Here is a 144179-nt window from a genome sequence, read left to right as displayed (position 1 = left end):
ATTTATCTATGCTAAGATGGCGTTATGCTTAGGGTCATTGGATCGCGGGACTCTTTACATGTCTATCGGGTGTAGTTCTCGAAAAGATTCTGTGATAATTTTATTTTAAAAACTATAATGATTGTATATAAAATCTCTCAATACACTCATACAATGTCTAAATTACTTATCTATCCACGTTAAGATGACGTTATGCTTAGGGTCATGTGATAGCGGGACTTTTACATTTACATTGGGTGTAGTTCTTGAAAAGATTCTATGCTAATTTTATCTCTATAAAGGAGAGAATAAAATATAGACATTTATATAATACTGTTAAAAAGCTATAATGAGTGTATATAAAATCTTTCAATACATTCATACAATGTCTAAATTACTTATTTACCCATGCTAAGATGGCACTCATTGATACGCGTCAAGTCATGTGATTGTGGAATTAATTGGATAGACTACAGGTGTGAGCGCCACAGAGAGTGGATAAAAGACATTGTAGTGAAACGCTTGCGTACTTAATCTGCGGTTACACTTTTTGTGCGGCATGTGCATGGAGAAGGTAATATAGCATTGTAAGTTTAATTACGCTTGCCGTAAGCGATACACATAGGCGTACTACGGGTCATAGATACTATGGTTAAGACGCCGATAACTTTTTATTGGATTTATTTGCTCATGATATTTGGTGCCTTTGGGAAAGTGTCCTATTAATATGGATGACTTAAAATTGGTTACTAACGCTGGGGTATGTTTATTATTGTTTGAAGAATTGGGAACTTTTTGACCTACATAAAAAAAATTATTTGGCAGAGTCAGTGTTCGTGTGAAACGTTTGATTGATATTGTCCTCTTTAAATCGATAAGGTGTCTTTTTGTTCGGTATTATTCCGGTTTATATGATCTGTAAACCTGAAGTTGTGAGACGCATTTGTAATTAAGTTTATGGGCTATCGAGCGGAAATCGACTTTAAGTGGTGAATGGAAAATGTACGATATTCTGCTACGCATTAGTATTCCGTTTGTCATGCAAATGTGATGACATAGGAGTCTATGTGGGGGGGTTAATACTGATGCAAATGGCCCCTGAAAATGGTGTTCTTTATGTCATCACTCAATTTTAATAAAGGGCGAGTTTATTTACTTGAGCATGACGTATTACATTCATAATTTTTGAAAATGTATTTAAATTATGCACTTTTTTAGATCGTACTTCGCTGTTTAATGTTTTGCTACTGAATTCGATAGAAATATGACTGTGATAGAAGACAATCAAGTCTCAGGTTATATTTATATATATTTTTCAGACTAATACTAGAGATAAATTGGCGTCCTTTGCACATAGAGCGAAGCCTATATTCAAAACACTAATTGGCCGCACGGAAACTTATGGAAATGAACTACGTTCCATTCTACTAGTAAGTGTTTTGATTTTTGTTTATATTAGAGATAGGTTACTAAACACAGTTCCTATATTCAAATCAAGACATACACGCATTTTTGTCTCAATACAGTTTTTTTTTTAAAATTATTTTGGACATTTAACACTCTCTTGGATATCCTGGCCTGAGGTTTACAATGGAATGAAAAGGTACCTTATTAGATGTGCTTTAGAATATAATCTAATGGATGATATAGACATGCACATTAGAAGAGTTTATAATTTCTCATTTCTCTAGTTTTCCTTTGGAATATTTGAAGTTTTCTTCAAATTGTTTCACCCAATATGGATAGGTATGATGCTGCAGGAAAATTAATCAAATACTGATCTTTTCTAATTACCTCACCTAATATAGATAGGTATGATGATTGTTAGACCTGGCATCATTGGCATGAGTCTCTCCTCCATTTTTTTCTGTTTGCCTCCTCTGTTTACGATGTTTTTGCTGGATTATTGCTTTGGGCACTGTGCCACTGCTGATCAGTGCCACAGTGCAAGTGCTCCCTATGTTAAATTGTTACATTGATTGATGTTACCATGATTGGCTTGGTTGACTTACTGTTCAGACCCTAGTCTAGTGCACTGCGTGTGCCAAGGGCGTGTAAGTTAACTGCTGCTGGTGGGCTTGCAGCCCTGGTTGTGCCACCCACAGAAGCAGCGTATAAAATGTGTCTCAGGCCTGCCACCGCAGCGCCTGCGTGCAGTCCCTGACTGCCATGTCGACTTGGTAAGGGAACCCACTTACCAGTCTCTAAACCTTCACTTTGCCACATTTCAGACACCTCTATGGTAGGCCCTAGGGCAGGGTGCATTGTTGGTAAAAGGTAGGTCATGCCCGGATGTGTGTGGCATGACCTAATAGTGAATTACAGCCATTTTCGTTTTTCACTATTGAAGGGCTACCTGCCTCCAATAGGCCAGACTGGGCAGACTGATTATTAACTCCATTATAATCTATCTGACTCAGGGAGCATGGTAGCAAGTCGAGTTTAGTATCCCTGAACTCAGAATTTAATAACACACCCTTTAGGACGGATGGTTTTTAAATTCTATGTTTGAAAATAGCACTTTTAGAAAGTGGCTATTTTCTTGTCCAACTATCTACCGGTCTCTGCTGGTTTGGTGTGTGTGTCAGGGGCTGGGTGGCTCCAGAGGTCTGAGTGAGTCAGTGTGGGGTGAATGGGGCGTTTACACATAGAGTGAGGGAAGAGTAGCCTGCCCTGCCTGACACAATACTGGCTCCGCCTCCTGCTGGGCGACTGATAGCCCTGCTCCTGCCAGTGACAATACTGGCTCCGCCTCCTGCTGGGCGGCTGAGGACTCTGCCCTGCTCAGTGAATAGGCCAGGTGCCTCTGCCTGGCAACACCCACAACAAACCTGAGATGGTGGGAATCTCCCTGCTTGGACAAAGGGAACAAAGGGAAAAAGGGGTATAAGAGAAGGACCCCTGAACCAAGAACTCAGATCACTTCTGACAAGGAAACCTGTACCAAGGACAAGAAGCCTGCTGATCTAAGGACTTGCCTCCCCTTTCTGCCAGAGTGCTGTTTTGCTGTGGAGGAACCTGAAGGCTGCTTCTTTATTTTTGCCAAGGAACAAGGAGAGAGGAACTTGGTGTGTACTCTCTGAACACTTGCTAGGAAATCTCCAAGGACTGGAAGAGTGCCAGTCTCCTGTTGAAGTCACAGGGCCAAAGGACTTCACCATCTACCGAATTGCTGAATTGCTGGAAAGTGTTGTCTCCAGTACACAAGGGAAAATCTGCAGTCTCGACGCCAGCAGCAACGCCAGTGAGCAGTGGGTATCGGCCCCGGCTCCAAGTGACCCCGTCTCGACGCCGGTATCGACGCCAGTGAGGAGTGAGTATCGGCTCTACCTCCAAGCGACCCCGTCCCGACGCCGCTGCTGATCGCATCGACTCGACGCCCTTCTCGACGCCGTGAGCGCTGCTCCGGCCCGACATCCCTCGACGCCGCTGCGGATTGACCCGACTCCGAGGCACGATCGACGCCGACCTCGACATCTCAACGCCGTGGATCCTCGTTTTCTTCGTTTCTCAAGGTACTGTACTTGTGGGGTCTGTTGCGACTCCAGGCTCGACGTAGCGCTCCTCGCGGTCGACGCCGAACCTTGGGAATCTTGTAGACTCGACGTCGTGTGACTCCTGTGGGGGTTACATTGTTGCCAAAGAACTGTGCTCAGAAGAATACTTTGCTAAAGAACTATTTGCCAAGAAGAAACCTTACTTGAACTATTATTTTTCCTTCCAAAGAGTATTTATTAAGACTGTGGTATATTTTTGTCGTTATTTGGTCTTGTGCTAAACCTTATATAAAGATCCTATTTTTATAATAACTTCTGTGTCGTGTCCATCTGTAGTGTATTCACTTTATTACTGTATGTGGTCATAAATGCTTAACACACTGCCTCTGAGATAAGCCTGTCTGCTCTGCCAAGCTACCAAGGGGGTAGCAGGGGTTATCTGAGTGTGTAATCCCCTTTCCCTGACTAGAGTTGGTAGGTCCCTATTTGTCAGAAGTGTATACCTCTGCCAACTAGAGACCGCCGGTTCTAACATTGGTGGTCAGCGGTGAGGATTGAACTTTGCATTTATGACTCATGTGCAGTGATTAGTGTACGCTACATAGTGAAGGCAGACCATAACGCAGCCACAATCTGTTTGGTAGGATATTCTATTTTTGTTCTCCGCTTTCCTGGAGCTTATTTTTTTTAAACACTGCCAGTTTTGACCATGGAGAATGCCGGAGCTGCTACACCTGAGGAGAATGTTGTGGGGGAATTCGATAAGGAGAAGATAGATTCCTACACGCTAAAAGATCTAAAAGGATTTTGCAAGCAGTTTAAAGTTCCTACCACAGGTGTCTCAAAGAAAGAGGGCTTCCTCAAAGCGCTGAAGGCCTGGTTAGAGGCCAGAAATCCCTCTGATCCGGTGGTGGTACCGGAAGAGGAAGAAGAAGAGGAAGAGGAAGAGCCCACAGGTGGGCCAGTGTCATCTCCAGGCAGTAGTGCGTCCTCTAGGAGCCTTTCCCCCGAAGAATTAGAAGACAGGGAGAAGGAGAGGGGGTACAAGTTAGAAATGGCAAAACTTAAATTAGGAGGGCAGTTGGAATTAGAGAATGCAAGAAGCAAGAGAGAAGCTGAAATGGAGAGCAAAAGATTAGATTTTGAGAGAGAGAAATTAGCGTTTGAACGTGAGAAGATGGTGAGGGAGATGGAGCTTAAAACTAAGAGTTTAGAGTTGAATCCCTCTGGTGGCAGCACTCCCTCCGTGCCTGCAGAAAGTAGGTTTTATTTTCCTAAAGATGTGATCAAAGATTACAGTAAGAATGAAGATATTAGCCAATAGTTTAAAGCATATGAGTTAGCGTTATTGGCCCACCGGGTCCCTGAGAAGGATTGGGGAACGGGGTTGTGGAGCCGCTTTACAAACGAGGGGAGAGATACCTTGTTGAGCCTTCCTGCTGAGGATAGGATGTCTTATACTCATATGAAAGATGCTTTAATGCTGAGATATGGCCTAACTCCAGAAAAGTACAGACAAACCTTTAGAGAATGTAAGAAGTTGCCTGGTACTACGTGGGTTGAATATGTGTCTTTTTTCTGCAGAACCATGGATGGTTGGATAAAGGGTAGCAAGGTTGATAGTTACGATGCTCTTTATGATTTGTTTGCTTGGGAGCACTTGTCTAATAACTGTTTTCCAGAGCTACGCCAGCACCTTGTTGATAGCAAGATATCTAACCCTAGAAAACTTGCTGAGGAGGCGGACCGCTGGGTCAGTACCAGGGTCCACAAGGGTCCAGTGGGAGACTCAGCCAAAGGTGGGCAGGGTCCCCAGCAGAAGAGTGGGGGGGACAGGGGTAAACAGAGGGAGTTTCAGAAAGGGCCCCAAAGTAATCCCCAAGGGAACCAAGGGAAGGGTTCCCAGCCTCCCCCTGTAAAGAAGCCAGAGGCCCCGACAGGTAAACCTGTTCACAGGGGCCCCATGACCTGCTACGCCTGTAAGCAGGTGGGACACCGTTATTATGATCCCCAGTGTCCCATGAAGGATTCGAATGCACCGCCGCGTGCACCCCCTCGTCAGGTAGCGAGTGTAGCCCTGGGAGGGGATGAGATGGGTGCCCCCGGTGGGTGGGGTCCCGCAGAAATGTCCCTGGTCTCTTTAGGAGACGTGGAAATGGTCCCTCCAACCCCTCTGCCTAGTAACACTAAGAAATATAGGCAGTGGGTGACCATTAATGGCCATAGGGTGGAAGCTCTCAGAGACACCGGAGCGAGTGTGACAGCTGTCAAGTGTCACTTGGTGTCCAGAGAGCAGGTGGTCCCGCATGCATTCTACCCCGTTGTAGCTGCTGACAACTCACAGAGTCAGTGTGAGGTAGCTCAAGTTCCTTTTGAGTGGGGGGGGGTCTCAGGTACTCTTCAGGTTGCTGTGAGGCCCGCCATGCCTGTTGATTGTCTCCTGGGCAATGATTTGGAGGACTCCCCTTGGGCTAAGGTGGAGAGGAAATCGCATCTGGAAATGTTGGGTCTGCCTGAGTGGGTGTGTGCGACCACCCGGTCCATGTCAGTTAGTAAGGGTGTTGATGGGGGCCCGGAGCCTGAGAGTATGGCCCAGGTCCCAACCGTGAAGAGAAGAGGCAGGGAGCGCGGGAAACCGTCCCCCATCGTTCCCGCGGTCCAGGAGGGAGCAGACCCTGAGGGGGATGCCCTGGAACCGACAGGAGAACAAGTGGCCGAACTGGGAGACCTGCCCGAGCTGACCCATTGGCAGCAGGATGGTGGTCCCTCCAGGGAGGAATTTTGTGCTGAACAGAAAGTGTGCCCTTCTCTTGTGGGTATGAGGCAGCAGGCCTCAGCCCAAACGACAGGTGATCAGTCAGGATCACATTGGGTCTACTGGGAGAACGACCTCCTGTATAGCGAGCCTAAGGCTGCTGAACCTGGGTCAGCCCGTGTGCTGGTGGTACCCCAGCGCTTCAGAGCCTTCCTACTGGGGTTGGCTCATGACGTTCCGTTAGCTGGACATCTGGGGCAGGACAAGACCTATGACAGGCTTGTCACCCATTTTTATTGGCCCCAGATGAGAAGGGATTCAGATATCCATTGTAGGACCTGTCAAACTTGCCAGGCAAGTGGGAAAAGTGGGCGGAAGCAGAAGGCTCCCCTCCAAACTTTTCCCGTCGTCAGTACCCCCTTTGAGCGAGTGGGAATTGACATTGTGGGGCCACTGGACCCCAAGACAGCCATGGGCAACAGGTTTATCCTGGTCTTGGTGGACCATGCCACCCGGTACCCGGAAGCCATCCCTCTCCGCACAGTGACGGCCCCCGTGGTGGGACGGGCACTGATGGGTGTTTTCTCCCGCATGGGGTTCCCCAGAGAGGTGGTGTCAGACCGGGGCACCAACTTCATTTCGAATTATATGAAGTCTCTGTGGAAGGAGTGTGGGGTAACCTACAAGTTTACCACTCCTTACCACCCTCAAGGTAATGGGCTGGTTGAGAGATTCAACCGGACCCTAAAAGGCATGATCATGGGTCTTGAAGAACCAATGAGGCGTAAATGGGACGTCCTCTTGCCATGCCTGCTGTTTGCTTACCGTGAGGTGCCACAGAAGTCTCTAGGGTTCAGCCCCTTTGAGCTTTTGTATGGTCACCCGGTAAGAGGACCTTTGAGTCTGGTCAAAGAAGGCTGGGAGCAATCTCCCAGGAAACCTCCCCAGGATGTATATAGTTACATGCTGGCCTTTAGGAACCAGACTCGGCGCTTCAGAGATCTTGCTCAGGCAAATCTGGAGGCCAGCCAGGAAGAGATGAAGCGGTGGTACGATCAGAATGCCACTCTGGTTGAGCTTCAACCTGGTCAGAAAGTTTGGGTCATGGCCCCTGTGGAACCTTGTGCGCTCAAGGACAGGTGGACTGGACCATTTGAGGTTGTGGAGAAAAAGAGCGATGTCACCTACTTGGTGGACTTGAAGTCTCCCAGGAACCCCTTACGGGTCCTGCATGTCAACCGGTTAAAGCCCCACTTAGAAAGGTCCGAAGTGGGCATGCTCCTTGCCACAGATGCTGGGATGGAGGAGGAGAGTGAGCCTCTTCCTGACCTCCTGTGTGCAAAAGAAAAAGATGGGTCAGTGGATGGTGTTGTCCTCTCACACTGACCCCTGAGCAGCAGCAAGATTGTCGCCATCTGTTGGTACAATTCCCTGATCTGTTCTCCTTAATCCCTGGTGTCACTCAGTGGTGTGTCCATGATGTGGACACTGGGGACAGCACTCCTGTGAGGCACAAGGCCTACAGGGTGACTGAAAAGGTCAGAGCATATATCAAGGAGGAGGTCTCCAAGATGTTTGCCTTAGGGGTGGTTGAGTCCTCTAGCAGTCCTTGGGCCAGCCCAGTGGTCTTGGTCCCAAAGGCTGCAGCGCCTGGTGCTTCACCAGAACTTCGGTTCTGTGTGGATTACCGAGGACTCAATTCGGTCACCAAGACTGACGCGCACCCCATCCCCAGAGCTGATGAGCTCATCGATCGGTTGGGGGCTGCCCGGTACCTTAGTACGTTTGATCTAACGTCTGGGTACTGGCAGATCGCCTTGACTGATGGGGCAAAAGAGAGGTCTGCATTCTCCACCCCAGATGGGCACTACCAGTTCCGTGTGATGCCCTTTGGGATGAAGAATTCCCCTGCCACATTCCAGAGGTTGGTTAACCAGGTATTGGCCGGGCTGGAAGATTTCAGCGCCGCCTACCTGGACGATATAGCAGTGTTCAGCGCCAGCTGGGAGGAACACTTGCGCCACCTCCAGGAAGTGTTGTTGGCCCTGCGAAGAGCAGGCCTCACAATCAAGGCTAGTAAGTGCCAGATTGGGCAGGGTTCAGTGGTGTACTTGGGGCACCAAGTAGGGAGTGGCAAGGTGGCCCCCCTGCAACCCAAGATAGATACCATCCTGGCTTGGGAACCGCCCAAAACCCAGACTCAGGTGAGAGCCTTCTTGGGTCTCACGGGTTACTACAGGAGGTTTGTCAAGGGGTATGGCAACATTGTGCACCCCTTGACCTCGCTGACTTCCAGGAAGCAGCCGAGACTTGTGATCTGGACTGACGCCTGTCAGAACGCCTTTGACACCCTGAAAACTGCAATGTGTACAGCACCGGTCCTCCAGGCACCCGACTTTTCAAAAGAATTCATTGTCCAGACAGACGCTTCAGAGCATGGTGTGGGGGCTGTTCTAGCACAGATGAATGAGGAGGGCCGAGACTTACCTGTAGCCTTCATCAGCCGGAGGTTACTTCCCAGGGAACAAAGGTGGAGTGCGATAGAGCGTGAGGCATTTGCTGTGGTCTGGGCGCTGAAGAAGCTAAGACCCTACCTGTTTGGGACTCACTTCCGGGTTCAGACAGACCACAGGCCCCTCAGATGGTTAATGCAGATGAGGGGTGAGAACCCAAAACTGTTGAGGTGGTCCATTTCCCTACAGGGGATGGACTTTACGGTGGAACACCGCCCTGGTACAGATCACGCCAATGCTGATGGTCTGTCCAGATTTTTCCGCCTTAGTGATGAGGACTCCCTGGGTGAAGGTTAGTTCTCCCCACATTTCAGCTGGAGGGGACACGTGTTAGACCTGGCATCATTGGCATGAGTCTCTCCTCCATTTTTTTCTGTTTGCCTCCTCTGTTTACGATGTTTTTGCTGGATTATTGCTTTGGGCACTGTGCCACTGCTGATCAGTGCCACAGTGCAAGTGCTCCCTATGTTAAATTGTTACATTGATTGGTGTTACCATGATTGGCTTGGTTGACTTACTGTTCAGACCCTAGTCTAGTGCACTGCGTGTGCCAAGGGCGTGTAAGTTAACTGCTGCTGGTGGGCTTGCAGCCCTGGTTGTGCCACCCACAGAAGCAGCGTATAAAATGTGTCTCAGGCCTGCCACCGCAGCGGCTGCGTGCAGTCCCTGACTGCCATGTCGACTTGGTAAGGGAACCCACTTACCAGTCTCTAAACCTTCACTTTGCCACATTTCAGACACCTCTATGGTAGGCCCTAGGGCAGGGTGCATTGTTGGTAAAAGGTAGGTCATGCCCGGATGTGTGTGGCATGACCTAATAGTGAATTACAGCCATTTTCGTTTTTCACTATTGAAGGGCTACCTGCCTCCAATAGGCCAGACTGGGCAGACTGATTATTAACTCCATTATAATCTATCTGACTCAGGGAGCATGGTAGCAAGTCGAGTTTAGTATCCCTGAACTCAGAATTTAATAACACACCCTTTAGGACGGATGGTTTTTAAATTCTATGTTTGAAAATAGCACTTTTAGAAAGTGGCTATTTTCTTGTCCAACTATCTACCGGTCTCTGCTGGTTTGGTGTGTGTGTCAGGGGCTGGGTGGCTCCAGAGGTCTGAGTGAGTCAGTGTGGGGTGAATGGGGCGTTTACACATAGAGTGAGGGAAGAGTAGCCTGCCCTGCCTGACACAATACTGGCTCCGCCTCCTGCTGGGCGACTGATAGCCCTGCTCCTGCCAGTGACAATACTGGCTCCGCCTCCTGCTGGGCGGCTGAGGACTCTGCCCTGCTCAGTGAATAGGCCAGGTGCCTCTGCCTGGCAACACCCACAACAAACCTGAGATGGTGGGAATCTCCCTGCTTGGACAAAGGGAACAAAGGGAAAAAGGGGTATAAGAGAAGGACCCCTGAACCAAGAACTCAGATCACTTCTGACAAGGAAACCTGTACCAAGGACAAGAAGCCTGCTGATCTAAGGACTTGCCTCCCCTTTCTGCCAGAGTGCTGTTTTGCTGTGGAGGAACCTGAAGGCTGCTTCTTTATTTTTGCCAAGGAACAAGGAGAGAGGAACTTGGTGTGTACTCTCTGAACACTTGCTAGGAAATCTCCAAGGACTGGAAGAGTGCCAGTCTCCTGTTGAAGTCACAGGGCCAAAGGACTTCACCATCTACTGAATTGCTGAATTGCTGGAAAGTGTTGTCTCCAGTACACAAGGGAAAATCTGCAGTCTCGACGCCAGCAGCAACGCCAGTGAGCAGTGGGTATCGGCCCCGGCTCCAAGTGACCCCGTCTCGACGCCGGTATCGACGCCAGTGAGGAGTGAGTATCGGCTCTACCTCCAAGCGACCCCGTCCCGACGCCGCTGCTGATCGCATCGACTCGACGCCCTTCTCGACGCCGTGAGCGCTGCTCCGGCCCGACATCCCTCGACGCCGCTGCAGATTGACCCGACTCCGAGGCACGATCGACGCCGACCTCGACGCCGTGGATCCTCGTTTTCTTCGTTTCTCAAGGTACTGTACTTGTGGGGTCTGTTGCGACTCCAGGCTCGACGTAGCGCTCCTCGCGGTCGACGCCGAACCTTGGGAATCTTGTAGACTCGACGTCGTGTGACTCCTGTGGGGGTTACATTGTTGCCAAAGAACTGTGCTCAGAAGAATACTTTGCTAAAGAACTATTTGCCAAGAAGAAACCTTACTTGAACTATTATTTTTCCTTCCAAAGAGTATTTATTAAGACTGTGGTATATTTTTGTCGTTATTTGGTCTTGTGCTAAACCATATATAAAGATCCTATTTTTATAATAACTTCTGTGTCGTGTCCATCTGTAGTGTATTCACTTTATTACTGTATGTGGTCATAAATGCTTAACACACTGCCTCTGAGATAAGCCTGTCTGCTCTGCCAAGCTACCAAGGGGGTAGCAGGGGTTATCTGAGTGTGTAATCCCCTTTCCCTGACTAGAGTTGGTAGGTCCCTATTTGTCAGAAGTGTATACCTCTGCCAACTAGAGTGAATATGATCAGTGTAATATTTCTAAGCAATATAGAGCAGATGTGTCCCTTCCTTGATGATTTCAAATTGCGGAATATTAGGTATCATATTAAGTGGCTTCCCAGCCTACCAATTTTGTATTAAGAATATTTTCAAGTGCAAACATGAACAATGTTTAATTGTCAACAATGGAACATTGCTTTATAAAAAATGACATTTAGGTGTTGTACTGTTACCTACTATGATGTTTTAGTGTGTAAATATTGTATATAATATTTTGTAAATAGTGTTTTGTAAATTGCTTTCTAGCCCTGAAGAAGTTCCAAGAGGGATGAAACGCGTTGGCAAAGCAATTGTATGATGATTTTAAGAAGATAACTGATTTACAATAAAGAATGAACAAAAAAAACTACAATCAAGATTTACGTCATTCATAGATACATGCATTTTTGGGAAGCTTAATGAAAGTGTTACTTTGTTCTGTTTCTACTATAATAAGTTACATTATACTGGCTATAGAATAGTAATACATTTCTCGGGTGCAGGGCGCACACGGCGCAGCCAGCACTAAAAGCTTTCGAAGCACCTGCTGCAGCGTTTCTTTCCGCCGGCAATTACCAGGCCTCACAGAAATGTGTAGAAAACTCGTGTGATGAATTACCATCCTGGAAAGAGATCCGTGTTTTGTATAGTTGAGGTTGTGACCTCTGTGAAGTTAGTGCAGAGGGTTAATATGCCTGCTGCAAAGAACATGTACGAAGTCGATTACAGAGTGCATAGGATGGAAACAGATCTGCAGAATAATGCTTTCAAAAGAGACATCCGTTGGTGACTTGCAATTTATAACTTAAAGTCCTAATATAGAATAGTGAGCTATTAACTTTCAGCCCAGAACTGTGTAAACACACCGACAAATATACATTACACAATTGATTAATGTTGCAAAGAGGGTACATTTGGCGAAAAAACGATTCTTATTATTAAAGGAAGCTCCCAACTTTGCTCTTTCTTTTTCGACTCTGCGTTTGTGCTTCTCCACACCAAGCACTCTTAAACTACTGCCTACCAGTATGGGTGACATGTGACTCCTACACTTTCACTCCTTTGGCTTATGGGCAAAAAAACATTGTCGCACACGGCGCAGCCAGCACTAAATGCTTTCGAAGCACCTGCTGCAGTGTTTCTTTCCGCCGGCAATTACCAGGCCTCACAGAAATGTGTAGGAAACTTGTGTGATGAATTACCATCCTGGAAAGAGATCCGTGTTTTGTATAGTTGAGGTTGTGACCTCGGTGAAGTTAGTGCAGAGGGTTAATATGCCTGCTGCAAAGAACATGTACGAAGTCGATTACAGAGTGCATAGGATGGAAACAGATCTGCAGATTAATGCTTTCAAAAGAGACATCCGTTGGAGACTTGCAATTTATAACTTACAGTCCTAATATAGAATAGTGAGCTATTAACTTTCAGCCCAGAACTGCATAAACACACCGACAAATATACATTACAAAATTGATTAATGTTGCAAAGAGGGTACATTTGGCGAAAAGATCCGTGTTTTGTATAGTTGAGGTTGTGACCTCGGTGAAGTTAGAGCAGAGGGTTAATATGCCTGCTGCAAAGAACATGTACGATGTCGATTACAGAGTGCATAGGATGGGAACAGATCTGCAGATTAATGCTTTCAAAAGAGACATCCGTTGGTGACTTGCAATTTATAACTTAAAGTCCTAATATAGAATAGTGAGCTATTAACTTTCAGTCCATAACTGCGTAAACACACCGACAAATATACATTACACAATTGATTAATGTTGCAAAGAGGGTACATTTGGCGTAAAACGATTCTTATTATTAAAGAAAGCTCCCAACTTTGCTGTTTCTTTTTCGACTCTGCGTTTGTGCTTCTCCACACCAAGCACTCTTAAACTACTGCCTACCAGTATGGGTGGCATGTGACTCCTACACTTTCACTCCTTTGGCTTATGGGCAAAAAAACATTGTCGCACACGGCGCAGCCAGCACTAAATGCTTTCGAAGCACCTGCTGCAGCGTTTCTTTCCGCCGGCAATTACCAGGCCTCACAGAAATGTGTAGGAAACTTGTGTGATGAATTACCATCCTGGAAAGAGATCCATGTTTTGTATAGTTGAGGTTGTGACCTCGGTGAAGTTAGTGCAGAGGGTTCATATGCCTGCTGCAAAGAACATGTACGAAGTCGATTACAGAGTGCATAGGATGGAAACAGATCTGCAGATTAATGCTTTCAAAAGAGACATCAGTTGGTGACTTGCACTTTATAACTTAAACTCCTAATATAGAATAGTGAGCTATTAACTTTCAGCCCAGAACTGCATAAACACACCGACAAATATACATTACAAAATTGATTAATGTTGCAAAGAGGGTACATTTGGCGAAAAGATCCGTGTTTTGTATAGTTGAGGTTGTGACCTCGGTGAAGTTAGTGCAGAGGGTTAATATGCCTGCTGCAAAGAACATGTACGAAGTCGATTACAGAGTGCATAGGATGGGAACAGATCTGCAGATTAATGCTTTCAAAAGAGACATCCGTTGGTGACTTGCAATTTATAACTTAAAGTCCTAATATAGAATAGTGAGCTATTAACTTTCAGTTCATAACTGCGTGAACACACCGACAAATATACATTACACAATTGATTAATGTTGCAAAGAGGGTACATTTGGCGAAAAAACGATTCTTATTATTAAAGGAAGCTCCCAACTTTGCTGTTTCTTTTTCGATACAACTTACCGATTCTCAAGGAACGTAGGGCTCACGTCTGGCCAGCTGCAAAAGTGAGGGGGAAATGGCAGGAGGCACGCTGGCTGATACCTTTTATATCCCACCCATACGTTTTTACAAGGGTGACGGTAAATTAGTACATTACGTATGGTTTGAAATGTACATATTTTGTGGGAATAAATACACAGCCTAGGGTGACGGTAAATTAGTACATTACGTATGGTTTGAAATGTACGTATTTTGTGGGAATAAATACACAGCCAAAAAAAATGGAAAAAAGGGGAATAGAAATAAAAGAATTGCCGTCAGGGTTAAGGGGAGGGGGCGCAGGGGGGCAGGGACGCGATAATATCGCTTGACAAGTTTTCCTTTAGCATTATTATTGCACAGCATTCAATGGTTTACTGATTTTAATAAAGCAAAAATATATTAATGTTTCTCTGTCAGCCGGAGCCCTTAGTTTAAATGTAAAAAATGTAAATTTGATACTTGTATAGCGCACTTCTCACCCGCAAGGGTCTCAAGGCGCTTGTACGAATACCGCTGTGGAACCCATCCTGGCTTTTCCTGTGAGGCATCCACTCCTGGGCACCCCCAAGGTGGAGGCCAGGCATCCTTAGCGTTGTGGGGGCCGTTGTGGAGATTAAGCAAGCTATTGCCCAGAGTTGCAGAGTGGGGCTCCATGATTGGAATAGGCACCGAGAATTATAAGGTCTGTGGAATTTTTTGAGCCCAAGACCCGCCGAGGCGGGGAATTGAACCCTGGTCCCAGGCTAGACCTCTGCCTCAGGGTCTGCCGCTCTAATCATTGAGCCACACTTCTTCTCAGGTTTGATGTGGAACGGGGGTAGGTGGGACAAGTGGATTTTACAGGACATGTAGATCTCAGTAGCATTTTGTCCCTTGGACAACTAGATTATTTGGAAAATTACACACCCCTGCAGAGGTTTGGAAGGTGATCTATAAGCTAAACTGAGAGCATATTTTTTGTAAATTCACATTATCTTTCTCAGTCATGTAAGAATGAAGTCTGACATTCTCAGTAAAACATGTACATCCAACAAGGGCAGAGACTGTCAGTTGATTCCTTTGTGTTCTATTGCAGCTTCCCAGAGTGCTCTAAAGAACAACTAGAGCGCTAACAGTCTTACTTATGACAAAAGTATGGCACACCTGAAGCCATCTTGATTGGAATAAAGTGGTAACACTTAAAACATTTAATTTACAAAGGAACAAAATGAGGGGGTTCATTTTGCCATATACATTATGATTAGTGCTGCAGAAAGAAAAACTAGGGCACATTTTGACTTCTGAAATCCTCTTTTATTTCATAAAAACATTCTGACATGCAGACTGAAACATGCACTTTGAATACCAGCAGCAGACTTGCCTGGTGAGCAGTAGCTTTACTACAGTGATCTAATGAGCAACTAGAGTGCTAACATTTAGAATTTATGGAAAAAGTGTGACACATCTGAATGCCTTCTTGATGGAATCAAAGTAAAAACTGAAAGTATTTCCTACTGAGGAGACTGCAGCAAATGAGGAAATTAGGAAACTTCATAACAAATAAATCTCCCAAGATGGCCACCAGAGACAAAAGAGCCCAAATGTAGCCCAAATATCACCCAGATGTAGCCCAAGTATAGCCCACTGACAGAATGTCCCAGAGTGTTCTTAAGAACAACTAGAGCGCTTACTGTCTTACTTATGACAAAAGTAAGGAACACCTGAAGCCATCTTGATTGGAATAAACTGGTAACACTTAAAACATTTAATTTAAAAAGGAACACAATGAGGGGGTTCATTTTGCCATAGAAATTATGATTAGTGCTGAAGAAAGAAAAATTAGGGCACATTTTGAGGGACTTCTCAAATCCTCTTCTATTTCATTAAAAAATTCTGATATGCAGACTGAAACATGCACTTCTAATACTAGCAGCAGACTTCCGTGGTGAGCAGTAGCTTTACTACAGTGATCTAATGAGCAACTAGAGTGCTAACATTCAGAATTTATGGCAAATGTGTGACATATCTGAATACCTTCTTGATGGAATCAAAGTAAAAAACTGAAAGCATATCCTACTGAGGAGACTGCAGTAAATGAGGAAATTAGGAAACTTCATAACAAATAAATCTCCTAAAATGGCCACCAGAGACAAAAGAGCCCAAATGTAGCCCAAATATCACCCAGATGTAGCCCAAATGTAGCCCAATGACAGAAGTGTGCAAAACACTTATTTTTTGTGTATTTGCAGTTTTATATAGTGCAGACTTGTCAGGTATTAAGAGTGCTTTACATGAACATTGGTTACATCACACAAGATCAAATTCATTTTGGTTGTAGACATGGGGAGATTAAGTGATTTGACCAGAATCACAGACTGTTGAGCTGAAGCAGAAACTCTAACCTGGTTCCCCAGTTGCAAAGTCTGCAGCTCTGGAAGTAACACCACACCCTCTCCCCTTGGATGCAACATTTAATCAAGTGGTCAACTGGATAAAAAAACTAAGATTACAAATAATTTAAAAGTTCTTTGTCGCTATTTGAAAACTCAGAAAATATGTCCTCATTTTAGTTTTTTAGAGCACTAACCATAATTTTGATGCAAATAAGACCCTCTCATATATGTACTTTCTAAAGGAAATGCTCTAGGCATTACAGTTTTGATTACATCAAGATGACGTCAGGCATTCCACACTTTTGTAATAAATATAGAATGTTAGCAATCTAGTTGTTCATTGGGATACTGTTGAGAGGCAGAGGCCAGGGGCACGGACTCTGAAAATTGAAGGCAGGTAGGAGAGTGCAGAGGCAACAATTTGACCACACTAGGCAGGCAGGAAGGGCAGTGGCAGCACAACAGACTATGGAGGGCAGTGGAAAGGGGGGCAGGGGCAACAAACCAACAATACAGGACTGGCAAGAGAGGCTGTGGCAATATAATAGACCATTGTGGGCAGAAGGAAGAGGCAGTGGTCATACAACCATACATGCCAACAGACCCATTTCAGCCTGGAAACGTCCAATGTTTTTAAGCTCAAATGGGCTTTACTTGATCTGTTTCCTGTCTACAATCTTCGGTTTTTCAATGTAACTCAAAGCGGAAAATCAATACCCCAGTTTTATTTCAAAATCTCCCTCTTACCAAGTTCAAAATGTTCGCAAGTATGGTACATTGGATCATGGTAGGCAAGAGGAATTGGGGTAGGGACATGGACTCGGATAACAGAGGACAGGAGGGACATTGAGAGGTGCACCAAACTGACCCTACAGGGCAGGCATCAGGGTTTGCAGCAGCACAATACACCACACAGGGCATGCGGGACGGAAGTGCATCACAACAATACATAGAAAGCAATAGGGAGGGGACAGGACCATGCACATGGACAACAGACAAAAGAGGGGAAAGAGGCAATGGTAGCTAGCTGACCATAATGGACAGACAGGAGAGAAAGCTGCAGCATAACAGACCATAAAGGGCAGGAGGGACGGATCAGGGGCATTACAATGGAACCGACAAGCCAGGAGGGAGAGAATAGGGGTCTGCACATGGAAACAGAGGGCTGGGGGCAAGGGGGCAGGCCAGGAGCAGCAAGATGACCATGGAGGTCAGGCAGGATGGGCACTAGAAACAAGAAACACCATGGAGAGCAACAGTGAGACTAGGATGGCATACACACAGACCATGGAGGGAAGGTGGGAGGGGGTCAGGAGCAGCTAGCTGACCACACAGGGAAGGTGGGAGGGGCCATGGCAGCACAGAAGACCATGCATGGCAAGCGGGAGGGTTAGTGGCAGCACAATGGCTATGATGGGCAAGAAGGAGGGTGCAGGGGCATGCACAAAGGACCATGGAGGATAGAAGGGAGGGTCAGGACCTGGGCACAGACAAGAGAGTTCAGGGGAAGGGGCCTCACAACAGACCGCGCGGGGCAGGCAGGAGGAGCATTTGCAGCACAACAGACCAGGGAGGGCAGAAGGGTGTGGCAGTAAAATGGACCATGGAGGACAGGAGGAAGGGGATAGGGGCATGGCATGTGGACAGGCAGGGTGGAGGTGGCAGGGACAGGTTACAGTCATCTGGCAATGCTAGGCAGGTGGTAGGGGAGTGGCAGCTCAACAGAACACTCAGAGTAGATAGGAGTGGCAGGTCCATGGAACATGGTGGTCAAAAAGGATGGAGCAAGGGCATGCACAAAGACATCTGAGGGCAGGGGGAAGGAGAATAGGGGCAGCAAGCAAAGCACAGAGGCTAAGCAGGAGGTCAATGATGGGCCATAGAATTGGGCAATGGAGGGCAGGATGAGTGGACTGGTACATCATGCTAAATGCAGGGCAGTGGCAGCACATCAGACCATGCATGGCAGGAGGGAGGAGGCTAGTCCATGGATTCAGACAACAGAGGATAGGGAGGAGGTGGATGGGGCAGCAAGCTAACTGTTCATAGAAGGTGGGTATTAGGAACTTTATTGTTTTTAAAATGTGTGTCTGTGCGAACTACTTAAAATATGAACAAGTATGCAGCATAATCTCACTTTTATTCAGGAAGAAGAGGACGATTGGGACTGTGACTCCGGGCTCACTTGGCAGAAACATCCCCTGACCCTCCACCCCCCATCGCAAAATGTAATGCCCGTGAAAAGGGTAGGTGGACGCAGTGTTATATAGAACATAGTCCTGAGAGCACGATTGAAAATGAAAACTAGATATAGTATATGGTATAAACTAAGCACCAAAAAGTGTGATATAAGATGAACCAGGGCGTGAAATATAATATGCAATACATTGTGCGCAATGACAGATTCATTGGAGAGCGCGAGATAGCACAGGCACTAGCGCTTGCTATGTGATATGCGCCTTGGAGTGTACTATGCACAGGGCAGTGTTGTGTAACCTAAGTAGTCTCTAAAGTTGTAATATAAAATATGTGCTGGGTAGTGTAACATTATATATGCACTGTGACAAAGATATTGATCCCAGATTGTAATATGTATGGCATAGCGCTGTGCTTTATAACATAGGCATCGAGGAAGGCACGTTAGATGGGGCAATATAACCCGTGCGAAGGCAAGTGTGGCATGACATATTCACGGGGTGGTGTTACAGTGCACATGGGCTAGAGAGTGTCATAGCATACGCACTAGCTGGTGGAATACAACACAGAGGTGTGTGGCACTCGGCGGGCACTGGTGGGTGTAACACAGCATTGGGCTCAGCCAGGAGCACGCTGTGACTCTCAAGTGAGGTTTGTCTCCTTTCCAGAGAGTAAAATAAAAAGTATTACACATCCGGCGGTGGATGTGTGTTTTATGAATCGTGAGGGGGTTTCTTGCATAGTTTGGTCGAATTTTTGTCGAATACCCTTTGAATGGCTTGGTGTGCATGTGTATTAAATGCGCCCGTCAATAGCTACCCATGTTTGTATAAATAAACGACAAGGGTGTCTACTTGGAGAGTACCCACCAGCGGGGGCGTCGGGATTAGGCACGGTAGGGTGTCAGACATGTCAGAGCTTCACTAGCGGTGTGAATACATTCTACGTGGATTCATGGTATGCATAGTCGCCTTTTAATGAATATCACGCAAATCGTTGTGGTGATAGGTGCATACGGTTTGTCCAGCATGTCCTAGGTGTTTCTATAAATATATATTTTTTTAAAACAAAGGCCGGCCCCGGGGATGGGGTCCCCGGGGCCATAAGTGGCCTGAGGAGGAGGGCAACACAGCCCCCCTCCTAAAGAATAAAAAAATAAAAAAAGGCAATGACCTGGGGGTTGGGGTCCCCGGGGCCGATTAAGGCCTTGGGAGGGCCAAATTAATTTTTTTCAACAAAAAAAATTAGGGTGTAGGCCCTGGGGGATGGGGTCCCCAGGGCTAATAAATTAGAAAAAGAAAGGTGGCCACACAGCCCTCCTCCTTAAAAATAAATAAATAAAAGACCGGCATCGCTCTGGAGGCCACGCCCCATCCTTGCAGCACTCTGCAAACGCGCCCCCTGGCCAGTTGTAAGTTGAGGAATTAATTCCCCTTCAATACTGAGGGTCCCTGAGGGCCAACTAGCCCAACAGGTATCTCCAGTATGCGCCAGGGAGCTGCGTTGCAGACAGGTGTTCTGAGGCCACGCCCATTTTTACACCTCCATGCAACACAGCTCTGTGGCGCTTACTGGAGGTACCTAGTGGGCTAGTTTGACCCTAGGGACCCTTAGGATTCAAGGGGACTTAATCTCTCAACTCAGAACGCCCACAGGCCCTGTGGCGCGTTTTTAAGTTGGGGAAATAATTCCCTTTCAATCCTGAGGGACCCTGGGGTCCAACTAGCCCACCAGCTGCTTCCAGTAAGCACCACTGCTTTGCGTTGCAGAGAGGTGGTGCAGGCCGTGACACTTTTTACACCTCTCTGCAACGCAGCTCTGTGGCGCTTACTGGAGGTACCTAGTGGTCTAGTTGGACCCTAGGGACCCTCAGGATTCAAGGGGACCTAATCTCCCAACTTAAAACGGCTACAGGGCGTGTTTACACAGTGTGGAAGGGAGGGGACGGGGCATGAGGTGACGTGTTGCGTTTTAAGAGGTAGTTTTAATCCCCTGCCCTATTATATACTAGGTGCTTACAGAGGAGGTCATGCGAATCACAGGGGGACCCCAACACATAGTGTGCCCTACTGTATGTAGGAGTTTTCACTGTATTCTGAGTGTCTTTTAACATAGCACTGGCTCTAGGACTGGTTAATCAGACTCAGTTACCACCAGTATCCGTCTGAAAAAGTTGAGGGTACAGGATAATTTTGCAACAAGGCTTGTTTCTGCTCTTCCGTTTGTTCTTTCTGCACGTTATACTTCTTCCTGCACTTTTCTTCGTCTTTGAGGACTTCTGTTGCCCCTTTCTGCATTTCTTTTTTTTCTTTCTGTGCGTTTTTCCTTCTTTCTTCACATGTCCTATCTCTGTAGGCATAGCTAGAAATTAGCATTTAAAAAACCTTTGAAATTCACTGAAAAAAACATAGGTTTCAGGCATGTTATAGCTAGGAATTAGCATTTAAAAAACCTTAGAAATTCACTGAAAAAACCATAGGTTTCAGGGACGTTATAGTTAGCTGGACTTTTCACTCATACAAAACCAGAGAAATTCCCCTGTTATAGCTAGTTCAGCTAACTATAACTCGCGCGCCCGCAATGCACTGCTGATGACGTCACATATTACATCAGCTCACTCAGCTAACTATAATGCCCCTGAAACCTATGGTTTTTTCAGTGAATATATATATAAATATATAAAAATTATCAAATCAAATTCAAATTAATAAAATGATTATTAGACAATTAAATAACTTACATTTTAACTGATTAAGTGCGTGATTTACAATTAAAAATCAATCAGCATTAATTTCCCACACTATATCACTACAAACCCAACAACCATATACTATATTCTAAATTACTAATTAAATGAAAAATGATACATTCAAACTGTATATATATATATATGAGCCAGAGATTGATGTAATACAACCCACTTTAGCGAAGAAGCTCTATTTGCAATTTAGATATGGCACTTTGCCTTTTTACTCTAATATTGATAGGTGGAAAGGGGGTCCAGCACGTCCTTGCCCAGGTTGTTGAACTGAGGAAGAAACTACTGTACATGTTATCCTTTTCTACCCAGCATATGCTAACACTAGGAGGAAATAGATAATTCAGTTGTGCAAAAATCTGGGTGTAAAGCAATATTTGGTTTTTTTAGGATTCTAAAAACTGATACTAATGCAGTGATTGTGTCTGCAATAGCCAAATATTTGCTCTCTATGTGGACAATTCGAAGGAATCTGATAAATAACACTGCTACATATCTGCACTAAGTCTACTGGATAATGAGAGAACAGATTGCATTTTATTTATCATAATGATCATTGTTTTAATAACCTTAGAATTCTGGATAGTATTTAATTTTTTTTAACCTTTTAAGAATACGTTTAATAATTATCTATACAATTGTGATTATATGCATGAATTGGACTGACTGACTCACTGCATTTATTGTTTTATTTTTCATGTGCTTTTATGGTAAACCAAACCGCAATAAAGCTTGATTGAATTGAATTGAATATATATATATATATATATATATATATATATATATATATATATATATATATATATATATATATATATATATATATATATATATATATATACATACATACATATATATTACCTACTGGCGGTCGCCAGTAGGTAGTTATAGTTAGGACCACGTTTCCATAGGAAAACCTCAACATTCTATTTTGAATAACTTTGGCGCCGGTCGACGAATCCTCGCGAATTTCTCAAAATAGGTGGGGCGCTACGCTCCGCTCCTACCCTGAAAGTCTCGGGGGGATCCGTCAAGCGGGGGCTGAGATAAAAGGGGGGTCCCAAAACGCGTTTTTCCATGCATTTTTCCATAGGACCTTTAGAACGAGCTACAGCCCGAACGGCTGAACAGAATTACTCAAAATTTGGCAGAGAGGTAGTCCCTAGGTCAAGGAAGTGCCTTTTGTAGGTTTGGTGTAAATCTGTTCAGTAGATTCTGAGAAAATAGCCTTTAAATCAATATATATATCTGAGCCCGCTTACGGTACGCTTACCGTACGCTTACGGTAAGCGTACGGTGGCGTGCGCGAGCGCGATTCTGATTGGCTCTTAGATCTTAGTAAACATTCGAATCGGCCGAAACCAGGAAGCGGCGGCCGCCATTTTGTGTATTTCACTCTGAAAAAAAAGAGTGAAAACAAGGAAAGGGGGCAATGAGGAGAGTTACAGACCCCCTTACATTTGTGAGGGGGTCAAAGAAGGACTGTAAAGTACAAAGAAAACATTTATTGATTTTAAAAAAAATCACGGGGTACGCGTACGGTAAGCTTACGGTAAGCGTACGGTAGAAAAAAAAAAAAAAAAAAATGAAAATCAGATTTAAGTGTTTAGATATTAGGGGGCTCTAAAAAGAGCCGTTGTGTTTATGAAATGATTTTTTAGTGGTACCTACAAGTAAGTACCGATGCAGAGTCTAAGGTTCAAGAGGAAGACTCTGTTCCCTTCATCATTGAAGTGCACACCATCTCCTCTATAAATGTCTTGCATGTCATAACGCAAGTTGTTGTGGTAAATGGCACCCATACCATAGTCACGGAGGAAAGCAGAAACAGATTTGTTGACGTGCTTTCTTGCTTTGTCATCGCACCGCGTGCCCACCGTGCGTGCACGGCACTAACTGCGTAAAGTGGGCACGCGGTGCGCGAAGCGCACCGCGTGCTTACTGTGCGCGCACGGTGCGCAAAGCGCACCGTGCGCGCACGGAACGAACTGCGTTAAGTGGGCGCGCACGCCACGAATGGCGTAAAGTAACTTAGCATTTAAAAAACCGTACAAATTCACTGAAAAAACCATAGGTTTCACACACGTTATAGTTAGGAATTAGCATTTAAAAAACCTTGCAAATTCACTGAAAAAACCATAGGTTTCACACATGTTATAGTTAGCGGAAATTTTACTGATAAAAAACCAATGAAATTCCCCCGTTATAGTTAGTGCAGGCAACTATAACTCACGCGACCGCAATCTTCTGCTGATGACATATGTGTCTTTATGAAAAAAAAATATTTGTAATATATGTATAGCTAAAAATGTATGGAAGAAGACATGGGCAAATAAGTGTCTAAATACAGTATTAGCATCAGCAGAGGATTGCGGTCGCGTGAGTTATAGTTGCCTGCACTAACTATAACGGGGGAATTTCATTGGTTTTTTATCAGTAAAATTTCCGCTAACTATAACATGTGTGAAACCTATGGTTTTTTCAGTGAATATATATATACATATATATATATATATATATATATATATATATATATATATATATATATATATATATATACCACCAATCACGCTTTATGGATAAAAACGGGTCTGACTCATGCTTGGGTTACACCTCAGAAATGTAATGCCACCATGCAGCACTATTTTGATATCGCGATGTCCTCTCTCACAGCTCCTGGCAGACGCGTTTCGGCGGATGCCTTTATCAATGCCGGTTGTGTGCTGGAAAGTTCAAAAGTAAAGACTTTCGCGGGTAGTTCGTTTAAAAACTCCAGGTGAGTAATCCCATTGGACCCTAGATGTAATCATAGACAGAGGACTGTGAAAGTTCCAAAGTAAGTACTTGTCCCCTCTCTAAGTCCAAGGTTCCTCCAGTGCACCAATCACGCTTCGGGAGCGATGAAACGCTGAAATCGCGAGCCCGGTTCAGTAACCCGCTCGTGCATACATTTGTGCACTGACAGAGTCAGCCCTCAAGCGCCATGCTCCTTGTAAGTTGCGCGATCCATGGCGGATTTCATCGCCGAAGTGCAACTCATCAACAGTACATCTGTTGCTCTTTCCCCAGTGCCTTCCAAAATCCAGGCTGGGGGTCGCCGCATTGTGCAGTTCATGTACGGAGTCCACAAGGTTGCCGGCGATATGCAGAGCACCAGACCAAGAGGCGTGTCAGAATGCAGAGCCGACCTCCGCCACAAATACACCACCAATCCCGCTTTATGGATAAAAACGGGTCTGACACATGCTTGGGTTGCACCTCAGAAATTTAATGCCACCATGCAGCACTATTTTGATATCGCGATGTCCTCTCTCACAGCTCCTGGCAGACGCGTTTCGGCGTTTCGCGTTTAGGTATATATATGTATATATCGAACCAACGCCTGCTCCCAAATGAAGAAAAGGCACGACACACCCTCCGGGATTTTTTGAAAGGCTTTAATGATTGTATCTTGTGCGGTGCTGTTAGTCCATGAAACGCATTGGCATATGCGTTTCAGCCTTCAATGGCTTTCATCAGTGCCGGATTTCACGGGCTCCACGCTCCATCAGGGGGTCAGACAGGGTACAGGTGATGTGAAATCCATCCCTGGTTACATGCTGTTACGCCCCTCCTCCAATTTAATGGGTGTACTATCCTCACGAGCTCTCTCTCTTGAGCAGATGCATGCGGGTTGTTGCAGTCCGGTTGGGGGTCTATACTGTGACAGACACACTCCAAACATCCAGTGATGTCCCAATTGTATGGAACCAGGCCACATGCCAGCTCAGGTGCCCTGAAGAGTGTTTAAAACCTTTCGTGGCTCCCTTTACTCAGGCATTACGTATTGCCTCCTCTCTCCCCTTGCAGCAAATAAAATCAAGTGGTGACAGAAACTGCTGGAGGGCTCCGTGCATTGCAGAACATGCAAAAATCCAAGAAGAGTGCTGGTCTCAAACACGGTGCTCCTGGCCGAGAGGGGGTGTCGTTAGTCAGCGACCCGCTTGCTGACAAAACATTGAACTAACACCTGCTCCCAATGAAGAAAAGGCATGACACACCCCCGGGATCTTTTGAAAGGCTTTAATGATTGTATCTTGCACGGTGCTGGCAGTCCATGAAACACATTGGCATACGCGTTTCAGCCTTCATTGGCTTTCATCAGTGCCGGAATTTCACGGACTCCACACTCCTTCAGGGGGTCAGACAGGGTACCGTTGATGTGAATTTCGTCCTTGGTTAAATGCTGTTATGCCCCTCCTCCAATTTAAAGGTGTACTGTCCTCACACACTCTCTCTCCTGAGCAGATGCATGCTAGTAGTTGGTATATATATGAACATTATAACAATTATACTAATAAAATGAAGGGCCCGATTATGACTTTGGTGGAGCAGCGTTGGCTCCTTCTAGCCTCTGCACCACCCAAGACGTGGTGAGACCACCTGCCAGATTAGGAGTTTCCTCCTGTCTGGCGGGTTGGTTTTTGGGGTCCCCATGACCGAGAGGGAGTGTCGTCAGTCAGCGACCCGCTTGCTGACAAAACATCGAACCAACGCCTGCTCCCAATGAAGGAAAGGCATGACACAACCCCAGGATCTTTTGAAAGGCTTTAATGATTGTATCTTGCGCGGTGCTGGCAGTCCATAAAACGCATTGGCATACGCGTTTCAGCCTTCATTGGCTTTCATCCGTGCCGGATTTCACGGGCTCCACACTCCTTCAGGGGGTTAGACACGGTACAGGTGATGTGAATTCCGTCCCTGGTTAAATGCTGTTACACCCCTCCTCCAACTTAAAGGTGTACTGTCCTCACATAATCTATCGAGCAGATGCATGCTGGTAGTTGGTATATATATAAACATTATAACATTTATACTAATAAAATGAATGGCCCGATTATGACTTTGGTGGTGCAACATTGAGTTCTCCTAGCCTCTGCACCACCTAAGACGTGGTGAGACCACCTGTCAGATTAGGAGTTTCCACCTGTCTGGTGGGTTGGTTTTTGGGGTCCCCATGACGGTGCCTCCAAAAATAGGCACCGTAATGGGAACTCCAAAAACAGTTCTGCACGGCATGGATTAAAAATTACATGCCGTGCAGGAACTGGGGTGCATGCTCACAGGGGAGCACATGTGGAGCCTTGTGTGCATCCCCATGCAGAGTAGGCAATGGGAGGCACTGCAGGGCCCTCTTTGCTTCCTCTCCACCACAGTGTTCATGAGGGTGAACCTCCATGGCACTGCCGGCAGAAAGAAGACTTGTAATATGTTTGGCAGGAATGCAGCAGTCACGCCAAGCATATTGCGGCCTCCTGACCACCTCAAAACTGCCAGGGAATGGCGATTCCCTGGCAGCTGCAGCAGAGCTTTGGCTGTCTGACCACCTAATTCATAATAGGGCAGCTGAGAGACCGCTACCACCGCACCCTCACAAGTCTGACTCATAATTGGGCCCCTAACACTTGAAACTAATATGCATTACATTATTTAAAAATTATATTTACTACAACTATTTTAAAGTATATAATCTTAAATGCAATATTCATAAACACTTCTTATACACAAAAAACAATAATATTAGTATATAAAATATTTTTTCTCAAGATAATTTGGTAGTAAAAATATTTTTAATCCAATGTTCATGTCATATATTAATCTTGAAATAGTGTCATTCACCAGCAGGCAAACATATTAAGGGCCCTATTACGATGTTGGGCGGACCCCCAACACCATATTAGTATGGGAACCCACCGACCATTGGTTGGCGGTTTAGCATTCCTAATTACAATGCAACAGCACATGGTGCAGTCACAAACTCCCATTTCCCTTAGAGAATCCGGCCATAGCACAAGCTCCGAAAGAGAAATGGAAGTTTGTGTGAAATCCTGCACACAGTACCTGCCACACGATGCATGGGTTCACATGGGGGCACCATAGGTGCCCCCTCGGCCCACAACCGGAGGCCGAAGGGAGAAGTGGGCCCTGCTAGGGGCCCCCAATGTCTCTTTCCGACAGGCTTTCCATGTCAGAAAGCACGGCATGGAAAGCCTGTCGGAAACTGACATGGTAATCCTGACAGCAGAAACGCCATCCTCAGGGATTACGTTGTGGTCTCCGACTGGCCGACGGATCCTGGAGCCTTTCGGAATCCAGCTGGAAAGACTGTCTGGTTTCACTTTTGACCGCCGTAATCATATACGGCTGTCGAAAGTGGGACCAACGAGGAGACTTCCGAGTCCATCCTGAGGTCAGAGGCTTTCCGAGTCTTATCGTAATCTGGCCCTTAGTGTTCCAACAACCCAACTCCTCACCCCTTAACCACCTAAATACCATCTCAACTAGAGACCTTAATAGTACATTTCAAACATCATGGCTGAGTTATCGTTTCACCACCAGGCATAGCCTTATGGGTATTTTGGCAAACTTGGACTGTTATAAAACACAGTCTCTATTGAAGGCCTTAAATGAAGCTTAAAGCAGTAATGGAAAATGTTTCAATGCTAGCCTCATATTTCACAGAGCAGGGGAGTCGTTGCTACACTGGATGCATTAGAGACAGAGTTCTCCTCCAGTTTTTTCTTTCCTAATTCGAGAGCAAAGAAATATTTTACTGAGCGATGCTTAAATTAATTGTTTAAAGGCCATTGGCTGTACAGGCAGGTCTGAAAAACAATATGTGAAATATTCCAATATTTTAAAGTTTGGCAAAGCATCCAGAAGCATTATTTCTCGGCAGTAGCAGCCCATATATGCACGATCATACCTTTTTAAACCACTCTTAATTCCCATTTTGAATTAAATGCAAAATGGCTTTCATAGATAGAAAAATCTATTGTGCAGTTGCGAACTCTCAGATTGCGGAATGCATGGTTTGTAATCTAAAAAATGGCTTTGTTCTTCGGCACAAATGTATTTTACAGACAACATATTAAAATCACAAATTCACCCCAGTGCAAAAGGGCAACTAAGTTCTCATTGTGAGCTACGCAAAAATATTCCCTCAAAGAGTAGATCTGTATTCATATCTAAAATGACTGGTACGTCCATGATGTCATGCTTACACTTACTCACTGATGTCAGGCCTCATTTCTGAAAAGTGTTGCATCACTGCGTACAAACAGCGATGCAACACTTATCGGTGCGTCCTCCTTACGACACCGTGGATGCACTGTATTTACTGTACGGCGCTCCATGTCGCAAGGATTTACAGCTACGTCAGTATTTCTGATGTATCTGTATGCGCAGTAATGACGCATTGCTGGAGTGTGTTTGCAAAGTGAAGCTGCTCCAGCAATGGGTCATTGCACATGGGCAAGTCCCATGTTAAAGGCACCTGTTTCCATCTTACGCCTTCTGTGAGGCAGGCGTAAGAGTTTGACGCAGTGGCATCCTAGAGTTGGCATAGTGAAATCTCATAGATTTCACTGTGCCACTTCTACGACCCTATTTTATGGGGAAACGCCCACCCTACATACATTGTACCTGACCCAGGCATAATGTAGCACAGGGCTTTACAAAATGACGCATCTGCTTAGATGCGTCACTTTGTAAGTATGGCACAACGTGGCGCATCTCTTACGCTGCTGCAGTGTCACAAAAAGTGGCGCAATGGTGATGCAAGGGACTCATAAATAGGCCCCATCATATTAAAGCTTTTCCAATGTCCGTCCTTATGTAACATAAGTGTTTTGAGTTTACAAACAACAAACCCTGAAAGAGAACAGTGAGCTCATAAGACAGCAGAGATTCTTCAATTAACAAAAGCGTACAAGTGTTTTACCCAAAATAATAGCAACGTAGTCTATTTACCTAGGGTGCATTGTAAGACATTATAATGCATTGTATCATTCTGGAATGAATTTATGCAACTAGTTCCAAAAATGTGCATTCCATAGCCACAAATAATTATTTGTCTGCTTCTGCAGCATGTCCTTTTAAATTGTCGATCACGACACATTTGCATTCTCCCCAAATAATGAAAATGACTTTACGACTCCATCCAGTCACTTTACATTTTCCAATCTGCCACAATCTTACAATCCGCAATGACAAGTCAATTTCCTGTCTCGTGCGCTAATTTGCCAACTGATCATGACCAGTCCTGCTTAAAATCAATCGTGGCTGTCTTTGACCCTCTGATATCAATTTGCTGATGCTTTCTCTTACCATTAGCACAGTAATAATAGAAGATGTGACATCTTAACTTCGAAATATTGAATCTAATTTCAAAGACGTGTTACATGGCAGGCAATTCAGATTAGTCTGCAAGATGCAACCTCTCTAAATTATCCCACAGGATTAAAAACTTGACAGGCATTGACAAATGGCTATTGTTGTCTTCTTGCTCATTCAACGGCCTCGGTAAAACAAGCAGAATCAATTTGCTTTTCTTCAAGACTTCGAGCAAGGAACCAGCCTTGAATCTGTTCACAAATGTGAGTGGAAAAACACAGACTACAACCCACCACAGATAAAGGCTTCCCTCCTTGGCTTTGTGAGAGACGGTATTAATGCAAAGACATCCCTTACTAGCAGATACCAGAAGGTGTGTATGTTCTTTCAGTTCTGGTTACTGCCTGGGTGTCTGCTCGCTTTTCTTCTCATGCGACTGGTCAATGAGGATTGCTCAACTTGGTCTCTCTGCCCTCCCTTGCTGGATCTCCAGTACAATCAGCCTCTGCTAAGGACAGGATTGCATAATGACAGTTTCTGGTGGATCTATCAAATCCTGGTAAGGGCTAGAATGTGCACGACCTGCACTACCTCACCATGGTGAGACCATCACTGAGTGCCACACAAGGAAGACATCGATTCAGTCAAAATTGACACACAAACTCAACACCTAAATCCAAAAACCTGAATTCCACTCACAACACCAACAAACCCCTTTTTAACAAATGTGAGCAAATCAATGCTGGCACTGCAGACGATAAGGCAAACACAATATCTAAAGCAGTGACACTCAAAGTATGGCCCGAGGCCAGTATGCGTTCCCCCTGACATTTACATTCAGCCCCCAAGTCAACAGAAGCACTGGGCTAATGTTTACTCGACTCAGCAATAACATTAAAAAGATGTTAAATAAACAGGTAGGCCTTATTTAAAGGTTAATTGAAGTTAAAGAAATGAAGTAACTAGGTTATCCTGCACCATTTAACTTTAGGAACACCTTTACTTTCTATAGACATCTTGCAGCAAATGTGTAAAAATATGATAAGGTCTCTTCAAAATTCAAAAAGTGTATTTCATTAACATGCACAACCATTTCACCATAGTACATCAAATTTTCTCCGTGCATTGAGAAATATTTTCTACAATGTGCTTGTTTTCAAGTATGAATTTAAAACAACCTCCCCCCAACCGGAATGTAGCGTCTTTCCCAGGCCTGGAGCATGCAGATAGATTATGCCACACACAGCAGCTTCCTATTAGGCAATAGAGAAACAGGCTCAGGCTTGTGAACAGAGCCTACATACGAGATCGCCTCTGCAGTAGTTTGAGCAGCCGGCAAGTGTCGATGTAGGTGTCTAAAGTGTGATGTGTCCCAAGTGACAGATTTCCCAGGACGATGTGCTGTCACCATGTGTCCCTTGCATGCCACCACCTGTAAAAGATCATTGGTGAAAGGAATGTCCATCTTTCGCTTTTGCCTCTGCTTTACCAGTATCCAGTCTTCTTTGTCAGACTGTTTCCTGGGTGATGCTCAGCAAACACTTTAACTTTTCTCTTGCAAGTGAATGTTGGTGGTACACAGTTTGTCAGCATTCATGGATCAATCTGATGTCTATTAAGTTCTAATGCTCCCTCAAACAACAACGTGGCTGGGCTCTCAACCATTGTGGAGTGAAGAGTTAATTGATAGGCCCTGAGGCACTGGCACATGGTTCAGTTTAAGTCGACTACTTCCATGGGCGCTCGTTGAATTACCCTCTTAAGGGTGCCCATACATCTTTTGACTACACCATTGGCTTGGGAAGAAAGGGGTGTACTATTATTGTGTTTACATTTTTTATTTTGAAGTTTAATGTGGCAAAACTTAACCCAAAGGTATCAGAGTGATATGCATGAGCACCAGTTGCATTACAGAGGGACACATTCATTTTAGGTATGGGGAGATTAAGTGATTTGCCCATAGTCACAGGATGCTGACGCCTCCTGCCAGACTCTAACCTTGTTCCCCAGCTTCAAAGTCAACTGCTCTTGCCGTTAAGCCATGTTGAGTAATACAAGAAACTCTTAGAATTATTTGCTGTTAAAAAGGTGGGCAATTGTCAGATTTGAGAATCTATGGATACCCAAGTTGCAAAGATGTTATTAAGCCTTTCTATGACCTTATCAAGATTTGTTGAGGACACTGCTTCCACTAAAGGAAATCGTGAATATTCGTTTATGACTACCATGAGATGTTGTCCATCTCCCAATAGTCTGAAGAAGTCAACTACAACACTGTCCTACCCATGATCAGGAAGGTCAGACATCATCACAGGGTGCTGCGTCACCTTAGGGGACAGTTAATTGCAGATGTGACATGCTTTCAGTTCCTTTTTACTTGCTCATCTAGTCAAGGGAACCACACTTTGTTCCTCAACTCTCTTCTGGCAGCTATAATGCTCCAGTCTACTTTGTGAGCCAACTCGATTACCCGTTACCTTAAGCCATCAGGTATGATGATTCTCGAGCCTCTCAGTATGATGCCTTCTTGGGTGACTGCTAACTCATCCTATACATTTATTAACTTTTTGAACTCAATATCATCAGCTAGATGCCATGTGTGTCATCTCCATCATTGAGTCCCAGTGAGTTTTTTGACAACAGTAATGTATTTGTCTGTGTTGGTGGCAGCAATGACTTGGTCCACTTACAGGGCCGTTGGTGTGTGAATCTCACAATAAAGTTGAGATATTTTTCAGCTGTCTTAATTGGTGAACTTGGACAATGTATCGGCACTCTTGAAAAGTAGTTGCCTGGGTTCTGATCCTTCCCAGGTTTGTGTACAATCTCAGAATCACATTCTTGCAGCCTCAACCCCCTCTTTTCGATGGAAGGGGTTATCTTGGCATTCGGGTTCCCAAAGATAGTGAGGAATGCCTGGTAGTCCATAAAGGAATATATGAAAATGTTCACAGCCCCACGCCACAGTTGGACTATCCTTCCCCGCCTGAGAGTAGGCATAGGCCACAATGTGTCTCCGAGCATTCGAATGGCCGTTGTGTTGATTGCCCCCAGCCTCAATGGACCTGCATCCAAAGTGACTTCAGTGTGTAGGTCGGGGTCGAAGTAAGCCACTCCAGGTGCCATCTCAATTGAATATTTTATTCCTTTGAACCACTGATTACATTCAGGAGACCACTGATATGGAGAATTCCGCGTTGTCAAGTTTCTTAATGGGCCACTCACTGTGGCAAAATTGCAAATGTATCTTGAGCAATAACTGGCCATGCCAAGAAAGGACCGCAGCATGGTAACATCTTGAGAGCGGTGCAAGTGGATGAGAGTGCTTGCATCTTGCCTGAATCTGAAGTCATTCCCTCATCATAAAATATGTGCCCAAAAAACGTAAGTTTGATTTTGTAAAATTTGCATTTTGTTACATTTAAATTGAGACTTGCATCAGCGAGTAAATGGCCCACTTGAGTAAGGGCTTTGTCATGTTCTTTCTGGGTACTCCCAAAGACTAGTATGTCATCACTGTAACTGAAAGCAGGTGTAACAGGTTGGATGGCTCTCCGGGTTACATTCTGAAATATTTCAGCAGCTCAGGATAATCCAAAACTCAGTCGCTTGTATCGGAACAAGCCAACAAGAGTGGAAAAAGTGGTAATGTATTGACAGTTCTCTTCTACCTCGAGTTGGTGGTACCCTTTGTTTAGGTTAAGACAGGAGAAGACTTTAGCTCTGTTCAGTTGCATGATCATGTCCGCTATATGTGGACCAGGGTGTCTCTCCCTTTCAGTAGCTCGATTTGGCTGGCACAGATCAACACAAATGTGCATCACTCTACTACTGACATTTTTTGGTACAAGAACTATGAGTGAAACCCAGTGCATGGGGCCGTTGGAATGTTCAATATTAAGTCAACAAAAAGAGGGGTGGAACCAGGAGTCTGTTCAGGTCCAATATCCGTGCTCCACAAAGTACATCGTTAAATCGTTAAGGACATTGTTCCGAGTTGGAGTTGGAAAATCTCACCTGCTCAACGGGGGGATAGAGAGATTAAGAGTAGAATAGAAAGCGAGAGAAGAATGAAAACGAGAGAGGCAGAGGTTTATCCCTGGTATCAAGGATCAAGTCCCGAAGGGGAGGGCCAAGTCTTGCCTCTTAGTTGCCCTTACACACCCCCGAAGGATGTCATGCTTCATCATCGGGCTTTTGCTCCTCGTCGGGCCGGCGCTGCAATGCCCGACGATCCCCCGAAGGGTCACTTTTGCAGAGATCTTTTAAAGAGAAAAGCCATTTGGTGAGTGCGGGTGTGTGGGGTGGATCCAGATAAATGGTAGTGGAGTGCAAGCAGGAGTGAGTGAATAAAAATACCTAGGGGTATCCAAAGGAAATATTTTAATGGTGCGGTACCCCTGGTAGATTAAAAAACCAAAAGGTTGGTGAGTTACTGTAGGGCTCAATGTGCCCGTGTAACTAATAAAAGGTCGACATGTTTCATGCCTGGTTAGTCTGCGAGATCAATGGTGTTTCTTCAGGACCTAGCTGATGTGATAGTTGTGCACAATAAAAGTGGGGTTCCGGGGTAAAGTTGCTAACCCACGTAAGTGTAAGGGGACTTGGGTGTGACCACAGGGCTAGATTGCCTAATGTGTGGTGTGTGTCTCGACTTTGTAGATCTACCCAAGGCTCAAAAGATACCTAGCGGGGATGACAAAACAGAAAGAGGGGAAGACAAAAGAAAAAAGAAAAAAGAAAAATAGAGCTTATGTGTCTGACGTCACATGGCAAAGCTGTCCATTAACCTTAGTGCATCACATGAGATAGCATCATTATGCTGTTCTGGACGCTACCTCATGTGATGCACTAAGGTTAATGGACAGCTTTGCCATGTGACGTCAGACACATAAGCTTTATTTTTCTTTTTTCTTTTGTCTTCCCCTCTTTCTGTTTTGTCATCCCCGCTAGGTATCTTTTGAGCCTTGGGTAGATCTACAAAGTCGCGACACACACCACACATTAGGCAATCTAGCCCTGTGGTCACACCCAAGTACCCTTACACTTACGTGGGTTACCAACTTTACCCCAGAACCCCACTTTTATCGTGCACAACTATCACATCAGCTAGGTCCTGAAGAAACGCCATTGATCTCGCAGACTAACCAGGCGAGAAACATGTCGACCTTTTATTAGTCACACGGGCACATTGAGCCCTACAGTAACTCACCAATATTTTGTTTTTTTAATCTACCAGGGGCACCGCACCATTAAAATATTTCCTTTGGATACCCCTAGATATTTTTATTCACTCACTCCACTGCTATTTATCTGGATCCACCACACACACCCGCACTCACCTAACGGCTTTTCTCTTTAAAAGATCTCCGCGAAAGTGACCCTTCGGGGGACCGTCGGGCATTGCAGAGCCGGCCCGACGAGGAGCAAAAGCCCGATGATGAGGCATGACATCCTTCGGGGTGTGTGAGGGCAACTAAGAGGCAAGACTTGGCCTTCCCCTTCAGGACAGGATCGTTGATACCGGGGATAAACCTCTGCCTCTCTCTTTTTCATTCTTCTCTCAGTTTCTCTTCCACTCTTAATCTCTCTATCCCCCCGTTGAGCAGGTGAGATTTTCCACCTCCAACTCGGAAGAATGTCCTTAATGATTTAACGAATGTTCAATATTGTCACATTTCAAATCTGTTGCCAGTTCTTTCTCTATCTCCTCTTGCAAGTGAAAAGTGACTCTACGGTGTTGCTGGACAACAGGACTAACATCTTCATTGATGTGCAGTTTTACTTTCATTTTCTTGAGCTTTCCCAAACCATGAAACAACAACAGGAACTGGCTCATAATCTCAGGCTGATCACAGAGGTTACATTTGAGGCATATCAACCCATATCAGCTACAGTTGCGAAACTGAGCAAACAGGCACTGGATGACATTCCTTGTAGAACATGAATGGTGGATCATACTGACATTGTTTTGTGCTGCATGGTCGCGTTGAATGACCCTTGGCTTCGTAATGGTTTAGAAGCTGCCCTAGTGTATACCTTCTTGCCAGAAGGAGTGAGACATGGCACAGGTGAGAGGCTGTCGAAATTTTCCACCAGCATGATATTAATCGACACCCCACTGTTGTTAATGAAGGCTGTGAGAGATTGTTCACCTAAATGTGATTTTGGGGCAGTATCCAAATAAAGTTTGGCTCTTTGTTTGGTAAGTTTTTTTAACTTTGGTCCTCTACACAGGCAGCTAACCCCAGAGGTGTACGCAGTTTTTTGGTAGACATCATTAGCACACACCCATCCTCTTCGCTGGTGCTTGATAGTGACGTTAAAGAACCTTTGTATGACAAACTTGACATTTATTAATTCTGCCTGGTCTCTAATTGTCGTAGCTGATGTTGCTTTTTGGTTTTGTGGGCAAGGCAAGGGTGCTTTTGGTACATCTTCGTGTCCATCTTTAATTTCCCCGTGAGGCACTTGACTTCTCCTTAGCTCAACACACAATTATGAAGTGGTTCTGTTTCTCACAACCTTTCCAAGTCTATCCAAGAGCTTGACATTTACCTTCATGGGGAAACAAAATTCCAAATTGGAAACATAGTTTTATCTTCTCCAATGATGTCGAACTACATGCATCTGTTTTGTGATTGCTTTCCATGGTCATTTGCTCATTCATTGTGCGCCATCCCTGCTTCCATGTCAGTGGTTTGATGTTCTGCTTGTTCCTCAGCTCTTGCAGCCATTAGCATTTTCTCCAGCCTGAGTGTCTTTCTCAACATGTGCCTTCTAAACAAATCATTAAAACAGCCATTGTTGACTCTCAAGCACATGGCTTTTTCATCAGTAAAGTCACAGTACTTGAAATGTTTGATATGTGCATCGAGTCTTTCAACAAACTCATCCATTATTCCACTAACCTGTTGTCATGCTTTGTTGAAGATATACCTTTCACAATCAACGTACGGCATTGGATTGAATTTGGCTACCTGCGCTTCTTTCACTTTTTGGTACTATGCTGCGTCCATCTGTGGAACTTTATTTAACACTTCTTTTACTACATCCCCTGCAAGGTTTTTCAAATATTTGATGATTTTCTTATCATCTTCTTCTTCTAGCACATCTATGAAGTAATCAAATGTTTCAATCCATGCAGTCCACCTGGGCCAATGACCTGTCTCTTAGGGCCTTATTATTAAGGGTGGGTGGAGCTGCTACTGTGTGGAATTCCGCAGAGTTGCATAAAAACTCAGTGAAATTCCACTCTGCCCTAACCATGCATGCAGGCAGCAGACCTGAAGGGTTCCTGATCCCCAGACTGCCATCTGCTTTACAGCTTACCTGGATCTGGCATTCTCACAGTGGCAGTCTTCTGACCACCCTACTGTGATTAGGCCACCCTGGGATACGCATTTGCTGCAACCACGAGAGAACCGACATTTCCTAGCCGTTGCGCGGTGGTCCTGAGGCTACAATATGCTTTGTGGGGCCGCTGTTGCCCCACCAAGCATATTATGAGTTTTCCTCACTGCCACACTTTTCATGATGATGCGACCGCCATGAAAAGTATGGTGGTGAGGAAACAAAGGGGCCCTAAGGGACCCTCTTGTGGCTCACACCATGTGGATGCACACAGGGGGGCATAATATGCCCCTGTGTGCATCCTCATCAGATACTGCCTTTGATGTTCTCATTGCGGTGCCTATTTCATAGGAACTGCACTTTGGATGCCAAAGAAAAGCCCACCAGACAGGAGAAAACTCCTAATCTGGCAGGCGGTTCTAAAATGGGTTTGGCAGTGCAGGCGCAGGGCGGTCTATCACCACCTAACTCATAATAAGGCCCCTAGATGTGTTGAATTTCAGTGGTGACTTCAAGAACAGGGCTGCATTGCATTTCGTGCTCCTTTTCCCACCATTGTGTGAGGCCATTTCTTCAGCCGATGGCACTTCCTGGGGTGGCTCAGCAACTTCTGCAAGCACAAACCTCTTGCAGGAACATGGTTATTTTCTCATGGCGTCTGAAAAGTCGCTCTATGTTCGGGGCAAAATATCTCTCCCAACATCTTCACTGGCAGTATTGGGGTGGGGGGGGGTTAAAATATGTTAAATTACAGGGACTTCAATTCCTTCTGTGGCTGTGTATGGTCTGGAGTAGGTCTTTGACTATAGGTATGCCAGTCGTAGTCTGCTTTGCACCAATTCAGGGCAAGTGCGGCACACACTAGCAGTTTGCCATGCTGTTGCAAACTCTCAGGGAGAGCTGGTGTGTTTTCCCTGAGCACGTATCCCTTATTCGTCAACAGTTGTAGCATTTTCTCTAGCCATGGAGCATGCAGATAGATCACGCCACTCACAGGAGTTGAGGTCAAGTATGCCTTTACTCATCTGCATTCACTCACACACTGCATATTATGTCATACTTCCTAAAACCCACCCTAACACCTCCCCGCATAGCACTTAGTTCCTGTTTAAAGCCCACCTACAACCACGAGGGTCCTAGCACATATATCTTCAATACACTACACTGATAACAATGCCAATAGTGACTAAGAGGCAAATCAGTGGTTATGTGCATTGTTTGGGTGGCCTAGGTTTCTATTATACATGAACAAAATTAAATCAAACACATGAGAAGGTTTTGTATAGCTTACATCCTGAAATCATGTAGTTTGGGGTGCTTTTGTAAGTGACAATGATGAAAAAGGAGAGAAAGTGAAATAAAACAATTGTCTAGGATCACACAATTTGGTAAACTGGGGAAGCCAGGATTAATCCCAGGTTTTCTGGTTTCACATTGTGCAAGTCAGGCACTAGATATATATGTTTTGTTTACCCTACACCCACCTTGCTATCACCACCCGCCTCTCCAGGCCACCACCATGCTGGCATCAATGTGGCCCTCAGTCACATCACAGACCAAACCTTTTGTCCCCTGGCAAAATGTTTGTGAGTACCCATGATCTAAAGAGACATACCTAGCACGCACTTTACATACAGCTCGATCTACTCACACCCAATGGATACAAATAGAGAGCATCAACAACAGGCACGAAAGCACTGGTGACCAAACTGTCCTCCACAAGCCTGCCTATAAAGTATCCACCATCACACTTCAGAGTCTAATCATGCTACCTCAAGTGGCTCAGCCACATATTTGGATCACTTTTACCTCATTTACAGTCCCTCTAAGAATTATGTCTGGGACTTCATTAACCCAATAGCCCGAACACATAATCGTACAGTCTTCCTTGAAGGTGCAAACTACGCTTGAGAACGACTATGAAGGAGACCCTAGTTTGAGGCTCCCATACAAGTGAATGCTAGTTATCCCACCAATCATATGCACACCAAGGGCAACAATGAAAGACTTTGATTCCATGTACACTGTTATTATTTTCTTATTCTATGCTACTCACATTATCAAATATGGTTAACTTGAACCTTGCTGGTTTCAAATTTGTGCTGCGAAATTTACACACAAATATTTTCAGGTATTAAATTCACCAATCACTCTTGCGGCTGATAATGCTACTACTAGTATCATTATTAATATTAAATTTACCCCTAATAGTAATCATTTTGATAATCACTTATTTTCCAGTTGCTTCAAAGAGCATTGAATTAGAAACAACGTGCTACCATTACCCATATTTATGTTTTTCAATTTTCCTCGCTCTGAATTGCTTATGGCTGAGATGGTTCTGCAGGATCCCAAGTCCCCAAAAACTATTTCATCACAGGAAAGTGCTTAACCCCAATAAGGCACCTGCCAGACTTACGTCACTGACGGTATTTTGACAGTGTACGTTACTTGAAACCAAGATGAAATTTCCATTTGAACAGTTACAAATGTTTTCTCCTAGACAAGTGACTTGCATATGCACTGTAGTTCATCTAGTTTACTGCATGCACAATGTCATCTATTGGCATCAGTTGGTATTCGTAGTTAACATTCCCCATCTGCAAAATATAGTCAATGTCAAAAAACACATAGACTGCAAATTGATCCAGCACAAAGCATATACAACTAGTCAGTTTACACCATGAAGGGAAATGCCTGCTCCTGAACCAAACATGCACATAAACTTAAAGTAGATTTTTTAAGTTGTGAATGCATTCTACAGCAATAAAATCCACTTGTAAAGCTACTAACTTTAGCTGTAACATCATTTATCTGTTCATTTTACCTTCACATTGTAGCATAGTTGCCAAGTGTCTCTGTTAGACCATGCTCGGGGAGCCACATGGTAGGCAGGGGCTACTATCAGGAATATTAACATAGTGTGTCTTGCATGCTGTCATTATAAGAGAGGACTCGTTACAGGTGCCACTAAAGGTAGCAGCACGTAGGAGCTAGGTCATTAAATATTATATTCTTCCTTAATACCATGCCTTCCCAGAATATTAACATCTCTGATGTATTCCCTGATTAACCCTTTCTGTGCAGTGACATTAACATTCTATGTACCCAACCAAGGTCGAGGATGTTATGTATCTAGAGATTTTCCAAATCCAAGATGGCAGCCAGCTTCAGGCCAGCTTTTGCAACTTGAATGAGAACAAATGTGAACTGGTAAGTGGCGGACATTTTTTAACCTTTAGTATTTGAATACACTGATAATAAAGATCCTTGCTTCCCAAATATTTTATTTATTTATTCTTTTTTGGAGTTTTGTATAGCGCAAACTTGACCCAAAGGTATCAGAGCACTTCACAAAGTAAATGTAAATACATTGTGACAATAGTTGAGTGAAGTATACAAAAGCCATTAGGATAAGTTGGCAATACATGTTTGAGGTAGATACAGTATATATATATATATATATATATATATATATATATTTTTTTTTTTTTTCACTGAAAAAACCATAGGTTTCAAGCACGTTATAGTTAGGAATTAGCATTTAAAAAACCTTAAAAATTCACTGAACAAAAACATAGGTTTCAGGGGCGTTATAGTTAGCTGGACTTTTCACTCGTACATAACAATTGAAATTCCCCCGTTATATTATAGTTAGTTCAGCTAACTATAACTCGCGCGCCCGCAATGCACTGCTGATGACGTCACATATTACATCACTCATAACATGGTCAGTGACATCACTGATGACATCATCCTTGTGATAGAGTGGCAGACCTCCTCTCCCCCTAATATAACCTTTGATACACACATTCAAAATTAGAAAATACAATTTTCAAAACAATGGACATACCAATACCAGTTACAACAACCTATTCAGTAATTCTAAGATCCACATACACATCCACTCATTCACCAACAGTCCTATACAGTCACTCATACATGTATTCACTCATCATATGTACTCATACACCTATACATCCTGTTACACAACGCCACTCATCCATAGAGTTACTCACACACATAGTCACTCATGCTAATAAAGAATCAAACATCCATATACTTGCATATACATTTATACACACACCACCACACTTACTTCTACAGAAACTTACACATACTTAGTCTTTTAAACAATCCACTTATAGAAACACATACTTATTCATACAGGAACTCTTCCAATCTCTCACTCTCACATATACTCACTTATATACACCAATAGTCACATATACTAGTTTAAAACATATGTAGTTACTCATAAAGACACTATTGAGACAGTCATTCACTCACTAACACACCCATGCACACACTCATCCATCCATACAGTCCTGCACACATGCTGTCTTCAACACATACAAACAGTGAGTCACTCATTCATGCACCTATGCACTACGTAATACCCCCACCGAGCCATACAGACACTCAGACACTCATACTGATACTCAAAAAACCAACTAATAAACTATATAGACACTCATGTAGCTACTCACCAACCCATGCAGCCACTTATACACAAAGTGAGAGACTGACACAGATATTTACATATTTAAACATTACTCACTAAGCCATGTATTCACTAAGACACACTTAATCAGTCAGTTATACAATCAATTTTTCAAAAACAAATCATCCATTTAGACACTTATATACCCATTTAATCTTCCATCGACCTTGAGATATACATATATAAAACATATGTAATTTGCAGAAAAACACACATTCACTGGATGATGTCATCAGTGATGTCATCAGTGATGTCATCAGTGATATCACTGACCATGTCATGAGTGATGTAATATGTGACATCATCAGCAGTGCATTGCAGGCGCGTGAGTTATAGTCAGCTGAACTAACTATAACAGGGGAATTTCAATGGTTTTGTACGAGTGAAAAGTCCAGCTAACTATAACGCCCCTGAAACCTATGGTTTTTTTCAGTGAATTTTTAAGGTTTTTTAAATGCTAATTCCTAACTATAACGTGCCTGAAAACTATGGTTTTTTCAGTGAATATATATATATATATATATATATATATATAGTTTACATAAACGAAAAGCGTCATGCCGAATGCCGATGTATCTATTAAAGGACAGCTTACCTGGAAACCTGTGTGTGCTCCACTTTCTTCAGTAAGGGAGTGTGGTTTGGATGTTTGGGTGCAGCCACAAGCACCGTAAGGAGTACCCACCCCGAAGTTGTTCGGAAGTTTTTGTGGCAACCTGTGGTCAGTCTAAAAACATTTGGGAAACGCTGAAAACCCTGCATGCCTGAAAACCTTGCCTGGCTGTTATCTAACAGGGCGCGACTTCGCTGCAGGAGTACTGCTTACTTAAGCGGTGTTCACAGGCAGTTATCAGGATATCCAGCGGTGGGGTGAGAGACCGGGAGAGCTTCTCATCCCTCACAAAGAAGATCAAGGCACGTACTGGGGGAAAGAGCAGACACCACCCACAGAACATCATTTGTAACTTTGGCGGCATCTGAGGAAGTTCACATAAACGAAACGCGTCATGCCGAATGCCGATGGATCTATTAAAGGGCAGCTTACCTCGAAACCTATGTGTGCTCTACTTTCTTCAGTAAGGGAGTGTGGTATAGACATATATATATATATATATATATATATATATATATATATATATATATGTGATCAAGGCCTCTGGAAGGCTGAAACTCGTCATGCAGGGATTGCTGAGATTTGATTAAACGAATTACTCACTTGCACTTTCGGGTCAGTTATCGTCTGTTCCTGTGTTTTCTTGGAAAACTGGTGGATTGCAGGAGCCTCATATATATATATATATATATATATTCACAGAAAAAACCATAGGTTTCAGGGGTGTTATAGTTAGCTGCCCATTTCACTCGTACAAAACCATAGAAATTCCTCCGTTATAGTTAGTTCTGCTAACTATAACTCACGCACCCGCAATGCACTGCTGATGATGTCACATATTGCATCATTCATGACATGGTCAGTGACATCACTGATGACATCACTGATGACATCTCAAATGACATCACTGATGACATCATCCACTTGACAATCCGATACACCACATCCTACACTAGTATAACCTTTCATCACTCACTGTAAAATACAGAGTACCATATTTGAAACCATTGACACACCAATACCAGTTACTACATACCCACTCACTGATTCCTAAGTCTACACACACAACTACCCATTCAACAACAGAATCATTTATACATGCAGTCATTAATTAATAGAACACTATCAAATGCACTTATACACATATATAGACATTGACACATCAGCAGTCATCTTAGTCGGTTATGCAGTCATCCTACTCACTCATGAAAAAAATGTATCGCACTTAAATTTACTCACTTACACAATTATCCAACAACACCTCATTTATTCAAACACATAGTAACTCATCGTTAATATGTTAAAAAAGCACCATTACAATTATACACTCATTCATATATTTAATCTCACAATCACTGACTGTTACACAAACGTATTTATATACACCAACTCTCACATACAATGCCTTTTATTTTTTTACTTTGTTGAAGATGTACAACTAAAACATATATTCGCTCACCAACACACAAATAAATACACTCAGTCACCCAAACAACTGTTTCCACATGCACTCTTAAACCCATACACCTAGTCAATCAACCATTCACACATCTATGCATAGAGTTACACACACCCCATCCAACCACACACAAACTCAGTGTCCCATACAAATACTCACCCAACTAATCAATAACTAATATACACACTCATGTGGTTAGTGACCAACTGAGGCAGCATGCTATACAGCAACAGAGACAGTGCTGCACAAATTCACATAGTTTAGTTACTAATCCATGTATTAAGTGAGACACTTTTAATTACTCACTTAAAAAGACAGTCAGACAGCTACTAAATCCTCCACCCAGACAGTTATATATCCACTCAATCTTCGATACAGATTGGTATATATATAATACATATTTAAATTTCAAAGTGAACCACATTCAGTGGATGATGTCATCAGTGATGTCATCAGTGATGTCATTTGAGATGTCATCAGTGATGTCATCAGTGATGTCACTGACCATGTCATGAATGATGCAATATGTGACATCATCAGCAGTGCATTGCGGGTGCGTGAGTTATAGTTAGCAGAACTAACTATAACGGAGGAATTTCTATGGTTTTGTACGAGTGAAATGGGCAGCTAACTATAACACCCCTGAAACCTATGTTTTTTTCTGTGATATATACATACATACATATATAAACATATATATAATCTACACATCTATATAAATACAAATATAAATGCATGCATACATATACATATATGCATGTTATGTACATGAAATTTTGAACAACACTAATAAAAGCAAAGCTAAAAAGCCACCTAATTACAAACAGAATTGCTTTAACTTAAACGAGGGCAAGACCTATTGCCTTTTCAACGCTTGTTTACTTTGGTTCCATCAAGAAGGCATTCAGATGTGACACATTTGCCATAAATTCTGAATGGTAGCACTCTAGTTCCTCATTAGATCACTGTAGTAAAGCTACTGCTCACCAGGGAAGTCTGCTGCTGGTATTCAAAGTGCATGTTTCAGTCTGCATGTCAGAACTTTTTAATGAAATAGAAGAGGATTTGAGAAGTCAAAATGTGCCCTAAGTTTTCTTTCTGCAGCACTAATCATAATTTCTATGGCAAAATGAACCCCCTCATTTTGTTCCTTCGCAAATTAAATGTTTTAAATGTTACCACTTTATTCCAATCAAGATGTCTTCAGGTGTGCCATACCTTTGTCATAAGTAAGACTGTTAGCGCACTAGTTGTTCTTTAAAACACTCTGGGATTTCTGTCATTGGGCTATACTTGGGCTACATCTCGGTGATATTTGTGCTACATTTGGGCTCTTTTGTCTCTGGTGGCCATCTTGGGAGACTTGTTATGAAGTTTCCTAATTTCCTCATTTACTGCAGTCTCCTCAGTAGGCATACTGTCAGTTTTTTACTTTGATTCAATGAAGAAGGCATTCATATGTGTCACACATTTGCCATAAATTCAGAATGTTAGCACTCTAGTTGCTCATTAGATCACTGTAGTAAAGCTACTGCTCACCAGGGAAGTCTGCTGCTGGTATTGAAAGTGCATGTTTCAGTCTGCATGTCAGAATTATTTAATGAAATAGAAGAGGATTTGAGAAGTCACTCAAAATGTGCCCTAATTTTTCTTTCTGCAGCACTAATCATACATTCTATGGCAAAATTAACCCTCTCATTTTGTTCCTTTTTAAATTAAATGTTTTTAAATGTTACCACTTTATTCCAATCAAGATGGCTTCAGGTGTGCCATACCTTTGTCATAAGTAAGACTGTTAGCGCTCTAGTTGTTCTTTGGAACACTCTGGGAAGCTGCAGTAGAACACAAAGGAATCAACTGACAGTCTCTGCCCTTGTTGGATGTACATGTTTTTCTGAGAATGTCAGACTTCATTCTCACATGACTGAGAAAGATAATGTGAATTTACAGAAAATATGCTCTCAGTTTAGCTTATAGATCACCTTCCAAACCTCTGTGGGAAAAGCATGTGAAAATACTTTTCTCTCAAACATGATTCATGATATCCCAGCAGAAGGCTTTTTCACATGGTAAAATCACCTTAGAACATACCACAATTCCTAAAATGAGTATGGTACCATCAACAAATGATTTATAATGTAACTAAAGTCTTAAAACCTTCTATTAACTGCAATGCTTTTTAATGAGGTGCTATCATGTATATTGGTCCCAAGATGGCTGCCAACACTTCTTGGATGAAGTGCTGACAGCCAATCAGATCTCACAATGAGATGTGTGGTTAGGCTCCGCCCAGATATATATGTGATTTTACTTTTGATATTCTCAGAAACTACTGAACGGATTTACACCATATATGCAAAAGGCACATGCCTGACCTGAGGACTACCTCTTTGCCAAATTTAAAGTAATTCTGTTCAGCCGTTTGGGCTGTACCTTGGACTAAAGGTCCCTATGGAAAATTGCATGGGAAAAATGCGTTTTGGGACCCCCCTTTTTTCTCAGCCCCCACTTGACGAATCCCCCCGAGACTTTCAGGGTAGGAGCGGAGCGGAGCGGAGCGGAGCGCCCCACCTATTTTGAAAATTTCGCGAGGATTCATCAATCGGCGCCAAAGTTATTCCAAATAGAATGTTGCGGATTTCCTATGGAAACATGGTCCTAACTATAACTATCTACTGGCGACCGCCAGTAGATAATATAGGCATAACTCCAACTTCTCTTCAATCCTCATGAAAAAACAGGAGCACAGACCACAAGTGCGTGCAGATTTCTTGTTTTATTTACTTCTGACAAGCACTAGCAGCATTACGGGTTTGATCACATGCAATGTAGCATTGTGATTGGTAAGCATCACAATGCTGCAAAGCAGCAGCATTGTGATTGGTCTGAGTGCCGCAATTTGTCTGTAATGCAGCCTCGGTGGAGAACATGGTAAGTGCTCATGAATGTTTGTTTGGACCCAGACGGCCTGCCAAACATTCATGCACACTTGCAAAGTGTGCTTGCCATTCCCCCTTCTCCTGTGTCACTTTTCATCCCTACCATTTACCAAATGACAGTGCTCAGGAACGACTAATCAACAGTCCCTTTCTTACAAACTTTAAGTTGCTTCTCAAGGAACTTCTAAAGGTAGCCCTGTTTTTATCCTTTTCACTTCAGTGTCCAGGTTTCCATCCTCCAGACACAGGAAATCGTAGGCAATACACTTCCACTCTCCGGGGAAGCTATTCTCACCCTCCATCTTTTGTCACGCGAAGCTGTTGGCATCCAACATAGATCCATTGCATACAAAAAGTCCTACAACAACACATTTATCATACGCTCACTGTACACACACTCAACATACTGATGTGATGTCAGTGTAAGGTGCTGGGTCTCTCATAACAGGGAACGTGACATGGATTAGTAAGCAATGCTGTCTTTGACACAAATAAAAAGACCTGGACACCATATTCATTTTAAACATGGTAGTCTGCCTCCAACGCTTTACATGATGAACCCAAAACAGGAACAGTAGTCCACTGTTTATGGTTAGGGGATGCTTGTTTTGCCCATCCACGTCATAGGGCAGGCTATGGTCCTGGCCTCAGTATCAGCCCAGTGATGCCAGGGCCAATATAAAAGCTAGGATACCAGATTCACATGCAGATGGGCACCCATGGCAGAGGAACGCACCGATATGGCATTCAGGGATATCCATTCCCAATAGGCCTTACTTCATATCAATAAGCTTCAGTCAGTCGTGATTGTTTAGCCCCCAATAATCTCGGTGCTGGGGCTTTTTAGTCCATACTTAATCATTAGAGTAGGCCTGGGCGAAGCACTACGCTACGCTCGCGTAGTTTGCGAAGTTCGCGCTACTTCGCACTACGCGAACTGCACGTAGCACAGTGCGAACACGCGTAGCGTAGTGTTGCGTAGTGCTGCGGTCATTTTTTGCTTGCTCGCGGTCCTCAACGTCAAGTTGGCGACCGCGAGCAAGCAAAATGACATCCTGGCGAGACTTTTTCCTTGTTCGCGATCGCGAGCATGGAAAATAAACCTCCCGGCGAGATTCACAACGCGAGAAGGTCAGGTTTCTCATTGCGAGGGGTCGCGTATGCTCGCGACCGCTCGCGATGAGAAACTACCAGTTCGCGTTGAGAAAGCTGCAGCTCGAGGAAAAATCTACTCGAGCAGCAGAAAACTACAGCTCGCACTGTGCAAGATGCCATTTTCAATGATTGCACAGTGCCGGTTGCTTGTCCGCACTGTGCAATCATTGAAAACAACATCTTGCACAGTGCGAACATGTTACTTCGCAGTTCGCGAAGTGCTACGCGTAGCTCGCGTAGTGCGAACTTCACTTTGCGTAGCTTCGCGAAGTGCTACTTCGCGAACTACGCCCACCCTTACATTAGAGTAAAAACTAAAAGAAGAAGAATGGAAGGTGTGTAAAATGTGTGAATTACTTTTACAAAGAACTTAGGATTTTTGCGAAATTGCCGGTAGTTTAACACATTTTGCCTGCAAAGCAAGCAACTTTTTTCCAGAAGAGTATGCCTCACACAAAAAAGTCACGTGAGATAGTTTCAGGGGGTCTGGTTCAATAACTAATCTTTAGTATGATGAGAAAATGTCTTGCAGCTGTCATTCTCTCCTTAAACTAGCCCTCTGGGGGCAAAACATGCTGTGAACATTTGGGTTATGTGAAATTGCAAGACTTTTGCAAATTTCAGGTTTCATGACATTTTAGACTTATGTGAGATGATGCCAACAAAACACACATTTCACACATTACAGACTCACTAAAAGGTGAAAAATGGCAGAGCGGGTAACACATTATGTAGAAACACTTGGGTAATATGTTACAGTAAACATTTTCTAAATTTTTGGCCTCTGTCTCCCACAAAATATCACTCTAATAATGGCAATTAGCCAGAAATAAAGTTGAACGGAAACAATGGATAAAAGCAGTGCATTCACTTATAGTTATTTCAAGCGAGACATCTCTGCAAATACCAATCCGCCTGCTATGTGACATGCATGATAATGCAAGAATAAAAGATGTCTGGGCAGTCCTGGCTGACTGCGGCCTGGGGGCCTCAAGAAGCAGACGACTGCTTAATAAACTAGGATAATTGTCTGCATTGAAAGAATCTCAGCTTTATCGCAAGTGTTGCAGATAATTAGGGCTTTAAACTCAATCACTGAGAAAATGGGTTTAGTGATCCGTCTGTAAGCAGCGAAATGGAGCAATTTCGGTCAAAGCACAAAATACTCCTAATAAAATGATACTTTCAGAGTATTAGGTTCCATTTGCAGTAGTGCTGTGGATAGAAATGTGATGAGTTTAGCTTCATACTCCGGGAGGTGGGCTTTGTTTTCTTATAGTCAAATAGGATAGTAGTTAGCTTCATTTGACTGTTTGTGACTGATAGTGTTTTATTCATTCCTTGGTGGTGGGTGTAGCATATTGATGTCTCATGCACTAGGACCCTCATGGTTCTGGGGGAACTTTGAAGAGGAAGTACATAATGTGATGGGAGGTGTTAGGGTGTAGTTAAAGTGAAGTGTGATGTCATGTGTGAGTGGATGCTGAGGAATACAAGTAATGCTCTAGTGTGGTGTACCTCATTTTGCATGCTCCTGGGCTAGGGAACAGACTACACCTGGCGACGAGCAAGGGATAGGTGACCGAGAAGACAAGACTGCTCTCCCTGAGAGTTTGCAATGATAGGGCAAACTGTTTGTGCATGCCACGTGTGCCCAGTATAGAAAAAGAGCAGTCTGCGGCCCGCACATGTGTAGTCAAAGCTCTGCTCTAGCTTTTACATAGCTGTAGAAGAGATCGAAGGGGTGGCTGATAGAGACGCTGTGCTGTGCCCCAAATACAGAACAATTATTCAAACGACAAAGACAATAACAGTGACAATAAGGTACGAGAGACAGATGTACTCACTGTCGAGGAATAGTGAAGCATTCTTCCACCCACGTTCAAGCTCAAGGCCTATGCTTGCAGGAGTTGTTGGCTCTAGGGAAAGCTGTTTAAACAGCACATGCTCTCAATGGTGGCATAAGAGAGGGGGAAATACAACTCAGTCGTATTCCTTAAACCACCACCGCCTTTCAGCACTTCTAAGAAACAGAATATTGGTTCTGGGCGGGCTGCGTGGATTGAAACATTTAATGGTTTTTTAGATATCCTACAGAAAGAAGATGATAAGAAAATGTTCAAATATTTGTAAAAAAAAACTTGCAGACAAAGGTGTGAAAGAAGTGCTAAAGAAATTCTCATGGACTGATGTGAAATCGTACCAAACGATAAAAGAAGTGTTGAAGGCCAAGTTCAATCAAATGCTGAATGTCAACTATGAAAGGTATGTCTTCAACCAAACACAACAACAAGGTGGTAAAACAATGGACACATTTGTTGACAGACTTGATGCACTCATAAAATACTGCAAGTTTTGTGATTTCACCAACAAAGAAGCCATGCTCGTCAGAGTCATTGAGGTCTGCCTTTCAGATTTCTTTAGAAGGTGTATGCTGAGAGAAACACAGTCTAGAAAAAATACAGATGGCTGCCAGAGGAACGAGCAGACTGGCAAGCTGCCCACATGGAAGCAGCATCAACACACAATGAATTGGGGCTGATTGTGTAATTCAAATAGAACAGATGATGTATGGAACGCTGATCATTGCAAACATTCACCCCCAGTCACAGATCTGGGTTTAAGCCATCGATTTTTTGCTCACCAAGGCAAGCACAAGCCTAAACGAGACACACGTAAGTTGATGCTTTAAAAAAAGACAAAGCTATGCTTCAAATGTAGATTTTCGTTTCCCCATGAAGGCAAATATCCAGCCATAGGACAAGTCTGCAAAGGTTGTAGAAAAGAGAAACATTTTATAACTGTTTGCTGAGATTAAGAAAAATCAAGTGCATCACAACAGCAAGAAAAGGCATTTGCTAGAACATTCCAGAAGCATTCTCGACACTCCCCTAAAGCCAAAAAGCAACATCAGCTACAACAAGTGGAAGCCAGCAAGATCAATCATCTTCATACTCATAGTGCAAAGGTTCTTCGACTGTCACTATCAACTAGCAGTGACGAAGATGCGTATGCGCTGATGATATCTACCAAAGAAGGGCGTGCACATGTAGGGTTAGCTGCCTGCAAAGATCACAGTTCAAAGAAAACTCACCAAACAAAGCAACACACTATATTTAGACACTGTCCTAAGATCACATAGAATGTCAATGATCACCCAATAACTTTCATTATAGACAGCGGAGCATCGATTAGCATCATGCCAGCGGGAAAGTTGAACAGCCTATCCTCTGTGCCTCGCTTCACTCCATCAGGTACAAAGGTGTATATCTGGATCACTTCTGAGCCATTTCAAAGCCAAGGGTAGTTCACAGCATCAATCCGACACAAAAAGACATTGGTGCGAGACACCATTTATGTTTTACAAGGGACTTTGTCGAGTGCCTGCTTGCTTAGTTTTGCCACCGCTGCTAATATGGGTTGATATCCCTCAACTACAACCTCTGTGCTCAGTCGGAGATCATGAACCAATTCCCATTGTTGCTCCATAGCCTGGGAAAGCTCAATAAAATAAAAGTACAGGGTCTCATCAATGAACAAAGTCTACCTGTTGCTCAGCAACACCTTAGAGTTGCTTTTCATGTACAAGGAGCTTTAGAGAAAGAGTTGAAAGAATTGGAAGCACTTCTGAAACATGAGATCATCGAATGCTCCACATGTCCCACACCATGGGTTTTGCCCATAGCAGTAGTACCAAAAAGGTCAGTAGAGGAGCGGAGCGTATTTGCGTTTATATGCCCCAGGCAAACAAAGCCATTGAGAGAGATAGACACCTTGATCTGCACAGACATAGCAGACATGATTACGCAGTTGAACAGAGCCAAAGTGTTTTCCTGTCTTGACTTGAATAAAGGATACTATCAACTTGATCTGAAAGAGAACTGCAGGTACATTGCTGCCTTTTTGACTCGTTAATTTGTTCAGATATAAGAGAGTGAGTTTTGGAGTATCTTCGGGTGCAGTGATATTTTAGGAAGTCTATTGCTGAATAATCCAGCCTGTTACACATGCTTTCACCTATAGTGATGAAATACTGGTTTTTGGGGAGAACACAAGAAAAACATGACAAAGCCCTTACATAAGTATGCTAGTTATTTGTTGATGAAAGCCTCACTCTGAACACCACAAAGTGTGAGTTTCACGTTTTTGGGCACATATTCGCTGATGGGGGAATGACTCCAGATCCTGACAATCTGCAAGCTCTTTCATCCACACGCCCCCACCCCACCAAGATGTTACCATGCTGTAACCCTTACTGGGGATGGCCAGTTATTGTTCAATATACAATTGCGACTTTGCTACAGTGAGCTCCCACTTTGAGACTGTACAAAGCGAAATGTACCATTTCAGTGGTCTCCAGAATGTGACTAGAGTTTCAAAGACATTAAATATGCAATTGATAATTCAAGTGAAATGATCTACTTTGACCCCAAGTTACATGCCAAAATAAGGGTTGATGTGAGACCGATAAGGATAGGGGCAATATTTGCTCAATACAATAGCCACCCAAATGCTCAGAGACAAATTTTGGCCTATGAGATTGAGTGTGGTACCCTTGGATAGATGAGCAAGTTGAGAAAGAGCTAAAGGCGTGCCACGTTTGCAACTGCAGTCCCCCAAGGCAACGCAGGACCCAGTGACAATGTCTGACCTTCCTGCCCATGCCTAAGAGAGGGTTGCAGCAGATATTTTGGGCCTTTCAGAAATGGACATCATCTCATGGTGGTTATAGAAAAATATTCACATTTTCCTTTGGTGGAAGTCTTATTTTCGACAACCCATGACAAAGTCATAGAACGGCTTGATAACATCTTTGCAATATGGGGCATCCCTGAAATCCTCAAATCTGACAACAGCCCACCCTTTAACAGCAAAGAGTTCAAATAATTTCTTTTTCGACTCAACGTTAAACATCAAAGGCCCCAGGCAAAAGGTGTAGTTAACATAACATGCCACTGAATAACAGATGTTTATTGTTACCCAATTCAATGGTACTCCTTTTGTTGACCTCAAAAGGATGAAAGGCTGAGTTGACCCACTGGGATTTCAACCTGTGACCATGAGGTCGAACACAAGCCCCTACAGTGGACGCATTAGTCCACTAAGCCACCTGACCCGGCAGTTGAACTATTCATGGGCACTCTCAAGAGGGTCATTAAATGAGCATCCCTGGAGGAAATTGATCTGAACCACGCCATGTGTCAGGCCCTCTAGGCCTGTTGGCCAACTCCTCTCTCCACAACTGGTGAGAGTCCAGCCACCTTGCTATTTGGGAGAGCTATCAGAACAAAATTACCTGAAAGTTGTGACAGCAACACTTCATACCATTTGCAGCCCCTCTCTCTACTTGAGAAGGAACAGAGGATTTACCAGACCACCCAGTTCAGGGGAGTATTTATCATTGTGCTGCATTGCCTTTGCACCACGAAAAGGACACAAGTTGGATTTATCAAGCCACGCAAGGCCAACCACATCAGGACTAATGCAAGGCAGCGCAAAAAGCTGCCTTGCGTTACTCTGCCCCTGTTCCAATGGTAGAGCGGGGTGTTCCCACTCATCCACCCATGCAATTTGGTGCTTTCCCAGATTTACCATTAGTGATAGACCTGGAAATGCGTCAAAATGGTATGCCTCCCCAGGTGAGGTGTAACAAGGAGAAATATTTTTATTTCTCCACGGTTTTTCCTCATTCTAAGTGTGCTGCATTTAGCCTCTCTGGATTGTTTTTGTGCAGGAAGTTGTCCCTTTCTGCACAAATACAAATCCTGTTTCCAAGGCAGGCAGCCTTGCACCATAGTGCACGGGTGCCTGCATTGGCGCTAGACAGACAAAAGTGTGCCAGCACATGGAAAGGGCAGAAATGCACCGTATCATGTTAAATACGGCATATTCCTTAACTTTACCTTTCACGCAGTGCAGCAACGTGGCTTCCTGCTTTAATTTGAGTAAAAGTTTGATAAACATGCACTGCAGTATTCTGTTGTTCAGCAAAATCAAACAAATTAAGTGAGAGACTAGCTGAAAATCTCCTCGAGACCAAGAGTTGTTTTGTCTGAGTGCTATGCCAAAAACACAGTAGAAACTGGAATTTATTTATATGGATGTTGGTGCTAATACTGCTGATGTACTGGACCTTAATCAAAGTACCGACAGTGCAACATATTGACCCGTCTAAGAGCTTGGTGTTATTAAGCAGATGGTCTTTGAGGTGCCATTTGAACACAGTGATGAAGAAACTGTTTTGGACTTGGTAGTGGAGAGCATTCCAGAGAGGATCACTTCACTGAAACAATATAGTGCTTCAAGGGCTGCTTGGGTATGAATCCTGCAGAGAGATGAAGGTTAGGAGGACGTAGGGAACATGCTAATGTTTGGTATAAACAAGATGGGATGTCTATGGAGTGGCACAGTTTTGTATTGTTTTTAGTATCAGTTTATAGAACTTAAGCTGTAACATTAGTTTGGCTTACAACCAACCTGCTCCATGAATGAAAGCAGATGATGTTCCAGGCGATTTAACACTGTGTAGTTGGACATAGGGTAGCGAAGGAGGGGATTCTCATGAGCAAGCTTGTGCAAAAATGTAGTTTGATAATTTCTTATGTGTTGAACATGGACTTCACACTTTGATAGGAGGTTTGGTGGTGTTTTGTTTTTTTATGCAATAACTGGAGCATAACAGCTCTGTGGGTAGATGTGATGAAGAATTATAGCCACATTCTTGAGATATCAAGAAGAAATGAATTGTCCGACTGTGGAGAGAGGTTTAAATTTCTGGGAGGGTAGAATAAAAGAAAGCAATGGTGTATCATGTCAGAGGGTTTGTTAGAATCAGGAAGAGAAAAGTAAATGTTGTATATGGTATTAACAAAGAGATGATATAAGAAGTCAAAAGAGGAGACAATTTCACCAAAATCAAAATGAATTCTGAGAAACTATTTCATTTTTATTTAGGCTGTGTTTAGGATATTTTTGAAGAGAGATAAAAATGAAATATGAGGACCCTGGATGGAAGGTTTTAGAAGGTAGAAGTCCTTCTCAGTGAATAATATTTCAGTATATGTCTCATAACTATACAGTTTGCAGAGCTTGCTTCAATGGTCAGCTACTAAAAAGAGTTAGGCAAGACGGAGTGCACGAACATATGCAGCAGCAGGAGGAGGAGCTTCAGCAGGCAGGCAGCTAAGTCAGCTACACACCGCTTTTGGGGTTTTCATCCTCAGGACTCTATCTGTTATGCCCGCCTAGTATCCCGACACCCCCGCCTCGGCCTTGCACTGCCTGTATCTATCGCCCCGTGAGGGCGCCAACTACCACTTTCCACCTCCCTTTGTATCTGCAGCCATGTGGATCCCACAGACCTCTCTACTTTTTCGCTCTTGGGTCCTGACAAGATCTGTGTGAGGGCAGGCCCCTGTGGACCAGGAGCATGTGTGTGTGTGGAGCTAGCGCCAAAGGGAGCTATGCCTGGCTGCCGAGGATCAATGGCAGTGAGGCTTGGAGGTGCTTTGAGGTGGAGCACATATAGAGTACTACTGTGTGTGGCAGCCCCTGCAGTAAGGGGTATTTATTAGCTGCTGTCCTCCAGTTTTGTGGCAGAAGCTCAGGAGGCACGCCTTAAGGTCTTGCAGTGGCATTGTATTGGCTCCTGTAGGAAAGGATCAGTTTGTGCTAGTCAGCGTGTTATTGGAGACCCCGTGCCCTGCCTAAAAAGATCTTGCCAGGAGATAAACGAAGGTCATGTTGTCTGACTCCACAGCACTAGGGGCTAGTAACAGCAACAGCCACTGCCAGCAGCAGATTTGGGAGTTGGTCATTGAAGCTCACCCAGAGAGACCAGAAAGGTAAGGTGTGGCAGCTGCTCTATCATTGCCACCTAGAGGTAGAGCCAGCGAGTGTCAGAGGTCTTGATGCAGTCTATCACTCACTATGTGCTTCACCATCTCTCCACCTGCTGTACCCAGTAAAATATTGATTGAACATGATTCTTCATTTCTTACAAATACGGTGTGCAGTCCACCTACCCCCTCAATCACCTCCATAGAGAGGAGCATAAGTCTGGAATAAGGCTTTTGATTGGAGCTGCTTGTTGGATTTAGCACGTCTTGGGCATTTTGGATAGCACCTCAGCATGTGTCTTTGCTCACTGCAAAGGGCAGTGGCCCAGGATCAGTAATAATCCCTCATAACCTAACTTCGAAGGCCTTGTGCAGCATGTTTGTGCCCCCCCACCATGCCTGACTAAGTGCTCCAGAATAGGGGGATGTGAGGCGGTGCTAGCTCGATACTCAGGGTACTGGCACCCAACAGTACAGAGACTTACGATTTTACACCGCATATAATTTACAGACCTCTGCCCTCATTTTTCACCTCTTTTGATGTCATTTTGGGCACTCTGTATCAGCCCTTATTACCATCCATTCAGAGAGAACAAGGGGGGCTGGTAAGCAGAAAACCAACAAGAAGGGGTTTCGGAATGAAACCTCTAAGCAGTATTCTAAGAGAGATGTGTCTGCTACCACAGAGATTGAGGGCGGTGAAATTATACATTTGCAAATATCATCCTACCAGAATGTACGCACACCTCCAAATCACTTTTGAACTCACCACTCCCTAACAGTCCTAGGATTACAGATTACTTAAATTATCATTATTATTGCAGTCTTATAGGGCGCTTAGCTGCCCATAGGGTTTTCCAGCGCTTAGGTGGAAAACTACACAGCTTCAGGAGTGGTACTGGAATTAGCCAGGTTTAAGCTCATCGCATGAAGTGGAGGATTAAAATAACCACGTTTTCATCTTCCTGCGGACGGCTAGTAGGGTGGTACATCATCAAATGGATCCTGAGAGAGTGCTCCAGAATCTGGGACCACATGCCGAGAAGGAGCAGCCACCCATCTGGACCTGATGGACTCTAGGAACTGCAAAAAGAGAGCAATTGCTTGAGCGCAGGAAGAATGGTAGGGGGTGACAAGGTTTTGGGGATACTGAGACCCTGAGCACGAGTGGATTTTTTACATATAGCACGATGCCTTAAACTCAATGCACTTGTGAGCCAATGGAGGGCATGAAGAAGGCAGGACACCGAGGAGTGTTTAGGGAGCCAGATTAACAGTCTGGCGGTGGAATTCTGAACCACCTGAAGGCGTCTGATCACAGTTTTATCTGCTCCCAGACATAGGATATTTCCATAATCCAGCTTGGACATAATCATGGCATGCATGACGGTTCTCTGGTCTGAGAAGGGAGGTACCCATAAGATCTTTTTAAGCCACCTTATGGTGGCAAAGCATTAGGAGGCAACCATGGTCACTTGGGGCTTCATGGAAAGACTTGAATTGAGCCAAAAAACAATATTCTTCACCTTGTGAGCGGGTACAGGAAGAGTTTCAAGTGAAGAAAGCCAGTTTTGGGGCCCCCAGAGTTGAGGATCCCTACCTAGTACCACTACCTGGGTCTTGTCCGCATTCAACTTTAGGGAGTTTGAGTGCATCCAAGTGGAGACATGGCTGAGGCATGAGTTGAGATCGTCCGAGGAGGCATGCTGTGCAGATGATAATGAGAAGATAATCTGGGTGTTGTCTGTGTATGAAAAAAGAGTGAGGCTGCAGCATTTCACTAGGTCTGCAAGAGGGCGGACATAAATATTTAAAAGCAGAGGGCTAAGGACAGAACCCTGTGAGACAATGCATGTGTTATTGCGTTTCTTAAAAATGTTTTCAACTTTCGGAAATCTATGATAATGTGACTTGTAATTTTGTACTTTAGTGGCACAGAAACTATTTTTAACTATGCATTTTTATTGTGCTTTTATGGTTATTGTTTTATTGTTTATTATAACCGAATAAAGATATTTGAATTTAATTGAATTTAATTGAACATGCTTTAACTTTTGGGAGGAATACAGATGGTCCAGGGTGTCTGCACTCCCCTCTGTTACCCAATATCTGAACTTTGATCCCTCTAGCTGCATGCAGCCTGTTTTAAAATGGGATACATAGTACTACAAGTGCTTTATTCTGCTTAGGTTTGGACTTAACACATTGTATAGACTGTAGGAGAGTAGGGTCTGCAATCCTATGATCACCCAGATTTTTTTGCTTTTGCTTCATTGGTTTACGACTTTCTCCGGCTGTGGGCCTGCCAATCGGACCCACAGCCTAGCTGTTCTCTCTCGAAATTAACACACATGTACATTAGGTGCATCCACTAATTGGAACTGGGCCGCCTTGTCAGTCCCTGTCTCAGCATACCACAGGTATCCAGGGCATCGGTGTACCCAGGGCCTACCAGGGGCTGAAGCATGTATTATGCCACCCCCGGAATGGCCGCCCAAATCTGACACAACTGGCTGCATGACAGCTGGGGCCACGTGGTGTAATCACCCGTTGCTGTAGGTGTAGTATTCCTACACCTAAACCCTAACATGGACACATGGATTCCTATCAGTCACTCCTATAGCAGGCCTTAACAATCCTGAAGGCAGAGTGCAGGGAATCATGTGGGACGGTGCTCTGGCGCGAGCTGAGCCCGTCGACGGCTTGCGGAACCAAGTCCTAATAGCCGTTCCATGGTGACGCGGGCCAACTACTTTTAATGCATTATAATCCTTGCGGTTATTTGCTAACTTTGGCATCGCATCACCTATACATGTCGAGTAAGGTGTCATACGAATGGGAATACGAACCCCTCGCCAGGCCTGGTGACGGGGTTAGCATTCCCCCCTTTTAGAGGGACACGACATGGAAGTAACCTTGAACCCCGGTTAAAGTTGACTCAAGCCTCAGCATCACAAAATGGATGCTGCCACCAGACACAAGTCTGACCTCCTGCTGCTGGGAGACCTTCCAGCGAAGGGAGCTTGGACAAAGGGTTTCCTGTCGAGGGCGGTGTTAGCACCATCCCAGACAGGGTTTGTGTATCCCAGGTAGGCAGGGCTGAAAGGAAGGTGATTGCCAGTGGCACCCCGGTGCTCACTGTGCATAGCCCGGCTCAAACCAGTTTCGGGGGCACACCAGCCCCTGAGCTGGCGCGAAGCCGGACAAAGGATAGGGGTGTAACCACCCCCCTCCTGGCTCCACCCATAGGTAGAACCTAGTCACGGGCCAGCCCCTTTTTCTTAGAATAAAGGTAGGAGCGAGTCCCCTTCCCAAATTGGATAATCAGATAATCGGATAACTCCGAATCACGAACTACTTTCCACGAAAGGAACTCTTGACTATTTCTGAAGACTCTCCCTTGTGGCTAAGGAGTAGCCACCCTGCACCAGCAGGCACCATCTAAGCGCTTGCGGTTTGCTGTAAGTCTCTCCTACGGATCAAGACTGCCCAGCTCGACGAGACCCGAGTTCCCTGCCATCTCTGACCTTGTACTTCCCTCATCAGCTCAGCTGAGAGTCGTAGGTGTGACGAGACCTGCGGGACCGGCTATCTTCAGAACCTGCACGACGCTTATCTAGCACGCCCACCGAGGGACCCTCGAGTGAGTGCACCTAGGGTTTGAGAAGCCCTAACCCTGAGCAGCTCCAGCATCGAAGTCTGCCTCCCCAGCATCCCCGAGATCTGCGTGGGGGCCCTTCCGCTCCTTGTTGTTCACCGCGTTGTTCGACCACTTGCCGACCGGCTTGTGGCCCTCTTCACGACGCACCACGATTGTTTCATCACTAGTCTGGGTGCTCCAGACTGGCTCTTGCTCCCCTTCAACAGAGGAGTACCACGGACCCTCCTGGTCCACTCCCGACGCCATCTTGACTCCCCCGCTTGGGTGGCCACTGCCAAGATCCGCTGCCCCTTCCTGGGCCCAGCATCATCGACAGCAGACACCTTCGTGGGACAGCTCGCCCTCCATCCTGGTCGCCGCCGCGCCTCCTGGTCCGAGGAACAGCCGAGTCCGACGTCACCCACTCACCTGGTCGAGGTGACTTCAGCCGGTACCCTCCTGGTACCCACACGATCGCTGGCTAGCGGTTGAGAACTGAGTCCCCTCTGCTTTCAGGTTTTCCTTCACCACCGATCCAGGCTTGGATCGCTCTGAACATCGTCACTGGTCGCCTGCCAGCAACTTCTTCTTTCAGGCTCCTGAGACTACACGAGGACTCCCGACATCTTGCCGAACTTCACGCAGCCGCAGCCTCCGGGCTAGGTAACTCGAGCATCTCGGTGCTCCATCGCAGGTTCGCTCTACAAGTGTCCAGTTCCTTTTTCGTTTAGTCCCACTGATCGGATCACTCCGGAATCAGTATCTCCAGACTCTAACCATTCGTATTTCACTGTTAGTGTAGATGGTTTCTCGTGCCCCTCGGGCATTTGTGTAAATTGTGCAACTGAAGTATTTTCCTAAGAGTTTTGTAGTGTGCTTAGCTCCCTGACTCATAAAGAGCCAGGGTAGTCTTGTTATAAATAAATATCCTTTTATTTTCATAACAACTTGTGTGGTGTCCTTTCACTTGGTGTTCAAGGGGTATATGTGATGGTAAACAGCTGGCTTAACACGCCCTCTAGAGTTTAGCCTAAAGACTGCTCGTATCCACGCTACTAGGATAGCTGGTCTAAAAGGTTGACTTACAACCAATCATCAATAAGTGTCGTTTGGAATGATACACAGTGATCACTAGAATAGTGAGCACTACATATCAGGCCAACTTCTCACATTGGTGAGCAGCGGTTGGGATTTGAGCTTGCTGTTGTTTTACCACACACGTATCCTAAGAATATCGCAGTGAAAGATCACATAAGTACCCAGGTACATATAACTTAACTTAGAATACTCCGAGTTCTACTGAACCGGCTGTTGTAGTGTAACAGGGCTTAGCACACCCTGACTACAACTCTTAGCAAGGGATCAGTAGGTAAACCCATAGTGTAGGTAGGTGCAACACTTACACCTCACTAGAAAAGCATGTCGGTCCACGGAGAGTCTGCAGGGACTCCCTTAGTGGTCAGTGACCCTCCACAGGTCGTGTCACGATATGCAACTCTTAGCTTCAAGGAGATGCGACAACTGTGTGCCTCCAGGAAGCTAAACCAGGGTTCTAACCCTACCATCGCAATACTGATAGGTCTCTTAGAGGCGTACGATGCTAGGAGGTCCTCTAACCCAGGTCCCCCCAGTGCAGATGGGAACATGCCTCCCGTAGAGGGAACCCTCGGTGACCCAGACCTCGACCTCCACACAGAGGAGGAGGACGAGGACGAGTTATCGGGAGACGAGGCAGACAAAGGTCCAGTGGTAGTCGGCAGGCTTACAAGGACCAACTTAAGCAGGCATGAGAATGGAACTGGGGGAGCCCCGGGCCCACGCTCAAGCAGGCTTAACCTTGGGAACGGACGAGCTAGGTCTCTCTCCAGAGGCTCTGGCAGATCGGTTCATACACATGTCTCTCAGGCACCTTCTCAGAGAGGAATGACTTCCCCTCAGAGGAGGGAGCATGAAGCGAAGATGCGGGAGGTCAATCTGAGGATCGAGCGGGAAGAACTTGCCCTCGCCAAAGAAAGACTTGCCTTAGCCCGAGAGCAGAAATTAAGTGGGTTAGATCCCACTGGTGGCAGCATTCTCAATAGAGAGAAAGACAGGGGTATAGACACTAGACACCTGAGTAAAATAGTGCCCCCCTTTAAACAAGGGGACGACATCCACAAGTGGATAACTGCCTTGGAGAGGGCCTGCACTGTCCAGTGCGTCCCCCCAAGTCAGTGGGCAGCTATACTGTGGCTTTCCTTTGAAGGTAAAGGAAGGGACAAGCTCCTCACTACAAGAGCTGAGGATGCTAACAACTACCAAGTCCTGAAGAACACACTGATTGATGGGTTCGGCTTAACCACGGAACAGTACCGGGTGCTGTTCCGGGACACCCAGAAAATTCAGTCTCAGGATTGGGCTGACTTTGTCGATTGTGCCACTAAGGCTTTGGAAGGCTGGTTGCTGGGTAGCAAGGTTACTGATTACACAGGATTGTACAATCTTATCATGCGAGAACAGATTTTAAACAACTGTCAGAACCAATTGTTGCATCAGCACCTTGTCGACTCGGATCTGACCTCTCCCCAAGAATTGGGAAAGAAGGCAGACAGATGGGTCAGAACAAGGGTCAAGCAGAACCAGAATCAGAACCAGGGTGGTCAGAAGAAAGCAGACCAAAAGGGTAACAAGAACGAACAAAATGACCAGAAGTCTTCGCCAGGTCCCCAACAAACCAAAGAGGGTGGGGGTCAGGCTTCACAGAAGAAGAAGACTCAAGAAGGCCAGTCAAAAAGGTGGTGCCAATACTGTAAAAGTAAGACTCACTGGTTTAGTGAGTGCACCAAGAAAGGAGGGCAAACTCCTACCACTGCAGCCCCTAAGGCACCTGCGCCCCCTAGTACAGTCAGCAGTGGTAGTGCGCCTCCCAAGGCATTAGTTGGGTTAACCTTGGGAACCGAGGGGAGTGACGACTTAGTCGGCACGCTCACTCAGGCCGTCCTTGTCTGTACAGGGGATATGGATATGTCCCCTGATGCCAGTCCCAATACTTTGGGCAAATACAGGCAGACACCTTTGATAAATGGAAAAGTGGCTCAGGCCTACAGGGACACGTGTGCCAGTGTCACCATGGTGACGCCTAACTTCGTGGACCCTGGACAGATCATGCTAGGTACCAGTTACCTAGTGACCAATGCCAGCAACGTCACTACCAATCACAGTATGGCAGTTGTTGATTTCTCCTGGGGAGGGGTAAGTGGCCCGAAAAAGGTTGTGGTTAGTTCAGACCTCCCCGTAGAATGTCTGTTGGGCAATGATTTGGAAACGTCACAATGGTCAGAAGTGGAGCAGAGGACTCACATGGAAATGTTAGGCTTGCCAGCACATGTCCTTGCTGTGACCAGGTCACAGGCCAAAAGATGCCCCACTGAACAGGTGCTGGATCCTGGAAGAACGGACCAGACACCTTCCAAGAAAAGGAGCAGTAAGGGTAAGGCTTCACCTTCCCCCTTGCCCCAGGTCGTGGATCAAGTCTCCGAGGAGGCTGACCTTAAAGAACTGAGGGAAACTGAGCCGCAAGAGCTTGAACCTGGTCAGGTTGAGTTTCTGGGCTCAGGGGGACCCTCCAGGGAAGACCTGGGGAAGGCACAGTTAGACTGCCCCTCACTTGAACCCCTCAGACAGCAGGCCGCTGCTGAGGCTGCAGGGAACGCCACAGGTACCCACAAAGTGTACTGGGACGATGGACTCCTGTACTCTGAGGCAAGAGACCCCAAACCTGGTGCGACCAGGAGGCTGGTCATCCCCTTGTCTCTGAGAGGTTTCCTTCTCACCTTGGCCCACGAGATTCCCCTTGCAGGTCACTTAGGCCAGAATAAGACTTGGGACAGAATTGTTCCACACTTTCACTGGCCCCACATGTCCGAAGATACGAAGGAGTTTTGCCGCTCCTGTGTCACTTGCCAAGCCAGTGGTAAGTCAGGTGGCACGACAAAGGCCCCCCTCATACCACTACCCGTGGTGGGGGTACCCTTTGAACGAGTGGGGATCGACATTGTCGGACCAATGGAACCCCAGACAGCATCAGGGCACAAGTTTATACTGGTGGTGGTGGACCACGCCACCAGGTATCCTGAAGCTATTCCCCTTAGGACCACTACAGCACCTGTGGTGGCACGGGCCCTACTTGGAGTGTTCTCCAGAGTGGGCTTCCCTAAGGAGGTCGTCTCAGACAGAGGTGCAAACTTCATGTCGGGATATCTGACTGCTATGTGGAAGGAATGTGGTGTCAACTACAAGTTCACCACACCCTATCACCCACAATGCAATGGGCTGGTTGAGAGATTCAACCGGACCCTAAAAGGGATGATTCACGGACTACCTGAAAAGCTTCGGCGGAGATGGGATGTCCTGATACCCTGCCTCTTGTTCGCCTACAGAGAGGTCCCGCAGAAGGGGGTTGGCTACAGCCCTTTTGAGCTTCTGTTCGGACATCCTGTAAGGGGACCCCTTTGTTTGGTAAAGGAAGGATGGGAGAGACCTCTCAGAAAGCCGGCATCAAACATTGTGGACTATGTGCTCGGTCTCCGCTCGCGGATGGCGGAGTACATGGAGAAGGCGTCTAAAAACCTTGAGGCGAGCCAAGAATTACAGAAAGCTTGGCACGACCAAAAGGCTGTCCTAACTGTGTATCAGCCTGGACAGAAGGTGTGGGTGCTGGAGCCAGTGGCCCCAGCAGCACTCAAAGACAAATGGTCTGGGCCCCACACGATCATTGAGCAAAAGGGAGAGGTCACCTACTTGGTAGACCTGGGAACTCCCCGGAGCCCCCACAGGGTGCTCCATGTAAACAGGCTCAAGGCATATGTCGACAGGGAGGGCATGGGCTTGCTCATGGCCACAGATGAGGGACAGGAGGAGGAGAGTGACCCTCTCCCAGACCTGCTCTCTCAGAACCCTGACGATGGATCAGTAGATGGTGTTGTCTTTTGTGGCAGCCTCTCTGGACATCAACAAGAGGATTGTAAACAGGTTCTTCAATCCTTTCGACATATGTTCTCTCTGACACCCAGTCAGACCAAGTGGTGTACCCACGAGGTCGACACTGGGGACAGTCTGCCCGTAAAGAGTAAAATCTATCGGCAACCTGATCATGTCAGAGACTGCATCAAGACGGAGGTGCAGAAAATGTTGGAGCTGGGAGTCATTGAACCCTCGGACAGCCCCTGGGCTAGCCCCGTAGTGCTCGTGCCGAAACCTCACACCCAGGGCGGTAAGAAGGAGATGAGGTTTTGCGTGGACTACAGAGGTCTCAATGCGGTCACTAAGACCGACGCCCACCCGATACCAAGAGCAGACGAACTTATCGACCGGTTGGCCTCGGCCAACTACTTAAGTACGTTTGACCTGACAGCTGGGTATTGGCAAATCAGGTTAGCTGAGGAGGCCAAGCCCAAAACAGCATTTTCTACCCCGGGTGGGCATTATCAGTTCGTGGTAATGCCCTTTGGTTTGAAAAATGCACCTGCCACCTTCCAAAGGCTGGTGAATCGAGTTCTCACTGGGTTGGACGACTTCTGTGCGGCGTATCTGGACGATATCGCTGTCTTTAGCTCCACCTGGGAGGATCACCTGGTCCACCTGAGGAAAGTGTTAGAGGCCCTGCAGAAGGCAGGCCTCACTATCAAGGCCACCAAGTGCCAGATAGGGCAGACACAGGTTGTATACCTGGGCCACCTTGTAGGTGGAGGCCAGGTTCAACCATTGGAGAGCAAAATACAGGCCATCCAGGACTGGGTTCCTCCAACCACCCAGACTCAGGTTCGAGCTTTCTTGGGCCTGACTGGTTATTACCGGAAATTTGTCAGAAATTATGGATCCATTGTGACCCCGCTAAACGACCTGACAAGTAAAAAGATGCCAAAAAAAGTTCAGTGGACAGCAAGCTGTCAGAAGGCATTCGATGACCTAAAGCAGGCCATGTGCACAGCACCTATCCTAAAGAGTCCAGACTACTCCAAACCATTCATTGTCCAAACAGACGCTTCGGAGCTGGGTGTGGGAGCTGTTCTATCGCAACTGAATTTTGATGGTCATGACCAGCCCATAGCTTTTATTAGCAGGAGGCTGACCCCCAGAGAGAAGAATTGGTCAGCTATTGAGAGGGAGGCCTTTGCTGTGGTTTGGGCCCTGAAGAAGTTGAGGCCATACTTGTTTGGCACTCACTTCAAGATTCAGACCGACCATAAGCCCCTCTTGTGGCTAAATCAAATGAAGGGTGAAAACCCCAAACTACTTAGGTGGTCCATTTCCCTACAGGGGATGGACTTCACAGTGGAGCATAGACCTGGCACTGATCATGGCAATGCAGATGGGCTCTCCAGGTATTTCCACTTAGAGCAAGAAGACTCACCTGGTCAAGGTTAGCTTATTGTCCCAAAGTTTGGGGGGGGGTCATGTAGGAGAGTAGGGTCTGCAATCCTATGATCACCCAGATTTTTTTGCTTTTGCTTCATTGGTTTACGACTTTCTCCGGCTGTGGGCCTGCCAATCGGACCCACAGCCTAGCTGTTCTCTCTCGAAATTAACACACATGTACATTAGGTGCATCCACTAATTGGAACTGGGCCGCCTTGTCAGTCCCTGTCTCAGCATACCACAGGTATCCAGGGCATCGGTGTACCCAGGGCCTACCAGGGGCTGAAGCATGTATTATGCCACCCCCGGAATGGCCGCCCAAATCTGACACAACTGGCTGCACGACAGCTGGGGCCACGTGGTGTAATCACCCGTTGCTGTAGGTGTAGTATTCCTACACCTAAACCCTAACATGGACACATGGATTCCTATCAGTCACTCCTATAGCAGGCCTTAACAATCCTGAAGGCAGAGTGCAGGGAATCATGTGGGACGGTGCTCTGGCGCGAGCTGAGCCCGTCGACGGCTTGCGGAACCAAGTCCTAATAGCCGTTCCATGGTGACGCGGGCCAACTACTTTTAATGCATTATAATCCTTGCGGTTATTTGCTAACTTTGGCATCGCATCACCTATACATGTCGAGTAAGGTGTCATACGAATGGGAATACGAACCCCTCGCCAGGCCTGGTGACGGGGTTAGCATTCCCCCCTTTTAGAGGGACACGACATGGAAGTAACCTTGAACCCCGGTTAAAGTTGACTCAAGCCTCAGCATCACAAAATGGATGCTGCCACCAGACACAAGTCTGACCTCCTGCTGCTGGGAGACCTTCCAGCGAAGGGAGCTTGGACAAAGGGTTTCCTGTCGAGGGCGGTGTTAGCACCATCCCAGACAGGGTTTGTGTATCCCAGGTAGGCAGGGCTGAAAGGAAGGTGATTGCCAGTGGCACCCCGGTGCTCACTGTGCATAGCCCGGCTCAAACCAGTTTCGGGGGCACACCAGCCCCTGAGCTGGCGCGAAGCCGGACAAAGGATAGGGGTGTAACCACCCCCCTCCTGGCTCCACCCATAGGTAGAACCTAGTCACGGGCCAGCCCCTTTTTCTTAGAATAAAGGTAGGAGCGAGTCCCCTTCCCAAATTGGATAATCAGATAATCGGATAACTCCGAATCACGAACTACTTTCCACGAAAGGAACTCTTGACTATTTCTGAAGACTCTCCCTTGTGGCTAAGGAGTAGCCACCCTGCACCAGCAGGCACCATCTAAGCGCTTGCGGTTTGCTGTAAGTCTCTCCTACGGATCAAGACTGCCCAGCTCGACGAGACCCGAGTTCCCTGCCATCTCTGACCTTGTACCTCCCTCATCAGCTCAGCTGAGAGTCGTAGGTGTGACGAGACCTGCGGGACCGGCTATCTTCAGAACCTGCACGACGCTTATCTAGCACGCCCACCGAGGGACCCTCGAGTGAGTGCACCTAGGGTTTGAGAAGCCCTAACCCTGAGCAGCTCCAGCATCGAAGTCTGCCTCCCCAGCATCCCCGAGATCTGCGTGGGGGCCCTTCCGCTCCTTGTTGTTCACCGCGTTGTTCGACCACTTGCCGACCGGCTTGTGGCCCTCTTCACGACGCACCACGATTGTTTCATCACTAGTCTGGGTGCTCCAGACTGGCTCTTGCTCCCCTTCAACAGAGGAGTACCACGGACCCTCCTGGTCCACTCCCGACGCCATCTTGACTCCCCCGCTTGGGTGGCCACTGCCAAGATCCGCTGCCCCTTCCTGGGCCCAGCATCATCGACAGCAGACACCTTCGTGGGACAGCTCGCCCTCCATCCTGGTCGCCGCCGCGCCTCCTGGTCCGAGGAACAGCCGAGTCCGACGTCACCCACTCACCTGGTCGAGGTGACTTCAGCCGGTACCCTCCTGGTACCCACACGATCGCTGGCTAGCGGTTGAGAACTGAGTCCCCTCTGCTTTCAGGTTTTCCTTCACCACCGATCCAGGCTTGGATCGCTCTGAACATCGTCACTGGTCGCCTGCCAGCAACTTCTTCTTTCAGGCTCCTGAGACTACACGAGGACTCCCGACATCTTGCCGAACTTCACGCAGCCGCAGCCTCCGGGCTAGGTAACTCGAGCATCTCGGTGCTCCATCGCAGGTTCGCTCTACAAGTGTCCAGTTCCTTTTTCGTTTAGTCCCACTGATCGGATCACTCCGGAATCAGTATCTCCAGACTCTAACCATTCGTATTTCACTGTTAGTGTAGATGGTTTCTCGTGCCCCTCGGGCATTTGTGTAAATTGTGCAACTGAAGTATTTTCCTAAGAGTTTTGTAGTGTGCTTAGCTCCCTGACTCATAAAGAGCCAGGGTAGTCTTGTTATAAATAAATATCCTTTTATTTTCATAACAACTTGTGTGGTGTCCTTTCACTTGGTGTTCAAGGGGTATATGTGATGGTAAACAGCTGGCTTAACACGCCCTCTAGAGTTTAGCCTAAAGACTGCTCGTATCCACGCTACTAGGATAGCTGGTCTAAAAGGTTGACTTACAACCAATCATCAATAAGGGTCGTTTGGAATGATACACAGTGATCACTAGAATAGTGAGCACTACATATCAGGCCAACTTCTCACATAGACTATTTAACTTTCCCTGGTGAAATGACTGGTCTTGCAACCTAGTGCCCTGCCCATGTGATCAGATGTCAGTTCAAAGCACTTTACAAGTGATTTCTTTTGCACTTTTTACTCTGCCCATAGATCTATGGTTCTTAAATCCTTCTTAATCAGGAATTCCCTGTGTCAATGCACAGAAGCATGGTACCTTTAACAATCCTTGGGATCTGAGGAGATTGGTTTTACGGTTTACTCCTTTTTGAGGCAGGTGCTTAAGACACGGAAATTGCACGAGGATCTCTACCAAAAAGAATACTACTTCTGTGTATTGTGGCCATAAACCAATTTTAATCTTGTTTCTTGGTATTGATTGCACAATTTTTCTGGCTGGGATGCATTTTAATCTAAGTATTATCAGTATTTCTATGGCAGATTTCTCATCTTTGCAGCATTATGATTGGAACCGATCCCTCTGGACTGCATTTTGTATGTACTATGATCTAACTTGGGGGAGGAGGCGCTGTCTTAAATTGCTATGTTTTATTTTATGATGTACTGTTTTATGTACTTTTATGGTCTATTTATTATGACCAAATAAAGCTGATTTGGCTTGACTTGCCTTGAGTTTAGTCAAACTGCATCGTAAACAAAGCAGTGATCCTTAAATTACATAACGACTGGAAAAGCAACAATGTGGCTTCTCCAGAAGTGGGGTATAAGTTTAACCATCATTGCATTGTGTTGGTTAATGCGTGAAGTAATACAGAGTATGAGGTCCCTAAGAGAATAATGTTGGAAAGCGCATTGGGTAAGCAAAATGATTAATAATGACAGTAACATCTACTGCAGTTAAATTGCGAAGATGAAGAGCTTGAGCATTAATATCCACTCTCCTAAAAACCCAGGGATGTAGTTAATTCGTTGTGAAGCAAGGCAGATAAAATAATAATCTGTTGCTCAACTATTTTCCAATTGCATTTCAAAGAAGGTAAAAAACACCTATTTCCTTCCAGTCGATAGAAAGTCCGAAGTCACAATACCCCACCAAGGGCAGGTTGTCTTCGGAACTCATCAAAAAGCTGGTCTTTGAACACTAAGCAGGGGCAACAAGTCCCACGTGTTCCTTACTTACCTTAGCATATCTGCATCGAGGAAGCAAGGCCTAAAGGTTGATGAGACGAGATGAGCTCTGAGTTCTAACCCTTCAGGCCATCCAATCTCACTAAAAGTGCATTATCCTGGGGAAGTGATTTCATCCTTTGATCCTAAGTTTCCCATCCTTAAATTTAAGCGCCATTACAAGTAAACCCAACCTCTTAAAGGCTTTACAGAAACATGTGCATTTACTTAAATGTCCATTCAGTCGATGATCCTGCTAAGCAGCGAGTCCTCCTTTGCCACTGTGATGTCACAGAGAAATTCCTTCCTCGTGTATCCTCATTGGCTGCTTCCCCTTGCAAGAGGAGAGTGCTAGGAAACAGCCTGTTGGATCTTTCGCCATCATTAGAGTTGGGCAGGGAAGGGGCCGGGGCTAAAGGCTAAACAAGACCAGCTGGCCAGAGGCACTGTCTGTTTCTAGGAATTTATGTTGACCAGGGTTATTGAAAAGACACTCATTTTGAGCGCAGGTGGAAAAATGAAAAGTAGCAGTGCAATGAGCTTCCCCCAGAGCAGAAGTAATATAACAAGGAGTTACTCCGACTCTGACACCGTTTTAACCAGGATATTACATGCTTCCAATACCCAGATTGATGCACCACAGCCTCAGTTGCCACGCGGGGTAATTTCTTATGCATTCTTGTTCCTGTTTACTACCAAATACCTCGTTGGTGTCTTCGGTTACTGGATGGTTAAAATGATTGCAGCATGTTTTAGGTAAGCCTGATTCTGTTTTTGATTGACAGCACAGTCGTGAGAAGGAAGAACATAGGGGCATATCAACAAGGGCTTTATCTCTGCTTTTTTGGCTTTAAAAGCCAAAAAAGCAGAGATAAAACTAGCACCCTAGCAACAACAGGGTGCTAACATGCAAATTTGCATGTTAGCACCCTTTTACTCTACGCTTCCCCTTGCATCTCTAATGAGATGAAAAGGGGGCGTTCCAGAGTACAATAATAGGAGAAATGTCGCTAAGCGACATTTCTCCTATTATCAAGAATGTCGCTAACCCTGTTAGAGACAAAAAAAGCAGCGCTAACCGCGGTTAACGCTGCTTTTTTACGTCTGTTATTTTTCTGACTTAGCCATGATATCCTATGGAAGGAGGATATCATGGCTAAGTTTGCCTGTCCCTATAAACAAGGTAACGTGAGATTATCGCTGGGTTTCCAGCGATAATCTCACGTTAGCCTGTTAGTGTGAGGATTTTTATCGCTATTGAGATAAGCGTTGCTAATAGCACGCTATCTCAGCGTTAAAAATTCACGCTAGCCGGCGATAATTATCCTAGCGCAAAGTGCGCTTAGAGATAATTATCGCCGGTTGTTGTTGATATGCCCCTTTGTTGTGTATTGCATGGATACAGAAATGTATGTTTTGTTCAGTTAAACACCATTTACAAAGTGCATGCCCACCCATACTCTTGATTGCACTTGGAACATGAGGTTTATAAGTTATACCTCAATAATATGCCTTTTGAATGGGCTATAAATTTAACTATTTCCTTAAGACATGTGTGGTGAACAATGTGGTTTATGATGGATTCATCCTTTGTGGAACTCTCTCATGTCATCCTTGTCATTGTCGAATTTAACGGGCTTGTTAGATAGTTGAGACCCTACCAAGTGTGGGGGTTTTCTCCCATACTGCTGTGACTTCTTCAACTCTTCATTTTAGAATTTCTTGCAGTCTCTCGTCATATACTGCGCAACTTTAGTTCACATTCAAGACGTTTTCTCTCCATTCCACAGTTATCCGCCTGCTAACATCAGCCCAAACTGTATAATTAAATTGTGAATTACTAGTTAAGCCCACTGGTACATCACATTTTTGCCATAAGGTTTCATTAGGTCCAGTACACGGAATGTGAACCCTTTACATATGTTTTTACTGAAACCAGGCAACTCCACCATTAAATAGAGCCATGGCTAAGAACTTTCAATCCCTATCTATGCACTGTTGATGGACAAAGGTTTAGGCCTGAAGGAAAAAAGATTTGCTGCAATTATGAAGTAGGACTGGCAGTCTGGTAAGCAGTTTTACTTCTTTATTAAAGTTACAAGGAAGGAGAGCACAGCAACAGGTCCTACGCAGAGGACCGCTATCTCCAACTAACCAACTCCCACATTCGGAACCAGACCCCAAGCATGTAGCACCCTGTTGCCATGGTCCCATGACAACAGAACACCACCGACCTCCCCCTTAAATATTAAAAAGCATAAACAACATTATGGAGAAGAAGGAGGAGTAGAATAACTAAGGAAGGAACGGATGGAAGGAGAAGGAAAGGAACGGAGGAAAACAGAGGAGAGGAAAAGACAGGAAAAATACAAATACGATACAACTGTAGATATAATAACAAAAGTAAGGTACAGATTAAGGCTTGGTAAGAAAATCTTTATGTTTGGTTGGCATGGTTACAATTCTTCCAAACCTAGTAACCTCACAACTGCCAGTATTAGAAGGTGTGTTCATCTCTGCGAGAATACCCAGAGGAGATGGAACCTTCTGGCTAGCAGACTTATCTTGAGTAACAGGATGAAGAGAGACCTCAACTTCGGAACCTGGAAGCTGAGAACTCTCAGGTAAACCATTTGAAGGTGCAACAAGGGTAGATTCAAGTGGCAAATACACATCATTCAAATCATCTAACAACCAAGATTTGGATGACCCAACATTGTTAGTGTGCCAAGACAAAATTCTATTGCACTTAGCAAGTTTGCTAAGGGCCAGACCTTCCCATCACTCATATTTGCAGAGCACTTAAACACTTCCAAAACTTTAAAAGGAGAAGAAAAACGACTGTCTCCCTTGCATACTTTGCCAGGCAGCTTGACACACGCCGAATCCTCTCTTTTGAGAACACAATTTCATACATTGTTCTTATGGTCGTGATATGTTTTATAGAGTCTATGAGCCTTCTCCAAATTGTTTTTGGCTACAACAGGATAACATTTAGTTTGATACCTCTGAGACATCCAAACAACATCGTCCTTGGTAAAAGGATCTCTACCTCACAAAACTTTAAAGGGACTGAATCCAGTAACAGAAGGAGAAATCCTGTAAGCCCAGATCATTTTATTAAGCTCCACCCCCAATCCTTACCAACATTAACAGCCCTCTGGACACTTCCCAAAATGACCCTCTTAAATCACTTAACAGCTCCAGTGCAGGCCGGGTGGTAAATAGTTTTCCTTTCAGTGATCCCATTCCTTGAAAAAAAATAACAAAACAATTTGGCAGTAAACTGAGGTCCATTATCACTTAAGAGAGATTTAGAAATACCTTCTCTTAGAAAGGTCCAAAAACCTTACAATACTTGCAAAGTCAGCCCTCTCTAAAATCTCCAGTTCAGGCCACTTCGAGAATAGGTCACACAAAACCACAGTACACTTGGCAGTGCCCTCTTTGTCCAAAATGGGACCCAGAATATCAATAGACAAACTACACTACAGACCGGAAGGGAGATCCACATCACCTAAAGGAGGTCCAAACGTTTGCAGAGTTTTATTGGCAGAAGAGCAATGGACACCATTTTGTACACATTTTTCCATGTCGGAGTCAATGCCAGGCCACCAGTAACCAGATTTGACCCTTTGCTTGGATTTCATGATGCCAAGATGGCCTTCATGATTTAATTCAAGAATCCTAGAGGGCAATTTAGAGGGAGGAACCACTTTATTCCCACGAATAATAAATCCTGAATCAGACACAGACAAGTCAGGATCGATATTGGCAACACTGCAATCATGCCAGATGTCATCACAACAATCAACATCCATACTGTTGATAGGAGATCTACTCAAGAAGTGTGCAAGGACGTTCTTTTTGCCAGGTGAGTAAATAACATCATAAGCATAATCTAAAACATTAAGTGACATCCTAGCCAAACGTGGTGCGGCTCTGTCAGCACCCTCAGTGGTAAGTATCTTAACTAACGACTTGTGGTCGGTACGTATGGTAAACTTGGTACCCCACAAGTACTGCCTGAATTTCCTAGTGGCCCAAACACACGCTAACATCTCCTTCTCAATAACCGAGTACTTAGATTAAGCCTCCGTGGGAGACCTTGAAGCGAAGGAAATGGTGCACTCCTTGCCGTCTGCTAATACTTGGGATAAGACTGCACCCAGGCCTTTGCCGCTAGCATCAGTGGTCAAAAAAGTGTGGGAATTGGTTTCAAAGCCTTGTAAAGGAACAGCATTACATATGTCCTTTTTAATGCACAAAAACTCATTTTACAAACTCTCATTCCAGACAAACTCTTCGCAAACTTTAAGCAGTTGTCTCATTCCAAAGGTCTTTTCGGCAAAGCCTCTGACAAACTTTGAATAAAACTCAGCCAGTTCAAGAAAGGATCGTTCTTCATCCTTAGTGGAAGGGGCTTGAGCTTCTTCTATAGCCTTGATGGTGTTGCTTTTGGAAAACACATCCTTGTCACTCACTTTTTGCCCAAGTTGCGAAACAGAATGCCTGCAGAATTTGCATTTTTCTATTTCAGCTGTGAGGCCACTGTATGTATGTATGTATGTATGTATGTATGTATGTATGTATGTATGTATGTATGTATGTATGTATGTATGTATATGTATGCAGTATTTGTAAAGTGCAGCTATCACCCTACGGGTATCTTGCCGCTATAGTACGTAAATCATCGGTCAATGGAAGATGCCAGAAAGAGTTTTAGAAAAGAAGCCCTCCAAACTGTCAGGTTCTAGGGAACAACCATGTTTTAACCTCTTTCCTGAACTGCAGAAGATCTTGAAACTGTCTGATTTCCAAAGGGAGGTTGTTCCAGAGTTTGGCAACGGCAGAACTAAACGCCCTGCCTCCTGATTTGGCTTTGCAAATTTTCAGAGCTCTCACCAAACATGCTGTGGGGGAACGGAGACAACTGATGGAGTGTCCCATACAAAGGTCTCCTGAAGGGGTTTAGGTCCAAAACCATGCAGAGCCTTGAAAACCAAGCAGAGAGACTTAAACTGAATCCTCTGCCTTATTGGTAACCAATGAAGCTCCGCAAGGGTCAAAGAGCCTGATGAGCTACGTGGTTTCGCCAGTGCTAGTTTGGCCGCCAAGGTCTGGACTCTTTGAAGACGTTCAACCAAAAACTTGGGGGCCTCCAATAGTAGGGTGTTACAATAATCCAACCTGCTGAGAATTATACTTCCAACGACCAGCGCTCTGACCGTCTTAGGTACCAGCGGGAGGATCTTCCTCAAGGCTCTGATCAGGGAAAAACAGTTCCCCACCACCTTATTTACATGTGTTTCCAGGGTTAGATTAGCATCAAGCATAACTCCCAAATTACGTACTACTTTAGCTGGGACCAGAGTAGAGGCAGCTGAAGAAGGCCAAAAGTTGTGAGGAAATTGGGAAGGATCTTTCCCCACAGCACAGTATAAGACTTCAGTCTTATCTGAGTTGAATTGAAGCGAATTGGCTCTTCGCCAGTGAGCAGTATCTTGCATGCAGTCGTGAAAAGTCGCCAGAAATTGACTGATTTACCTCTAGGGAGAAGAAGAGCTGACTGTCGTCGGCGCAGTTCACCAGTTTCACACCATGTGCCTTTATGATTTCAATCAAGGGTCTCATATAGATGTTAAAGAGAATGGGGCTTATCGCCGATCCCTGAAGAACGCCATGGTGGACATTGGAGAATTTAGATTGAAACGGCAGGAGAGAAACCGCCTGCGGAACCATTCTACTGCCGCCCCCAACACCCGGACCTCTTCTAGCCTGGTCAGCAAGATGTCATGGTTGACCGTGTCAAAAGCGGCAGACAGGTCGAGCAAAATAAGAATGCCAGATTGTCCCCTGTCTGCCCGCAATCGAAGATCATCTAACACAGTCACCAGAGCAGTCTCAGTTCCATGGCCAGGACGGAAGCCAAACTGGACATCATCTAACCTGAAGTTAGATTCCAGGAATTGAGACAGGGTTTTGCTGACCAGACGTTCGATGATTTTAATCAGATATGGTAAGAGAGAAATTGGTCTGTAGTTACCAGCGCAGGTCGGGTCGAGTGTCGCTTTTTTCAAGAGCGGAGTGTCTCTCAACTTACTCAAGACTGAGTGCAAGGTGGCATCATGTTCCTCTTGCTTTTGCTCATAATCAGGATATCCTGGAAGTAATTTACATGTGGAATGTCCTTAAAAGGTCGATGCATTAACCTTTGAAATACCGCCGCAGTGGATGCAAGCCCAAACGGCATGCGAATGAACCTAAAACATCCCATGGGTGTAATAAAACCAGTGAGATGTTTGCCCTCAGGGTGCAATTCAATTTGGTGGTATGCTGAGGACAAGTCTATGGTAGAAAACCATTTGACTCCCTTGGTTAGACTCAGTAACTCATTAATTTTAGGTAGCCAGCATTTGTCTACTACAATAATTTTACTTAAGTCTCTTAAATCAATGCAAAGCCTTATCTTGCCATCTCCCACATTCGGAACCAGAACCCCAAGCACGTAGCACCCAGTTGCTGTGGTTCCATGACAACAGAACACCACAGTAATACATTACCTGGCTAGTGAAGGTGAAAATGTTAATGATGGAGTCAAGATGGGCACCTGGTCGGATGCATCTCCTACTCGCTCCTCACCAGAAACCCAATATCACTCTCTTAAGGCACCCTAAATGCAGATCCGCCCCCCTGTGTGCCGTGCTGCAGGAGGTCACTGAGGAAGACGACTGCTGGATCAATCTTTGATGCTGGACATCTCATGGGAGGGGTGGTCTTAGCCAACATACTGGGTGAACCACCCCGGGGAGACATCACAGCTTTGGTGGAGCCTAATTGGGGATGCTCTTGAGCGCTAAGGCACCTTTGGAGAGATTGGCAGCACAGACCAATTGTGCTGGGAAGAGGCCCTGTGTTAGAGCAGGTTGGACTACCAGCCTAGCAGTGTCACGTGGATGCTGCCTCCAGTTTGGAACAGACCCGGACCGGTTGGAGAGCAGAGACTCCCGCAGGATTGCCTCCATGTGATGAATACTCTCTCGAGGTCTAATGGCTGGGTTGTTTTTCCCCCGCAATGACTACCCTCCCTACATTATCACTGGGCAGATATGCTCTATTTTGACTTTCTCAGCTGATACTGATGAGCGCAGGTATGCAGGTATCACGACCAGCACTGTGATAGGACAGGCCCTGCAGCTTTGATGGCATCGACCATTCTTGCTTTGTGCTGTTTGCTCTGCATCTGTGCTGCATTGATTGGGGCAGATGGGGCTGAGGCCAGTCATCCATGTTCTCACTCCTTGGAGACCCTCGTTAGCCAGCTTGCTGGCCCTCTATCCTCAATCCCTTGATGTCCAAAATGCTTGATTTTTGTATTATAGCTGCATATCACCAGATGCTTGTGCGAAGGCCCTTCAATAAATTTACTGACTGACGTTGAGACTTGATGCTGTTGGTTTGTGTTTTGGCAGCTTTATCTCCTGAGGAGGTGATTGCAGACCTGATTGAGACCTCGCCTGAATAAATGCCACTAAAAATACCCTTTCAGTTGGACCTGAGGTCTTTCTTCTCTGCCTCTGCTTCACAGCTATCTTCTCAAGAGTAACCCCAAGGGGCCTCTTGCCCGCTGTCATGGCACCCATGAAGGTGGACCTACTAGAAATCCTAGTGAAATTCTGCAAAAACATTCAAAGATCTGAAACTAAAACTTTACAAAGGCCTTTAGCCCCTACTTGAGGAACTGATTCACACATACAACACACTGTGCTCCAGCATAGAGCCATTGGGGATTAGGGCCTTAGACCCAAGAGGCCTGAGTGTAGGGGTAGAAGCAAGTAGATGCAAAAGAAATCATTCAGAAACTTGGTGCAGGATGTTCTGAAAATGTCATCATTGGTGACATTGATATTGGGTACATGCAAAGAATTGGAGAATCTCTTCCGCTGAGATAACATCTATGTCAAGGGCCTTCAGCAGGGTGAAGAGGAATCAGCTCTGGAGTCATTCACCACCTGGAGATATTAATCACAGAATTGTTCTCTTCTCTCCTAGCTGAGAACAGTGACCCACCATAGCTAAATAGGGTGAATCCAGTGGGTCCAAAGGCCATCCTCTGATAAGTGACCAAGGACATCTTGGCTAAACTCAATCACTTTACTTTGAAAGAGGATTCAATGAGGCAGCCAGTGGCAGACAAAACGTTTCTTTTCATGATTACAACCAGCATCTCAACCACCGCATATCAGCAGTGAACCCCCAGAGACAATAGTCTTTCTGTCCTATCACAGACAAACTTAGAGCTGACAACATCAGATATAAACGGTTGTTCTCGTCTGGTCTACATTTCGAAAAGGCCAAAAAGGCATATCACTTCACAAATAGGATGTTGCAAAGACGTTTATATGGAGTTGCCGGATATGGCAGCCTGGCCAGTGGCATCTCAGGGGGCTGAACCTTCGGCTATGTTGCCTCATGCAAGACTGACTGGCAGTGGAATGAAACAGGGGCACAAATCCATTGCAAAACTAGGCAGAAGGACAAAGCTAAGATTTAAACACCCTAGGGTGGTGAATTGATAATTTGCCTCAGGGGTTTTGCCTGTAAGTGCAACTCCAATCTGTTGCCTCTCCTATGCTGGTCTAGGTTTACAACCCCGTGTCAGTGTTTCCAACACCGACGGCACGTCAGTGTCTGACCCACCAACATCTGCCCCTGCGGTCCACCTGACCGCCCGCTGCATTATGATGCAGCAGGTGGAGGCATCAGGCAGACTATCCATGGTACTTCTGACAGGGAGCCCGTTGGTGCGTCAGAACACACCATAAGCCCCTAATGATGGCAGAGCCAGGCTCGGCTCTGCCACCAGGATCGTGATGGCAGTTTCTGACAGTCTTTCCATGTCGGCCTTTCCGACATGGAAAGGCTGTCTGGATGTGTCTTTGGAGGCTCTTAGCAGAGCCCCCTCTCCCTGGCTCTCCACTTTGTGTCCTGAGGGGGGCATCCCTGCACAGTGTGGTAGGTACCGCATGGATGTTTCAAAGCATCCTTTTTGCAATGGAAGCTTGTACTGCTGGCCTATTCTGCCCACCATACAAGCTTCCATTGTAGAATAGACATTGGTCGCATCCAAATCAGGCAGTCAGAACCGCAGACCTAAGGTCGGGCGGTTCCAGACTGAAATGGCATCCGCTTGACATTGTAATCAGGGCCTAAGTGTCACAGGCATGCCACCTTTGATGCATAAAACTTGCTGAAACCTGAGGTGCTCTTGACTTAACTGCACTAGGTCTATGGTGGCTCCCAACTACCATTGACCTTTGTTTTATGTTATATAAACAAAATTAGTATGCAGTTCCTGTTAAAAAGAGGGAGACAGATTGTAACTGTGAAATGAAATGTATTCAAACACAGGAGAGGGATCTCCTTATTGGAAAAAGGCCCTCACACACCCAACAAGTAGGTATCATCATCTTTTTATCAGGAACTGCATACTAATTTTGTTTATATAGTTTATTGGGCATGTATGCTGGACCTAATTAAAAGAAGCCCCCCGTTTTTACTTTCCCCCCTTCTTGACTCTACCCTTTGTTTTACGTTACCATACAGGCCGGGTTCAACTGATTTTGTTTCCTGTTCCAACATTTATACAAGTGCCTTTCTGAAAAGAGGCTGGGAGGGTGTCTAGCTTAAGGACATGTGACCTTCCCCCCATGTAGTGTTATTGTGTGAAGTACCTCTCAAACCCTTCATGCGGCTCAAATAATTTTTCTCTTTCATCTCCCAGGCTTATAATACATCACCTCTAAGTTGTTTCTTGAAATGTGCAGTTTGCATCTTGCACACTTCTGTTCTTATGGTTTGTTTGTATTTATGATGTTAAAGTTCATCCCAACCATCCTGATGTCACTGACTTTCATGCACCTCTTTCTGATACCATTTGAAAGGTCCACGGTGGGCCTGCCCTGTCCCCTCCATTCTGCAATTGGCTTGTATCATATAGAGGCATCTATGCTGATATAACTGGTAAACTTATATATATATAATCATAGTGTAGTGAATACACTTAGACGTGGAAATGTACGAAGATGGATTTATTGAAATACTCAACCGGACATGTTAATTGCGTCCTGTCCGGAGCCAACAACCAAATCCTCTGGCTCATAACGTCCAGTACATTTGAAACATAACACACAATTCTTAACCGCAGTAGACTCATGACAAACTACACGAGCCAGCACATTTTAAAAATAAACATGTTCTCGTTCTGCTCTGTCCTTGTGAACAGACATGACCTAAGAGGCACGCGACAAAGCAGAACAAGACATGGAGCACTACACATCTCCTCCTTTACACAAAACAGAAAAATTATTCACATACATAGTGCCTCAAAGAAACAGGACGTTTGATGATTCTTTTAGCTCTAGCATTGACATCCATACCTTGAGACAATGCATGTTGACTACTTACATTTTTATCAACACGAAGCTCACGTGGAACTTCAACTGAGTCATTTATCACACTGGATTCAGCAGTAATTATACTGTTAGGCTTAGAATCGTTACATAATGCGACTCTCTTCAGGTTCCAACACTTTCCATCATCTAAAACAACAGCATTTTTCCTTAAAGCAACTATACGCTGAGGAGGGAAGAATTTGCTGACACCTTTCTTCGTAAAGCCAGGTTTTTTGATTCTGACCCATTGACCAACAGAGAGTCTAACATCTTTGGTACTATGTTTAGCATCATAGAATTTTTGATACTTGTCATGTTTGATGGACAAGTTATTTTTGACCTCAACAGAAGACCAACAAACTTCACCAGAATTTTTAATCCACCCAGGGTACCATTTAGCCCTTGGTTTCCTGCCCCTCATGAGCTCAAATGGGGAAAACGTGGTCGAATCAACAATGGCAACTCTGTACGCCCATAAGGTTTTAAAGATTTGAATTTGCCACGGAACATTATTTTGACATGCTAACTGAATGGCGCCTTTTAAAACCCTGTTGTATCTCTCAACTAAACCATTCCCACTCGGATTATATAAAGAAGTGGTTTTGTGTGCAATACCACACTTAGATAAATAATGAGTCATGGATTCTGAAGTGAATTGTACACCATTATCGCTGATAATTTTAGTAGGAGTACCTTCTGATGTGAAAACCTCATCAAAAAATGTGATAACAGTTTCTGTATCTAGTTTTTTGATAATCTTGAGAACCGGCCATTTTGAAAAAATATCCATCATGGAAATGATATATTTTTCTGAACTACCAATAGGACCCATGATATCTACTGCAACACTCTCCCAAGGTGCATTAGGGCATAAAAAATCACTCATGGGGTGTCTGAGGATTTTAAGGGTCTTGTCAGCAGTAGAACACAAATTGCAGTCTCTTACTAGCCTTTCTACAGAGATATCTAACCCAGGCCACCAGAACCTGCTTTTAACTATGTATTTTGTTTTTGAAATACCCAAATGTCCCTCATGACACAAAGTGAGAATCTTTTCTTTCAATGCTGAAGGAGGAACAACCTTATCACCTCTCATTAAGGTACCATCCAAATGGACAACTCGTTCCTGACGTCCCAAAGAGGTTTAAAGGTTAATAAAATATCCTCTGACTTTGTGATTGGAACAAAACTTGAGGTTGCTTGGCTATGAAATTGCCATTTAGATGTGTAGAAAACAGAGGTACACTGTTGAAACTGTTCCTTATGCGCATAGAAAAGGAAGCTTTCTTCTATATGAATTGATTTGTTGCTAATTTGAACAGAACTAGTAAGTCACTAATGCAGAGTTAACATATGAGGAAAATAAATTCCTACTAATCATACATTGAAGAATATTGTGCAATAAATTTCTGGCAGAGTCAAATGCACATTCAATTAGGCGCGCGTTGCACAGCTTTACATGTCTTCAAAAGCGCTGCTTATGAAGAGTGCCGGTAGAGCAAAGGGTGGCCTTTGTGTTTATATTTCCAATTTATTGAACTTTGATAAATGTAACTTCTTTGACGGCCCCTATTACCAAATTATCGGCCTTACTTGTGATCGTCATTTGAAATTGATAGTAGTAAACTTTTATAATAATGTTCCTCAGCCACTATTTGTAAGCACTCTAAAAACCCTTTTAGAAAAGCTGGAGTGGATTCAGGATTCCCAGGACAAGGATGCAGTCCTTTTGTGGGGGGGAGACTTTAATTGCCCATTATGTGAGCATACAGGTAAAGGGCTATGTGGCTTAACTCACGATTATAACGACGAAGATTGTCTGCCACATTTTGCACACACAATCCAAGGAGAGTTACTTAATGATGCTTTATCAACACTGGATTTGGGCTTTTGTAACATGTTAACTACCCCTCCAACTGCGTTCTCTCCTACATTTAATGGTCGTGGTGCCTCTTCCACAATAGATTTTATATTGTCACAGAACAGGCACTCTTCTAGAGTCACGAATTTTTATACACATGACCTAGCCTTAAGTGACTATTTCCCACAAAGTATATGTATGATGATGAAGTCCCATCCATCTGGCAAGGGGGCAGAGATCTCAACAATATTGATAACATCAAACTCATCAGACAGAATGGATACGTACTAAGTTGGGAACGAGTTAATCCTGAAGAATTTCTGGGTACATTAGTCAGAGATTGTTATAGTAACATTGTAAACTGTCTACAAGATCCAGGTGATTATAGAGCCATTTTGGAGAATTTCTTAATAATAGGAAAATCTATTAAAAAGGCTCTCTGTGTTGAATCTAATAAAAGTAAGGCTACAAAGTCTGGGTGGTTTGACCACATATGCACTAAAGCATATTCAAAGCTGAAGCAAGTGCTACATGCCAATCCCAAAAACCCAATCGATGTTTCTAATGCTAGGAGGGAATATAAAATTGCCTTGAAAAATAGGAAATTGGAAGTAAAAAAGATATTGTGGTCCACTCTTCAGGAAGCGGCCTTATCGAAAGACTCGGCGGCCTTCTGGAAGGCCGTCAATGCTCCATTTCTAATTAACCAGAATAGGGCCACCATTGAGATTGCAATACCTGAAAAAGAATGGATTAGTCATTATATGCAGCTTTATAGTTGTCCTATTGACACTGAAAACTCCCCAGGCTTAGTGGATTTTGAGAAGTCCCCGCCGGGTGCAGAATCCGCAATTCATCTGGTATTTGAGCCCCATGAGGTAAATGAGGCTATTTTGGCTAGCCAACGGGGCAAGGCCCCAGGTCCGGATGGCATCCCTGCGGACCTTTTTAAATCTAATCCTGATTTATGGGGACCTCTTTTAACCTTACTTTTTAATGCTTCTAGTGTGTTAAGTCTTCCTCCTACCTGGTTAGTCTCTATTTTAGTACCCATTTTTAAAAAAGGCGACAGAGCTAGCCCGGCATGCTATCGTCCAATTTCCCTGTTAGACTCTTCGATGAAAATTGCTGGTCGAGTGGTTTTAAACAGATTACAAGAATGGGCTGAAGACACTGGGATTTTAAGTGACACTCAATATGGATTTCGCAAGGGTATGGGGCAGTGGATCAGAGCCTTAATTTAAATCTTTTAATTAATAAGTATACGACAGCAAAAAGGGGCAATTTATACTTAGCCTTCGTCCATTTATCTTCAGCATTCGACTGTGTCGTCCATGATAAGCTATGGGCAATCCTAGAAGACTTAGGTGTGGATATTCCCCTAATTTCTTTTCTCAAACAGCTCTACGCAGGGGCCAAGGCAAGGGTGAGGTACGGGACCGAGGGTCAATGTACTACTGATTTTAGGATAGGTAAGGGAGTGAGACAGGGTTGTGTTCTCGCTCCCTTCCTTTTTAATCTTTATATTAATGGTTTAGGTAAACACTTAGCACTTAATTGTATTGACCTTCCTCAAATAGATTCTAGACCCATTCCGGCTTTACTATATGCTGATGACGCCGTGTTAATGGCCCGTACTCCCCTTGCCCTACAACGTGTCGTCACTGCTTTTGAGAATTTTATGACCAATTTGGGACTCACTATTAATGTTACCAAAACATTTGCTATGTCTTGCGGTACTAGTCAGAGTAGAACCCCCAAGACCATGTTTGTATACGACAAACCTATAGAGTACACCAAATCATTTGCATACTTGAGCATTTTATTTGATAATAAATTGAGTTGGCATCAAGCTGTGAAAGCTAGGAGGATCCTGTTCGTTAGAACAGTGACTGCCCTATATAATTTTAGCAAAAAGTTGGGCAAAAGGCCCCCCCATGAATTGCTAAAAATATATAATGCAAAATGCGTCTCTGTTGCTACTTATGGAGCAGGTGTCTGGGGGGTCGTTGATGTCACTACCTTACAGACGGTGGAAAATACATTTTTAAGGTTTTTATTGGCGGTTCCAGAGTCCACCTCAACTTACTCATGCCACGTAGAACTAGGAATTGGTTACTTAGAGGACATTATCAAAATACAACCAATACTTGAGTGGCACAGGATTTGGACCTCGGACAATCTGGCCCTGAACCGCTCTATAATCCTTGACCTTTTAAAATTGGAAGGGGTCTTAAAGATCAGATGGCTAACATACGTCAAATCATTCTGTGGCAAATTAGATCATTGTGAGTTTTACGATAACCCCACAACCTTGGCCGGGATAGCGAGAAAAGATCTGAAAAAATGTGTTTGGATTATCTAAATGACCGCAGATTGGCCATTGAACTGAAGAAAACATCAGTCCAGAGCCACCAGTTGATTTCTACTCATTTATCAATTCAACCATATATAAAACTAGTAGATGGTGACTTTGATAGGTTTCTGTTAGTTCGATTTCGCCTGGGAATTATTCACAGGCTATTAAGTTTCCCGGAACGGAATGACTGGTCCAAACAATTATGCAACTGTCCTTGCGACGATATCTCGACTCAATCGACATTGCATGTTGTACTTCTGTGTAAATTCTATTCTATTCCTAGGAAAAGATGGATTTTGCCAGTCTTGAAATTGTTTGGCCTCAGGCACTGTCGTCCTGCACTTATTGCTCTGCAAATGTTAGATACTGTCTTTGCTGTAGCTTCAGTCAATGCTTTTTTAAAATTTATCTTCAAATCAAGGAACCAGTTGTTAATGTAGTCATATTTGTTTGTGTTTTTAACTTGAATTGTGATATCCATGCTTTTATGATTATTGATTTTAATCGAATAAAGCTGTATTTGATTTGATTTGATTTGAGTGCCAACTGAAGTTTGTTTCGTAAGTGCGTAAGCTTCCTTTAATAGCTCTTTCCCCCAAGCGTGTAATGAACTATCCCTCATACCGCTGCCTCCGTGGAGATCGATGATGCAGAAATCACCGCTGAGGAGCTGCGTGACAACGGTGAACAGGACGTGCAGGAGGAACGTCAGAGGAATGCCCAATTACCGGATCATTCAAATTTGTAAAAAGTCCGGAAACGCTTTACCTTTACTTCCGTGGCAGACGAAATGCGATCTTAACAAATCATCAGGAAGAACAAGAACAAAGCGTGAAGGCGGAGAGTAGGGGAAACGGCCAATTAAAGCATTAAACGCTATGGAATGAATTCTTGAAGAGGCGGGTCAATTGAAACGGAACCAATGGAATTGAAGCTCCTGCATGACACCGCTGAAGGAATCCAGGATGCAATTACTTTATCATCGATAATCCAAAACGATGACGAAAACGAAAAAGTCTGCGCGGATCCGCTCCGGTTGATTCCCAAGTCGCCAAAATGTAAGTGTAGTGAATAGACTTAGACGTGGAAATGTACGAAGATGGATTTATTGAAATATTCAACCAGACATGTTAATTGCGTCCTGTCCGGAGCCAACAACCAAATCCTCTGGCTCATAACGTACAGTACATTTGAAACATAACACACAATTCTTAACCGCAATAGACTCGTGACAATGTAGACGAGCCTTCACATTTTAAAAATAAACATGTTCTCGTTCTGCTCTGTCCTCGTGAACAGATATGACCTAAGAGACACGCGACAAAGCAGAACGAGACATGGAGCACTACACTTAGGTACCCCGGTCACGGAAATATTCAAAGTACTCCCTGGAATGTGTTGAGCCCATCCTGACTTTTAGGGACCAGGATGAGACCTGATGATAAAGCATGCCACCAATAGAGTGGGTGAGGGTCTAACGTAAAACAAGTAATCTCTTCATTTTCATTGACATTGGACTGTGTACACAGTTGAAAAAAGGAAAGCTCTGTATATAGGCAGTGGATGACCATTTGTTTTTACTTTTGATGACATCACGGAGAGTGTTTCACTTGGCTGGGTGAATCAAGGTCTTCTCCTTCCTTCTGAGTAGGGTACCGGTGTGATCCCTGCTCCAGCTTTCTATAATTTAAAAAGGTGCTCATTCTAAGAAGTCCTAGAATCAGATGTCCAAATTAGCACCTTAGCATGTCAATATGAATGCACTGTCTCTGACAACAACAGCTGACCACAGTGAGAGTAAAAGTAGAGCCATGATGACTTAGAAAGAGGAACTTGCCCTGCTCCACCTTAAATGCCATCTCATACAAAATGCATAATAATATTGGGCCCCAAATTGCATGCCTACTGTGAGAAAAAACTAGCTGGGATTGCTTACAGTGTAAAGCCTTACTCTTCAGAGGGAACCTGAGAAAATTACTGAATTTTGAAAGCTTTTGGAGAAGCTATACCATGCTGAGTCCTGTACATCTAAATCCCAAAAATGCTACAAAGCTGATTCACACCTACTCAAAATCTCATCTGCTTACTCAGCACAACAGGAAGCTCCCATACTAGAAGGGAAAGGTAAGAAAGCAATAGACCAGTTGAAGGTGGGTAAGGCCCTGGGCCATAATGTTTACACTGGCACCTTCTATAAATTACTCCCAAAGTTAACTCTTTTATTCAACTTGTTTGCCTCAAGCAGCTCAGTGACAGCCATTATGATGGAGGCTGTTGTCTCCGTCATCTTAAAACCCAGAAAAAACCCTAAAAACTGATATTTCTACAGTCCATTTGCACTATTAAATATTGATGTCAAGCTTTCTCAAAACCTTTGGTACACAGGCTAAACGATTTCTTTTCGGGAATTATACACCCATACCAACAGGAATTCATTAAGGGGAGACAGACTCACGATACACTTGTTGGCAAGTCCATCAGGTCAAGAAAGGCAATGAAGAAAAAGGTCCCAGCACTCCTTATCACTCTATATGCAGAAAAAACCTTCGATCAGGTGGTCTGGTACTTCCTAGGCTAGTTCTGGAAGCTGTTGGGATGGACCCACAATTTTCAGCCATATTTATTGCTAATAACATGACCCCCAACAGCCAAGATAGCCGTAAATGGTCAAACCTCCCAAGTTTTCTTTTCTGACTACGGGTACACGACAAGGATGCCCTAGTGTGCCACTTCAGACAGGCACTTCAGAAACATGGGATACAATTTGGAGGAAAAATACACAAATTGGTGCTACAGTGTAAAAGCTGGTTAATGTTTACATGGCTTAATAAATGATTTTGACAAACGAAAACTAATGTGCACTTTGCACAAGTCTGGAAAAATGAAACCAAAACTGAGAAAATATGAAGTACCAGCACTGCAAAAGTGTGCTTGGCTTTGTAGAAATAGAAGAGTTTTAGATGCAATGCTGTCATGTACTGCAAATCCCATCAATGCATGGACGCGGATTGTTGTAATACACTCTTTATTCGTTTAAAGCCGCCAGGCTAACAGGTCCTTTCTCCAGTCCACCCCTGCCGTTCTTGTCCGCCTTGACTTTCCATATTCCATATGGAACATCAAATTATTTGAGAGAAAACATTGCAACTATGTAACTTAAAAAATATGTTTGACATGTTTATGAATTAATTACTTATTATTTTAACAAAATCATAATGAAAAGATTATTAATGAAAATGTTCCCTATTTTGGAAACTAACCAAGAACTATTACTGTACATTAGTCTCACACAAAACTGTGCAAATGTTAATGCTGAAACTTAGCATTGATGACCTCTCTATTGTTATATACCAATAGCAAATGTAAAAACTGCAAATTCTTTATGCAATGTGGTACATGAATGAAACTTTAAGCATAAATGCTTCATGCTATAATAATCTTAGATATCTTAAAACTAAAATTACATATTAACTTATTCCATGGAATATTCGTTGATAGGTATTTGGACAAAATATTGAGCTGCAGAAATATTACATTTTTAATATCGTGACCCAGAAATATTGTGTGCAAAAATATCGTTGCCAAAAATATTGATTTTTTTAAGGTAAGATATGTTATTTTTTAGGTTCTTTATGTATTTAATATTTTAATTGTATATGTTTTATACTGTTTGTGCAATTGTTGTTATTGTTTTTAAAAATAGTTTGCAATTTTAAGTTATTTTATTTTATTTAATGGTAAAATAGTAATTTATAGTGTTGTAAGGTTTCTAGTGGCAAGGGTGGGAAGTTTTTAAAAAATATTTAATAATTATTTATTTGATCATAAATTATGTAAATTGTGTAAATAAGAATTTTTTATTTTATATTTTAGGTGTGGGTTGTTGGATTTGTAGGGGGTAAAGGTAGGGAAGTTAATCAAATAATAACTAAATAATTATTAATCATTGATTCATTATTAATTAATTTGTTGTTAATTGACAACTGTAATTTTGTGTAATTATTATAATTGTTTTATTTACATTTCGGGTGCGGGTTGTTGGGTTTGTAGGGATATGGGGTGGAAAGTTAATTAAATAATAACATTAATTATAAATAATGTATTTATCATTAAGTAATTCATTAATTGTTAATTAAGTATGTAAATTGTGTAATTATTGAAATTTCTTAATCTAGGTAAATGTTAAATGTGTGTTGCTAGGTATGTGGGACTATAGTGTGGGAATTTAATAAATTAATGATTATTTTTTTTCTTTTATTAATAATTTTTTCAAACATTTATAATTATTTTATTTGTTTCAGTGTTTTTTAATGCATATCAAGTTTTAAGTTCATAGTTTAATAATCTTATTAAATGAATATTTGCATTAAAATAAGGAATGTGGTTTAAGTGAAGTACTTCCCCTGCTGTTGCACTGACTGAAGTGGTAATAGTAAATGTTACCCCAATGTCTCTGCAGGTAATTCAGGATCAGATTAGTACAACTAAATATAAACTTGTTAAATAATTAGTTTGGGTCCAGAACAAGACTTCCGCTGCATCATTGGCATTCTTTTCAGATGACCTAGGGGGTCGTTATGATGGCGGGTTGCTATAGTGGTGGGACTCGCCGCCTACGAGGCGGCCTACCCACCTACCGCATTATGATGCGACCGCCACCTTGGCAGTCGCAGGCCCTATCCCTAACATTGCCGCAGGGATGCAGTCAGAAACCCCCACTGCAATGCCCAGAAAAAGGCACTTGCATATCCTGGCACTGTTTGGAAGGTGCCTGTGCCCCTCAGTGCCCTTGCCACAGGCCCAGAGATGAAGGGCTTTCGCCATTTGTTTTGCTGCGGATTGTCCGCTGCAAAATGAACGGAAGAAAGGGATATTACAATTCCTACGGCGGTGTCAGCAAAGCACCGCCGCAATGTTGGGCAATATTTTGGTTCGGAGAGGTGGTCGGAAAAGGACCGCCTGTCGGAACCATGGCAGACGGTCTTTACGGCTGCCGCACTTAACCAATGATTCCACCCTCCATCATAATTTGGTGGGGGGAAAACAGCAGCACGATGGCGGAGGGCCTGCCACCAACAGGCTGTTGGTGGCGGGCCTTCCACCATCGTAATCAGGCCACTAGTTCTTACATCAGGGGACCATTCCACTTCACTTGAACACACATTTACACAATTGGAGAGGTTTGAACAAGGGGTGGGCAGAGGTTTTGGAGTTTCACATCATGGAATTCAACTGAGTTACATTAAAACTCTGCAAAGATTCTGCACAGTTCCACCAACGAATGGAAAATATGCAGCAATTTAGTGCTGGTACATAAGCAGCACTGAAAAATCAGTGCAAACAGCACCATGCAGTGTGCATGAGCGTGTGGCCATTCAAGATAATTTTGCTACCGATCAAGTATACAATCTACTCATGCTGCAGAAAATCTACTCGAAAAGCAGCCCTTTGAAAGTGACCGCCTGCAACAGATCACAGTGAAAAAGCATGGTAGGGGATGCCAAAGCTCGCTTGCCAGCTCGCGTTTCTGGATCTTCGTGGGAAAACAATTCTGCAAGGTGGTGATTGGCTGAATTTGGTTGAAACTCTGTGATACAAGTGTAACACGGAGTCGCGAATCCTGCCAATTCTGGTGGCGTAAAGAAACATTCCGCCCCCTCCTAGTTTGAATGCCTAGCAGGGTATCAACTTAATGTGCCTCAGTCTGAAGCTTTAAGTTTAAATCTCCCAGACAATTGGTCAGTGAAACACAAGGCAGGTTTATTCTCAAGTGGATGGCTACCAACATTAAATAACTGAGGATCAACTTCACACCACAGGTGTATGAAATGTATAAAGACAACTATCCAGCTTTGTTATTCAGCCTTTGAAGAGACCTTCACAAATGAGCCCCCCTCATCACTTTTTTCTATCTTGGGTAGTCTTGGATAGGCACATAAATGTGCTAAAAATGAATATTTTGCCCAGGATCCTGTATCTATTAGACACATCCGTTCCAAATTTATTTGGAGGGACTCTAAATCGCGTGCTGCACTCAAGCTACTATATTCATGCAATGGCCAAGGAGAACTATTTCTTCATTATTTTAAGCACTATTATAAGCAATACAACTAGCCAATTGTGAATTGTAGTGGAATGGTCATAGGAAGCGGTTGATACCCATTGGCCCCACATGGAGAGAGAGATGACACAGCCTGAAGGGTGATAATCTGGCTCCATAAAAGTCTCACACCATGCAATGCCAATCTCAGCACCCTGATGTACTCATTCTGTACATGGTTGGGACACTGTAAAGAAGTAAATGAGAGTCTGAGTACTAATCCTTCCCCACATACACCAATCTATTGTAATCCAGACTTCACTCCAGCAGTGGAGCAGGGATCATTTACCAAATGGAGGCCTGGAAGTTGTCAATATATAGTAGACAAAGTTCACTAAGGTAAAATCAAGTCCTTCACATAATTACAACTAGATTTTAAATTAGTGGCTAGCTAACACATGCAACATACTTAATTGCAGCATTAGGTAATGCAACCTGAAAATAATGCAGTCACCATCAGAGGTAGGACACACTTCAAAAAATTGGTAGCCAGGCTCACCTCTCAAAAGGGACTAAAGATATATGGCATTTTGCTGGACTCTAATTCAGCCCTCATGTGGGTCTTCCAGGGGTTGTGACAGAGGGCACTAGGTAGGGAGGTTTCAATAAGGGAGTGGGAGGACACTCATAAGAGTGCTATGGCCAGCCCTTTATATTGGAGACAGTGCTTGCAGATAATCTCTTTTGTACACTCTAGGTGTGACTATGCATGCTTAATCCTTGTTGGAGGGCGGTGACCAAGTCTTACAGGATCTCCTGGGCTTCCCTTTACCTTTTAAACTGACCTTCTTCTGATTGGGCCTCTGACAACCGGCGCTCAAATAGCTACAAAATTAGTTATAGCAATGTGTTGGCGTAAGAAAGATCTGCCATCAATGTACCACTGGTACAGGTGGTTTTGGGGCATATTAGCCATTGAGGGACAGATTAGTAATGTTAAAAAGGAACATATATCCTATAGGGCACCCTGGGCGCCATTGGTAGAGCATTTATCGACAGATCACCAGAACATGACCCTTACAAGCTCTAAATGTTTTTAGATGGATTACTTGCATCAGTATCTGTTGCAGGGTTCACGGTGTGTCACTGGGGTCCCTGGTGTTCAGATAGCCACTTAATATGTGTGGTGCATGGTTAATGTCCAATTTTTAAACACTGAACTATTCTGGATTGGCGGGAGGGTGTTTTAAGTTGGTGACCTGTTGTGTTTTGGTTTCCTAATGTTTGCTCTACAAATATTCTCTTTATAATTGTGATTTGTGGTTGCTGAGTACTTACAATAGCAGTATAAAGTCTTGTCAAGTTGAACATCAACAGAATTTAATTTAAAAATCAATGTTAATGACAAAGTTTCCCCATTATTTTCACCAGATAAGAGAGGACCTAGATGATATCCATGCGGCTGTGAAACATTCAGAAAAGTGCTATGAGGGTCAAAATACCCTTGTTTGTTTGCCACACATGTTTTACCAGAACTGAATAACCTAATTACCTAGTTGAAGCTTTTGTCATAGGGTTGAAGAGATTATCCAAATATTGTGAATTTGTGTGTTTAACTGCACAATTAGTGATTAGAGACAAACTTGTGAGTCAGCGTATGTTGAGGAGCATGCATGAGAGTACGGAGATTTGTGTGGGTGGTTACTGGATTCTGTAAGGATGCAGGGTGTGAAAAGGTGCATGAGAACTTGCAGGAAGTGCAGAAGAATGGTTTCTCCATGTTGTGTGTTGTGGTAGCAGTGTGGTGAACAGTATACGGACTTGAGACCGTAGAGGAGTGTGGCGGGGTAGGTGTTGGGAAGACCAGGGTTCCTGGTGCTAAGTCTAGGCAGGTGTCAATGGGTATGTCTTCATGCACCTTTGGTGTGGCAGTGGCACACCCGTTTTGTGGATGTCATTAGTTAGGACCTGGGAAAAGGGAGGAGAGCAGGGAGTGGAGGGTGAAGCTGGGAGGGGCTCAAGAGGTACAAAGCAGGAAAGTGGGAATTGGGAGAGTGGGAAATGAGGTAAAGAGCAAGCAGGCAGGTGGTGGAGGGCAGGAAGGTTGAGATCCTTGCACAATTATGTTACATGCGAGTATTAAATTAGCATTTGACACAATGTTCGGAAGACAAGTAGTCATGAGAACTCACTACTGAAGGTGTGGTCAGTTTTCTTTGTGATGTGTATACCAAAGAGAGTGCATATGAATTTGTTCTTGTAGACAATTATGTTCAGTTTTCTTCTCACACCATTTTGTAATTTCTTAGATAGGTGCGATGTTAAGCATGTGAGAACTTGTTTTGTATTGGCCTCAAAGTATTAGATTGGTTGAAAGGTTTAATTGTATGCTAATTGAGTGCATGCAGCATTCTGTCCCCATGTGTGGGCCAGGGATTATTGTAATTTCATGATCCTGTTTGCGTGTTGAAAGTGCATGGGAATGCAGGGTTGGTTAAGGAAGAGGCAGCAGTGGCCTGTTAGGAAGTAAACAAAATCATTTAGAATTAATTTCTCGGAAAATTAAACTGCAAATCTGCTAAGGGTCACGTTATGAATGATTTAACTCTGCATAGTTCTGGTTGTGAATCATCAGTTGGTTGAGACCATCATTTGCCTTGCTACAACAGGAACAGTAGGGATATAAAAGCAGGCCCATATTGGGAAACCAAAAGCAGCCCTGACAAAAATGCTCAAACCAGTCCTGCTCCCTTTGTCTCATTGCGAAATCTCTCTTTCCTTTCATTCATCCCTGTCCTTCTTGACTCCCTATCTCGCTTCTCCCTCTTGGATCGCTTTCTCCCTACCTTCCCCTATCCTCCTTCCTCTCTTTCCTGCTCTCTTGAAGCGTCCCCTGCCTGCTGCAATTAACCTCAAAGAGCTGAGGAGGAGGACAGAGGCACCAGGAGTGGCCCTGGGAGTTCAAAACAGACATGCACTGGTTCTAGCTCACTGTGGAAATGCCCTGTGGAATAATTGGTCTGCCCAGCCCTGTGTTCATTTCCTTATGATGAGAAAACCTTGAAGGCTCACTTTGCATATGCTGAGCTTGGTAGATCTCATAATCATAAATAATACAAAAATGCATGTTGTACTACCCTATCAAAGGGCAGGTGGTCAGCAGTCATGGATCATCAAATCCTGCAAAACAACTGGAAAAAAATAATATACTGTGTACACACAGTGAAAGTTATTCTGCATTTTAAGACCTTTTTGGCCACCTACATTTTTGACTACTTCGTATTTCCCTTCCACAAATGAATCTTATCTACTAAGCAATTTAAAAAGCCTACAAGTAGTATTTTGACTCTGATTTTTGTTTTGTTGGTTGAGATTACCTTTGTTTGAATCCCAACAATCTTTATTTCAGGGTATTTGGATGTTTCACCAGTCAGGTAATGGTTGAGAGCACATAATGCTCTTTGTCCCCACAAATTTGAACTCTCCTTCTTTGACTTATTTGCAGACACATTTGTGATTGGAACACTGTCTTCGGTATGTTTGTGGCTTACACTCTATACATCAACATGGAGGAGTCATTATACCTGAATACTACAGAAGATATTCTGTCCATTGCAGATGAGCCATCCACCTTTGAATGGGAGGTGAGATCCCTCGTATGACTCCGTCTACACTACAACTAGCCTTCATTTGCTTTTAAGGATTCTAAAGGTTTGTCCCTTCACCAGAAACTTCTCGAATACATGTACAGAAGTTCCAAGCATGGGTGTTGTATCTGGAAATGGTTCCCAGTTTCCAGTGTGTCCTCTGCATTAATTATTTATTTGTTTAGACTACTTTAAGAAATTAGGAGAGAATCTATACCCCCCATATGCCTAATAAAATGGATGTTTGGATTTTTAAAGTCTAAATACTCTCATGCTTACAATTTTGAAAAGTAATGACTTCCAAATAAGCAAGTATTGTAGTCAATATCTGTATGAGGTGTCAGTCCAAATACTCTTTCTTCTTCTTCTTAGCCCTAGAATAACTTGGAATCAAAGCCAGCAATCATTTTTGTAAGGAACCTAGGGGCATATGTACAAGCCCCTATCGGCATGGGAAAGTCACTTTTTCGACGTTCCTGTGGTGATAGGGGCTTTGCCTTATTTACAAGGCAGTGTTAAGCCACTTAACGTGGATTAACGCTGCCTTGTAAATAAGGTCCGCTTTCACGCTATGCTTAGCGTGAAAGGGGAGGGCAATGAGTGTTGCTGTGGGCATTCCACCGCAACACCCATTGATTCTGACCCTGCCTACTATTTACAAAGGGAGGCGTAAATAGGAGACAGGGCCAGAATTAAGACCAAGGAAACCTGGTCTTAACCTGGCGAAGCGAGGAGAACGTTTAAATTTCTCCCCGTTTTTGCTGTTTTCAAGTGTGCTGCCTTGTGCAGCACACATGAAAACAGAAAAAGGCCAATGAATATTCATGTGCAGGAAGGTCCCCCTTACTGCACATATACAATCATTTATTAAAAATGCAGTTTTTTCTGTGTGTGCTGCATTAAGAGGCACATATAGAAGTTACAAAACTGCATTTCAAGATTATTTATGTGCAGGAAGGAGGACCTTCCTGTACATAAAAAATCTTCCCCTGCATGCAGTCATCCTTGCACTATGGTGTAAGGGTGCCTCCGTTGGCGCTAAGCTGCTAAACTTAGCACAAGCACAGTGGGAAACGCAGTACTGCACCATATTCTTGTAAATATGGTGCAGCCCTGCATTTCAGAAGTGGCGGAGCATGTCGTTAAACCAAGGAGGCTAATGACACGCTCCGCCACTTCCCTTGTACATATCTCCCCTAGTATGATCAATGGGGTAGATCGAAGAACTCTGGGTAGACAATCAAGAGAATCAAACTGTCTTTTAATTTCAGATTACTTTTAAAGCACCATAGAACTTTGAGGGATTTTTGCCTGAGTAAGGTAGAAATAGATTAACACATTGTGCTGGGTCACAAAAGTGATACAAACCCCTTACAAAGTGCCCTATTGGCAGTACTTTCCAACTGAAATCCAGCTGTAAAGTAGCCTAAAGTAATGCAGAGTGGCTACTTTGTGTCAAGATGCAGTTCGATGGGTTATAAGTGGGCGCTTGTATGCAACCAACCATGGATTTTGACACTAACCATATCTACTAACATTGGTAGACAGGAGCGGCTGCTTGCACAGGCAAGCACAGTGAGCGATAGGGCGGGGCAGGGCACGGCTGGGGGGGAAGCCGACAGATGATGGAATAGGTATTATTTATTTATTTAACTATACCTATTCCGTCGTCTGTCGACTTCCCCCCGTTCCCAACCCCGCCCGGCCCACCTCGTTTACTTGTGCCGGCAACCACTGGTAGCCAGGTATTTGTGCCAAAAATTTACAGTTTCTGGAAGCAGTCTTAGAGTTTGAAAAATTCTTTCTTTTTACAAAATGTTTCTAATTGTGCATGTGTGCTGCCTTTTACAATATGCATACACAGTGGGAAAAGTGGGAAACTGTGTCTAGCATACTTTTTCGTACTAGAAGCGTATCATTCACAGGGGCATATTTACAAGCCCCTATCGATCGACACCACAATGTCACTTTTCCCAATGTTGTGGTGGCGATAGGGGCCTCGCCTTATTTACAATGGAGTGTTAAGCCACTTAACGTGGCTTAACACTGCCTTGTAAATAAGGCACCCTTTCATGCTCTACTTAGCGTGAAAGAGGAGGGCAATGGGTGTTGCAATGGGCGTTTCTCCACAACACCCATTGATTTTGACGCTGCCCCCTATTTACAAGGGTGGCATAAATAAGAGGCAGCGCCAAAATTAAGACCAGGGAAAACCTGGTCTTAACCTGACCAAACGAGGAGAAATGCTTTATTTCTCCTCGTTTTTGTTGTTTCTATGTATGCTGCGTTGTTCAGCACACCTAGAAACAGCAGATTTCCATGAAACATTGTTTATGTGCAGAAAGGTGTACCTCCCTGCACATAAACAATCCATAAACAATGATGATTTGCAACTTCAGTGTGTGCTGCACAATGCAGCACATATAGGAGTTGCAAATCGCTATTCTGGAATGTTTAGGATTATTTATGTGCAGGAAGGGACTCCTCCCTGCTCATAAACGATAATTCTCTCAACGCAGGCATCCTTGCACTAAGGTGGAAGGGTGTATGCATTTGTGGCTATGCAGCTGAATTTAGCACCAGCGCAGGGAGAAACGCAGGGGTCTGCCGTATTATTGTAAATACGGCGCATCCCTGCATTTCAAAAGTGATGGAACGCGGTGTTAGCAATTTTGGAGCTAACCCGTGCTCCGCCACTTTCTTGTAAATATGCCACATACTATGCTAGCCACGTGTTATATACTCCACTGCTTTTCCCTTACAGCATTTCATCAGTCTTCAATAAGATCACTGACTTGTTTGCTTTTATTTTGTAGGAGATTCGACAATGTCAAAATAGTCTGGATTCATTGCAGTAAGTGGAATTGCTTGTTTTTCTTGTCACCGTTGTGATGCAGTTACCCATCTGCTAAGATCTAAATCAGGCCCTAAATGATTTGCCCTAAATCACTTAATATTTACCCAAGTGACAAAGCCAAGATTGGAATCAAATTTCCAGGGCCAAAGGTTAGCATCTTGGACCTTAGACTACATCTCTGCCATCTTCAATATGGTAATCAATTATTTTAGTGAATCTATACCTGAATAGTGTCCTATGCATGCAATCTGGGTAATTATAAGCTATAGAGACATCATATACAGACAAACTTTGGGACATATTTACAATGGAAGTGATGTAGTGCGAAGTTAGACCTCTTGGCTTAACGTCACGCTCCGCCACTTCTGAAAGGCAGGGCTGCACCATATTTACAACAATATGGTGCAGTCCTGCATTTCCCCCTGCGCTAGTGCTAAATGTAGCTGCCTAGCATGAACGCAGGTACCCCTGCATCATAGTGCAAGGGTTTCTGCAGTGCATGGAAATATTGTTTCTGTGCAGGAAGGTTTCCCTTCCTGCACAGAAACAATATTTAAATGGCGTTTTGTAACTTCTATGTGTGCTGCTTATTGCAACACACATAGAATTTACAGAACGTCATTTTTAATGATTGTTTATATGCAGGAAGGGACATCTTTCTGCACATGAGCAATTAATGACGTTTTGCTGTTTCAATGTGTGCAGCGCAACGCAGCACAACGCAGCACACATGGAAACAGCAAAAATGAGGAGAAATTACAAAATTCTCCTAGTTTCATCAGGGTAAGACCAGGTTTGCCCTAGTCTTAATTTTGGCGCTGCCATTGTACATATGGGACAGCGTGAAAATCAATGGGTGTTGTGGTGGAACGTCCACTGCAACACCCATTGCCCTCCCCTTTCACGCTTAGTATAACGTGAAACGTTGCCTTATTCTCAAGTCAGCTTTAAACTATGTTAAGTGGCTAACACTGCCTTGTAAATAAGGCGAAGCCACTATCGCCACTCCAACATCCAAAAAGATTAGGCTGTGGTGGTGATAAGGGCTTGTAAATATGCCCCTTTGTTTTTGAACATGTTGTTACGTTTTAATTTATAAAATCCAAATATTACCCATAAATTATGCGTTTACAGAATAGTCAAATGCTAGATTTAAATTTGTTCTCCAAATAGGTAATTATAAAAGTATTTACACAATTATCTGGATTTTGGTTAAAAAAAAAAAAGAGTACACCACCATCGACAAACACAACAGCTAGTCCGGCGTTTAGTTCTAGTCCCTGTTTTTTCTGCTAAAAAACATTCTATTCACTGAAACTTTTTGCCAGTCCATTCTTGGATTTAGAACGTTTGCGAGGATGGCCTCTAGAATCATCACTTGGCTGAAAATGAAGCACTGGTGACAACAAATACCAGTAAATTTCATGTTAAATAGTGAATTATAAGCATTGATATGCTGGAACATGAATGAAATTGTAGCTGTGGCATGTCATCTTGCGTTTTCTTTAGAAGCATATTGTTTAAATATTTTACAAACACTAATGGTTTGATGACCTATACATTTTGATCTAACATTCAGACTATCTGACAGATATCCCCCTAGTTGCAATTCCTCCGTTACACTATCCAGAGAAATGGCAGTAGCAGAAGCAATTAAATGAATTTAAGGTGGCCCTCTATTTACCAAAGTGAAGGGATGCTGGAATTATGCGATTCTATGGCTGCAGCTTTTTTTTTGCATAATTTTGGATTTGCCGCACTTGCCACATAATCCATCATCTGTTGAATAATCTGCAGATTTCAACAAAACAAAATTGTTTCTAGCTCAAATGGACCAAATGTTAGGAAAAACGTGGCGACGTGTTCGCAGAAGGCCGTTCGCAAATGCTAGCTGGTCATTTTACAGTTGCCTATTTCTGTACTTGGTTGTTCAACCGATGCGAATGAGATGAAATATTTGCCCAGATTACCATGTGTAATGGAGTATCAAAAAATGTGCCACATTATGGCGCAAAATTTGCCTTTTCTTGCCGCATAATTTGATGCTCCCCGGCGGTATAATTCTGGTGGCTGTGTCAAATTGATACAGCAAGCCCAATCATGACTAGGGATGTGATAGGGGTTCTGTGTGGGACAGGATTCATATTTCTAGCAACTACTGTACAAGCAGTACTCCAAGTAATTATATATGCATTCTGCCAGAATCATATTTAAGCTCCCTTAAAATGAGCATAGTTAGGTTGTCAACCTATGAGGTCCCTATTTTTTAAAAATTTTTAATTATTTTTTATTTATTGATTCTAATTTCTCTTCTTCCCTGCCACTTTTTCCCGCTGCTGCTGCCCCCGCGGCCACTCCCCGCTGCACAGCTCCGGCCTCCCAGCCTCTTGCACCGCCCCCTCCCCTACTTGAATGGCGGCCACTGCGGGGGAGCACGAGTTGGACCGTGACCTCTGGACTGGGTCCACTCTCTCCCCAGCAGCTCGACACCTCGCCGCACTGCTGAGCCCTCCTCCTGTTCAGGGTTCAAGGATGCAGTCAGATGCCTGCCTGCACCCGAGCCGCGCCCGTCTCCACCTGCTTGGTGCCTCTAATTTTAGTTTCTCTGCCCATTACTCCCGCGCACAGTAGCCCCTTATTTTTTTTCTTTATTGATTTTAACTTCTCTTCTTCCCCGCCGCTTTTTCCTGCCGCTGCTGCCTCTGCGGCTCCTCCCCCTCCAGAGCTCCCACCTACCAGCCTCTCGCACTGCCCCCCTCCCCTACTTAAATGGTAGCTGATGCGCGGTTGTGCCGCTGGCATGCCGAAGGCGCACCAAAGGCAAGCCCGTCTGTGCCCATCCGTGACCCGACCGTGACCAGAACCAGGGACCCTGGATCTCCCACCATCCACCGCTACAGCACAGCCACCACGCACGCACTAAACCCCGGAAGACCCAGAGACTGCCAACAGGCCACCCCTAACACGACCCACGGACAGTTCTCCTGCCTCCGCTGCCGCCTGACCTTCACCACCACCCTGACCTCCAACACCGGCGATACCCTAAGATGCATCCTCCTCAATGTGCGCTCCGTGCTCAAAAGCGCCATAGAGATCTGGAACCTACTTGACTCTCTCTTGCCTGGCATTGCCTTCCTCATGGAGACCTGGACCAATGCCTCATCCGCCCCCCGACATCAACACTGCCATCCCGGACGGATAAAAGATCCAGAGGAAGGACCGCCCAAACCAGCAGGGAGGGGGTCTCGTCATCGCTCACAAGAACACCCTCTGGCTCACCACCTCCAGCGACACCTTCCCCTCCGCCAAACACCTGCACTTCCAGATCCAGACCAGCCCCAACTCCTCGCTCCGGGGAACCCTCGTCTACAGACCCCCGGACCCTGGGTTCCCTTCTCCTCCGCCATCACAGACCTCATCGCAACCCACGCCATCGCCACAATGAACTACATACTCATCGGAGACCTGAACTTCCACCTCAACAATGCCAGTGACCCCAACTCCACCACCCTTCACAACAACCTCATCAACATTGGGCTCAAACAACTCGTCTCCACACCAACCGACAGGGCAGGACACACCCTAGACCCCATCTTTGCAGCAGGGAATAGCGTTCACTTCAGCCACACAACACAACCCGCATTGACTGACCAGTACTGCGTACATTTCACCGTCGACAAACCCAGGGCACCGAAACCAGCCCCACGCGCACCACAAAGGAACAGCTGCAAAGTCACTGACGACCAACTCAACTTCGCCCTCACCCGAAATAGCCACACTTCAGCACCCCACGCCAATTTCACAGCCAGAGAACTCCACACCTGGATCATCAAATGCGCAGACGAGCTCGCCCCGCTACACAACCCCGACAAACAGCATCCCAGGAAAGCCGCCTGGTTCACCACCGATCTCCAAGAAACCAGACGCACCTGCAGACGCCTGGAGAAGAACTGGAGAAATACCAATACACCTGACAACCACACCACCTACAAGGATGCCATGATGTACTACCACAACCAAATCAGAACCACCAGGAGGACCTTCATCCACACCAAAATCCTTGCATACTTCACCAATTCCAAGGAACTCTTCACTGTCATCCAGGAATTCACCAACCCTCGCAGCGAAGCCACAGACATCACCCCGTCCCAAGACCTCTGCGACAAGCTTGGAACCTACTTCCACCTCAAGATCAAGAACCTCTACAACAACTTCATCAACCTTCCACCTGACACCAAAGCCTGCCCGCCCCCCCCGACGCATCAGCCAGCCCACCGTCTCCACCTGGACGCCGATCACAGCTGAAGACACAACCTCAACTATGAAAGGCATCCACTCAGGGCCCTCCACTGACCACTGGCCCCCTCACATCTACCACAGAGCCGCCAACACCATCACACCTGAACTACAACGCACCATCAACACCACCCTCGAAACAGGCACCTTCCCAGACGACTGGCAACACGCAGAAGTCAGTCCCCTGCTCAAGCAGCCGACAGCTGACCCCAGTGACCTCAAGAACTACCGGCCAATCTTGCTCCTCCCCTTCATGGCCAAAGTCGCAGAGAACTAACATGATTCATCGAAAACAATGCAGTCCTAGACCCATCCCAATCCAGATTCCGAAGAAACCACAGCACAGAGACCGCCCTACTCGCCGCTACGGATGACATACGCACACTTCTGGATCAAGGCCACTCCTCAGTCCTCATCCAACTTGACCTATCAGCAGCCTTCGACACCTTCTCCCACCGCACACTAATCGCCAGACTACACGACGCCGGCAAACAAGGAACAGCCCTAGACTGGATCCGATCATTCCTCACTGGAAGAAGCCAAAGAATCAGACTGCCGCCCTTCCTCCCTGATCCCACGGAAATCACCTGCGGAGTCCCACACAGATCATCACTGAGCCCGACCCTCTTCAACATCTACATGGCCCCCTTTGCCGCCATCGTCCGACAACACGGTCTCAACATCGTCTCCTACGCTGACGACACACAGCACATCCTCTCCCTCACCAAAGACCCTGCCACCGCCAGACTTAAGTTCCAGAAAGGAATGCAGGAGGTTTCAGTCTGGATGAACAACAGCTGCCTTAAGCTCAACGTCGAGAAGACAGAAGTCCTTGTCCTCGGAACCAACCCTTCTGCTTGGGACAACACCTGGTGGCCGACTGCCCTCTGAAGCCCACTGACCCCCTCAGACCACGCCAAAAACCTCGGCATCATACTTGACTCGTCACTCACCATAAACCGACAGATCAACGCCATCACCTCTAGCTGCTTCAACACCCTCCACATCCTTCGCAAGACCTTCAAGGGGATCCCCCTGAGTCAAGGAAGACAGTCACCCACGCACTCATCACCAGCAGACTGGACTATGGAAACACTCTCTACGCCGGCATGAACAAGTCCCTACTCCAAAAACTCCAGATGATACAGTGCGCATCCCCCGGCACAAACACATCAGCCAACACCTATGAAGACTCCACTGGCTCCCCGTGGAGAAAAGGATCTCCTTCAAAATTCTCACCGAGGCCTACAAATTCCTACACAACAGCAGACCCAAATACCTCAACGACAGAATCAACTTCCACGTAACCAAAAGAAACCGCCGATCCTCGCCCTGGCCGAAACCCCACGCATCCACAGAGCCAGAGCAGGAAGAAGATCCTTCTCCCACACGGCAGCCAAAACCTGGAACGAGCTCCAGGTAGACATCAGACTTGCACCCTCCCTGAACACCTTCAGGAAGGCCCTCAAGAAATGTCTCTTCGGCTAACGGACCTGCAAAGTCCCCCCCAGCACCTTGAGACCCTCACGTGTGAGTAGTGCGCTTTAACAACCCCTGATTGATTGATTGATTGATGGGGTTATGCAATTTTGAGTTTACCACATTTGCCACTTATCCATTATGTGCTGGATAATTTACAGATTTCAATACAGAAATGTTTCTTGCTCAATCGTTTGCAAATGCTATCTAGTCACATTTTGTCTACTGTTTGTTCTAGTCAAGTGTTAAACTGGTCTCAATAAAAAGGAAAAAAATTTAAATAATACTGCACAGAATTTGCCGCTTCACACAACATTAATATTTGCCTTTTTCTTGCCTCCTAATTTGATCTTCCGTTTGCAAAATGTCAATGGCACTGCCTGCTGTACAGGAACTAGGGTGGTTACCCAGAGAACGTGTAGCTCAGCATTATTAAGTAGGGTGACCTGAAGCTCTCATGATTTCCATTTATTGAAGCCTTCAAATGGGAGGAAGGAAATATGCTGCTCACCTTCATTTTCTGATGTTTTTTACCGTCACTCTGTTTAAGGAATGACTACTTGGTCCTGTACAAACAAATCAAGCCTGTCCAGGATGCGGTTGAAGGGCTGAAGGCAGAGATGCGGAACATTATGCAGCTGGCTCAAGGCGCAGCCCGCAGCGCTGTGAAACAAGTCATTCAGCATAAGCGGGAGAAGGGAGAACTGACCGAGCAGGTGAATTTACGTCATAACTCCTTCCATTACAGTCTCACATGCTGTACACCGAACAGGCCTCTCGACAAGAGTTTAAGGTAGAAAGAAGGTGTTCTTTGTTATTTCCGTTGTCTCCTTACAGCGTCTATTTTCGCTTTGCCAACAATGACGAAAGAGTATATCTTAATCCTAAATATTGACCTGAATACAGGAACACTGCAGGGATTCTCATCACTGAAGAAAAATAGAAATTGCCTGCTGCTCCCCGTGTTCGTAATAAGATCATGTGCGCCTTCTTCAGGAACTTTGCACTTTGACTACCTGGCGTCGCAAGACAGCTACCTTATCTGACCTTTTAGAAGTGTTGGCTCTTGCACAAACTTGAGAACTCAAAAGGTTAATACGACTTTGTGGCAAGCACTTGTTCCGGATGGACGTGAACATATTGCTTTAAATATCCTTTGCAGATGCATTTTAGGTCTGTTGTCAGATAAGACCTTTGTTTTGAAAATGTCTATCTATCCATCCATCTCATTGTCTGTCTGTCTATCAGCATTCGTTTTCAATCCAACTAATAGACTCACATGTCCACCGCTCAAATGAATTCATATTTCCTCAATACTAATTCACCACTAATCCTTTTTGGGTTCAGAGTAGCGTGCTGCTCTCCAGAAATCACTACGACGCCTCGTCAGGGGTAGTAAGCACAGGTTGCAATCCAACTAACAGACTCACATGTCCACCACTCAAATTAATTCATATTTCCTTAATACTAATGCACCACAAATCCTTTTTGGGTTCAAAGTAGCGTGCTGCTCTCCAGAAAGCACTACGACGCCTCGTATGGGGTAGTAAGCTCTATGTAAGTACAATTAAAAATTAAATTACAGCGTAAACATGGTTCATCCACCATTTTTGGCATGTTTGATGTGCCTATAACTTTTGACACCCTTGGGTGGATTTGCACAAAACATTCCAATCTACTAACTCGGGCTGCTAGGTTTTGGCACAACAAGTTCCGTGATGAACAATCCATGTGAAAAAAAAGTTAAGGGGGGGTGAAAAAGTATATTATTTTCCATTTTCGGTCTCAGAGGAGAGCAAAAAACACTGAACTGATTTACACAAAACTTGGTATGAAAGTCCAGCTTGTTTCAGAAAGTGTGCTTTTTAATTTGTTAAAAAAAAACTGTAAAGTAGTTTTGTGAAATATTCACATTTTAAAAAGACACTAGCAGGATTTAAAAGGTTAAACACTTTATACATCATTGCAGTTTAGACTCATGAGCTAATTCTGGCGATCACATTTTGAATATTTCCACAATGTGAGTGGCTGGATTGGAGATGATTTTTCCCCCTCCCATTTGAAGCTTGCACGTCAGCCATGGGGAGGAGGAGGGGTGTGGCAACCCCAAAAGGTGACCAACGCCAGCAGAGTAGTGGGGAGTACCTAAATGATTGAAAAATATAAGCCCCTCTTGAGGTAAGTTTGCTTTTGGGTGCATTGCCTCCAGTCAGAGCCTACTCTTGAGCTTGTCTGTGGCAATTGTAAGCGCAGATTCGACCATAATTGTATTCCTGACTCTTGAGACGGAGCCAACTCTCAAGTTTTATGCAGTGTAAAAAAAATAAAAAAGAACAAGCAGAGCCAAACACTAAATTGAGTTTCTGGCTTCTCTTGAACGTCAGGAGGTAGGGTGCAAGACCTGACCACAAACCAGGCCCTGTGCCAAACCTCCCTGCAAGTTAGTTCCAATTTCTGGCCACAGGACAGACCTGCGACCAACCCCTGTGTAGCATAGCTTGTGCAAGCCAGGAAAATGGCCCCTTTGTTTGCTGTTGGGGCAATAAAATACAGCAAATATTAAGGTTGAATGGTTCACTCAAAGCTTTAGCCCCAGTGCCACTGCACCTGCTGCACCAATAGTAGCGACTCTCCTTCCTTTTGGGCAAGGCCAAACTGCACAGCAGGGTTTGAATATTATGAAAATCAATAAAAACAACAAAATTCACCGAAAAACACAGCTAAAAGTAAGCAATGGTTCTGGCTTAGACTTGTCAAACCACTGAAATTCATCAGTTATGGTTAGCAATGCACACAGCAGAGTCATTAACTCATGCCACCCTTCATGTCACCCTTCTCGTTGTCAATCGCGAGGATCTCACTGCTCTCCAACATATCTTCTGTAGCACACATGAACAGTCACCCCAGGGTCCCCAGCTTTCTCCACATAGTCCAAACTTCTCAATCCATTGGAAATCCACCCAAATCTCACATTCAATGTCGCAGAACACAAGTGTAAGAACATAAATGAAAGCACATCTATGCAAATATTAGCTGTAGTGAAAAGAAAAAACAGAATAGAAATAGAATTATTATTATGTGATAATTTCTGCTTATATTTTCCTCAGTCAGCACTCAGTTCACAACTCCTAGACAGTTGCTTTAAGCAACTTTCATTATCAAGTGATGGATCGGAAGGATGGATATCATAAGAGTGCACGAGGTGAGTGCATATTCCAGAATATCACAAGGTGACCCAGATCAGAAGGGTCTCAACACCCCACAGCCAGTCAGTGTCATCAAGGTACAATGGAGAGTCCAGTTACATAGGTTCTGATCTCAGCACTGCTCCTCTCACAATGGCAGTTTTAAGAAACGTCATTGCAGCTTTGAGATCTCGGAATATATGCACCTTGTCCTTATTATTTATTTTCAGGCTGTTGAGGAAGATACGTTGACGCCTGTTCTCTACATTCAGGAAGGTTCTTCTTGCTTCTTGGGTCACAATGGTGAAATCCAAGAAGATTACAATTGTAAGCCACTTGTTTCCCTAGCTAAAAGCAACAAGGCATTTCACTCCCTGTAATTCAGAATACGTGCATTAGTCTTGGGGAGGCCCAGTGACTCGACGAGGGGCCAATCATCGACATGCCCACCCCGCAATAAAGGGACTGGGCCTCTCTAATACTTCGATGACGAGCTTCATATGGTTCCATTCTGCCTATGCTCATGGACTTTGGTATTCCGGCTATGGGTTTATTATTGGAGTGTGACCATGCCTCCATGTCCTCATATTTAGCACTGATCATGTCCAGTACTTTCTTTATCCTGAGGAGATTTTTTCAATTGATGCTGGAGATATACCCCTCAGCCATATCCATGCATGTTACCTGTTGTTTCATGCGCTCCTTCATGTGGTCTATACATCCAATTTCATGGCCTACTTTTGATCTTCCTCCTCAGTCTTCAGCTTAATTATGTGATCTTTAAAACTTTCGAAAAGTAGTTTTGCCTGTGTCTGGTAATGGGTTGTATGACAGAAGCATACATGGCTGAACCACGTGTGCCTCTACAATGCTGTAGCAACAACAAATGCATCTTAATTATGCATTCCTTTAACACGCATGCCTTTAATTACACGTCTTTACAACAAATTTCGTTATGAAGGCATGTTTGCTAAAGGGATGTGGAAGACGTGTGGTGCAGCAGCCAGAGCGGCTGACTCTGTAACACGGGGGCTCACTGATCGATCCCCAGTGCCGACAGCAGGTTAGCCCAGCACCTTGTGACTCTGGGCAATAGCTCGCTTAATTTTCCCGACAGCCCCCAGCGCCAGGACACCTCTCCAGATGTAGCTGTGCGCTTTACAAATGCTGATATTTCATGTCATTTCATATGTGATAAATTACGACTACCCCAACCTCTCCTCCCTGCCCTAAGCCCTAAAATCCTATCCCCACACTCTGAGCCCTAAAACTGACCTTGCCCTGGCCCTGAGGACTAAAACCCTGCCCCTCCCATAGACTACCCTGACCTCAGCCCCCCTGCCCTGAGCCCTAAAACGAATCTATCCCCACGCTGCCCTTAAAGCTACCTCTACCTCTTCCCCACCCTGAATCCTAAAACCCTGCCCCGTTCAAAAAAACTGCCCAACTCCCTGCCCTGAGCCCTATAACCGACCCACCCTTAAAACTACCCCGACGTCCCTGCCCTGAGCCCTAAAACCCTGCCCCCTTTTAAAAAGACTAACAAGCCCTAAAACCGAACCCCACCCCTGGAAACTACCCCAAACTCTGCCCCGGCCCTTAAAACAACCCCGACCCTCCCCACCTTAAAAAAACTACCCGATCCCCCTCACCCTAAAACCGACCCCACACCTAAAAACTACCCCCCAAACCCAGCGTACTGACCTGTCCCATCCAGAGCTTCCTGTTCCGACGCTTCCTGTTCCTCCTCCCGCCCATCTTGATACTAGACCAAAGTCTGCCTTAACCACGCATATGCGTGGTTCAGGCAAATGCGTGGTTCAGGCAAGCAGTGCTACACTTGCGGGGAAATGGCATGCGTGGCTCAGCCCGTGTTGTAAAGGCCATTTCCCAATGTCATGTTTTCCCATTATGATGCCTACTATTTGTCGGCTGAGGGCTAGTGGTAGACAGGGCAATGTAGCAGTTGACACTATTTGCTAACCTCATTCACTGAGGCCTCAGACCTTGCCCCCAGTTTCTCAATAAGATTTTTAAAATACTTGCAGCCACAAAAGAGGAGCACAACGAGGACATCAACATTTAATACAGCAGGGGGACAGTGAAGAGCGAAGACATACAGAGGCCTAAGTAAGCACTTCCATCCATTTGAGTCAGATTCACTGATGATGCAAGCCACTGCTCACACCGTCTGGTACAGATTGCCAGGCAACAGAATAGGCTCGTCTCCCCATGCACCCTCACTCAGGCCGCACTTGTATACACTCAGTCTTCTCAACTGGCACCTCCCCACGTTTTCACTCTCACCAACACCCTAACTGGCCTGACAGTTGTTCTTCCCATGAGGGGAGGTCCTCACCAATTTCGTATAATAGTCAAATCCTCCGGTGCACCACTTGCTGGCTCCACTCAGTCTTGTTCCGGTGTAATCAGGGCCCTTTGAGGCATGGCACCACTTTGTCGTGTCAGGCTCAAGACTACCGCAGTACAGCCCTCCTCCTGAACCAGGCGCCATGGTGGGCCAGAAGGGTTTTGTTGCAATTCATGGAAAAATCCAAACTCAGGTAAGACCAAAAACATTTATTCTGATCATCTGAACTCAGGTAAGACCAAAAACATTTATTCTGATCATCCACTCTCCTATCTCACCGAACTTGTACTCCAACATTCTAACATGAACTCCCATGGAGGATACTAAGTACTAGGAATGAAGGGGGGGGCGGAACGTACCATTAAAGGAATCTCCCATTACAGTAAGATTACAACACATCTCCCTATGTAGGGGAATATTAACGGACTAAATAATTTTAAGAAATGTTCACAATTCTATCATTACTCTATGTCTGTCCGTTTTCCAGGCGAACTACATTCTTGCCTGTCTTGTCCACCCGTAGGGAAGCGCCATACTTACTCGACCCTGGTTGCACATGAATGGGTTTCTTGACAACCACAGGAGTGTCTGTTTTAAAGTCTACATTTTTGACACCATGTTTAATATCATACCAAGACTTGTATTTTTGTTGATGTAAATCTACTTTCTCTTTGCTCTGGTTTAAATCAGGCAATACACTTTTCCCACCTCCCAACCATTTAGGATTCATTTTGGTACTAGGTTCCCTCCCTCTCAGGAACACAAAGGGAGATACTCCAGTAACACAGTTGGGAGTGGTGTGGTATGCCCATATACACTCTCTAAGGGAATCTTCAACATTGAATCCATTTGTGATGGCTAGCTGAATGTGATCCTTCACCATGCGATTCACCCTTTCAACTAGACCATTAGCTTTCGGACAATAGAGTGCAGTCTTTTCATGCCTTATGTTAAGTTCTTCCAAGAATTCTCTCATTGTCTCAGAAACAAACTGCACCCCATTGTCTGTTACGAGTGTAGATGGAATAGCTTCGTAGACAAAAATGTTCTTCAAAAAGGAGATGAGATTGTTCGTTGTGGTAGATGACGTAAATTTGAAATTGACCCAATGGGAGGTGTAATCGACGAGAACGAACATGAACCTCCTCTGAGGACCCAGAACTTCCATAGCACCAATGATATCTATAGCAAGTTTGGTCCATGGAATCATCGGAACTTTGACAGAAGCCAAAGGGGCTTTATGGAGAAGTTTACTTTTGTCACTTTTAGCACAATTGATGCATTCTTTAACTTTAAATTCGATCATGGAATCCATTTTTGGAAACCAAAAGCAGCTCCTAACCTTGTTTTTTGTGAGGCTCCTGCCTAAATGCCCTTCATGGGCTAGATCAATTATTTTGTTCCTCAAATCCATGGGTGGAATGATTTTATAACCACGATATATGCGACCAGACATAAGACATAGTTCAAGTCTCACCTCCCAAAAGTCTCTAATTATATCGGGGACTTCCGAAAGCTTTTCGGGCCATCCTTTAATGATGATTTCTTTTAGTGTCTCCATGGCTTTATCTTTTTTAATGCCCTTGTCCCATTCATCATTTGTTAGTGAGAGTAGATGCATGGAAAAAATGGGGATATCTAAAGATTCCTCGCTATGGTTGCCCTTGAGAGGAGACCTAGATAAATAGTCAGCGATCACATTTTCAGTGCCTGGTAAGTACTCTACTTTAAAGCAGAAATTTTCTAGACCTAGAACCCATTTACGTATCCGGGGAGACATATTTTGAGAATGTTTAGATGAAAACATGAAAGTTAACGGTTTGTGGTCTGTGTGTATAACAAATTTTGTTCCCCACAAGAAAACATTTAAAATGGTGCACAGCCCAAAAGCATGCCAACGCCTCCCTTTCAATAACTGAGTAATTGCGTTCTGATGAGCTAAGGGTCCGGGATGCAAATGCTATGACAGTTTCTTCCCCATCCCCTTTCTGAGAAAGCATTGCTCCTAACCCTTTACTCGATGCATCTGTAGTTAGTACAGTTTTTTTTTAGGATCAAACGTACCTAGGGCTGGTGAATCCAAAATGCGATGTTTTATCGTTTCAACCTTTTCACTGTGTTTCTTTTCCCATTCAAATACAGTGTTGTTCTTGGGAAGCTCACGTAACCCATCACATAGATCAGAAACATTTCTTACAAACTTGGACATATATTCCACTAATCCAAGAAAAGATTTTAGTTCATCTTTGTTCGATGGGTGCGGAGCATCCTTGACCGCTTGAATTAAGCTGTACTTGGGCCTAAAGCCATCCTTGGAGATGGTATGCCCCAAATAGTCAACTGACGTGACTTTGATCTTGCATTTATCAAATTGAACTGTTAACCCTGCATCTGAAAGTTTGTGACACACCGTGTTGAGGGTAACATCATGTTCTTCCTCCGTCGCCCCATACATAAGTATATCGTCCTGGAAACAGAGGGTATTTTTGACACCCCTAAGGACATGTTGCATTATTCTTTGAAAAATGGAAGCCACTGAGGCGAGACTGAACGGCATTCTTACAAACATATAAGCCCCAAAAGGTGAGGTAAATGCTGTCAGAGGTCTTGACTCAGGGTGTAGTTCAACCTGATGGTAGGCCATGGATAAATCAATTACCGAAAAAAAAACATGCCTTCCCCATGGTACTTAACATCTCATTTATATTGGGGAGAGGAAATCTCTCTACCCAAATGTTTTCACACAACTTATCCAACTCCATCTTGAGCGTTTCTCTAAGGCGAAGAGGTACTGGTCGTGTTTTGTGCACCACGGGCTTGGCACCTTGTCTGACTTTGATTTTGTGTTGAAAGTCTTGTAACTTACCAAGTTTATCAGTGAAAAGATTAGGAAATGCATCTTGCAGGTGCTTGTTACTATTGGGAATGTCAACTAGAATGACCTGGTTCTTATCATTGGGATCTAAAATGATCCCCAGTTCTTTCTGATGTTGCCATCCTAGAAGATTAGCTCCACATTCTACTATATACACTTTGCCCAACGTGGATCTTCCTTTAAAGTCTATGTGGCTGCTTACCATGCCAACAAGAGGAATAGGATCTCTGGTGTAACCTTCTGGTGAAATATCAGGAATACTTAACATCTCTTTGCAACACCCTAGAGACTCCTCAAAGTCTTTGATATTTATCAACGTGAACCGTGAACATGAATCAGCATAAACTTCTAATGGTTTACTATCAAATAGAACAACACACTTAGGATAGTTTGGTTTACAACATGCATCACTATCTTTCAATTGAAACACAAATTTAGCCTGTGGCTCTTCAATGGTATTGATCACATTGACAGTATTATTCACACCATCTCTACACACCCTTGCTAGGTGCCCTCTCCTATTACATTTTTTACATAAGACACTTCGCACTGTACACAAAGGGTTGTTGGCGAGATGGTTGCTGCTACCACATCTAAAACATTTTAATCCATGCCCCTCTTTGGTAGATTTGGAGGTTGGTACATCTTTATTGCCCCATTTGTCAGATACTTTAAGTACATCATTGTTATTGGCTTCTACTTGTACTGAAGCCACTACTTCTTCTTTAACTTTCATTTCCTTTACACACTTAGCAGTATGTTCAATTGACTGTGCTATTGAGATGGCTTCTCTAAGAGTAGGGTTTTTAGCAAGTAGTTTTTCTTGAACCCTGCTGCTGTTCGTGCATCTGACAAGTTGATCTCGTATGAGAGAGTCATTAAGATCCCCGAATTCACATAACTGAGTGAGTCCTCTGAAAGCTGCAATATAGTTATCAATAGATTCATTCTTCCCTTGTACTCTGCTAAAGAATTTATGGCGTTCCAGAACCACATTGACCTTGTCTCCAAAGTGTGTCTCTAATTTTATGAGGGTAATATCATATACATCATAATCATCATCATCATCTACTTCAGGTTCAGGTAGAGTTTTGTACACTTTACGCCCATGAACACCTAAGTTATGCAGCAGTATATGTTGTTTCCGCAAAGCTGAGAATTTCTCACCCCCCATAGCGATCAGGTATGATTCAAATAATTTAGTCCAATCTTTCCAGTGGATCTCTGGATCACCACAATCATTCAGAAAGGACGGTGGTTGGCAAATACCTGGAGAGCCCATGAGGAAAAGTGAGAATATTCAATGAACAATGTTAAAGTTTGCTGCTGAAGTAGAAAGCCCCTAAGGATGAAGTACGGATAAAGTCACTGACACAGGAAAGTGATGAAATATGTTGGTGACCAAAACTAACAACCAAGTGACTGCTCCCAAAAAATGAACAATCAAAAAAATAAAAAGTCCTTCCCATCAGGAACAAAAACTCTATTGAAGAATTTCAGCCGGCTGGTAGCACGTGAGTATGCCACAGTGTATGTACATAGGGGAGATAACACAAGCACAAACAGGACCCCCAAAGGAAGATGTAAATAAAACCTTACTTGAAGGCAGAAGTCCACATACATTAGACCCCAGTGGGACTGAAGTGCAGAGAAGCTGATTTCATCATGGACGGGCCTCTTGCCACAGGAGCACTGAAGAGTAGCAAGGACCGGCTGGGAAAAACCTGGTGCGTAGGAAATACTGAGGGGAAGCCTGGGAAAAAACGGCCCCCTTGCGGGTGGTGCGCCGGGGCCTCCGACGGCAGGAAGGAAGTCACAGGCAGGGTGGAGTCATGTAAAGCAGGGAGCGTTTGAGCCCGTGAACCCGGGCTGAGGAACGTCTCCGCCTGAGAGATTGTGCGGCAAGCCAAATGCGGCCGCAGGAATTAGGCCGCCAGCCGGAAAACCACTGAACGCAGACAGCGGTTGAGCCCGTGGACCCGGGCTGAAGAAAGTCTCCACCTGGAGGTGGAGAGGCAGGCACAATGCAGACGCAGGAATCCGTAGGACTGCCACGCAGCGGGGAATCCAAGCTGCAGAAGACAGTCCATAACAGGAAAAGGCAAGGAACGGCAGAGACAGGCCGCGGGACTCCGTTAACCAGCACCACACAAAATGAAAGGAGGAACGATTACTAGAGGCGGACTTCACTTGCAGTGCATAATTCAGTCAGAGGAAAACACAGGTTCCCATTCAGAGAGAAGTATGAAAGATTCTGACTGCTCCACAAAAGATACTTGCCGAAGGTGATCCGCAATGGCTCCAGTGGCGCAGCTGAGATACGGAAAAGAAGGGGTACACTAAGGTACCTTGATGTTCCATGAAATTGACTTGAGCGATCCGTAGCTTGACAGGTCAAGACACGTGACTCCTTCAGCGAGACTTCCCCACAAAGGATAAGAGATGAGGAAGGAGACAATTTAACTCTAGGAAACTGATCCTAGATTCGCTGAATAACCATCAGTACCACGACGAAGATGAAGACGTCGCAAAGGTACTTCACTGACCCTCCACCAGACAGGCAAAACTCAGGAAGGTCAAAGCGTAGGGTTTCTCACAGAAAGTCAGTACCAGGAGAGAGTACACAAAGGGGAGATGATCAGCTGCCCCCTTCGCAGGTCGTCGCCAGTGTTGCAATTCAAGGAAAAATCCAAACTCCAAGGCAGGTAAGACCAAAAACCTTTATTCTGATCTTCCACTCTCCTATCTCACCGAACTTGTACTCCAACATTCTAACATGAACTCCCATGGAGGATACTAAGTACTAGGAATGAAGGGTCGGGGGGGGAGCGGAACGTACCATTAAAGGAATCACCCATTACAGTAAGATTACAACAGGTTTCCAATGAGGTGGCACAATAGGTGTAGCAGTCTCAGCAGTCTTCTGGTACATGGGGTGAAGAATGTAGGGCCAGAGCCCAGAACTTTTCTAAACTTTGACCATCGTGTCTGTCGGCCATCCGCCACCCCTCGGACATATTTATTCTCTCACAATATTAAATAAAATATTAAATATTGCATGTTAACTGAAAAATCATTTCTCATAGTGAATATTTGTTTTTTCTTTTACTACATTATCTAAAAATTAGGGTAGAACGTGTGACACCTCCAGTCAATCCTTTAGCCAACATCACTTTGCACCATTGCATGCTGCACTTTTTAAACCCATCCTTACATTGTTAAATGCAAAGTTGCGCAATGCATTGTTAGCTCACATCTAGGACTGGTTGAGGGTGCTTTCCAAGAATGGGGTCACTTGGCAGCTCTGCATATTTTAAACAACCCGGTCATTGCAATTGTGTTCAGTTATCGCCTTTAAAATTGAGTCAAGTACAAGATTTCCTGTATGCTACTGGTTCATGCCTCGAGCCACTAAAAGTGTATACAGTGTGAACCTTTATCAAAAATAGAGGATGCATTATTAGAAGTTGTTTGAAGCCTGCCATTCGCCACCAAGTCCCAACCATGAGGTAACATACAAAAGAAGATAGTGACAACTTACTACAGAATGCCTCAAAGCTACTCTGTTTTCTGTTAGTAAAATCACAGCACTGTTTTTCAGCATGTTGTTTGTCTTCCACAGAGGCATATTTAGTGCTCCCCTCCACTTTCTTTTTGGAGGGAACATTATTTTTTCCTTTTGTGATGTTTTTCTTATTTTTGTGCTAGAGGCTGGCAGCTTAACACATTGCTACCATGCTGTTTACTGCTTCCGGCAGTGTGTCACATTCCACGGGGGCACAGCTGTCAACATTAGTCTTTGAATGAGGTTCTATTCTATGATATCTTAACAAATGTGGGAGAGAGAGGAGGGAATAAAGGGGATCGTTTGTCTCCCCTAACAGTGAATCAACAAACAAAGAGAGCTGAGCTCAAAATGTAGCTTTTATCAAGCCAATAGCAAAGGTCATCAGAATAAATGTCTCCCCTGCAAGGAACCCATTTGGCTTATAAAAACCTAGGGCCATATGTATGAAGGCAATTTTGCGATCGCAAATCAGCAGTGTCCAATGTATGACACAAAACACCCCTCACAAAATAAGGAATCGCAAATTTTGTGATTCCCTATTTTGCGATTGCATTTAAGGAATCGCAATTTGCGATTCCTTAAATGCAAAGTAAGAAGCACAATAAAAGTGTGATTTGGCCGTAAGGAATCGCAAATTACCACCAACTTCAAGTTGGTGGTAATTGGCGATTTCTTTTAAAAATGCACTTTTTTGCATTTTTCAAAGTTCCGTGTGACTCACATACATGCCCTCAGGGCATGTATGTGTGCCACATGTGCACACATGCACATTTCAGGGGTGCAACACGGTGTCCTTTTGACACCCTGGCACCCTTGAAATTGCATTCTCAATTTGCGATTCTCTAATTGCGAATCGCAAATTGAGAATGTCTTCCCATTCATTCCTATGGGCCTCTAGGCCCATAGGAATGAATGGGGAGGTATTCCTTAATTGCAAATCACAATTTGTGATTCCCAATTAAGGAATATGTAGGATTCACAAAAATGTTTGCGAATCCTACATACATAGCGTTTTGCGATTCTCAAATTGCGATTCGCAAAAAATCGCTATTTGAGAATCGCAAATGGACATTTTCATACATATGGCCCCAAATGCGTTCCCTGCAAAGGAGACATTTTTGGGTTGATAAAAGATACATTTTGACCTCGTTCGGTTTGTTTGTTGATCTATTCTATGATATACAAACCTTTATGAAAATCATCAAAGATAGCCACTGTTGGATCTGACATCCTTGGCATGGTTTTTCCCCCCAACTTTTGCCTTCTATCTTCCTCCTTTTGCTGGCCTTAGCCCTTTGCTCACTTTACCACTGTTAACCAGTGATAAAGTGCTTGTGCTCTCACCTTTAAACATAGTCACATCGGTTCACACCAAATTGGCACATTTAATTTACTTGAAAGTCCTTAATACAGTGGTGCTACCTGTACCAAGGGCCTGTAAATTAAATTCTGCTAGTGGTCCTGCAGCACCTATTGCCCAACACACTGACGTAGCCTTGAAAACATGAGTCAGGTCTGCCACTGCAGCCTGTGTGTGCAGTTTTGAACTGCCATTTCAACCTCATAAAGTAAACCTTATGCCAGGTCTGAATCTTCCATTTTAATACATATGGCACCCCTAATGCAGGCCCTAAAACAGCTTATAGGGCAGGGTGCAGTGTATTTCAAACGTTGGACATGTACGTTTAAACTGTTACATGTCATGGTAGTGAAAACTCTTAAATTCGTTTTTCACTACTGCAAGGCCTGCCTCTCCCATTGGATAACATTGGGTTGCCTTATTACATTTAATTAGTGATAAATTTCAATTGAGAGCATGTAGGAATACCGAGTTTTGTCTCTAAAGAATTGCACTTTAAAAACCTCTTGAATGGTAAAGTTGAATTTTAAGTTAGAATTCTGAAAATGCCACTTCTAGAAAGTTTGCATTTTCTTCTCTTAAACTTTTGGCGCCTGCTGCCTGTATAATGGGGCACATGACTAGGTGTAGCTGGCAGTTGGTCTTTGTGTATTGCTTCCAGACAGTGAGACAAAGGGGGAATAGATGATAGCAGGATGGGCCATCTCTGACTTTATAGGGGGTGGAGCTGTCACCTATCACACTTTCACATCAGAAAGACTGCATTATCACCCTCACAAAGGGCTTAGTGCTAGTCTTTTCTGCCCCCAGACAAGCTGAAACCAGAGCAGGGAGGCAGGAAATTCCAAGCATCTCTGGGGTTGGAACTCTCTAGAAACTTCTCCAACTTCAAACCTGGCACCAAAGATACATAGTGGATTCTGAGAATTAACTCTGCAATACACCTCTTGACCTGTGGATTACTGTGCTACTCTGCAGCAAGAAGGACTTCTACCCTGTTCCTCTGCTGCCCTTCTGAGTGAAAAGGACTGGACCTGTCTCTTGAACCTAGGACCACCAGATTGCCTCCAAGGGCTAGTTGACTGTCCCCCTGATCAGAGCGTCAGGCACAGAAAAAGCTCCAACCACTTTGAACCCAGCACCTGGACTCTGTTGTTTTTCGAGTCTTGCCCACAAGTGATGCCACCCCAGGCTTGAACACTCCTAAGTGGGCCTAAAGATGCTGTGCCAGCCCAGCTCAGGTCCAAGCAGAACTGATGCAGTACAATGCATCACCTTGCAGATATGCAGCAGAATTGCAGATGCGCAACACATCTCTAACACAGGACCCCACAGCTCTTTGCAACCTCCTTAACGCAGGTCCTCACATCACAGCCCCAGAACTCCTCGGAACCACTGCTGCATCTCTGATTCAGGACCTCATATCGCACGCCTGTAGCTCCCCAGAATCACTGCAGCCCATCAGCATTCTCCAAATGGGATCTTGCAATGCTCCACAACCTGGATTTAAAGTACTTTGTTCAGCATGCCTAACGTGGTCACTGTGTCTGGCCTGTGCTCCATCACGGTGGCTTGAACTTATGACTTTGTTCTGGTTCGGTATGGCCAGTAACCACTGTTGGCGCTTTATGCCTTTAGGCACTATTTCCACTTAAATATTTAAAATTGCATATCTCATGTTCTACTTATTTGGTTTTTGTCATTTTGGTGTCAAATAATTTATTACATATTACTCGATTTCTCGAAATTGGTGTAGGATTTTCCTTGTGTTGTGTTTTCACTTGAATACTGTTTGGAGTGCTGCACAAATACTTTACACATTGCCTCTAAGTTAAGCCTGACTCCTTTGTGCCAAGCTACCAGATGGTTGTACATTTGGGGTTTGCTTGTATGCCACCCTGACAACAATTGTGATTGCTGCCTGAGTAGGAGTTAACCCCCTCAATCCAGTTTCCTTCTGCTACACATGCATTCATACACTCCTAGTGAGACATTGTATAATGGTTTTTACTATATTTTGTCAACAATATTCTAAAATAACTGCTTGTGCATGTGGGTGCATTCACAGGAAATTATTTTCATTAATTATTCACATGGGACCATAAGTGAGTATGCATGCATGTGGATGCATGTGCATGCATCAGTGCAATCTTCCAATGTTTTTGACAAAATATAACAAAAAACATTACAAGTTCACCACCCATGCGTCTGTGCACATGTGCACTCAAAGCTGTCTTGTTATGCTTTTTTCTACACGTTATAATTAATTTACCACTCTATTTTCTTGGAATGATCGACTAATAAGAAAATATTGTAAAGGAAATTAGAACTGATGCAGCAAATAGCTCTGCAGCCACAGAAAATAATTATGACTTTGCCAATGATTTTCATTTTAGGTTTTAAATGCACTAGCACTTCTGAGTGAAGGTTGTTTCAACTTTGCTTACTTCACTTTCTGATTTCATTTACAGTCTTGGCTATCTTTAACTTTAAGGGAATGGCAATGGCAGGTGTATTTGTACCACCTAGGACTTGGCTAGGTAAAGCAATTGTAAATGCTCATCATTTGCTGTATATCTCTATCCTAGATTTCAAGGACTGTAGCAGAGGGATTCTTGAGCAAACCCTGTGTGGCACCTCTGTGCCCTTAGCGTACACTATCTACACTGCCTCTGTCCAGTAATGCCAGATTTGTGTAAAAAAATATCTGTGACTGATCTTCAACAAAGAGGCTAAGAGGGCCATCCAATCAGCTGTTGCATTCAGTTCTCCAGCAAAGGCAACTGCATCATCCCCCAGTAGTGAGGTTTTGGAAGCACACATTGTAGATGCTTGGCAAAGGATGGCAACCACAGAATGCCTCTCCTCAGATTCAAAACCTTTAATTATCAGCCTATCAATAAGGACTTGTGTATATGGACATTTGTTTAATATATTTGTAATATGTTTACATGATTACCATTGAGTAAAACTAAATAAGCATTAAAACGTGAACAACGATTATTTATATCTTCCTTTTAATTCTATTTAGATATTTTTCTTGTGTGCTCATTAATTTACCCCGTTAGATGTAATCGATAAATATAATGCTGTTTATTTAATGTTGATAAATTAAGAATTGTATAATTGTATATATTGTACTGAGATTTTAAATCGTGCACAGCCACATTACTATTATGACAGGCTCATTCATTGCATCAGAGCTCTGTTGACATAAGAGCAGTACTATCAGCAGGCAGCAGTCGGCCTATGACATTACAGCACTCTTACTGTATAGAGATGGGAAGAGGTATCACAAGAAATGGTGCAATATCAGGATGAAATTGGCATATATTACTATTGTATCTCTTCAGAATCTTGTTACCACATTATCAAGGAACAAAATATGAAAAAGTAAGTTTCTATACATTTCTATAGCAAACTGTACCTTGGTGAGATATATCTCCAAGGTATGTAGATGTGGAGTTACCACCTCACTCCTGGATGCCTTATTGATGTGTGTAACTTTTAGGTCTTCTTTCTATTTAAAACCTTTGGATGTATTTTTCATTTTCACAGGAAGTTACAGGAATAGTAAATGATGCCATGAAAACAGTGCATGAAAATTATACTCGAATAGCCGACTATGCCTTAAAATCTGCTCGCGCCAACATTGTGAGGAGCAGGACCTCAGAAGGCTACAAGAAGAACCTGGCCCAGATGCGCTGGCACAACTTTGCTTTGTGGAGCTTTACTTCAAACCCCGATGTGATTCTGGAGCCCGATGTCCATCCTGGAAACTGCTGGCCTTTCCCCAGTGCTCAGGGCCAGATTCTGGTGAAGCTGGCAGAAAAGATCCAGCCAGCCGCTGTAACCTTGCACCACATTGCCATGGAAATACCCCGTCTAGCAGAGATCACCAGTGCCCCCAAGGATTTCGCTATTTACGTAAGTCAAATACAGGACATGAAATACGAGGCAGAATATCAAATTCAGGAAAAAAGGTGTAGTAGAATATCAAAGGATGTGTCCCATAGAGGTATGGTTCCATTATATAATTGCCAGAATATGTCAGACATAAATATCATGTCCTAAATATATTTTGCTAAATAATAGAGAATTTGAGTTAATATTAGAAAATGTACAGTTAATGGGATTACTTTTTTTAAACAATATTCAGAACAGGACATTTATGTCAGACGATATTTCTGTTTGTGAAATTCTCACAGACAACCCTAACAAGACCTAGATTTTAGGCCATTTGGGCTCTTGTCCGGGTGCAGTGATGTCAATGCTTGGCAGTTTTTAAGGCAGACCCATCTAATTCCCAGGTACAACTGTTCTATTCACACAGGATAGAAAGAAGGCAACAACCGGTGACGTACATTTGTTGCCACATCCAACTAGTGTTCTTAGGCTTGTGATTCCTCTACCTTATTCCATAGGATAATACTAAGGGGAACAACCTTTACAACGCAACTTTTACAACGCACTACCATTACAACGAAACTGTTACAACGCGAGTGCATTGACCACGCAGTACATTACAACGCAAGTCTTTACATCAACTTGCACTAGATGGCGTGCTAACATTAAAAATAGTGTAGTTTACTATCCCAACACCTTCCCTACTGTTACGTGGACTGGAGTTGGAATAGTAAATTACACTTTTTTAATGTTAGCACGCCATCTAGTGCAAGTTGATGTAAAGACTTGCGTTGTAATGTACTGCGTTGTCAATGCACTCGCGTTGTAAAACTTTCGTTGTAACAGCATGCGTTGTAACAGCATGCGTTGCAACGTCATACATCCTAATACTAAACATGCGGGCTTCTTATAAATACATGTTGCTACCATTTTGTTCCATGCTCCCCCTATGACGTCATGGGTGCTATGAACCTGAAGCACTACTCACCAGTCGTTCTTTTATCCACAAATCCTTAAAGTATTGCTTTACCAAGGACCCCTATTTAGCGTCAAGGTGGCAGGAGACTCAGCACCCCTACCCCCAGTGGTAACGTGGCCGTTTAGAGAGAGGATAGTCTATCTGTAGTTTCAGAATATGAAACTCACCACCTTCCTTCTCTGTTCCACTGTCTCCTGTTCTGCCTCTGGTGATCTCTTCCTCCTTAACCCCTTGAGAGCTATGAAGGAGAGGGACTCGTCCTTTGCACCATCGGGATTGGCTGCACTGATGACGAGAATGTCTTGCCCATAGCACTTAAGTGGTTAAACACCATACTCTGCTTTTTCCACACCTCTCCTCTGGCTCCCCCACTTCCACATCCCTTCTTGTCTTGGGCTTCCTACATGTCTTCTTCGTTTCTTGATAGCTTTGGTTGCTCCCACTGGACACAAGATTGATTTGTTGCCCTCTAGGGACAAAGGAAGGAAAGTCAGAGTGTGGAAAGACTATAGTCATCATCTCAGATGAGTCTCTTGCCTTGCCATGCTACACTGCAGGAATTAAGAAAGAGAACAGAGGCATGAGGCTATGAAGCAAAGAAGAGTGAGGCGGCAAATAGGAAGGTAGAAAGAAAAAAGTAACACAAAGAGATGGAAGGAAGCACGGCAAGCCAAAGTGAAAGGAGGAAACAAAGACAACTAGAAAAGTATTGACAGAGGGTGTAAAATAGAAATGAGAGAAGAAATGTATGAAATGAGAAAGTAGAGAATGAGAAGAGCATGAGGAGAGGAAGTAAAGAGGCTAGAAGGAGTCTTTTGTATTCTTCTAACAAGCACTAGGTGCTCTTGAGATGAAGAACCCCTTCTTTACAAGTGCCACACATGCTATTCAGAAAATCAGTGTATGCTTAGTGCCCAACTGTAAGACATTTTAAACCATGCTAAGTGCCTAACCATCAGACATTATACACCATGCTTAGTGCCAGGCAATCAGCCATTCTAAATGATGCTTTGTGTCGAACTGTCAGCCATTTTAAACCAAGCTTAGTGTCCGACCGCCAACCATTATCAACCATGTTTAGTGCCCAACTGTCAGCCCTTAAAAGCCACGCTTAGAACCCAACTGTCAGCCATTATTAACCATTAATGAAATATGTACATTACATAGTGTTATATTGTTTATGCTCAAATGGGCTATATTGTTTAAGCTCAATGTATTTAGAATTCTTAGGTGGATTCCAGAGTGTGCATTCCGAACAGTGTCAGTAGGTTCCCCGCTGTCTTGGGATGTGGCAGGATGTATCATGAGTTAGAATCGAAGGAATGTATTGCAATTAGCAAAGACTGTAGAGGCTGTGGCCATTCTGCGTGCATGCGCAAAGGGGGTAGTCAGAACAGGGTTGGTGCACTGTGTGACAAAGGACACAGAGAGGATATTGAAGATCAAGTTTTGAGTGCTGGAGATATTTGTGTTGAGAAGGGCAGAATGTGAAGACCCATGTATGCCATTAACAGTGAATGGATAGAACTTATGGTGGACCTAGTACACTATTTTACCCAATAAATTGTTCCATATACATTGGCTCAATCCCATTCTTCTCCTCAAAGACATCTGTCCAAGAAATTACATGGGAGACACTATTGACATTTTAGGGTATATGTCAACTACCATAAGATTTGAGAAATGTGAATTGAAAAGTAAAGTATATTTGGCTGTAGATGGGCTGCCTAATTTAGGATGGATGCCTCAATTTGATCTACATATTACAATTAATCCTTGAGCACCTAATCAAATTATGGTTGTGGAAGATATGAGTATAAATAAGATTATAAATGGTGCAAAGAATGTTTCATGAGAAGCTTGGACTTCAAAGCTTGGATGCCCAAATCTGATGCTTACTTGGTTCCGCACAAAATAAGAAGGGTTCCCTTAATTGTGTGTGATGAGGTAAGGAAACTACTGGATGAGATGCCTAAGAAGGTATCACTGGGCCAGTAGAAGCATCCAGTTGGGTTTCCCTGTGGTGATGACAGTGAAGGCCACTGTCCAGTTAAGTTTTTGTGGGGACCTTAGTCCCTTGATTCAAAATATTGTGCTTGACACTTTTCAATTACCAAACATTAATGACCTTGTGTTGTCTTTGCAAGTTGATAAGCCTTTTTCAAAATTTAGAATTGAAAAATGCTTATCATCATGTTAACTTACATGATGAATCCCAACCGCTCCACTATGGAGGGTACATTTCAGTTCATTTGTATGCCCTTTGGTTTGTCCGCAGCGGCGAGTGTATTTGAAAGAATGATGACAAATATTTTTACAAGAATGCACAATGTTGTCTTCTTTTGGGATGATGTTTTAGATTTGGTAAAACAGGTGAAGAACATAATCTGGTTTTGAAACAAGCATTACACAAACTGGCAGAGGCAGGTCTAACATTGCGTCAAAATAAATGGAAATGTTTTGTGGAAAAATTGAATATTTAGGTTATACCATATCAGCTTAAGGTGTTAAACCTAAACAAAGTCCGCTGATAAGGATCAATTGAGGTCCTTAATGGACATTATTGAATGCTATTCTAAATGTGTGGATTGCTTTGCTGATAAAACTGAGTGTTTTATAAAGGTATTGAGGAAACAGAGTATTTATTGGGGGATGAAGAACAACAGTGTTTTGAGTCCACCAAATGTGAAATCTGTAATGCATGTATTTTAGGACCATTTGATACCAGACTCAAATCTATTCTCACTGTGGGTACAAACGCCACTGGTCTTGGTGATGTTCTATCTCCATTCCGTTCTAGGAATGAAACCACAGTGGCATGCATCTTGATCTTGTATGTCTTCAGAAAGGAATTATTCCGCCATTGAACAGAAGCCAGGGCAGTGGCCTGGAGAGCAGAATAAGCTTGCACATATTTGTGGAGAACACTGATGTGTTATGAACTGATCACAAACCTTAGATGAAATTTTTGCTCCCAAGTGACACGGGGAAAGGTTCTGCAAGATTGGACAGATTAGCTGCCAGTTTATAAGTATTTCACTATACTTTTGAGTATATTCAAGGAAGGAAGAATGCTCAAGCGGATTGACTTTCTCCTATGTTGCTGGATTGGGAATTGGTTGATGGACCTTCGGTAGTCGTCAGTCGGAATGAAATGGCAGTGGCTTCTGCGCAGGAGGCCATTAACTTTGGTTCAGGTGCATTTAAACGTGAGGAGTGGGAGGGTGAAATTAATTCTGCTTTTTCATTAAAAGAAGTTATACGAATGGTTTGTTTGAGCTGCTGGAAAGTGCAGATTCATTGATGGTAAAGCCCTCTGTGAGGATTTTGGAAGAATTGACACTTTGTGAAGACAAAGTCTTAATGATGGGTGAGAGATGTGTACCACCAACTGGTTTGTGGTTAAAATTGTTCAAATTAGCCTATTCAGGACATTTGGGTCAAACGCTGACTAAGAACAGGCTAAAAAAAGAATTACTGGTGGCTAGGATTAGATTATCAGGTTTGTTTGTGGATGCAAAGATATGGAAAATGATTTGATGGCGAGGAGAGTGAAAAAAGGTTTAAGAGAGTGGGAGAAATCCCATTTTGGTCATGTTGCAGAGTTTGGAATCAACATTGACTATTTCATGCATATTCTGTTTAACAACAGTGATCCTCAACCTTTCAGGGCCTGAACGAGGAAGCTGAGGAAAATGGAACATTTCTAGGGCAATTCACCTACAACGCTGAGGGCGAACCAGTCCAAACCTTTCCTCTAGAGGTACATTGAAAAGTAACATCATTTCCACAGTAGCTGTGCAATTATTTTAAATGGCACAAATTGTCACTCCATCGATTCTTCTTTTCCTTTACCATATATTTATTGTCCCAAAAATGGTATTTCACTGTGGTCCATTCAAATGAGATATCAGAAAATCTAATTAGGTGTCCAACATCCAGAGGACAGGGGCATAGTTACCATTATAACAGCCAGTGCAGTGGCACCAGGGCCCAAAGGTGGGAGGGGAACCAGTTTGCGCTGCACCCGCTGCAGTTATATGGGAGAGTGTCCTTTCAGAATTTCTGAAAGGGCACCCTCCAGTATATAGCTGTCATTAGTGCAGTACGTGCAGAGACACGGAGGTCCAGAGGTGTGGTTAACTCACTGCGTCCAACTATCTCTTAATTTTAATATTGACCCTGGGGTCTTGTTTCCTTAGAGGGATATTCAGGTCCCCTCATGGTTTAGTAGTAGGCACTTCCATTCTGACTGATTATCTACGAGAGATGTAGAGACACCAAAGAAGAATGCTGTACTCACATCATACAGATACTCCAATACAGTTCTTATCTGCTGTTTTTTGTGCAGGAAGGGGCACCTTCCTGCACGAAAACAATCCTGAGCGGCATAGTTGTCTTTCTATGTGTGCTGCAGATTATAGCACACATAAAAAGAGGTAGTAACGAGGACAAACACCCACGTAACGAGGAGAACAACCACGCAACGCCCATGGAATGCCATCCCAGGGGAGAGTCAGACAATGCAGCAATTTGCACTGAGTTGCATTACTCCAGATTTATGAAACCACTCAGGCTCATGCACGGTGGCATTGCGTTGCTTCATAAATCTCATTTAGGACTTAAATCGCGCTTGCACCAGCTTGTGTGTTGCAAGAGTGACGCATGTCCCCTCGACAATAGGCACCATGGTATTTTACGTGTATCATTGGTGACAGCTCTTGCACCACATTACTACTCACAACTCATTAAGATTAGCTACTGTTACTTTTTTATATTTTAGAATGAAACATAAGTGGAATGACATTTACTGCATAACTACATCATACTCTTTAACCGAATTTGACATTTTCTTAATTTGAGGAATCATCTTATTAGCAGAAGAGAAGGTGTCTGACTAGGGAATATTAATAATAAATTGGAATATGCCTTAATGCTTTACAATTTGCATTGCATGCCTTACAGTACAACGATCAAATAAATTGAATCTTGAGGCATTTCCTAGGCCTCTGCGGGTGCAATCTCTTTCAATGATTATGTTATCTATCTTGTGCTGAGAGTCAAACTCAACAGGTTATAGTTTTCCAATATTAGCTCAAGAGGGCTTGATCCATGCCAGATCTTCTGGTCAGCCTCTATGTGAGTGATTTCTATTTAGATTCCTTAGGCTTTGAATCTGCACCCGTAGTAACATCAACAAATGGTACAGATTGAGGAGCTTATTAAGCCCCTTGCGCTGCCGGTATTCACTTTTTAGCACATAAAAGGTGACGCTCCAGCGGCGTAAGGGGCTTGTAAATAAGCCCCTGACTACTTTTGCTGGACTTTACAAACATTCCCAGTAGTTTGCCTAGGAAGCTTCTCCATTCAGAGATTTCCAGGTATAATACTGGGAATTCCATATTGAATGCTCCCCACTCTCCCATTTCTCCATTGCGTAATTGTACATAATGTCCAAATACAGGATCCCATGAAATGGAACCCAATGTGCAACTGCACATTTTTCTTTTCTTTTTTTCTCTATTGAGAAAGCATTTCTCACTATGGATAAAATTCTTGTCCTAAACACCCTATTTTAAGTCTGGAAGGGGTCCTCTTCCCTTCGCACCCTAGAGAAGTGGAGTTACTCCAGCCATTTGCTGGATCAAAACTCCGATCTCTTCCTCGATGGATAAGTATATTTTAAAAAAATGTTTTAAAGCAGTACGTCCAGGCCATGTTTACAGCCTAAGGTGCTCTGGAATAGTCAAAATGTCACACTTATATTGTGTGAAGTTTAGTATATAGCAGTAATGGCAGAGACTGAGGATAGTGTCAACCATGGTGGCTTCCTGAAAAATATCCCGGTCCTGACATTTACATTTTTATGCATTAAGCACTGACCATATTTGTAATTTTTTCCCGTGTGGATATCTTTACATTTTGACATGGTTCTGTCCTTCCCCGACCAATGCTTACTCCTGCTAATGGAGAGCCAGCTCTAGGTCCAGAATCCCCTATTAACCCGTTCCGTGCTCATGACGGGACCACTCCGTCATGAGCCACGGGCGCCGTGTGCTCATGACGGAGTGGTTCCGTCATGCTGCGGCTGTTGGCGGCCGCTCCGGCCACGCGGCGCTAATTCCCCGCCTGTGCAGGCGATTAGCGCAGTGGGCGGAGTCGTGACGGAACCACTCCGTCATGAGCACAGCTCGCCCGTGACTCATGACGGAGTGGTTCCGTCATGAGCACAGCGGCGCCGCACTGCCCCCAAACCCCCCCAGCGCTGCAGCGGAATTCGTGCTGCGGCGAAGGGGTTAAAGAGTGCAAAGTTTCAACTCCTATGTGTTGCAGAAAAGCCATTCATCGCACTTTCACAACTATACCCATTAATGCTACATTTTGCTTAATTTCTGGTCCCTCTTTAGGAGAACAAGACGAACACCTTCCAGTTTATCCGCTTGAGAGTGCTCAGCAACTGGGGGAACCCTGACTACACCTGCATCTACAGATTTAGGGTCCACCGTGACCCGCCGCACCCGGAGCTGCAGCGGCCGAGGCAGAGAGTGGCGAACAATGCATGAGGAGGAGCGGTCAGCTTGTGGTGGATCTCACAACAACTGAAAAGCAACCGGGTACCAATGCTTTAAGGGAAACTTGAAAGGACAATGATGGAAACTACCAAGAAATTCATTAAAATAGCGCAATATCAGCCTGTTTTGGGGAATCTTCGCCCTCTCCACCATATATATTGTAGTGTTTGTGGTACCAGCTCATAAAATGAAGGCGCAATAGACATAGTTGCCTCATGTCTTTAACAAATGGCTAATGTACACCCTAACCCGAAACCCAAAGGAATAAAACAAAACTAAGATGTAATAAAATGTCAACACCAATATGACTAAAATCAAAGAGTGAGCCTTCTTGGGGGTTATTATTGAGATAAATCATCGAACTGACAATGAACAAAGCCAACTCATAAAATAATAAAAATGAAGCTTAAAAAGGAAAGATACATTGGCATACTTCCTGTCTGTGGCCAGAAACACCAAGCCCCTTGGTAGACTGATGCCTTCACTGAAGAGATAAGTTTGTTAGTAGAGGACCACAGGTTCCAATCTCAACTGAATCCACTAGGCCTTAAATCTTCGTGCCTGTCTTCGTGCTTAAAATTAGTGTGGTTCATTGGCGTGGATTCCCCCAAGTGCCTGGGTTAGCGGAAGCGACATCATAAACCCTTTGACCCTAATTATATCACAGGAAGTGACATCATATGACTCTTGAGCTAGCTTTTTCCAAAGAAGGCATATCACATGACCCTACGATAACAACATTGACATTTCTGAAGCTTCATACCAACTGCATTATGAGATATAACAGCATAACACAGACAAATGTCTATTTTAAACACCACCTATGTTATGGTGCTGACTTGATCTATGAAAGGTCTGTGCCATATTACTTGTCCTGAATTGTGGTGAGTGAAGCAAGTAAGCCAGACCTTGTCTGTGAGGTTCCTCCTTTAGAGAACCGTTTGAAAAGAATGGGGTGAAATAGTGCATTTTAAAGCACAATTTTCATATACACTTGCTAAGGTGACATATGCGTTGAAAGGGCAATCATTAAATATTCAAATCCTCACATGGTATGCCAAGCCAATAAAACCAAAAGATTTGACCTCAATTTTTTTTTAAATGGGCAAGGGGTGGCACCATATGTCAAAAACACCTCCATTGTGCCAGGGTTAACAGTTTTTCATGGGTGCCACCTTATTCCATGGATGCCTCCTTATATCAAACATGACATAAAATATGCCACCACCAGAATTTTTCTATTTATGCTATCCATATCCATTGATGCAATATCATCACCATCAAATGTGCCCCCATCCAACAATAATACAAACCACTGTTACCCCAGAAGCCCGAGACACTACAGCGAACCCCTGCCCACCCTCACCTCGTAGGCCCCTCCCATAATGACCTCTGAGCCCTTTTAGCTCTCCTGGCACCCTGGTACTGTGCCCAACTGCCCTGGCCCCCTCCCACAATTCCTCTGCCGACTCTCCTGCAAAAGAAGCAAGTAAAATTTGGTTATAACAAATATATCAGCATGACTATTCCTTAGCTAATAGAGACTTCAAGAACACCCATGCAGTATGAACAGATGTAAACAAGTGGAACGGGCCATTATGTAGAATCATCAATTGGGCTGGGTGAAAGACATTCGTCTGAGCCCTGGCTGGTAAAACAAGAGGAGTATGGCCTTGAAATCCTTCCTTCAACAGGCAGAAATCCATAGTTATACCAGAAAAGATATGAATTAAGAACTCCTTATTTATGCCTAATTTTTAAGGCTGAATTGCCTTACTTCAAATGTTCTCTTTGATCCAGTGTGAAGGTATCTAGAGTTCATCAGCATTTGGGCGGGTACACAGTCTGTCCGGAATATGGTTAAATCTGCAGTATAATCTGGAAGAACATATTTCTTAATGAGATTGTTCACCAATGGTAGCGGCCCCTCGGCATTCTCCTTGTGCTTTGGGATGCCTGTTATGCACAAATTGAATCCCCATGAGTGGTATTTCAACTCCTCTAGCTTCATTTTCACCTTTCCTAGCTGCTTCTTCAACTGCTGCACTGATCCCACAACTTGATTCATTTTTTCCTCACAGTCGGAGATACATTGCTCCATCATTTCCATCCTGTCGAGAGCTTGAGAGACTTTCTCCTCCAGGTTGAGCAACCGGTCGGTGACCTGTTTGGCAGTAATTTGTTGCAGAATTTTTTATTATTTTATTTCCTCTAAAATCTCACATAAGGTTCCTTGAAAGACTGGGGGCAGAGTTGTAGCTGTTAAACTCCCGTTGAATGTGGGTCACCCCCTCGGCTTCAAATTAGCGGCATCCAAACACGAATGGGAGGTTTCTCTCCCCGCTGTGAACCAGATCTCACAGTCAGTTTGGCCTGTAGAGGTGTTCGAGAGGAAAAGTACAAGAGAGGTGGATGCCGAGCTTGGTTCTGGACCTCAATATGTGCAGCTGTGTGTATTGGGCTTGTTGATATTAAGAAACAGGGCGGAAAGCTCAGGGGCTTCATTACCAGCAGTTGTATATAAGTACGTTAACTCACATCTGTCAAACCTGAAATGCTCTTACTAGAATCAGCTGACAGAGGTTCAGCCCCCTTTCCTTATGAGACAGCTCTGCACAAGTTAGTGCTCCCCCTACTAGGGTACCCCAGCTGAGAGCAGACCCACTCCTATTGATGCGCCTTGAGATTGTCTCTGAATCAGGGCGCTGTCTGACCTAATATCTGAGATTCCGGAGATTCAGGAGACTCCTGAGTGCAACAAACATTTTAATTGAGTGTCAGGGTTGTTCACCAAACCCACCTTGAGGCCTCTGAATTGAGTTTTTAGGGCCCACATGTGGACGCTCCCCTACATGGGTCGCTATACTTAATTTACTGCCTCCCTTAATCATCTTCAGCTGCATACTATGTTTTCAACTTAGTCAAGATTCTACTGTGGGAAACAAAATTGACCGCGAGGGACGAGTTAGACCCACATAAATACTTCTTAATTGCGTCCCTGAGTACTAAACAAAAATAGGGGGGCTTCAATTAGGCACTCAGGTCCACTGCTGAGCCATTGAGGAGGATAAGAGAAACAGGCCACCAAGCCTCCGATTGCATCCAAGGTAGGGGAGCACACTGACCTCACAGCACATCCTGTTGCATCAAGCTGCTTGCCTCTTCACAGCACAGCATGATGGAAGCACTTACTCCTCACCGAAACAGGCCACCCTCTCTGTTTGTCGTGCAGCAGGCTTAGAAGTTTGTAACATACCTCCAGTTGAGACAGCCTGCCTTCCCAGCTCGTTCAGCAGTGAGATCACCGCTGCATCTGTGTCATCGTTTTGCAGTTGGATCAGCGGGTAGAGAGCGGTGTGTGATTAGTTACGGCAGCTGTCCATATACTATCCTAAGCCACACACCATCATTTGAGATACCCATGGCTCATGCAACCCCTTTTTGCAAATGACCCTTCCTAGGGTGCTTTCCTTTCCTGCTTTCTGTTGCACTGGATGCTAGCCTTTGGACGTGGGTGTGTTTGGCACCAACATGCAGTGTCAAAGCAATTTGCTCATCATGTACATACTGCAGAGCACTGCATATGTGGTTGGCTGATTCAAGTTAGCTGTAAGTCCCTTTTTCATGGGGTAGGACTTATATTAGGGGCCAGTGTCTGGGATGTGCCTCCATGGGCCTGTCATACTTATTGTGCCATCCACGGAGATAGCTCATCGATTGTGTTTGCCCTGGTGGGGTCTGTTTCCACGGGTTACTGTTACTCAACTTGGCATTCACAAACTTGTGTGTCAAGATTCTGCATGTCTCCTGCCATATCTGAGATCTCCCTGGTGATAGGGTGGGGTGTTGGGAAAAGGTTGGGCAGGTGTGTGTATGTGTTACCTGCTAGAGTCATGACTGACACCAGGTGGTGTGTTCGGTATAATGGGGCCTGCTTCTCACATTGGATTAGCATGGAGGAATGTAGGGAAAGGCTATCTAGCATTATTTCCTATGGGCAGAATAGCAATAGTATGATGTGTGGTATCAATGAGTTTGTAACGGCAAATCTTCTTTGATAGTGGGAGTGGGTTCAACATTGCGTTGATGGAAATGTCACTTTGGGAAAGGGGACATTTCGATGTGCGTGCCTTTGGGTGCCTGGCGGCCTGTCTCCTAATTGACAACTGGGTGCTAGGGGGATAGCCACATCTGTGCATTTCTCATAGAGAGCCATAAACTAGAGGTTCAGAGGAAACTGCACACCCCAATAAAGATTGTGAGCAAACGTTTTGGGGTGGAATGGCAGGCTGAACAAAATTTTGAGCGGGCCTGTGCATTTCACAGGTGACCTTTTGAACTGATCGTTTCTTCAAAGGCCATGGTGGGTATAACTACTTGGGCTTCGGACTCCGAAAGTAGAGACACTTTTGGATTTAAAACCATACTACGCTCGTTTGAAACTGGCACATTGACATAAGAAATCATTAAGGCAGGAGGGACTACAACTGGACTATCTGCAGACTTGTGGTGGCTTAGAGCTTGTCATTCTCCAAGCAGCGGACTATCACTTGGTGGATTTTGCCTGAATGTTACTGGTCTGCAGCTAGTGCCAACTATTGCGGCCTGGGTCTTGAAGTACTCTCCAATGGCCAGTGAGCTGGCCTCCTGTCCACAAGATCCCAGGGACACAAAGCATCTCACTGTTTCCACAAGATCGTAAGGACTGCACTGAGTGTGGCGGTGACAGGTGGAAGTGACGGTGGTTGCGACAAGGACCATCCTAACATATACCACATCTCACTGTGCAAAAGGAGTGTGTGCACACAAAGATCAGCAGCCATCTGAGGTGCCAGGACATGAGGAGTTTGAGAAGTGCAGGGTAAGCTTCCAGAGTTTGAGGGACTCTTGCTTGAAACCAAAGGCACCTGGCCTCGCTGGTGCTCCAAAGCATGTGGTGTCCGAGGGGTGTTTGGGAAACCTGAGCCAGGAGCTGAGAATGTCTTTGGCCTCCAAATGGGGAGGACGACATTGCGGCCTCTGTCCAAGGTCATTGGCTCCCTTTCCCTGAACTCACGCCACAGGGTGCTTTGTTTTGGAAAACATTGAGGCGAGACTCGAGAGATTTTGTGTGCCTTATGGGCACCTGCAGCTTACTGCCAGGGTTCTACAGCAGGTTACACGTTCACTTAAGGGGAAATAATTTCTCCAGATGGGGAGCACACCAGCTTCCTGGGTCACAACCTTTTGTCTATGGGAGGGGATAGCGATCCTACCCTCGTGCAGGTGCCGTTGGCGTCTGGAGGTCTAATTCAGATGGACAAAACAATGTAACTGTTTATTTCTGTGTTAGGTGGTTCCGACTGTCTAGTCCATAGGGTGCCAGCTGGGGCAAAGTTTATTGTTGGCTTGTAGAGTTGAAAGACTGCGGGTCTTGATCACGAGATGTAGTCGGTGACTAGTGACTGACTGACCTTCCTGCAATGGGAAATTCTGACAATTCCATATAACTGTAAAGTGTGTTTTATTGTGATTTCAAAAAATACGTTTTTTAATTGTGTATAACTGTAAAGTGTATATACACTGTGTATCTCACTTTGATTTGAGTGGGTGCATGTAATACTAAGACAAGTGTTTATATACATACAGTGTGGAGTCTTTTTGTGGTGAACGCATTGTGCTGCGAGACGGTGTTATGGTAACGTTTTACACTCAAGCCCTGAGGATAAGCATGACTGCTCTCTGCCAAGTTACCAGAGTGTGAGCACAGGTTATTGGTCAAGTGTATCGTACTCATCCTATTTGGAACGGTTGGTTCTGAATGGCTTTGGTGCATCTTAGCCAGCAGGACCGGACTGGGAACCAAAACCGGCCCTGGCAAAGTGCTCGGCCGGCCCCCGGGGCTTGGGGGTGCCGCCGAGCTCTTTGCCAGGGCCGGTTTTCGGCCGATTTTGTTACAGGGCCGATTTTGCAGCTCAGCTGCAAAAACGGCCCTGTAACAAAAACGGCCCCCAGGGGCCCAAAACCGGCCCTCATCCGTGCGGCGCACCCGGGGATTGCCCGGTGCCCGCTACGGCCAGTCCGGGCCTGTTAGCCAGCCCAAAACCACTGGGTCTTACATTTGGTGATCAGTGGTATGGATAGAACGTGGGTTGGCACAAGCCCTAGGAAAACAGTGGTTCAGTACAACTCCGATTTACAATATAATTTTTCTTGCATTGAAGTGCTGTTTTCTTTGCTGTGGTTTGCCATTCTAGTGTGGAAACCTTTTTCTGTGTTCACAATAGTCAAGTCTAAGTCTGAAGATCCAGCAGGGGTACTTGCTCTGGGGAAGTTTGAGCATGTATGGGAAATTGGGGATATCGACCCAGCTCAGGGGACTCCACACAGACCCAAGGTGTTCTTTTAAAGGCTGCTGGAGAGGGGTGGTGGTGCTGCAAATGTCATTGATGGCCTGGCTGGAGGCCAGGAGCGCAACTGGGGATTCAGACAAGATTGACGTTGTGGATTATGAGGGACAGGGTCTTCCTCTTGAGGCTTTCCAGAATTAAGAGCTGCAGGGGGGTGGTGTGGAACCCACTGGCAGGAAGCAGTGTCACCTCTGAGTGGCAATCCTTTAGGGAACTGGGGCAGGCAGGGACAAAGGAGGCTACCGTCCTGCGATGGGAAAATCTGATGATTGCATATAACTGTATATACAATGTGTGTTTCATTGTGATTTCCATAGAGGCGTTTGACAATTGTGTAGAACTGTAAAGTGTATATACAATGTTTATCCCATTTTTATTTCAGTGTGTTTGTGTGTAATACCAAGACAAGTGTTTATGTACATAGGTTGTGGAGTCTTGTTGTGGTGAACGCAGTGTGTTGTCATGGGAGATGTAGTACCAACGCTTTATACTCAGGCCCAGAGGACAAGCTGACTGCTTGGTGTCAAGCTACCAGAGGGTGAGCACAGGTTATCGGACAAGTGTATTGTACTCATTCTATTTGAAATGGTGGGTTCTGACTGGCTTTGATGTTTCATAGCAGCTCAAAACTGTTGGGTCTAATACACTTTGTCTTGCTGCTCCCATCTTTTTCTCTGTTTTTAACCAGCGGTCATCAAGAAGAGGGCAAAGCTTCATATTTGTAAGATTGGTTTCTTTGGGCCTCGAATAAAGAAAATATTCTAGTTGAGGTTTGATCCCGCAGCCCTGCACAAGCAGCTATCTTGAGTTTTTGCTATAGACAGGTGGTCTACTCTCTATCCTCACTGGTCTCCCACTGTGTGATGTCTATCACTCGGCGGGGCTGGTTGGGAAACTTCTCTGTACAGAGAATGTGAATGATGCTTTGAACTTCTGATATAAGGAGCTTCATCTGGATAACTCCTGTGCCCCCCCATAAAATCTGGATTAAATGGTGGAAATGTGCACAGATTGAGATTGACGCTGAAAGTTGTTCAAAGTACTTTGACCATGGATTTACGCTGTTGCTGCAGGTTAATTTTCATATGATGATACTTTTTAATGTCCTGAGTTTATGTTATACCCCAGAAAGGCTCTGTAGAATGTTTCGTACAGCCACAGGATGTTGTCCCAGATGTAAAAAAGTGAGAGATTGGGGGCCTATGTTTATTACCTTTAAAGCCATCTATAAAGTTTGGCTGCAGATTTTTTAATACATTTAATTTCAGGTCGGCTACGCGGTCAAACCTGCACCCAGTTCCATTCTGCTTCACCTTACTATTCCCTCACAGGTTAAGGAACAGTCTATTATATCTCTGTTCTGGTGGCTTGTCTATTATTACGAGCGTAGCACTAGAGGCGCGCCTATGGTTTGAAACCATGTGATGACGTTCAACTATCATTATTTTACTTGACTTTTGGTGTTTTACTTTACCCTAGCCTGAATGTATGTATGGGAGAGTGGTATTCTGGAAGTATGAAGCAAGACAACCAGTCACTGGAATTCCCAATGAAACCTACATTCGAGGAATGGTTAAAGAAAATAAGGAAAATTAGTATAAGAGAAGAGAACATTGGTATTTCGCCCACTTGAATAAGTTACATTGTTATAAAATAATTTGGGGGTTGTTTTCTGGGGAAGATGCACAATACAGGGGGATTGAAAACTGACATAGATTCCTTGTATAGACTTACTGAATTTTTTGTATATTTTAGATATGTATGTTTACTGCATTTGCACTTTACCTGCCGGATGGATGCTGGATTACTTAATGATGCAATTCCCAAGTATTAGCTAACTGGGGGATGTTGGCTCTTGAATGTTTTGTTTCTAGGAAAGGGCTACTAGACTGCTTAAAAGTGTTCCATGTTTTGCATAGTCATTTTATTCTGGTTACTTACTTACGGGGTGGCACTTCAAGTCCCGCCTGGCTCAGGTCACTTTAGTAATGATTGGTCAGATGCTGATATTGGTATTGCACTGTCTCTTTATTGTTCAATGTATCTCATTTACTGTGGGCTATTTAAACATTGATTTAGAAAAATCGAGAGTATGTGAATATGAGAAGTCAGGGCACTAGGTCTAAGAATGTTGATCATGTGTTTTACACTGCTATCAGCCAGTTCTATGCCTTTTTAAGCAGGCTGCTGTCTGCCTGGCTATATCTTTTTGGTATTGTTTCTCCACTGTCACTTTATTGCCCAATACCCTAGGAGTGGAAAATCTGTGGGAATAAGTACCTTGCGAATGAGTTCGCATATTGAAAATTCTATATTGAAAATATTTTTGGATTAGGATGAGACGCGGCTCTGGGGCAAATAATCTGATATTTACAGTGTGAAATAGTGTGTGTGCCAAATGTGGAGATAATTGTTTGTACGGTATTCCAAGCAATGAAAAGTAAAAGTATGCCAGTATTTTCCAAGGGTGCCCTCTAGGCCATGAATTACATCTAGTATGTCACTACCAGTATTTTACCCTTTCTCTGTATGCCAAGAATAGCCCCAGTGTATTTTGTCACAGGAGTCTGTCATGCCAAGAATTGGTGCAAGCATGCCTTTACCAGTGTTTTCTCCTGGGTGTCCCTATAAGACAATAGTTACCTTGAGTATGCCATGGTCAATGTCAAACTCGCAAGCATCACATCACATTCGCACACTGACTTGCTCAAACGTATTTTCTTGCTCACACTCACTCTCACTCAATCATTGTCCCTCATACTCTCTCACATCCCCTTATCATCCTTATTCATTCACATTCACTCCTAATCTCACTCACCCATTCTCACTCTCTCAATCTCAAATAATCTCAGTGGCTACTTGCCATTGTCTCTTACTCACTTTCTGTTACACACACATCCTTACATATACAGAAAAATGCTCACACATGCACATGCTCTCTCTCTCACATAAACACACTCTCTCCCTCAAGCTTGTACACAACATACATTTAAAACCATTTTTACTTACGACAGCTGCCACCAAATGTCGCACTTCAGCTAATTGTGCTCCATTTTTATTATACTAATATTATTCACCATTAATAGGATGGAAAATGGACAGAAAATAAGCAATGCAGAGGCACCCCTGTGTTCTTGTCACTGACTTTGCCACCTCTGAGGCTAGCGATCACAAAAGCAGTGCCTGGGGTTGCAATGGGCAAGCTTTGGTCGCACCTGAGACCCTTGGCAGGACCTCAGTGGTCCAGGGTGTGGTTAGGGCAGTTAAAAGTAACAACTGGGATCTGTTTCAAAAACCTATTTTTGAAATCACCCTTGCAAATGGAGTTGTTTAGCTGGTGTGGGAGATAGCCAACGATTTCTGCCTTGCCTAAACTATGAATAATTTCCATGCACCAAATCAACTGTCCAACATGGGTGCTTCGAAGCAGCCAAGGACCTACAAGTAGCATTTAACGTAGATGTTACCCAAATGCCCTTAGTGTTAACAGGTGTCTTACGTCGTTCCACAATTCCAAGGTCAGATTGTTAACTATATGTGCAATTTGCACAAGTTAAAAGTGACGTCAGCAGAGCCATCACAACAAAATATATAATAGCACTGAGCAGCTAGAGCAAACATACCTGTTGAAACAGTGCCAGTTTGAGGTTCAGTCAGCCAAGGAAATCCCAGGATAGAGAAACGCTAACACAATGAGGTACCACAAGCACTTGTGCACACGTTCACTAAATTACTAAGGGGCAGAGTGAATAAAAGTTAGCCCAGACACTCACGTGGCACAAAATGATGCAAAATGTAAGAATACAATATAGAGACGTGGGTGTGCAGCACAAAATTGTATCATACCACGCAAGCGCACATGCAAATGCTTGCAAATGTGTCATTCAGATTGTTCACTTGTCGTGCCAAACACCATGAGGTCCTCTAAGACAGCAGAACATCAGGCAGCACCACCACAGCTGACACAGGCTGGATAAACCCCACTGCAGTGCACCTGGCAGACAATTCAGACCAATGACGCAGTCACTTTGACTGGTTCATTGCAAGCCCAATGAAGACCATGAGCATTACTGAAGGGAAAGCACTAATACTCCAAACCACACCAGAGCCAGTCACTGTGGAAGAGTCTCTGTCGGAAACCCCTCCAACCACAACATCTTTGGTGAAAAAATGGAGGATGCGCTTAAGTGAGCCGGAATTTCCGTTTATGGTACTCTCAGAAAAGTTGCCTGTGCAGCTTGGTTTAAGTATGATTGGTATATGTTGTAAGGAAGCACCAAGAACAAGTTGTTTCAATATTTAAAAGGTCTTTTTTGAATGCTGAAAATCTGTGATTACATGAGTAAATTTACCCAACGAGTCAATTTCATCACGGATACAGGTTTCCTTTTCTCTCCACTCATTTAGCAAACCGATGTGTTTTAGAATTTGTATTCCTGATACACCGAAACTGAACTAAGTGCTCCACATTTCCATTCTAAAATAATTTGTAAAAGGAGACTGTAAAGGAAAAAGGTGACCCTACTGTTATAAAGTCATTTGCAGTGGCAGTGTGCGGTCCTGGCTTCTTCTCAGAGGGTTTGGAGAATTCGCGGTGGGTGGGGTGGGGGGTGTAGTGTTCGGCACGCGTGAGGCGTTCTAGCCTTCCGCGCTGCCGAGGTGCGCTAGCGCTGACGCGTGACGTCAGACGCTAGCTAGTTAAAATAAAGAGGCGTGGCCTCGGCGAGTCAGTCGGAGCCACGTGTGTGACCTAATAATACCGGCTCCCGTGTGTCGTTTAGCGCGCTCGCGCTGCCATGCTTTCTAGGCTATCAGAAGCATTACACTGGCGACGAGGGGTCAATGAAGCCCTGCTGTGCTATTTTGGTGCCCCACAGTGACCACCTTGTCCTCCCATGTTGCCTGAGCCTGTGTGTGCTGCTCCCCTCATGGTGACCCGGCTGAGCCTGCTGTGAGGCCTGGTAGGGAACACTGCAGGTGCCCGGGAGGTCCATCCAGACATCGGAGGTGACGCTGTGTGTGCCCTGGTGCCCCAATCCACAGCCTGGAAGGGGTATGTCTCGCCCAGGTTATGCCGCACCTGCCCCCACGAGGTGTTTGACGACGACCATGCCCTCCTCCGATCCAGGCCCATGCCGGGTGTGATCGCCTCAAACCAGAAGCGCCTGAGGGTCCCGCGGATGACGTCTGGAGGTAGACGCGCCCACCGGTTGGTGCAGCAGCGCGAGGAAGGTCAACGCGCAACGCCCGGAGGGAGCGCACGCCTGGTGGCGTCGACGCAGAGAAGAGGAAGCTAGCTTCCACCGCGTGCGGCGCACGTGCCAAGATGGCGTCGATTCCCGCCATTGAGCCGTTTGTCGTTAATGGTGCCCCGTCATCCCTCGCCCCACTCTGGAAGGATTGGACAGACCGCCTGCAATTTTACTTCCAAGGGGCTGGTATCGCGAGGGAAAGGCGCAGAGCACTGCTGCTCCACCTAGGAGGCAAAGACATCCACCGCATCTACAAAACTCTCGTGGAAGCCACGCCGAAAACGTACCACACACTGCTGAACGCGCTCAACGCCCACTTTGAGCCCATGGCGAACAGAGACCATGAAAGGTTCATCTTCCGTCAGGCCAAACAAGAGGCTGACGAGTCTCTGGATGCATTCCATGGCAGGCTGAAGGAGCTAGCCAGCATGTGTGGGTTCCGCGACGAACAGGAAGAGATCCGAGGGCAGATTATACAGGGGTGTTACTCGTCTAAGCTTCGCGTCACGGTCCTCCAGGAAGAAGGAAAGCCCCTGGCGGACATCCTCACCCTCGGACGGTCGAAGGTGCTATCGTAAGCGAGAGCCTCGCACATGGAGGCAGCCCTACATCGCCCTGTGAAGGCGGAGCAAGTGCAAGTGGCGGAAGCGGTGAACGTAGTGCGGCCAAAAGGGAGGCAAGCCGGAGGGAAGCGGCAGCCGGAGGCAAAGAAGAAAGACTGTGGGTACTGTGGCGGCCAACCCCACCGCATGCAAGACTGCCCGGCCAGAGGGAAAAAGTGCGGCGCCTGCGGGTGGATGAACCACTTTGCGGCGGTGTGCCGGTCCACCAGAGCCAAGAAGGAGGCGGCCCATGCGGTACGCGAAGAGGCAGACAGTGAAGACATGGACGACGACACCGAAGAGTACCCAGTCCATTATGTGTTTGCAATCCATCAACATGTAATCAGGAAGGGGGGACACGAGAGCTGGTTGTTTAAAGAGGTCCTGTTCTAATGCTCCCAGGGGTCTACGTAGGAAAAGACAGGTAAGAGCAGTTCCTCTAAATGGCCAATTTGGAAAAGATAGTAATGATTAATCTGATCTGAGAAGGGAAAGTTCAATTTCAGATCTTGTTGCCCTCACACACCTGTTAGGGTGTCATGCTTCATCATTGGGCGTGCTCCTCGTCGGACCGGCGCTGCAATGTCCGACGGGCCTGGTGGCATCTTTATCGGAGATCTTTTGATCTGAGAACGCCGTTTTGTGTGAAGACCATGTAAATGATTGTGGAGGGTAATAGCTCCTAAGAATGTGGGGATTCGAAAGGATTAAAATAGGCCCTGGCCCCTCAGTAGTTTTAATAAGGTTAGGTAGGGCTGGGACTAGGTAAAACCAGGGAGGCTACTCAGGTGATTCTAGGTATCAGGGTAGCCTATAGTTGACAGGGGTCAACATGTTTCGTGTCACAGATGCTCAAGTTCGAGCGACACTTCTTCAGGACCGTGGGACCAATAATAAGTACATATACCTCAGTTTCTTATAACGGGGTATTGGAGGTCAACCACATGTAAAGCTGAACCTAAGTATGGTACAGAATAAATGGCTCCGCCTCAGAGTGAGGGGTTCAGAGCTTCATAGGTAAAGGAGTAGCAACCGGACCACTGGAACGGTCCCACCAAACGCTGGCGGGGGGCAGGCCAAAACAGGACGTGTCTGCTCCTCACCTGAATATTCGCAATCCATCAACCACAGAAGAAGCGCAGACTTCCGAAATGTCGCATACTAGTCCAACAACAAGAGGTAAAGGCGACAATTGACACTGGGGCCTCCATCGAGCTGATGGCCGCCAATGTCTACCACCAACTGCGGGCCAAACCCCCGCTGAGAGAGGCGAAGATTAGGGTGTTCGCATACGGCCAGAAGACGCCCATTCCCCTCATCGGGTGCTTCCAAACAGAGCTACAACATGGCGAGAGGAGCATCAACACCACCGTCTATGTCACGGAAGAGGGCAGCGGGATGCTGCTGAGCGGGCAATCGGCCGAAGAATTGAGGTTGATATCGTTTGCCATGGCAGTCCTGGAGGAAGAACTGGACACCATCCTGGAAGAGTTTGGAGAAGTCTTCAACGGCATCGGATGCCTGAAAGGAAAGGAAGTATCCTTACACATCGACCCGTCGGTCCAGCCAGTGGCGCTGAGGCACCTGCGAATTACTTTCCACCTGCGGCAGAAGGTCGAGGAGGAGCTAGAGGCCCTGGAGAGACAAGGCATCATCGAAAAGGTCAGTGGGCCAACCCCGTGGGTATCCCCGATCGTCATCGCCAGGAAGCCGAAGCAGCCAGGACAAGTCCGCATCTGTGTGGACATGCGCCTCCCTAACGCCGCGGTCAAAAGTGAGCGACACCTAAAGCCCACCATTGATGACATCCTGGGAGAGCTGAACGGGGCCAGGTGGTTTTCGAAGATGGACCTACGGTCAGGCTACCACCAGCTACCACTTCATCCGGACTCGAGGTACATCACCACATTTTCCACCCATGTGGGCCTCAGACGGTATCGGCGCCTAAACTTCGGCATTTCGAGTGCCGCCGAGGTATTCCAAAATACCATCAGAGAGTTGCTCAGTGGGCTCCCCGGCGTGCTCAACGTGAGTGACGACCTGCTCATATACGCAACAACCATAGAGGAACACCACCAGCGGTTGAGAGGGGTCCTCAAGAGGATTCAGGAGTCAGGCCTGACCCTGCACCGGGAGAAGTGTCAGTTCCTGCAGAATAAGATCAGTTTATTTGGGTATACCTTCTCGGACCAAGGGGTGGCCCCAGACCCGGACAAGGTGAAGGATGTCCAAGATGCCCCAGCTCCGACGAACATCTCGGAGGCCCGGAGTTTCCTGGGCATGGTCAACTTCTGCGGCCGCTTCATTCCGGACCTCTTCAACCTCACCAAACCCCTCAGGGAGCTGACCAAGTCGTCCACCACGTGGCAGTGGGGCCTGGAACAGGAGCAGGCGTTCCAAGCGATGAAGGCGGCCCTGTCCGCGGACACTACCCTTTCATACTTCGACCCGGCAAAGCCCACCAACGTGGCGGTCGACGCGAGTCAGTTTGGGCTGGGAGCGGTCCTGACACAACTCCAGGACAATGAGGAGTGGGCCCCCATCGCCTACGCCAGCCGGTCCCTGACCGAAACAGAGCAGCGGTACTCTCAAATCGAGCGAGAAGCCATCGCCATCCACTGGGCATGCCGGTATTTTCACGTGTACGTGTATGGACATCATTTCACGGTGACAACCGACCACAAGCCACTCATTCCTCTATTTCAAGGGTCGTCCTCGAAGCCGCCGCCCTGGATTGAAAAATGGATACTCCAACTACAAGGGTACGACTACCGGGTGGAGTACAAACCAGGGGCCACGAACCCAGCGGACTACCTGTCACGACACCCGTGGAAAGCCACGACAGAGGAGAAGGAGGAGGCCGAGGATACAGAGGAGTACGTCCGGTATGTGACAGAGCGGTCACGACCCCTCCCAATGAGCCTGGCCGCAATAATAGAAGCCTCAGAAGGCGATGAGTGTGTGAGAGCAGCAGCGGAGGCTGTCAGATCGGGGGATTGGAGGACAATTCAAGCCTCGCTCAACAGACGGACGCCCCAAGCCAAGCTAACACTAGAGTCGTTCCTGAAGGTGATAAGTGAGCTGTCCGTTGACGCCCAAGGATGTCTTCTGCGGGGTCCAAGACTAATCATGCCGGCCAGCCTCGCTCAACAAGCGGTGGACCTCGCCCACAGGGGACATCAAGGAGTGGTAAAGACAAAGGGCAGGCTCCGAGCCAAAGTATGGTTCCCAGGCATGGATGCGATGGTGGAACAGACGGTGAGAACCTGCACGTGGTGCCAAGCCACAGGACCGCCGGAGCGCCCTCACCCAGTGGCGACCGAAGACAATCCTCTGCGACCATGGGAGTGCGTGAGTGCCGACTTCGGACATCTCCCCGATGGGCGGTATGCGTTGGTCATCATCGACGACTTCACCAAATACCCAGAGGTCGAAATCGTGGGGATCCAGACAGCCACGGAGGTGATCGCGAAGTTTGAAAAAACCATCGCCACTCATGGCATATTCGGGGTGGTCAAGACCGACAATGGACCGCCTTTCCAAGGGCAGGAGTTCGCAGAGTATCTCAAGAGCTGGGGGATCACTCACCGCAAGATAACACCACGGTGGCCCCAGGCCAATGGAGAGGTAGAGAGGTTTATGAGGACACTCAATAAAACCATTCGCATCGCCATGGCTGATGGATCTCCACTGGAGAGAGCGATTTACAGTTTCCTGCGGGAATACCATTTGACCCCCCATGTCACAACCGAGGCAGCGCCAGGAACAGCCACCATGGGGAGAATCGTAAGCGACACGATCCCACACCACCCTACTTGGGTTCCGGCACAAGCCACCAACGAAAGGACATTAGCCAACCGGAGGCGCTCGAACGACCACGCCAGCCTGCGAAGGGGAGCTAAGGAGTCCAGGATACAACAGCAGGATCGAGTATACGTGAAGGACCGCTACCCAGGCAGCAAGTTCAGACTTCCTTTTGAACCACAACCATGGGTGGTCACCCGCCGGACGGGCACGATGGTGACCGCTCAAAGAGGTGCGGAAACGGTCACGCGAGATGTGTCCTTCTTTAAAAAAGTCCACCCAGGAACACCGCCACGTCCCGGGGCCGTGCCCGAGGGGCCGGATCCCGACCAGCCGAGAGGAGATCAGGAGGTGGAGGACGGACGGAGCGAGGATGGGGGTTCCCAGCCCATCCCAGCCACCCCAGGGGGTAACCCGCCTGGCAGCTCCCCAGCCCGGGTAGAGCCGAACACCCCAAGGCGCAGAACCCCCGAGGTGGTCCCTTCCAGAGGTGGCCCGTCCCGCTACAACCTGAGGAGGAACCCGGCACCGTCATCCCAGCTGGCGGACTATATGGTGTGACCCGTAAGGACTGGCGGACTGGTAACAGATCCATCGTTTTGCTTTTATGTTTTGCTTAATGTTTTATAAAGGTTGGAAGGAGTGTAGTGTTCGGCACGCGCGAGGCGTTCTAGCCCTCCGCGCTGCCGAGGTGCGCTAGCGCTGACGCGTGACGTCAGATGCTAGCTAGTTAAAATAAAGAGGCGTGGCCTCGGCGAGTCAGTCGGAGCCGCGTGTGTGACCTAATAATACCGGCTACCGTGTGTCATTTAGCGCGCTCGCGCTGCCATGCTTTCTAGGCTATCAGAAGCATTACAGGGGGGTTCGCTCACACATGCTTTCACTAAGTTTTACTTTCTCACTCATTTTCAGTCTCAGTCACTTTCCGTTAGTCACTTCCTCACTTGCACACATGTTCACGCACTCTGATGCTTGCAGCCTCACACGATCTCACTAAGTCACGGAGCCTCACTCATTCCCACTTAGATTTAATCAATCACACTCATGCACACCTCATCTCTTCTAGTTCCACTCATTCTGATTCACTCAATCTCAATATGATTCACTCATACTCACTCATTTTGCCTCACTCTTTGTCACTCTGACTCACTCAGTCTCATTCAGAACTTGTTTACT

At 44.8% G+C, this 144179-nt stretch overlaps 1 protein-coding gene across 1 annotated transcript; it reads left to right on the top strand.

Moving 5' to 3' along the window:
- Positions 1 to 69609: 69609 nt before the first annotated feature.
- LOC146856898 (SUN domain-containing protein 2-like) lies at positions 69610 to 126953 on the top strand. The gene is made up of 7 exons (XM_085646776.1): positions 69610 to 69903; positions 93367 to 93505; positions 96325 to 96362; positions 102691 to 102856; positions 119058 to 119426; positions 124055 to 124147; positions 126792 to 126953. The coding sequence occupies exons 1-7, from the start codon at positions 69614 to 69616 to the stop codon at positions 126945 to 126947; spliced, it is 1251 nt and encodes a 416-aa protein (XP_085502902.1). The 5' UTR covers positions 69610 to 69613; the 3' UTR covers positions 126948 to 126953.
- The last annotated feature ends 17226 nt before the right edge of the window (positions 126954 to 144179 follow it).

The sequence above is a fragment of the Triturus cristatus genome, chromosome 3_2 (assembly GCF_964204655.1).
Source record: "Triturus cristatus chromosome 3_2, aTriCri1.1, whole genome shotgun sequence".
Classification (NCBI taxonomy): Eukaryota; Metazoa; Chordata; class Amphibia; order Caudata; family Salamandridae; genus Triturus; species Triturus cristatus.
This window is presented reverse-complemented; position numbering and strand designations above follow the sequence as displayed.

Excerpts from the sequence above, each read along its gene's own strand:
- LOC146856898 (XM_085646776.1), top strand. The coding sequence starts at position 69,614 with ATGTTGACCAGGGTTATTGAAAAGACACTCATTTTGAGCGCAGGTGGA. Across the intron at positions 96,363-102,690 it reads AATAGTCTGGATTCATTGCA|GAATGACTACTTGGTCCTGT; the intron begins GTAAGTGGAATT and ends ACTCTGTTTAAG. Across the intron at positions 102,857-119,057 it reads AGGGAGAACTGACCGAGCAG|GAAGTTACAGGAATAGTAAA; the intron begins GTGAATTTACGT and ends TCATTTTCACAG.